A 142902-nucleotide genomic window follows, 5' to 3' on the forward strand; every position below is an offset into this window, starting at 1 on the left:
TCTCTCCCCAAATGGAAATGTACTTCTATCACTATTAAATACTTACTGCTTTAAAGTTTACTCATTTAAAAGCACTAGAGATAAAGCAGTGCATTAACAAGTGGAAGGATGGAAATGGCTTCAGAGGAAGTACAGTATTTGCTATTATTGTCATTTTCTATTCAACAGTGAACACCATGCACTGAGGACATTCACCATCACTGCGACCATAAGGGCCAGGCTCAGTCTTGGGCTTCTGTAGTCAAAAGCTGAGTGCCTTCTGTGACATTTCTATTGATTTGAAAGATGAGTGGGATGAGTCACCTACAGCATTTACTGGAGCATCTTTGCCCAGTGGTACCCACACTTGCTTATGGTGGTTATGCTATGGCCAGTGTAGGGTTCCCTTGCCCTACATCACTGTGTGACAACACGTGAATCCTGCCTTAAACGCACCCGCTTCTTCTGGCTGCCATATCAGGAATCCCTGAATGCCTGACTCAGATATCCCCACTGGAGACTGGGTCAGGTGAACCTCAGGGGAAACCAGCATCACGTTTCAGATAAACAAGGCCAGTCAGGCAGATACACAGACCTCGCCATCAGCGAGGCTGAACAGTAGTAAAAGACTAGAAAGAGGGCAAGAAAACAAAAATCTCATTTAATTAGCACGACAGCCCCTGATGGATATTAACACGGATCTGCAGAACTGGAGACCAAAGAATGTGATGTTTCAGATGACTCACACAGGAATGACATTGTGAGTCACCTATTTGTGGCATTTCTTTAGCAACAGCAGCAAACAGAAGTGATTAATCTGATTTCTCACGACATAGCCTGTTTGCAAACCACACAGATGAGGCATAGAACACAGATAATTTAAATCAAATAAGGTAGAGGCTATAAACTTTTTTGATAACATAGTTGTTTTATGTGATATGATAGTTGTTTTCTCAATGAATTGTCTTCATGTGTACGTTCATCTGATCATTTACACTGTGTTGGGGAGGGTAAGGGTAAGCATTATATTGCTTCTGGTGAAAGTTATGGAGAATAAGATGGATAACTATCTTGAAAAATGAGGTCTTTGGCTTTCTGCTAAATTAATATTACTACTATGTAATTAGCAGTGAGAAGTCCGAGGTTGGTGCACTTGCCCCAGCCTTCTTTACTTTTTGCTAATGAAAAATCAGTCTTTTAATAGAGCAGCTTCTAAAAAGTCTGCTAAAGGTGTAATTACTGCATTGGCACCCTTAGCCTTTTCTTCCTATACTTGGACACGACACAGTGTTCCTTCTGTGTAGAGGCAGAGGTGGAACGACGCGGTTTTGGCACAGAAGTTTAATGTCAGCTCAGAAACAATGGAAAGAGAAACCAACTGACCAAATTTCTGCAATGATTGCTGTAAATAATCTTCCACCCATCTGCCTTCTCTGAGCAATGAAGCTGAAGGGGATCCACAAAAGCAAACAGTAACACAGTGCCAGGTCTCACGGCAGCCTGGGTCTGGTCCTGTGTAGAAGTGACATCTGCCCAGTTTCCTGGTGTTCAATGCCTGCTCTGGCTGCTCGACAGGTTTGTGGTTTTCATCCTCGTTCTGGACCAGTCTAAGGCCATGGGCACTGCTCTGCACCTGGTAGTCCTCAGCTTCACAGCCCCTGCATGCAGAGGATGCAGGCTGGATAACAAGGGCTGCTTGTCATTGTTCTAGCACCTTAAGAATTACAACTTCATCTTCATTTCAGCCACAAATGAGTACAATTTACTTGGCAGTATATCTACCATATATATTTACTAGACAAAGGATATCTTAAAAGAAAAGGCAAAAATCCATTTTAAGCTTGTTTTGCATCAGTAATGCACTAAAAACACGGTTTTCACTCCATATCCCATTGGTGATGTTTCTTCAACCAACTGGTAGCAAATTGTGATAGGACTAGTGTTATGCACCTGCACCTTTTTACTTCAAATAACACTGCTACCACAAGGCTCAGCCAGGAGGCCAATGTGGGATCCAATACAGATGATCACTATTTTAGATTTACTTTCTATATCAATGTCAAAGGCAAAGCATTCTCCTCCCAGTGTTGTAGTTGACAATCCCCTGCTCATCCCCCCCTCTGGTTACAAAAGCTGAGAGCTGATTGCTGATCTGTAGGAAGGTTAAAGTGAGCTGCTGCATCCCTGCAGCCCAGTGACTCTGCAGGAAATCTAGTTTGTTTTCCTCCCACCTCCTCGACAGTTGAAAATAATAGTAAAAATAGTTCAAGAATTGGCCTTATCTTTATCAAGAGTTCACTTTGTTCAGACTTGGCAAGTAGGAGGCATATGGAGATCTCTGATGTTTAATTTTAAATCATAGAGATATCTGTGTTGGAAAATAACTTAAAGTCCAACCACCAAACTCACTTCCAGAGTCCCATCAACAGATTGTGTCCCTCAGTGCCACATTCACACAGATCCCAAATGCCTCCAGGGATGGGGAAAAAGATAGATATGGGGCAACCAAATAAAATCAAATGCACCAGCGGAAGAATCCCCTTTGGGCAGATGATAGACCTTGGAAAAGGACACATAGAGCACTAATCCTACAGGAAGGGAAATCTTACTCTTGCATAAACTTCTACTGAGTCTGGCCACCTTTCAAGTCTCTGGCAATGCTTGAAGAATGTATGAGATTTCAGCATATGATGAAGACAAGAAATCTCACCTTCCTGACTCTATTTTAGTTCCTCTTCACAGTTTGGCAGCTCTCCTCTTGTTCTGTAGCGATGTTCATGTCTCCTACATTAATCATACTGCTTCCAGGCCTGCACAGCACGGCTGGTGCTGGCATGCCCAGACCACCTCACAAGCCCGGCCCCCAGCAGGTTTCCGGCCATGTGTTTAGGCTGCTTCATTTCACAGAATCGTAGAATTACCAAGATTGGAAAAGACCTCCAAGATCACCCAGTCCAACCTTCCACTACCACCAGTATTTCCCCCCATGTTTGTCCTGTAGAACTGCTGCAGGACACAGCTCTGATAGAAAGTGTTAGCTTTATTCTTCCTTGCTTTGGCTGTAGACCTGGAACATTGAGTAATTTTTCTTCCTGCTGCACTGTTCCTTAAATCCCCCTTCCCCAGGCTGCATTTTGGCAACTAGAGTATTTTGCTGCCATCTCTGCATCCCCAGGTCACGTTGACAGACAGTCAACAACACTACTCTAGAACTTGTTTTCTCTGTACCACGACCTTGTTTAACTTAACACATAGTGCCCTGATGCTGTTTCTGATAGCAAAGTAGAGCAACAATTATCCTCATCATCCCAGTCTGTCAAAGAAGCTGCTGATGCTTAACCTTTCCCAACACTCTATCTCCCAAACCACCTTCTTCCAGCCTGGTGTCTATCACATTCACAGAATTGTGCAATCATAGAATATCCTAAATTAACAGAGACCCACAGGAATGAGCATTATCATCTCAGCCAGTTTCTTGCTTCAGCTTGTTGAATCGTAATACTTTTTACCTGCTGCCCCACTAACTCATTGCCATGCACATGGTATGCAGGCTTGTGCTAGCTGCATTTTTCCTTCCAGATGCTTTCCTATAGAGACTGGCAGCAGATATGTGCCTGTCTGGCCTGCAGGCTGCTTATGCCCAATGCCATCTCATATCTGCTCCTCACTAATTGCTTCTGCTTTGCCACAGCAGACTCTTGGGGTTGCATTTGTGCACCTTCTAGTAAATCTGTGCTGGTTGTGCTCAGGGCTTCATCACTTCTCCTTCTCCCTTGGATTTGTGTTTCTCTTCCTGTTTTCTTTGAGAGCAAGACCACACTTTGCTGGAGGAAGGACATAAGGGGCCTAGGGGCAGTGCCAATAGAGACAAGCTGGAAGATAACTCAGTTTGTAAAAGGAAGCAGGAGGAATCGAGTGATGGAGCTCCCATTTGCAGAGGGGTAGAGTTCCACTGCATTTGATCTCATAGCCATCCCTCAGAAAATGCCCTTGGAACCTTCTTAACCAAGTATTAATGGTTTGGAAAGCACCTCTCTCGTCTGCCCATTCCCTGTTGCACACAGATCATTTTATTTTTCTGTATTCTTTAACAGCAATTATTAGTCATGAATGGTAACATGGCTTATAGTGCTTGAAAGGCTTACATGCCTTCACAGACAGAAAAAGGAAAATGAAAAGCAAACAAAACCCTAATTAAATTGCTCTTCATAAGAGGCAGAAGAGGCAGTGTGAGCTGAAGCCAGACTAATTCTAACAGGAAACAACTGACATTTGCAGCTATGGCCACGTGTTCTTCTGAGGCCTTCAGATTAAGACATGCTCTCTGAAAGGAGCGTTGTAGTAAACTATCTGCTGACCTCTTCCCTTGGGGCACAGTGGCTTCTTCAGCACGACCTGACGTCAGATATCTGTCACATGCATCCACAGACTCATTCTCATCAGATCATTCAACTGGTGGCCCTATACGGTGTCCATGTGGGATGGGAGCGCATCAAATCACAGACAGGGGCAGAAGACGTGCAAGATCCTATGGAAGAGGAGATCAGCGTGATTAGTTTACTTGAACAAAAGTAGTGGGTGAAGTACAGGTGGAACAAAATGAGATGTAGTGGCTTGTGATGTCCTGGAAGTCATTGGCACTTCTGGCCTAAACAGAATTATGAATTGATATTAAGCATATATTGTTGGGTGACATTTGTTGTGGGTTGGCTACATGAAGATATGCACTAGATGGAATTTCTTTTGCCTGAAGTGATACACACCTGCCCTACAAATATGTGTAACTTGCCTTAACTTTCTTAAATTGGGTTAGCTCCTCTGCAGATTACTAAATTCTCATGTAATTGATTTAAGGAAGGGTTAAATTGGGTTAAGAACATCTCCATTATGTGCTCTTAATGCTTTAATTAGGTCAATTTAAAATCAATTTAGAAAACTTGCCCCGGCTGGTTTAGCTATTATAGATGAGAATCTAGATACAGTGAAAGAGCAAAATAATTCATTGAGTCAACAATTCCTCATTTTTTTATGACAAGACATCAGATCTCTCTGGCCAAATTTATCGTTTTGGTAAGCCCAGCTTTGCTGGAACATGCCTGAGAGCAGGGAGAAACTTAGTACTGGCACTGCTGCCCAGAGAATTGGTGGGTGCCCCATCCCTGGAGGCATTCAAGTCCAGACTGGATGGGGCCCTGGGCAGCCTGATCTGCTGGGTGGCAACCCACCAGGTATCCCTACCTGGAAGGGACCTACAAGGATTATAGAGTCTGACTCCTGGCATAGAAGATAAAGCTTAAGGACTGAGGGGGATCAGCTGTCCCATCTCAGTATTGATTACAGTGATGGCATTTCTGACACAAGCTATAGGTAGAGCTCAGCCTGTTGGGAAGGAGGTGAAGGTAACAAGGAGAAGCTAGGAGGATGACCAGGCAGAAACTCTGGGGCTCTTGCATTATATCATCCAGCAATATCAGCCAAAGTACTGAAAAAAAGAAAGAAAATTCTGAAACAACCTCAGTTTGCAACAGAATGAATTTTCACTCCACTGCTGGATTTTAAAACCCTTGAGTTTTTCTTCCCAGGAGCTCAGCATTTGGCTGAGTGAGAGGAGATGCATCTCTCATGCCTATAATATGAGGATTAGTTTCTTATTGAAGGAATTTGCTCATGAGAGCTGCAAGTGTGTATGGTGCATTCTACATCCCTCTGGACTTCAAGAGCCCTCTTTTTGTGGTGGGGTGAGAGGCAGGCATGGCTTTTGCTTTGTACATCACAACATGGAGAGTGCAGGTCCTTGTCATCACAGCAATGCAAAAGAGCAGTATTATAAACTATAAATCCTTGTAGTCATGTATTGAGGAAGTCAGTATTGCCCTGAATCAGATAAGTATGCCCACATCAAGCAATTATAACAAAACAAGTCCTAGCTGCTTAGAATATATCTGAATGATGAGGAAAAGGAATGGGAATCCATTCATCCCACACCTGGAGCAGGGGAACGAAGAGGCCATCCCCTGAGCATCAGACTCTCCACAGCTGCTGCCTGACCCAGACACTGCAACCTTTCCTGAAATCCTTCCTTTGGAAGCCAGCCTTGTTCCACGGTTCAGGGCTGAAGCCATGCTGATAGAGGAAGCCAGCATTTCCCAGGTCAAACTTTGCATCATTTTCCAGGCATATGCTTCTCTGGTGAAAGCAGGTACTCTGGAGAAGGCTTTTTTTCCTAATAGATAGTCAATAATTAATTTGCTTAACTCAGAATTGCGGTATTTTTGAATTCTCAGCCAAGTTAGCATTTGGAAACAAGCATTTCTTTGGGGTTTTTATCTCTCTCGGTGGCTGCAGCAGCCCTCAGCCAAACTCCCTGTCTGCAACATTTAAATCTCTCCATAAATCACGCTTTGCATCACTGGGATGTGTCTTCTCCCTCTCCAGGCTCTTGGTTTTTAACCATTTGCAGTAATGCCAGAAGATCCGCAGCTCTGGTGTCTCAGAAGAAAGCCTCGCTCTGTCCATTTGTCTTTCTGGGTACAAACACAACTGCACGTGCAGGGCTGTGGGGCCATGGGTCTGAATGCCTCCCCAAGTGCTTATTCACAGCCTCACAAAAGCTCATGGCAAACACAGCCACTGCTCTCACTGCACACATTGTCAGCCTGACAGAGCATGCAGCCGTGCAGGCGCGTCTCAAGCTGGTTGTTTGCAGGGATTGTTACCCTCATTCTGCAAAGAGATTGCTGCAGTTAACTTCTTCGCTCCTAGCTGGGCTAAGGTGTATTTGTTTGTATTCAAATGCATGACTGCATGCACGCTTACAGCTGCAGTTTGTTTAAAACTGGGTCAGTGGGTGCAACACTTCTCATTTAGTTACCAGGAATACGATTTGCATGGAAGTATTTCCTGAAAGGATGAAGCGATACATCACCTCCTCCCCTGTGGAAGAAGAAAACATATATCCTGCCAGATCTTACAGAGAGAACGTGTTGGAAGATAACTGTTAGGAAACTGTTTACTGTGAGGGCAACAAGGCCCTGGCACAGAGAACTGTGGGTGCCCCATCCCTGGAGGTGCTCGAGGCTGGGTTGGATGGGCCCTGGGCAGCCTGCTGTAATGGAAGGTGTCCCTGCCTGTGGCAGAAGGCTGGAACTTGGCAGTCTTTAAAATCCCTTTCAACCTCAGACATTCTGTGGTTCTATGATTCCTTCCATTCCTTCATCTGTATCTTTTCCATCTTCCCAGCTCTTTACTACTACTACTAAAAAAAAAAAAAAGATGTTTACTTATTTTTAGTATTAATTATCTCAGATAACTTCAGCCTGATGCTACCCCAATACAATGACATTTTCTTAAAGTAACACACAGGGAGTTTGCTTTCGTTTCTGTGTCCACTGGTCTGAGTTCGGATATTCAAGTCCTTATGTGCAATCATAACAGCAAGACACTTCCTCTTTTAGAAACAAAACCAAGTATTTTCAATCACTCAAACCTCAGAGAGAAAACACCCATCACCACATGATATAAATCCGAGATAGTTATCACTACTGTGGCTTCTTGAGAGCAGGGAAGTGATCACAGACAGAAAACTGAACAAAGACCTTGCAGTGCCTGATGCAGATCTAGAAAACTGCCATTCCTTTGTCACCCAAACGTTTTGGGCTAGATGTGATTTCACACTGACAAACTGACGTGTCTCTGTGGTTTGATGAAGCCACACAGTTCAAACCTGCACCCAAATTCTCCGCTGTGTCATCAAAGAAGCAGGGCAAATATGTACGCGTTCACAGTTCAGTGAATCCCAATTAGACCTAAAAAATCACAGGTCTGGGGAAGAGCACATCTCCCCATGGATGCATGGGGAGAGGGATTAACATCTTGGCAATGGCCTGGTGGAGCATGTGGGATTTATCTCAGGAAATCCCCAGGCTGGTGCTGGGAAAGATTGTTTCTGGGTATTCCCCTGTTCCTGTCAGCACCCATGTGCACTGCGCACCCATGTCTGCAGTTTACATCCCACAGGGACTTTTTGCTATGGGAGAGAGGTGGGTTGGGATCCTGCACTGGAATCACCAGCTGAAACCGAGTAAAAAGAACAGAAACTTCATCAAGGCAACGCATCTTGCTACATGGCAGCAGCCCAGCTGTAAGCCATGGTACGTGTATGGATGGCTCTGGTCAGTCTGCCAGCAATCCACACCAGCGCCTGATGAAACCTAAAAATATTCCTCTGTTCCTTTCCCAAGGGGACTTGGTAGCTTCCTGGGTATTTTGTCTTTTGAAAGGTTTAGCGTAAGGAGTAATTGCCTGTAAAGCACTAATGAGACCAAGTGTAATTGATGTCTGGGAATTGGATTAAACCTCTTCAGTGCATCATCACACCTCTCGCTCCTGGAAGGAGGATTATCTGGCAGATGGAAACCGCATTCAGATGCACTGCTGGCTTCCCAAACACACCATTCTTCTTGTCAGTCAGAACAGAGCAGGAGGAGAATGAAGTATGAGGGATGTTAAAGCATGGACTGCCACAAACATGCCCCCGTTCTCCTCCACACCATCAAGGTTTGCAGAAATAGCATCACACAACCTCAGGGGTAGTGTGCCTCAAATTAAATGGGAATTACAAGCTCCAAAGAGGCAGGGGCAATGGTTTGGTGTGCTCCAGATTCTCCTTAGATCCACCATGTCTGAACTGTGATAATTCCCAGTGGCCAGAAGGCAGGAAGAGAACCGGGAACCCTCACACTAAAAGCACAGATGGTGTTTACAGCTGGAGAAAGAGAGCTTCTGTGCTAGGAAACGTTCCCTCTTCCTTGGACCAGCACAGCAGAGGACTTGTGCAAGACGAAGACAGAAATGCTTATGGCCTCGTCTGTCTTAATAGGACAATATAATAAGCACCGTTTGGACACACTCATCCCAGCCGTAATTCTTTTCTTGCCAAGCTGAGCAAAACAAAGGATGACTGTGGTTTGCAGGGTGCTAAAATGAGTGCTGACTCAAAAGTGCCAGCCAGCTCTTCGCAGAGCTCTCAGTTCAATCAGAACAGTGTCTTTGGAGTGACCAGAACTGAGGCAGAAATGGACATCACGTGCAGTCAGGAAGCAGGCTCATGAGCCCTTACATAGGAGCACCATCTTCTGCTGGCAAGTCTTAGAGCATGCTGCAAAGCATTAAAGGATCATCTGCATCTACCCCCGTGCATGAGAAGGGATGTGATGTGTCTGAGATCACGAGACATCTGTGTTTGAGCTGGGAACAGAGCCCAGATGTTGTGAGCATTACAGACATTTGCTCTGAGCACACAGCTTCTCCTCGCACTGTGTCTGGGCTGCTTGGAGCTGCTCCTGCTTCATTGCCTCGCAGCAGCCCATAGCAAAGCCAGAGTGGAACCGGAGGCGCTCTGCTCTCCAGCTAACCAGGAGCAGCTGCTGAATGCTGTAGTGAGAAAACAGCATTTCATTTGTAGTGACATTGCTGCTACTGAGCCAAAAAAAACCCAAACACAAATGTGATGCAAATCACCACTCAGAAACAGCGGCTAAGAGTCGCCATGGTGTTACCCAGCACAGCCCTTTGTCATGTTTTCGGATAGCACACAGAGGCAACCACCCCTTGGCTGGCACACATCTGTCACTGCACACAGGCATACTTAAGAAGACATTTTCTTCCCCGGTGCATGGAAGGGTCAATTGCAGTGCATTTTTCTGACACGGTGGAAAAAAGCCTGGCAGTGAGAGAGTGACCTTCATCCTCCTTTAGAGATACTAAAACCAGCTCTAATGGGAGTGCCAGGATATCGCTTCTCCTTTCCCCTCCTTTTTATTCCCTGTGTTTAACTCAGCATATCCATCCATGTTTCTCGGCCTGTTGTCTCCAGCAGCCACTGTAATACAGCATCTGAAATCCTCCCACCTAAATTAATACCAGTTTCAATTACATGAGGTCTGATAACCCCGTTTCTAAGACTCCGGGTGAGATCTTGCTAGGAAACCAGAGCAGCGCTACAGAGCTGCGTTGGGGATGGCACACCTTGAATGTTTCAGTGTCTGAATGGGAGCTAGGAGAAAGACGGGCTCTTTAGCAGGGTCTGTTGTGATAAGACAAGGGGAGGTGGGTGGTTTCTAACTAAAAAGAGGGGAGATTTAGACTGGATATAAGGCAGAAGTTCTTTACAGTAAGGGTATTGAGGCACTGGCACAGGTTGCCCAGAGAGGTGGTAGATGTTCCATCCTTGGAGACACTCAAGGTCAGGGTGGATGGGGCTCTGGGCACCTGATGGAGCTGTAGGTGTCCTTGCTCATTGTAGGGGATTGCCAGATGGCCTTTACAGATCCCTTCCAACATAACCAGTTCTAAGATCGCTGTGTGTTCCTTCCAGCTGGGATATTCTGTGACTCCTACATGTGATACTCAAGTGTGAAAAATATCACAGTCCCTGTTGATAAGGGTGAGCTCAGAGCCCATCCCTGCAGGTGCAAGATGAGGACTGCGACTTCCTGAAACAATCCTTTCTGCAAATATCCTGCAATAACTGAAGTGGCTTTTGACTCTAGCAGGGGATTTCTGACCCATTACTTCAGAAATGCTTTGTAATCAGTTTTCCAGGAGGGACAGAAGGGCAAGCTCTGTTTTTCAAAGTGACTCAAGCCCTGGGAGTGTACAACCGTCACAAGTTTTCCTTATTTAATTGCATGCGGATGTTTTCCAGATCATTTATTAGGCAGTAAATAAACCCTCTCAAATCTCCGGCACTCCTCCACAGACTGAAGCTGGATTTAGAAAATAATTCTAGGGAAAACAATTATATAAATATATATATATCAAAGAGAACTGAGAATGTTGAAAAAGCGGCTGCTCTTCTTATTTCATTCCAGCACGAACCTTTTCATATGTAAGAGCACTTCCAAAATGGTGAGGGTTTTTTTTAAGCACCTCCTCTGCACCGAGGATCAAACGAAATCTTTTGGTTGACAGTAAACAAGATGCCTGGTTTTGTTGCATTGGGAACACTGATATCTGGCTCTGGGGATTGCTTGGGTTTGGGTTTGTTGTTTTTTTTTTTTGTTGTGACCCAAAGAGGTGAAAAGCCCAAGTGAAGCTGACCCTTCAAAACAGCTGCATTCCACTCATTTCAGCTTTCCCATCTATAAAGCCTGATTTTACTTAAGATGCAGGAGTCCAAATCCAACTGCACCCTCATTTCCCCATGTGGAAGAAAGCTTTGCTTAGAAACATCTTTCCCTGGAACAACTGCATTTCCAGTGCTCTTTTTCCTAGCAGCACAGTTCAGCAAGGATTTCAGGGCTAGACCATGGGGAGATGATTTGGGTCAATGAGACCTCGAGGGTCAAAGGAGAAGCAGAGGGGAAGGCTCTGCCCCACGCTTTTAGCATGGCCTATTAAATTCACAGGCAAGAGCTGGAGCTCTCAGCCAGTGGCCTGGTTGCTGGTTTGGCATCAGAATGGATTTGGAGCATTCCTGTGGGCATGAGGGCTCCTGGATGAATGAAGATGAGCAGCTCAGACAGCGAGCTCACATGCTTGCTGTACCCAAAGTAACCGAGCCAAAACAGAGCCTGGTGGGTGGAGGAGCAGAGGCATCAGCATCTTAAAACAGCTGCTTCAGCAGCACTCTTCCAACCAGAGCCCTGGCCTGACCCCAAACCATGAGGCAAAACATGAGAGCTGCTGCATGAGCTTCAATCCTGCATTCATCCCATGCCAAGCGGCAGAGAAGAGCTCACCCAAAGGCCTACAGGGCGATGACTTCAGCTATCAGCTTTGCATTTGCTCACTGCCCCTATCCCCCGGGCAGGGCAGCAGGAAAAGCCACAGCATTTCCTTTGGAGCAGTGCAACAGCAGGGGAAGCACACGGACCTGCACTGAGTGAGAAACATTTCTGAGCTCACACCCTGCTGGGTCCCATCAGCTCTTGGAAGATCTGACAGCAGCCTGGGTGGGTCATTTCTCAAGGCAGAAGCTGTGAAATTACGTAGCAAAAGTCAGTTTACCCCCATCTGCTCTGACTTCACTGGTTTGGGCTTTCTCCCTAACGCAATTGAGCAAGGAGGAGAGGAATGGGCACTCCTGGCTATCTACACTCCCTTGGCACCAGATGCAGCATGAAGCTAAAAGGCAAGAGGAGAGCTCATGTCCAGTCCCAAGCCTCCCACAGTCAGCTTGGCACCAGCAGGAACTCAGATCCAGCAACCTTTCTCTTCCCATCAAAATTCAGGTCTGCAGCTCTGTCCAAAATATCCACAAAGTCACAACTGATTGCCATGTACACCCCGTACAACTAACTTACATTCACAAGGCTGGTGGGCCAGAGCAGTTCTCTAAAATTCTGCATCTTCAAGGCTGGCTGTGGCTCTGGGCAGCCTGGTCTGGTGGCTGGTGACCCTGCACAAAGCAGGGGGCTGAAACTAGATGATCACCGTGGTCCTTTTCAGGCCATTCTACGATCTTCCAGAAACAAGGCAGGCACCCATGCAGAGGAAACACAGCGTAACGGAAAGCAGAACCAGCCTGTGTTGGAGTGTTTTACAGAGCCTTGATTCTTTCCAACACACTGCCCTGGGAGTTTTCTGCAGAGCTGCTGCACTATGCTGTCAGCACATGATTTGCTCTACTTGCCCTTTCAGTTTTAATGTCCCATTAATAATGCATCTCCGTATTTATTGCAGTTTGCATTAATGTTCCGCTGTTACTTCTTGATCACTCGTTACTCTCACTGTAGCACCAGGCAGGTCTCCAGGACACAACCAAAAGCCCAATGCAATGCAGCAGGGCCGGGGGGCAGTTCTGTTCCCCCAGGTGACATAGCACGATGCTCCCAAAAAGACAGGAGCAGCCCTGCGTGCTCGCTGGCTCTGCCATCAACATGAAGCTTTCCAGGTCAATTGGGCAGTCTACTCTAGAGGGATCCAAGCCAGAAGACTGGAAAGCATCATTAACAAGCAGCTTGCTTAATCCTGGCTCTGGGACACTTGTAGTAATGAGTGCAGGAGTAGGATTTTGAGCTTGCTCTGCTGGCATGGCTCCTTTGTTCAGATACACATCCTTGTGCTTTCCGGATGTCCGAATGGAGATCCTACAATGGGTGCTGCTCCATCACTGCCCAGCTCCCATCAGGACCAGCCACAGGCCTCCAGGTGCCACCAAACCAGTGTAACTCCACACAGCAAACTGGGAACAACACAGAAAGGCAAAGGTGGAGCAGCTGGGATCTGCCTCACCTAGGGGTTACAGCATCCATCCATAACACAGGGCATCAGCAACCTTCTATTAACCCAAGAGACTTCAGACACTCATCCTTCACATCACAGCAGTGCTTTTAAACCCTGAAGAAAACCAACACAGCTGTAATCTTGTTTTGAAGGCAGATTTCTCTCCACTGTTCTGGATGAGGCTGCGCAAATGTTAAGAAAAAGTTCTGTCTTCCAAGAAAGCCATGGGAGTATATGGCCTCATTTTCCTTATCTTCCCCTAGGAACAGGGAGCCAGCTCATCCCCTCTTATCCCTACAAACAGCAGCAGAGAGCTTCAGAGCAGGAAGACTTCAGTTTCCCTGTCCCCCACCAGGCTTTGAGCTGGTTGGGGTGCTCAGGAGATAGAGTGAAGCTACATGGGGCACCACCCAGAGCCAAAAGCCAACCTCTGCATCCTCAGCAACTGCTCTCAGTGTCAACCTCTCAGATACAACCACACAGGATTCACCTCCACTTCCTCAGCTGCATGTAATTACCTAAAAAACAAAAAGCCTCAAGTCTTAGGATCACAGAATGTTTGGGTTGGACAGGACCTTAGGGTTTATCATCCGGTTCCAAGCCCCTTGCCAAGGGCAGAGACACCTCCCACAATGTCAGCAGAGGTCCTTAGGGTGAGAAACCATCCATGCTACGTATAAACAGGAAGGGGTACAACTGTTTATGAGGGTGGATAGTGACAGGACAAGGGGGAATGGTTTTAAACTGAGGCAGGGGAGGTTTAGGTCAGATATTAGGAGGAAGTTTTTCACACAAAGGCTGGTGATGCACTGGAACAGGTTGCCCAAGGAGGCTGTGGATGCCCCATCCCTGCAGGCATTCAAGGCCAGGCTGGATGTGGCTCTGGGCAGCCTGGTCTGCTGGTTGGTGACCCTGCACACAGCAGGGGGTTGGAACTGGATGATCGTTGTGGTCCTTTTCAACGCAGGCCATTCTATGATTCTACTCAGCATGCTATGTAAACTGTAAGGGAAAGGCCAACCTTGCCATGTTTAACACTGAAACCTTCAAAACACTTCTCACATCTCAGCTTTATGAGTGATGTTAACAAGTTCTCCAGCTTGACCTCATCGCAAAGAGAGGTTTTGCTTTGGACTGCTCTGCCTGCAGCCAGCTGGAGCAGCTAGAGCCAGGAGCACGGCCCCATCACCACAATCTGACCTTGTGTGAAGTGTCCCTGAGGTGTCACAAGTCTGTGTGCTTGCCAAAATCCTCAGCAGATGAGCTAAGGATTAGCTTCCAAATTCCAGTATTTACTGGCAAGCTTCAAGTAGTCTGTCCAGAAAGCTTCTGAATGATTAAAGACCTTTTACTGACATACTGTGCATGTCAGTAACCAAGCAGTAGCAACAACACAAGCACAACAACATGTGAACCAAGATCTGGTCAAACAGTTTTTTGCTTCTTGTCTTCTAACATTCAACCTCACTTTCGAAATGAAAAAAGCATGGATTGCTATTTGTATCCATTCTTGTTGCCTGATGTGGGATTAAAAAAAACGGTTTATTGCCACGACTAAGCCTTTGATGATTACTTAATAAGCATAAATGTAGTTCACTTTTCAATTATTGTACAAATAAAAGTAACTGATTTGCCATTTCCAGCACAATGGCAATTTGTTATCCATATCTTCAGGTAACAAATCTGAAGCAGTGGCTTGGTACGCAATAGAGATACACCACCAAAACAAGCATGACCAGACATCCAAGAGTTCTGAGCCCCGCTGCCTGTACTGGAAGTTCCTTATGCTGCAGCTTTAAGTATTTTACATTTACTGCAGCCTCTTCCCCCAGCTGCCCTACCTGCATATACTAACCATCCCAATCCTGGAGGGAACTTTCTGTGAAGCCTCAAACCTTCAGCATTTCAGAGACATTATGCAGCATTATTCATGGAGAAAACACATGAAAAAGCAATTTTGAAAGCTACTTTTTCTTCTCTCCTTGCTTTTTCACAGCATCTTGGCACCGTACTGTGCAGCACATAATTAAAAGAGCGGATGGTTCTGAGGGAAAAAGAAGAGATCAGAAAATGGCAGAGCTACATGATTTCTACAGATTGAAATGCAGCATATATGGAAAAACTATAGGAATTATCACAAGGTTTGACTGTTCAGTACAAGTTTTGCATTATTTTTGATGATTGTCAAAATCATGTCATCAAAGACACTGGAAGAAGGACGTGTAAACAGTGTGCATTCAGCTGATCCTGTGGAAAACAGTCACCAATGGCACTGAGAACTCTTCACGTATCTGATGTGTTTCTTCACTACTTATTGAGATCAATCTGCCATCAGAGAGAACCAAGAGAGAAGTAACTTAAGAAATAATAATTACACCAAATTCTGATTCAGAACAGTGAGACATTTGGGGAGGGAGAAGGTTGTTATGAATTCTTTTTATTTAAGTATTTACAAAGCTCAATTCTCATTGCAAAAGCTCCAGCACAGCTTTCTAACCATTCTCCTGGCTTTCAGTCATGTTTTCCTCTTCTCTATGATAATCACACTTACTGCTAACACTTTGGGGCCCATAAAACTGTTCCCATTCATTACCATGGCTGAGTTGGAGGGCAGGAAGATCACATCCTCAAAAAGAGCTGTATATAACTGTTGCACAGAGCAAGACAAAGTCAGTCATTCAAGGTCCAGCTGCACAAGAGCTGCCCGTCACACAGACAGAAACGGAACTCCTGCAGAACTTTTCTTCTACCTCTCTTCTTCTCCATGCATGTGAATTTTAAGCAAATTGGAACTTGCCTGAAGAAAGTGCAGCCCAGTCCCTAGGCAGAGTGCTGACACTAAGGATTAACAGGAGTTGCTACCTCAGCTGCCTTCATGCTATAGAGCATGAAGAATGGCAAAGTAAACTAACCCCATTCATATGCCAACACACGGACATTGCCCGCTTCCACAGACAGCTGTGGCCCTGCCATACTCACTCCCTATCCCTTTTGCCCATGAACAGGAACAGCCACCTCCTTTGTTTTTCTAAGCAGACACAACTTAGGAAATGGCTTTAAGTTGAGGGAGGGAAGATTTAGGTTTGACATCAGGGGGAAATTCTTTACAGAGAGAGTGGTGAGGTGCTGGAACAGCTGCCCAGAGAGGCTGTGGATGCCCCGTCCCTGGAGGTGTTCAAGGCCAGGTTGGATGGGGCCCTGGGCAGCCTGGTCCAGTATTAAACAGGGAGGTTGGTGGCCCTGCGTGTGGGGGGTTGGAGATTCATGGTCCTTGAGGTCCCTTCCAACCCTGGCCATTCTGTCATCTGTGATGACTTAGAATCTGAACTGTAATTCTGGTAGCTCACCTACAGCCTGACTTACTACAGCCTGACTTAGAACTGTTTTTCTGATGCTGGCCTGCTGTCTAAATTTGAAAGACAACTCAACATGGAAAGGGAAGTTTGGTTCATCTGGCCACAGCCAGAGCACGATTTTCCAAAGGCTCTGTTTAAAGACTCACCAGCATCAGACAGCTTGCTAGCTTGCCTCCCTGCCTGCTGAACTCACCCCTGCTTCCTGCAAAGCTGATTGTGCAGGGACCAAGAGACACACAACAGCGAACGTGCTGTTCGCTGCAGGACAACAAGCAATACTTACAGATCCTTCTCTGCAAGCAGTCTGTAACAGTACAGACTGTAATCTGAAATTAAGACTCATTACCCCATTGCTCTTTCCTATTTAACCATTTACAAAGTTCTGCCCAACTAATTCTATCCTGGCTGTTCACATGTTTATGAGAAATGCACAGCAGGTGTTAAGATTGGAAAGGAAATCCTTTATTTAAAAAAAAATCTGCAGAGTGAAACTGGAGAGCTGCTGGTATAATGCATTTGTTAAGCTTCAACAAAATGTGCAGTGCATTTGACACACAGTCTTAAGGGTCTGATGCATGGAGACAATCCACAAAGACTCTTTCCCAAGTGTAAACCAGTGCTTCCCCGTGTCTGAGCTAATCCCTTTAGGGCAGCTCTGCTGCAAGCAGGAGCTCCTCAGCTGGATTAAGGGCACCAGAGAGCAGGGCAGAGGGTTGAAATCAGGCAGAAAGTGTGCCTATACAGTAGTAAGCAAGCATCAGAGAATGGTAACAATTTACATGCATCTCATTCTGATTAAAATTGTATTAAAAATGTCTGATTCACAAAGAGATTCTGTCTGTTTAACAGCCAACAGTATGATGGCTGCTGCTTGCATGACAGAATTCCCTTGGTAACAGTCACATAACAGGGTGTTCCTAACACTGCTCTGCCCCATCCTTTATTAAGCACTTTTTTTTTTTTTAAATACAAAATATAAAGCAGAAATAGTTTAAAAACCTCTGTGTTAATAATTCTTCTGGGACTGTTTTGTACAGCACCTCATGCTGCCACTTATGAACAAAAAACCTTTAACAAATATCAGGTTTCCCACTGTGTCAGAACTGTTCCACATGTAGACAGTGGAAGATGCCTAAGGAATTTTCTGTATTCATGTCTTTGGCTGATGAAGGATTGCACTAACAGTGCAACAACCACATGGCAACTGCCACTACCCACCCAGCATCCTGCCCTGCAAGATTCAGGCCCCATAAACAGATTCTACTTTGATTTCTGCCTTTGTGAGACCCAGGTGATCTCCTCCATTTTATTTCTGTCTATGTAAGAAATAATAATAATAATTAAAAAAATAGAACAGTGAGAAAACGGTTCTTTAGAAGCATTTCTTTTGCTCTATAGGTGCAAACAATCTCATTAAAGAAATTAGGCTCATCAGGTGTCCAGATTAATACATCTGCTGGCACAGGAAAGATGACCAGAGACACAGCACATGTGTGCTCATTACAGATACTGTAGGCACAGCTGTGGAGCATCCACATAGAAATACTTATGATGAACAAATCAGAATCCTTACATTACAGGCAAAGCACTACGTAAGGGGTTGCTTGAGGTCAAACAAACCAGTCCCTCCTTTAACAACTTTTCCAAGCACCAGGCAAGCAGAAGGGGATCTCAGTTCATCATAGGCACCTACAACAGAGTTAGAAGTCAGGTTAGTGTGTTCCCAAAGGCTTCTCCAAGGTCAGTGCTGAAAGAAAGCATTCTATTATACATACAACAACTTCATCTGGCTCAGACCCCCAACTTCAGAAAGGTATTGCCACCTACTGTTGAGACTGACTTTATATTCCTAGAGTGGAACTTGAAAACTCTTCCCACTTTTCCTATAACGACTATTTGCTCTTTTGAGTCTTGGCGTGCAAGTAGAGAACAGGGCCACACAATTCTCAATTCTCCCCCACTCAGGATGAAAAGAACACATTCTGAATTCCAAGAGCACACAGATCTGACCTTCCACTCAACACATTTTGCTGATTAAATTAATTGCTAGAAAAAAAATGCACCAGTGAGGCAAAACCCAAAAAGATTTTGCTTTCATTCCTGCCTTTCTCCCGTGGAGTCTTTTTCCTTTGTTAGCGTGAATCCTTTTGATGTGGATTTTAAATCCTTCTGGCAAGATCCGAAGAGAACTTTTGACTGTAGAGCAACATTCCTTACATTCCTTTGATTTTGTGGCTGCTCACTGTAGCGAGATACTGTCATAGAAATTTGGAATCTCTCCACATGACAAGTTTGGCTGGTAGTGTTTTGCTTTCACTGTTTTTATAAGCAACCAGAGTGGTTTTCATTCATCCTAACTATCTGTAAGCTGGAGATATATATATATACATATACACATATATACACACATATATATATATATATATATATATATATATATATATATATATAAAATTAAAGCATGCTGTAAGATTGGAAGTAAAACTGTTAAAGCTTCAATAAGTTGGTGTTTACTTATTCCATTGAGCAAAATGAACTGAACTTTCTATTAAACAGAGGATGGTGGGGAAGGTGCTGCATCATAACAATTTATGGCACGCGCTGCTCTGATCTCAGCTACAGCTGTACAGGTAAATAGCTGCTCCTAAATGTGTGTCAACTGAAGAAAGAGAGAGAGGGGAAAAAAAGAAAAAGGTTCTTTGTTAGGTCAAAGTCAGAACCGTCCTGTTTGCTCATGTGATGTTAACAAAGAGTTATTATTTGAGCAAACAGCCAAAAGGATCCCACTTCTGACGCAGATGTGCTCTTCCCACACCAAATCTTCCTGACCAACAGCCCACTGGGTCACACCTGCACTCCGACAGCATTTCCCTGCTATTGTAGCTGTTCCCTCTGCTTCTTCCTATCCTTTCTCATTGATTCAGGCCATACATGGGCACAGTGCCTGTTTCAACATACAGTCAAGTTGTCACTTGCATTAAAACAAATTAGATCCAGACTGCTGTAATCCACGTTAGGATTTTGGTTTCCATCTTAGTGAAATAAATATATCTCTGCACCTTTAGTCAGCTTGGCTTTCCTACAGATTCACCATGCCCTTCTGTTAGCATGCACTTCAAGGCTTTATTTGCAAAGGTGTTCAAGGCCAGGTTGGATGAGGCCCTGGGCAGCCTGGTCCAGTATTAAATGGAGAGGTTGGTGGCCCTGCATGTGGCAGGGGGTTGGAGATTCATGATCCTTGAGGTCCCTTCCAACCCTGGCCATTCTGTGATTCTGGGGCAAAAACTTTACCTTATTTATAAGCCAACATGTGATATAATGCACCCAGAGGAAGCAACTGTACAAGAAGCATCCTCTTCTATTCATTTTTACCCTGAATTTACATTTCTTCTGATGTTCAGATGAATTACAAGTCAACTGTAACTATACTATTCAGCAAAATCCTCATTATTTTCCCAGACAGGGTGCAAAACAGCAATAAGAGACAGAAGTTCAGTGGCAGAAGTCTCTCTCTCTGACACTGGTGCCATGCTTTTAAAGACACTGGATAAAAAGGCCATAATGACAGCTTTTCCCTTTTGCATTAGGTAATGCAGGTGGCACAGGAGCATTCAAGGAGGAGCATCCAATTAGCAAGTGATAACAACCAGGAGTATTTTCAAAAGGAGATGTAATTAGTATCCAAAACATGATACCAAACTGTCCAGTGACAGAAGAGCCATGTTTTTTGGATGGGACTCCTACATATAGAGGGCATCTGCCACTTCAAATGCCCTCAATGATCCATGCAGAAATATGGTTAGGTAGATGAAACCAAAAGCTCTGCACAACTTCCAGAGCAGCGCAGAGGCCACTGAAGGGTACACAGTCATCTCAAATGGCAGCAGAAACCCATCATTAAGCAAATTAATGCGACCCTTTGTCTGTGTTAGAGGAAAAAGAACATCAAAGAACCAAAGACAGTAGCTCTAAAAGCAGAAAAGAAGAAAAACAGAATCAAAGTAACAACCATGAAGACTGTTCTTACAATAAAGTTCTGAATGGCAAGGAGAAAACACAGGAGTTACAATAGGAGACATGAAAACCAAGCAGAGATGGCAATGTTAATGGTGTAAGTAAAGACAGATAAAGGCAGATTTAAAGGCCTTGTTAGAACAAATCTTAATGATCTTAAGGTTTGTTATTAAACAGCCTATCTAATTCTTAAAGATGGAATCACAGACCCCACAAACTACATGTGGGAGCTGACTTCATTTAAGCTGGCAGAATTTTATTAAAAATGTCTGGAACATTTGGACTTAATTAAAATTTTAGCCTCTAGCATTCTTTTCTAATGCAATTATGCATTACTCAAAATAGAGGAAAGCTCCACTGCAAACAAAGCACACGTGAAATCCTGCAGCAAGACAGTTCAAACTAAACCATTTACCCATCATCGTTGCTTCCTTCAGGAATTTGTAACTGGTTTCAAATGTCATTTGTTGCAGAGGGGAGGAGCTGGACTGGATTCCAAAACGATTCATGGGTTTATAAACTCCTTCAAAACACATGTAGTCTGCCACAAGCGAGAGGTGCCGAGGGTCTACCACAATGCCTAAGAACACAGGAAAGAGCAATCAGAGCTTTCTTACTAAAGAAAGAGGTCTGATCTAAATTAAACCCCTGAATTAAACTCAACATGGAGAACACATCTTTATTCACGTTCTTCTGGCTGTTGCACTTCTTTGTATGCAGCTGGCATAGCTGCTCCCCTGACGCATCCAAGACAGGCATTCCTCACTATAATATAAACCAGGAAACTAGAACATCAAGAGTGCTGTAAAACAACAGTGAGATCTCTATCATCTTTGTCTACATGCACCCATCTACTAGTGACGGGATGGAGCTCTGTGCCCTCACTCTGTGGCCTATATTAGCCAGGCAATGGAGGCAGAAAGGTTCTGATATTTTCTGTGTATGATGTTAAGCACCCACAGAAAACCTTACTTAGGCTCAAATAAAACAGCAATTACGGGATGGAGCTCTGTGCCCTCACTCTGTGACCTATATTAGCCAGGCAATGGAGGCAGAAAGGTTCTGATATTTTCTGTGTATGATGTTAAGCACCCACAGAAAACCTTACTTAGGCTCAAATAAAACAGCAATTACTTGATGGGAAATCATTAACTGCTCTGCTAACATCTAACTGGGAGAACGTAACAACTGGAAGGCTTTCTGGATTGCCAGCTGGTAAATCTGTTTTTACAAAACCAGTTGCTAAAATTCCCACTGTACACAGTCATAGAATGGAATCATAGGATGGCTAGGTTTGGAAGGGGCCTCAAAGATCAGTTAGTTCCAGCCCTCCTACCACAGGTAAGGTTGCCAACCCCTAAACCATTCACTAGAACGGGTTGCCCAGAGCCCATCAAGAATCTTCCCTAAGCTAGCTATCTGGATTCTCGCAGCAGTGCAAAGGGAATAACCTTCAGTCAAGGCAGCACAGCTATTTTAGGGAAGATACAAACTGAACTATAAAGGGAACCTGAACTTTTATCATTAAAAAGCTGAAGTGAGGCAAGATTAAATCCAATTGTCAGGGCCACTCTGCACGTCTAACATAGTTAATGTTCCTCAGATGTTAATAATTAATTCCTGTGGACTTCCCAACTTGCAGAGTTCATATAGTATAAAAGAAAAATCTGACACATGGATAAATATAACCTTGTCTAGTCAATTTTCTACTATGATTAAACAGAAGTTAACCAAGAAATTCTTCCCAGAATACACTACAGTGACCAAAATTATGACAACATGATTTAAAATATGATTTTTAATTATGCTAAGACATAACTGTGAGCAAAGTGGCTGTTTTTACCAGCTTAATGATAATAAAGACCTTCTTCAATGATAGAGAGAGAAATCCTACCATAGACAGCAAATACATCTTTTATTTCCTTTATAAGGACCCTCAGGGCAGACTCAATACCATAATTCTTAGCCATGGCATGAATATCATTGGAGTAAAGTCTGTTCAGGTCCAAAATCTGAAAGCAAAAAAGCACAGATATAAATTAGGACAACGGTAGCTTTATTTTTCCAAATAAGTTCAGCTAAGCTCAGTAAGCTAAAAAAACTTTTTTCCCCCCTTTCACCTTCCATTAAGTGAACGCCAACAGCTGCACAACAGCAAGGCAGTACCTCAGAGCCAAGCACAGACAAAGGTGACTCTGGAGATCTGTTTCAATCTTTATACACTTATGTCAGAATCAAAATTCAGCAGAGATGAAAAAAATGACCCAAATTCAGAAAACAAACGAACTGACCATTCCCAGAGCAGGACACAGTAAAGTCTTGCAAGCAATGTCTCAGGCAGCCAGAACTACTTTTAACAAAAGCAGTAGAAAAGATGTAGCATAAAACAATCCTCTGTTTGTAGAGTTATGGGCTAGATGGCATAACAGAACTATTCATCTCCAAGTACTGCAATTCATTTAGATGGAAGAACTCCCTCAAGTAACATTTATAAAGACAGTTACAAGCACAGTGTGGAATTATCTGTCATTAGATGCTGGGCTGCTGCACAAAAAAAACGATTTATAATCAACCCTTGAGGAAAGACTCTGATGAGCTCTGAACACATCTGGGGAAAGAAAACAGAGAAAGAAGAGCGCTTAAGAGCTGAGGAGACTATACAGCAACCCTGCTAAGCTTAACTGGCACCCATCATCCACCACCTCTCCCTAGAACACAAAGGGCCATTCCAGTTCAGGATTACACACAGATTACATACATCAGCGTATCTGAACAGCTCTGCAAGATTTATCCCTTCAGTGTGCAGAATGAGTTCTTTCTCTCCTTTCTCATTGGTACTTTCATTCAACAGGCATCGTGTGATCCCCTTCACTTCATGTATGACTGTGTTTCGTGTGAGAGAAAGAAGCAAAGAGGAGATATCAAAGTACACCTTCATCAATGGAAGAGTCAACGAAACCTAAACAGAAAAAAAAAAAGCAACACAGTGTTTATGCTCAACAACCAGCCTGCTTCCTTTTCAGGCAAAAAGCAGCCAAGTGGGATTATCCTAATTGCATGTTTGGGAACAAAAATGTCCAAGTTGAATTACAGCTGAGCAACGCCAACACGAACACCACATCCCAGCCATTTATTCACATTGCTTTCAAGCCCTCACAGCTTATACTAATTATTATTATTATTTTTTTTTTTTGAAGATGGCTAGACTTCTTCCCTTCCATCTTCCACTATGCAGGAGGACTATGCAAGTTTCTGAGTGCCTGCAACTTGTTTGATTTGGTTACATCTTTTATAGTTTCACAGCAGTGGATGGCTGATGAGTCACAGCTGAGGTCAAAGACAGACTGTTGCCGGATGGCTTTTTGGGAGGAAGGATATAGGAGTAGAACTGAGGGAGGCAGACAGTATAAAAATAACTGGTTAGATATGAAACAGGAAGTTTTATTTCTAGAAGTGTTGAAAGGTTTTTTAAAAACAAGGAGAGGGAAACGTTGCTGGATAAATGAAATTCATGTTCCTGCTAGATTTCTCCAGCTGCCACTGTTACATTTGATCACGAATTCCTGTCCCCTCTAACTACTGTATCACAAAGTTACAGAACTCCAGCTTTATTTATTCTAGAGTCCTCTATGAGCAAATGTGCTTTCCATATGAAACTCCCTTCCTGCCTTGTAGACACATTCTCATTCTTACAGCAGTCCAGCCAATTTTTTTCCCCACCAGGATTAAAACAACATAAACCCATCAGTTGTCATTAAAAGAAAAAATAAAAGTTTCAACAGGGGCTCTGTAAGTCAGAGGGTTGCTAAAAGTGGCATTAAGTACACTTGTGCTGAAGCACAGACTTCAACTTTCCTAGGAGATGCACGTTACAAGAGCTACAAGCAATCCTAGATGTTTCTAGATGCAACCACACAGATGTTTCCAAGTACTACCATCTTACCTCACACCAAAGTTCATTTTCAGTGTCAAACGTGTAGTTCTGTATAGATGGGTGACTGTTCAGAACTGCATTCACTCGCACCTCTGCTGACTTAAGTAATTGAGCTCTCTCTTTTTTAGTCTGAGACATAAAGGAAAGATGTGGAGAATCATCTCCATCTGCTCCATTTTGATCTTCTTCATCAGCATCTTGGGCCCTCTCTTCCTTTTCCGATTCACTCTCTTCATCTTCGGGATTCTCAGCAGCATTTTCTTCCCCATTCTCTTCTTCACTCTCATAATCAACCTACAAAGAAATAATGAGGCACTCATCTGAGCCAGAACACATAGGGAAACAAAACACATGAAGCAGTTTTATGCATAAATCTTCATGGCAGATGTGCTGCAAGTATCTTGCCAGTACCATATGGCACAAATGAAAGCATAGCTGTTGTAAAGAGAATAATGCAGCAGATGCAGCTCAGACCCTACTTATAGAATCACAGCTTTGGAGTTTGCATTAATGAAAATTTTCCTGTCTATGCAGACCAAGGCAGAGGAAACAGAAATTAAGCACAGTGCTGAGCACCTATGAAGTCATTACCTCTTCTTCCTGGTTCCTCCTCATTTTTGCTTCTGTAGCATCACCATCACCTTCATCAGGTTCTGCATCAACAATCTTTTCTTCTTCCTCACCTTCTGGAGCTTCTTGATTATTTTGTGCCTAGAAATCCATAATAAATGAGATAATCTGATTCTGCTGGAATGCATGAAATCCATCAAAAGCCTTTAGCTATGCATTTGTAATTTAGCAATCCCTGTCCATCTTTAAGATGGATATTCTTTCTTTAACATTAAAGAAGACATTCTACAATATGTAAGTTACTGCTCTAAGACAGCCCTTATTGAGAAAGAAGTGACAGAAGAAGCATGCAAAAGCTCTTCAGCAAACAAATTATTTCCCTAAAGGTATTGGGGAGCAGTTCTGTGACAGGATCTCATTCTGGGAGAGCAGTAAGCTTTTTAGGTCTTGCTGAACCTAAAACAAATATGCACTCTCAGAGTACAGTCTTAAGTAAACGAGGATTTTATCTACAATAAAATTAACAAGGAAGTAGTTGTTAAGAGAATACAAAGGTAGTTTATGCGTAAAGAAAATAATTAACAAGTACTTTTGTATTCACACATTTAGGGTCTTATCAAAACAGGCTATGCTTTTCCAAATCCTGGTTCTCAAGAACAGATAAAGAAGTGAAGTACTGAGCTCAGGTTATGGTTCCTGTACCTTGTCTCCAACATCTTCCACATCTCTACGAGTCGCTTTGCGGGTACTGACTTCAGTAAAAGATGACATCTTTGCACGCTTCCTCTTAATGGCTTCTAAGAAAATTTTAAAGAACCTGAAAGAAGAAGCAACCCAAAATGTCCAACCTCAGCTAATCTATGATTTTAAGTTGTCAGAAAATGAATATGCCTTAAGAAGCCAGTCAACTTGTGATAGGACATAATCCTTTGGTGGATGCAAGAATATTTTTAGGGTAAGGCAAATTATTTTTCTGCTTGGCCCTTCCCCATTTCCTTGGGAATAAAAATTTGGTATCAAATCTCTCAGAGTGGTTGGCAACCCTGCACATAGCACAGGGGTTGAAACTAGACGACCATCATGGTCCTTTTCAACCCAGGCCATTCTATGATTCTATGAATGCAGCCATGCATCCAAAAGCTTATGATTTAAGCTCATCTGGATATAAAATTCAGGGCATCACACCAATGGGAATTTTATTATTATTTTTTTTTAAACCAACAAGCAAAATTGTTAGATGAAATAACTCAGCATCAACACATGGCTCGGACAACAACAAACAACAAATGAAGCCCTCACTCTTTCCAATTTTTAAAGAACAAACAACAAAATCCACAAGGTTTATTTAAGCTTAATAACAGCACCAAGGGATACCTAAAGCACACTGAAAATCAACACTTCAGCAGCCAAAGGTAAGGAATGTGATGCTGCTTGCATAGGCTCTTCTCACATAAGATTTACCTCACTTGTCCAAACAACACATTTTATGCTTTTATTGCTCTCTCCCTTTTCGTTTTGTTACTTACATACATTAACTATGTATTTTACATGCAGCCCGAGACAATTCCTTTTCACTTAATGCGGTCCAGGCAAGCAAAAGATTGGTCATCCCTGGTCTCCCTCAGTAGCATCCTGCACTATGGCCAAGCCACTGATACCCAGGATTGCTCACGACAAAAAGCAGCCGTGTAGATCTTCTGCTAGCACACCTTCAGGGCCCTGCTGCACTGAAAACCACAGCAGTGGTAATAACAAACATGCAGTGATCCTTAGAGCCCACAGAAGGTCAAGAGAAGAGAAACAGGAAAGCACGTGAAAGCAAACTAACCTTGTTTCCATGAAGTGCAAGATGTCCCTGGGCTTCACACACTTCTCCTCTCCATAATATTCATGGGGCAAGAAGCAGAATTTGATTTTGTAGAGGCGATGGCTGTTCTCTTTGTTCTTTAAGTGCAGGGATTCCTCTAACTCAACTTTCTGCAATACCTACAAGTAGCAACAGGTCTGTCTTACTGAAAGCACCTTCTTTACTTCCTGCAACTCCCATGCTTTCCATATGGGACCAGAATTACACAAAACTAATTGAAAAACTTTTCTGCGGGCTTTGTGGCAGCTCCTGGGGAAGATGACAATACTTCACTGCATTCTTTTTGGCCTCAACTCCTGTCAAAGATTGATTCAGACAATAATGGGAGAACAGCTTGACCCCTTGTCCCACTTTTTCACAAGAGCCCACGCTCAGTGAGCCAACAGCTTCATTTTATTGACCTCTGTTCCTCGGCCATTGAAAATGACCAGTATTTTAGCAGAATTGAGTCTTAACTCTATCACTGCTGCTTTCTGACTTGAAGAAGCAAGACAGAAGACACAGAACGCAGGAGAGCATAGAAAAGACTGCACCCCTAAGAAAAGATGGGCCTCAGAACTGAACAGACTTCAGCATATCTGTCTCTGCTGTGCAGATTCTCAACGAATACACTGCATAGGTGGCTCACCTCAGCTAAGCACACTCTTGTGAGCTGTTTCTTGAGCTGTTTCACCTTCTTGTGAGCTTTCTTGGTACTGAGCACAGGAACACTCATCATTGGCGTTTTAATATTTGCACTGGCTGCCATCAAGATCTCCCGCAACCTTTAAACAAAGAATAGTCTTTCAAATTAAGCAATAGAAGCACTATGCAATCAAATCAACATCTCTTTCATTTAATAAGACAGCAGGCAGCAGCACATTTATTTAATAAGCCAGCATGCAGCGACTGCCAGTCTCACCAAAACCATACGTATCAAGAGCTGTGGTTACCACTGCAGCACTCCTCTGCACTTCCCTGGTTCCTCATCATGCACAGCACACCAGCAGCTCTACTGATTCCATTAGATTATCATTCCAATTACGGGAAGAAACCAGAGATAAGTTGTTCCCAGAAAAGAACTAATGAAGCCTGCTTCCTACAAATGCATAATGGATGCTTCTCTTGCCTTCTCCCTCTCCTCTGCTTCACTGAAGTAACACCATCTGCCACCTAAGACATCGGTGCCACGTACAAGGCCAGGGTTATCATCTGTACGACTAAAAAATGATGACTGGCTGGTAAGTGAGTATGCTGGCAAAGTCACTGCCAGCAAACAGAAGTGCCAGGAGAAACCTTGATGCAATAAGCCAGGTCCCTTTCTGCCTAGGTGATGATAATCCTAAACTGCAAGACTTTGTCATCATTTACAGTGATTTTTGTTTATTTTAATAAATGACAAACAGGTTTAAAAGTTAATAGGGGAAACTAAGGTGAGACAAAGAGCAAATCCACAAAGCATGATTGCCTTAGGGCTATACTGCAGTGAATAAGATACAGAAACAGGCCATTTGTTATAAACCAAGGAAGGGTAAGGAACCAGTTATTTAGTTTCTAGAAAGTGAAACAAAAGCCACAAAACTGTAAAGAGTTGAAATATTTCTGAAATAAATAATAATTTATTTATTATTAATCACAATAAACTGATTTATCATTTGCTCTGAAGAATACACATCCCTGCCATTAAGACAAAAGACTGCTATTTAAGTGCCAAAAATAGCTAAGGACCCAAGGAGCACACAGGTTTCTCACCTTGGAATACCCAACGTGACATTCATTTCACCTCTGCCAGCAAAATGGAAGGTGTTCAGAGTCATCTGTGTGGAAGGCTCCCCAATACTCTGAGCTGCAAGAAGACCCACAGCTTCTCCTGGGTCACAAAGAGACCGTTGCCACTTCAAATATAACAAATCCTTTAATCTGGAAGACATGATGTAAGCAGAAATATAAGTTCAATGAGTACAAAGTAAAGAACTCTGTATAGCCCAAAACAGGGCTGAGGCCAATGAAGCTCTTCCAGCCAATTTCTCTTGGTAGCCTTTGGATAGATCCCTTTCAGAAGCCATAAAACTAGATATCCTCATCTAATTTGAGAACTACACCCCATTAACACAAAACCAGGGCACAGGCAAATAATATTTTACTTCTACTGCTAATTTTCATGTTATCAAATGAAAATCTATTTACTCACTTTCTTATCTCTCCTCTCTCACTAACTCTAGGATGTGGCAAGAGCACATTTTCATTTTTAACTCTTATGAAGAATTATTTTATACGTAGAACACAAGGATGCTGCTGCTATTCCATGAAGCCTTTACTAAAGTCCTCACCAGCATGAAAATCCAGGCTTGGAAGGAACTGATAACCCAAACACCTCTCCATGATGCACTACACAAACGTGGCTTTCAGGAACCATTCTGACACCCACAGCATTTGCTTCACAAAGGTCACAGCAAAACCAAGAGTTGATAAAGACTTCTCACTGTTAGCCAACTCAGTCCAAAAAGAGAAATATTTTTATGTCTCAGCAAAGGAGTGAGCACAGAAGTTACTACCTATCAGAAGAAATTGCTGGTTGCATGCAACCTCCTCCCTTCTCACATTCTCGTTTGTTGATATAATCTTCGACTCCATTTTCAAATGTTTCTGAAACAGATGCAAAGTAGGAATCTGGACGCCAAACAGCGAGACTTGGGTCAGGACACTTATTTGCCTTCTTTAGATACTTTCTTCGTTTCTTCTCATCTAGTTCATACCACATCTTCAATAACTGAAGAGAGAATTTTTAAGCAGGTTGGTTACGCCACAACAAGACCAAAAGAAAATAATGCCACTTCCACCAGTGACCTAGCAAAGCAAGAAAAGCTTATCCACAGAACACTTAAGGCTGTATGTAACACACACTGAAGAACAACTCAACGGCAAATACACTATTCTCCACTTTGATACTCACACTTTTGATCCTACATGTCTTCAAGGTTGTTTACACACTTGAAATAGATTGCCTATCCATAGCAACTACTTCAGAAACCAGTGAAACAGAGTTAAGAATGCTTTTAACTTTCAAGTGAAACGTCTTGACATACTTAAATCTTTGCTGCTGGCTGACTCACCTGTCCCAAGTTGACAGAACAAAGGAGTTTTCCTTTTTTAAATTAGTTTGCACTTAAGATTTTAGCACTGATCTTAAATGCAGCTTGTATCTTAATTATATGTGTTGATCTGCCTTATTTCTATTCTTCAGTTGGCCAGATTTTCAAGTCACATTTTGAGTGTTACATTTAATAGATGAAAAAGTTAACAGACATAAAAAAAAAAAAAAAAAAAAAAGGGAAAAAAGTCAATGCAGGGAATGAGCTCAATATATGTTTTACAAGGTTTTTTGTTTTATGAAGGAGAAATTAGCTTGCCACGTGGTAGTCTGCTCACTGAGCTTTGAGCTTATATACTGAGACAGATATATATTTGTCTATAACTATTTACCTGTTGAAAGGAGGAAAAAAACAAATGCATGAGTCCTCAGGTCAAATTGATCTAGATGTCATTAGACACACCAATAGCAACAAAAAAAAAAAACCAAACCAACAGCACAGCTGAGTAAACATCCTAGTGACATGTGCAGCCAAGCTAATGGAAGTTATATATCTCAACACCTTCAGTTTGGAGCTCTGTGTCAACTGCCCACATTGTACTAGGACAAATCCCTTGTGAAAAATATAGCTGTGAAATAGCACCTGCTTGCATTTCATGGTCCTACATTCATTCAGTAGAAGCAATAATATACAAATCAGTACCCTGATGTACAAGAGTATATAAGCACACTTAAAACAGTAGACAGGGTTGGCTTGAGAGCTATATTCTATGTGCAACAGCCACTGGCTGTTTCATAAAACCAGTTTTACCTGAGAGGTTTTGGCCTCTGCCCTAGCTCTTGGGCCTAAAGACTTTAAGTAGCAATAAATTAATCTCATCTCCATTACCCACACAGCTGACATGTGATCCCTTCAAAACCTGGAAAAGCTACCTGTGAAACAAAACATGGAGGGACAAAAAAAAAAAAAAAAGTCACTGGATTCCGCATAGTTTTTTTTTTCTTTCCCTTAGTTTTGCTTTTTTAAGGGCTAGGTCAATTCAACTGCTTCTGTGTTACCTGTAAAGTAGCAGGATCTCTTCCATTTTTGCTTTCTCCTCCTGAGATTTGTGTCTTTACACTCGCCATTTTCTTTTGAGAAAACAACAGAAAACCTCCTTCTCTCTGCACAGGGTTTTGGTGCCTGGCCCACCACTTTCTGATGGCTTTAAACTGCTGCTTCGCTTGGTGCAACTCCATCCTTGCTAAGGCTTCGTTCAGATGATTTGTCTTCTGGATCACCTAGAAGAAAGTTACCTGTGGGATTACTCCAATCTCTACACTTGCAGTAGCTGAAAAGATGAATAGGTCATCTACTGCAACTCGAAACATTCTGCTGCTGTAAAACAATTTTCAGTCCATACATCTTTATGTGACTAATGCCACTCTTTATTAAGTAGTGACTGAAATGACAAAAAAAAAGGAAGTCATCAAATGTGAAAACCTGAGCAAAGTCATCATCTCTGTTGATATGAATTCAAGTGCAGTGATAGAAGAGTCAGTAAAACTGAACAGTCACTTCTGTATTTCAAATACAGTGGCAAAAAAAACATGGCATAGCCTGGCAGTGCCACACAGCTGTGCCACTACCTCACTAGAGATAAGCCAGATATTAACCATGCATTTCAGTCTATTTACACCACATAATTAACATTTAAGTGTTCTACCTCATAGTTATCAGCAATGAAAGGAAACTGCTCGGGTTGTAAGAACTGAGTTTTAGGGATATCAAGCCCATCTTCTCCATACAGAAATTGCACCACGCTGCCATCGCTGTCCCGTACGGTCAGGTCATACTGAACCACCAGCCCTTCCAAATGCTTTATGATACACCTGTCCCAAAGGAGAAAACAAATATTGAGGCTACAAAGTAATAAGGATGATACAATCCTAACGTGAAAAATACTGCTTCCATTAAAACCTTAAGTGCACTTAAGGACTTGACAGGAACCTTGGAAGAAAAATTCTTACAGACATGACGTGCAGACAAAACGTGCAATGATACTGAAAAGCTTCCTGCACGATTCTCTGGCAATTTCCTTGGGTCTTACAATCAAAAAGCAATTTTTTTTTTCTATTTCCATAGTCACACTGAATCAGCTGAGTGCAAGGAGGCAGTAGTCATCCCCCAGAACCCCTCACTATCTCTAAATAATTTAGAAGTTCTACCTTCTACATACTGCAGACGTGGCCTGGATTGGGATCCAGAATAACATCCTCTTACCTCTGCAGGTACCCAGAACGGCTGGTTTTGACAGCTGTATCCACAAGACCTTCCCTGCCAGCCATGCAGTGAAAGAAGAATTCCTAAACACAAAAGCAACAGCATCAGCATTCTGCTGACAGGTATACCAAGGCTGGTAATTCACACTCTTTCTGAAAAGCTATATTTGAAAGTACAGTGCACATAGTTGATTTATCTGTAATTGCAAAAACCTCGACAATAGCAAGATCTATATAAGTTCCAGCATAAGCACATAATGCTATAATGGTATGATAATAGCAGGGTGGCAAAGTCTTTGGCTATAGCAAACGAGAACAAGTCCAATTGCAGCAGCACAGACACAGAAATGGAGAAGAGCTGCTTACCTTTGGAAGACTTCAGGTAGGCAGGGATCTCCAACAAGAGATGCCCTCACCTCCACTGCCAACCCTTAAATGAGGTCTGGGAAGGGATGGATCCTGGCTCCATCCCTTACAGTCACTCAGGTGTTTTGCTTGCACCTGAGCTCCCCTGGGTTGGCCTTCCCATCAGGTACTCAGTCATTGTTTCAGGCCATGGCTTATAGCACTTCCACTACAAAGCAGAAGGCATATTAAACTTACAGAAGGCTTGATCCCAGTGAGAAATCTGCCAGTCACAAATCCTCCTGAGCTAGGGGAAAAATCGTAAGGTTGGAAACACGGCAGAGATTTGCCAGATGCCATCAGCGGGGGCCTTCGACCTTCCAACTCAATCTGGCCCAGCAAACAAGAAATCTGCATTTGAACAGGAAGGAAAAAAGGAAACGTCATTTTTTCCCCCATCAAATTTTACTCTTGTAAGTGAAAGATTTTTTTCCTTGAAAACATCGAAAAGAAAAATGACTCGTCCACTAACTGTTCTTTAATTAAATGCTGAAATGCTCAGTGAAGGTTCTTGCTAATGATGGGCAGCAAAGGCATGTAGATCACAGCTGGTCTTTTTAAATAAAATTATTTCAGCATCTTGACTTGAGTCAACACTTCCACTTCCATTCTGTATAAATATTTCAATACAAATATATGTGAAACTAAAATATTGTAGATATATTGGTCCCTATATTACTGCCATTCCCAAGCCCACAATAAACATTTGCATTGCTATTAGATAGCCACAGAATAAGTTTCAGTAATGTGCATTCTAATACAAATTGTATCAATGCACATAGCTGCTAAGAATTATGATTATCATTACCTGTACTGTATTTACAGTGGATCCTTTGGCTCCTGACTGTACCATCAATTGCAGATTGTTCTCTGGAAAGCTCCTATGCAGACCAAATGGCATGCAAACCTATAGTTGGGGTGTGGTGAGGGGAAAAAAAAACAAACTGTTATTAATAAAATAATAAACACAATTAATTTCTGTTGAAAGCAAAGCAACTGCAGACATGCCTGCTTATAATTTTAAAAGCATTTTGAATATGTCATTCAGGAAGGAGAAGGCTGAGGTGTTCTGGGAAGGTGGTATGTGAAGCTTCATGCTGGAGACAGATGGAAAGCTTCAGCCTCCAGAACAGTCTATCACCCTGCATCAACATGAAATTAACTTAAACAGAAAGGCTCTAAACAAAATTAGTATATACAGATGCCTCAATGCCAACCTTGTTAACTTCATTGTTGTAATTGTTTACTTCCTCCTTGAATTTCAGGTCAACCATGTTAAAATCTCTCTGGTCTTTGCAGAGATGGGCATCCTGCCATTTCCCTTGTACATCTTCACATGATGCTGTTTCTGGCAAATTAAGAGCTGCTCTAACAACCTGAAAGTAAAAGACTTTTGTTGTTGTACTTTGGTTTTTTTTTTTTGGTGCCAAGCAAGTAATTACACAGGGCAGAATTTCCAAATTTTTAAATCACTGGGAAAAAAGTTATGTGAAACAGACTTACTTCAATACCACACTGGTTTGATTTTCTGATGATTTTGTGTCTTCTGCGGTCTGCTTCAGGTTTAACCAAGATATCTTCAATCCCTGTTAAAGACAGGCAGACCACAGTGACCAAAAAAGAACTGAGAAAGTATTCACTTCCTGCAGAAGTCACCAGAAATAGTCATGTAAGTGTGTAGAACACATAATGGACGAGGAGAGACAAAGAGATGCATTTATGTAGCTTTTAAAGATGTGTAAGATTAAATGCAGTCTCTCTTAGAGACTGCAGAGTCGCTGCCCCTGGAGATGTTCCTAACAGGAACAGCCCTGCACAAGCCCACCTGGCAGGACTTGCTTTGAGCAGAGAGTCCCAGAAATCTCTCTCAGAATAAATTACATCTATAGCAGCTGAGGGGACAAGTGGGATGCTTTACTATGTAGAGTCATACAAGTGTGAACAAAGTAAAGGTGCCTATGGCCCCATTATGTATCCCAGCATCTTCAAAGTCCAGACCCTCCTCTCCTCCCCCAGTTACAACTTTGTCTCTTCTACACCTTTTGAACCTTACTCATCTCAGCATCTCACTTTGTTCAGTCCTGAATCATCTCACCTTCTCTAGACATTACTCTCCTGCTCCAGACTCACTAATCTTTTTCTGACATTTTTATTACCTAATGATCTTTGCTCACTACCTCTGTCAAAGTAGTAGTTTTGGAGCACCCTTGCTCCAGTGAATCTCACCCTTAAATTTAACACTGCATTTGTATAAAAACACCATGCAGAGCTCTACATGGCTCTTTGAAGCATTTAAACTATTGCAAGAAAACAGAGTGAGGGACAAGTTTTTTATTCACCACCAATTGCATTTTTGTATGAGTTGGCAAAGCTGTAATGAAAGTCAAATATTTATCAAAAGACTTACAGTTAAGTGAGATATGCAAGACTTTAAGAACCCCTCAAGGTCCTCCTATTTCACTCATCAGTTTTTATGGTTTGTATGCAACCATAGAAGTAAAAAATAGCATACAGGCTCATCGGAGACTGTATCTAATCAAAGCTTATATGCAAGACTCTACCCATTTTGATTAGGCAGGACAGACAAGAGAATTTAAAGGACATGCTCAAGGTTATACTTTATTCTTAAAAGGCCAGCTACATTAAAACAAGGAGAGGGGAGGAAAAAAGAAAAAAAAGAAAAAGAAAAAAAGGTTGCCAGACAGTGATCCTACTCAAAGACAGTGTCTCATGAGACTATTTACAGAACTCCTGGCATGCATTCTGCCCAACAATGTTTGCTTTACACCTCACGAGGTTCTGCAGTGTAGCAGTGGATAAGTCCTTGTGATACTCACCCATTGTAAACCCCCTGTAGAGCTGCAGAAAAGCAGTAAAGAGGCGTCCCAGACACGTCAGCACTTTTCCACTGGTTTCACCCCCATAAATTTCATAGCAGCAGTGGACTAGGCCATAGGCAGAGCTGCCAAAATGGGCTTTGTCCAGCACACCACAAAGTAATTCCCCACCTCTAATAATAACCTGAAAAACAAAACAGCTACTCAGGAAGAACACCACCACCACCAGCTGGTGAAAGGTTAAATACATTGACCAATGTTACCTATGTATCATAGAATGGCATGGGTTGGAAGGGACCTCAAAGATTACCTATTTCCAATGCCCCTGTTGTGGCAGAGTTGCTGCCTGCTACATCAAACATCAGATCAGGCTGCCCAGGGCCCCATCCAGCCCGGCCCTGAACGCTTCTGGGGATGAAGCATCCACTGCATCTCTGGGCAGCTTGTTCCAGTGCCTCACAATCCTCTCAGTGAAAAATTTTCCTTGGCATCTAATCTAAATCTCTCTTCTTTTAGTTTAAAAACACTCTCCCTTTTTCAGTATCACTACCTATCTGTGTAAAGAGTTGATTTCCCTTCCATTTATAATCTTCCTTTAAATACTGGAAGGCTGCAGTCCTTGCAGCAAAAAGAGAACTTCTAATACCATCTATATTTCTCAACTTGTAAAATAAAACAATGAAGGCGTGGTCTAACAAAACGAGATGGATTCCACATTAGTCAGGATCAGAAGAGTTTCTCTTGACACCCAGACCTACCCTCCAACTTCTACCTCCGGGCAGTAAATATCTTGAAATGTCTGTTGTTAACTTTATCATCCTTCTGCTTTCTCTTCTCATTCCTCCACTCCATACACATTTACATTAAAATGCTTCCCAGCCCAGCCACCAGCATACCTGAGATTCACACATTGAGTCAAGATTTAGACATCTGCTTGCAGGTCCCTTCATCCAGGCCTTCCCACCTATCTTTGCTTTCCCAGTCAAATTCAGTGGGACGTAGTTTTCTGGGATGATATTTATTAACAATGTAGAAACAACCTATAAAGCAGCAGAAACAGCAAGAGTTATTTGTTCCCTCTATTTCCTTCTTGGTGTAAAGAATTTGGCAAGCAGGAGAAAAACAATGTTCTGTGCATAGAAGCAAATCTTTAAAAGCTTAAAAATCTAATGATTACAAGACAGAGTATGCTTTTTAAATGAAAAGATACTCTTGGAGATCCAGTTGGAACATTCACCAAGATCTATACAGTGTTGCCTAGACAGTAGGATCCAGCTTTTGAGCAGCTCCCAGCAGCACTGGTCTTAATATTAGTGTTCTGCTTACTTTGGAATGACCAACATTCTCTACTCCAATAAATTATGACTACCTGCTTCCCTGTCCATAATCGCTGTGGTTTCATAATGGCAGGAGGAAAGGTTTTAATTCTTCCTTTCTTGTCTGTTAGTCCTCGATAAACAAGCTCCATATATTGCTCTCTTGTGAAAAAGCAGCCCCGGGTTGTCATGCTGACTCCAGAAATCATGTGGTCCTGGATCAACCCAGGAAGTGGTTTGCCATCCTACAGAAATTTGGAAGAAAAAAGATTTGGGGATGAGTTAGCAGCTCCCAGAGTTAGTGCAGCTGAATAAAAGCACCAAAGTCACTTCTGAAGAGCACTTCACAGTGAAACTCTTCTGGATGTTGAGAGTGATAAAGAACAAAATTGTTTAGATGTGGTGGGTGCTCCTAAACAAGGAGAACAGCAGGGATTGGGGAGACAAGAAGCAAGTAACAGCACCTGGACAAGAATCTGTTGAGGGATGTGGCACCTTTGGCAACAGAGACAGAAAAGTATCTAAGAAGTAAAACAAACCCCACAAAGAACAAGTTTAACCTCGTTTATCCTTAGATAAAACAACAACATTTTAAACAATGTGATTTCACGTGGGAAGAAGTTTTATTTACCTTTGGAACTAGATACTGTTCATCAGTAAAGGCTAAGGTGTAGGCCTCTGCTCTACCCAGCTCATTCTGTGGGAAATGGGCATTCATTTCATCACCATCAAAATCAGCATTGTATGCCTTGCAGTTGGCATAGTGGAGCCTCAGCACCTTCTCTCCAGGCAGGATTCTGGCCCGGTGAGCTTGGATGGAGGGTCTATGAAGAGTGGGCTGGCGGTTCAGTAACAGGACATCTCCACTTTTAATATGACGGCAAACCTGCAAGAGGATTTTTGTTACTGTCTCTTAAAATACACGTGCATTCACCTTCCTTCTAGTATTAGCAGTCTGTGCTGAAGTTTTAAGAGAATGAAACAAGACTACTTGCTCCCAAATCTCTCTGCTCTCCACCTAACCACATTCTAAGACTGTGTGTATTCCATTAACACCCACAAACCACAGTGATCAATCCAAGGTAACAGCATTCAAGCCATACCCCATCAACCTCTCCTCTCCCTTGGCAATACAGGGATCAAAGATGATGGAAAAAAAAAAAAACCAACCAACTTATATTTTCCCATTTCTTTTGTAAGTCATCCTCCTGATAAAAACAGCCAATGTGAAACTGCGTTTGGGGGACTGACAATTCCAAAAGTCACAAAAGTGTGAATTCGTAACTGATGCAATTTTGCAGTCCCTGCTGCAGCAATCTCCCCCAAAATTATTACTCCAGCTCTCAATAATCACACCAACACCTGTGAGACCCCTGCCAATCTCACTGCAACACTCAAGTCTGGGGCCTTATAATAGGGTGCAATTTAAGGAAGATTCAATAACTGTTTGCATGCAAAGAAAATGGAAGGAAGGGAAGCCATCCAGAGGGACCTGGACAGGCTGGAGAAGTGGGCCCATGAAAACCTAATGAGGTTCAATATGGCCAAGTGCAGGGTGCTGCAGTTGGGTCAGGGCAATCAAAGATATTTATGCAAACTGGGGGAAGATCTCCTTGAGAGCAGCCCTGTGGAGAAGAATTTGGGTGTCCTGGCAGATCAGAAGATGAACATGAGCCAGCAGTGTGCACCTGCAGCTCAGAAGGCCAACTGTGTTCTGGGCTGTATTAAAAAAGGGGTGGTCAGCAGGGAGAGGGAGGTGATTGTCCCGCTCTACTCGGCTCTTGTGAGGCCCCATCTGCAGTACTGCATCCAGGCCTGGGGCCCACAGTACAGGAAGGACATGGAGCTCTTGGAGCGGGTCCAGAGGAGGGCACTAAGATGGTCAGAGGGCTGGAGCAGCTCTCCTGTGAGGAAAGGTTGAGGGAACTGGGCATGTTTAGCTTGGAAAAGAGAAGGCTCCAAAGAGACCTCATTGTGGCCTTCCAGTACTTGAAGGGAGCTTATAAACAGGAAGGGGAATGGCTGTTTACAAGGGTGGATAGTAATAGGACAAGGGGGAATGGTTTTAAACAGAGACAGGAGAGGTTTAGGTCAGATATTAGGAGGAAGTTTTTCACACACAGGGTGGTGATGCACTGGAACAGGTTGCCCAAGGAGGCTGTGGATGCCCCATCCCTGGAGGCATCCAAGGCCAGGCTGGATGTGGCTCTGGGCAGCCTGGTCTGCTGGTTGGTGACCCTGCACATAGCAGGGGGTTGGAACTGGATGATCATTGTGGTCCTTTTCAACCCAGGCCATTCTATGAAAATGTTAGATTGACTTGAGCTCGTTCATTGTTTGGAAACATCCACAGAGTTCAGAACTGGAGCCCAAACTTAAATGCCTGAGCCTGTGCTTGGAAGCCCTGCAAAAAACTCCTTTCCTTCATTACATATTTACCACATGCAGGATTCTGTGTAGTCCTGAAGGATTACTCTCGGCCCCAAAAACATACACCAAAATAAAATCCCTTCACAAAACCTACTAAAAAAAAAAAGCTTAGCTTTAGCACAGCAATTCACAGGTGCTTTTCTGCCACAGCACACAAATGTGAGAACCAGTTTCAAATGTCACCCAAATTAAAAACAAATAAAGCAGAGTTTTCTTTGGCAAATGTTTGGGAGCTGAAGCCCTCTTCACAAACCACTGTACTGGTCAACAGGATATCTACTCTTCATACACTCCCACTTCACGTGATACCAAAAGCAGCTCCTTTCACCATGCTTGATCTTGGACGTGCAGCTCTGTCAGTGGGCAACCCATCAGGAAAGACAGGTCGTACAAACTGCTTGTGTCACATCTACTCTATTAGTATATTGAATTTCAGCCACCTGAGCTACTATCACAAAACTGCTCCAAGCAAAGTATTTTAACATTTCAAAAAGAGATTAAAAAACCCACTAACTTTAGCTGAAGACAGGGAGGCAGAGGAATGCAAAAATAATGAAATAAAGCCCTTCATGCTACTAAGACTGCCCAAAAACTGTAGGAGTGACTGTTCAGCATCTTGGCAAGACGAATGCCACACACTGCACATTAAGAGGCACTGAGGATGAAAATATAGCTACTAAAACTTCAAACAGCTTTTCCTCCCACATAGCACCTTAACCTTTCCGAAGCCACATGCTATAAGACAAGAGAACCTTGCCCAGGCAGCCTTTGTGAGCAGGCCTGAGAATCACTAGCAAGAACAAAAAAATCCAACCATAAGGTGAAGGGTTCTGATAAGCCAAGTCTTTGTTGTACTCACAATCTTCAGTCCTGACTGGGGTGCACCTGAAGAAGGCGTGAGGAGCTGCTTGGCTATGGCTTCTCTCTGGGTCAAGCTGCTTGCACTCAGCACTGTACGAGACCCATCCTCATTAATGACCATGGAAGCCCCAGGGTGAACCTTTGGGCCATTTATGACAGCCTGCCTCAGTTCTTTGACATTCCAGGGAGTGACTGGCTGAGGGTAGGTCAGTTTGGTAGCAAATACCTGGACAGGAAAGAAGAAAGGAGAGAAACAACTAGTTGTTCAGCTTTTGCTTTAAAAATAATAACAAGCTACTGAGAAAATAGGGCTGCCTGTTAATTCATGAAATGTAAACAGAAATTCTCTCTCAACCTGTTGTCATGCCATATGGATGCATTTCTGCTTTAAAATCTGCACGCTAAGAGCAGTAAACTATGGCCTTACGATTTTCAGCTGGAGCAGAAGAGAAACACTGAATTAGTAATTAAAAATAAAAAAGCACTGCTTTAGATTCTGCAAACAAACTTACAATAAAGGTAAAAACTGCATAACCATCAAGTTCACTGTTCTCATGTAGGCAAGCAGAAAAGACTGTTTATAAGTTCAGGACTGGTTTTATCCCTGAGACTCATTAAGGATGAAGGCTGTAACACACCTATGGGCTTTTCTTTAAGGCTGTCAGGCCTGTTACAGGATACACTGTACAAAGATCAACATTGAAACAGGACCTACTTATGAAATTTGTACTAATTCATTAACCAAGGAAGCAAGGGCATCTCTTCTTTTTCCATCCTCTTTTCTAGGTTGAGTTTATACTGTAAGAATTTCTTGCTCTTCAATATTCCTTCATTAACACACTGGTAAGGTAGAATAAAGTCAAAGCAAAAATCAGTAAACCTCTCCATTTTAAACTGCTTACTATGCAGCTGAAAGCACTGCTGTACAGTTCAGTATCATAAGGAGGCACTCTTTTATTTCTTCTTACCATGGGAATGCCAATCTCATTGGTACCAATGTACATATCAGGGCAAATGACCGACCGAGCTGCAAAATCCACACGTTTCCCCATCATGTGCTTGCGGAACAGTCCTTCCTTTTTCTCTAATAGCTTTGAAAACAAAAGTTAACAATTAAATGGTGAAAAATAAAAGCGCACAACATCAGGCAGATTCTCAAGACATTACAGCAATGAGGATCATGAAAACACCAACGTACTGAGTGCAAATATTTCATTTATTTCTTATTCCATCCATTTCTCTCCCTTTAGCTGCCAGTGATACGCAAAGATCAGAGTTTAAGACCCCCCTGCTACCCACCTGACGAATACCAGGGTATTTCTCAGTCATTAGTTTGTCCATGTCACTGTCAAACACAATGTTGACGTGGGTCTGAAGACGAATCCAAGCGTTATAAAGTTTGTCTGCAATGGTCTGTCCTGGAATCGTTGCCAGCACAGAACGGTCCAGAGGCTCATCACTCTCCCCTGTCTCCTACAGAAACAGAGAAGACTTGGATTTAACAAACAAATACTTGCTGATTATCACATGACATAGCAAATGCAACTCATCTATGAAATTAATTTAGCATTGTTACTACAGCTAAGTGTTCAGAGAGCTCTGTTGTCACGATTTAGAAACATAGAGACCTCTGAAGATTGCAGCTATATTCCAGCAGCATTTTAATAACTGATTGCTTGGTAAACAGCCCTCTATCTAAATTAGCTTTTTTACTGGCTAGTCAGTGTGGGCTAAGAACCACCATGCTACTGGAAAGCCCAATGTTAAAATAAAAGCACAAATCTGAGAGCTTGCACCACTTTGTTCTCACAGTCCAGAAGCGTGTACAGACTTAAGGGCACATCCCCACCTAGTGGTTACATTTTCAGTAACTGAAACATACTGAAAACCCTTACACTTCAGGATGTAAACCATGTCCAGCTGAAATTACAGCAATATCAAAGAATTCTTAACAACACAATTTATAAACAAATCCAAAACAAGAGCATTCATCACGTTTATGATTTGTTCCTGCTCTGTAGGTTATGTTTGTTGGTTAACCTGCACTATTTTTTACTCCAAATGAGATACAAATTTCTTCCTTTGTAGACCAGTACATTGCAGTGAGCATATCTGCCAGAAATACAGGATTTCCTCCAGTTGTGCACAGCACCACAGAGACTTCCAGAAAAATATTCTGCTTCGTATCAATGGAAGCAAATAGCTGGAACACTGCTGACACTCAAAAAAAAAAAAAGGGTATAACCATAAGACAGAACAAAACCAAGCAAAAGCTTTGTATGTAACCCAGATTAAATCTAGCTTATTTCTCTTCACAGTTATGTTCTCAAAGTGGGGATTTCAAGGGCAAAGGATACATGCCTTAAAACTCCACACTGACAGCTGCATACTGTACGTCAGTTATTCTTTCAGAAGGGCTCTCATGACTTAAATGGATTGCACAGATATTTAATGCTCTGCAAACTCACAGTCCAACCTACAGTCAGCCCCCTCTGTGGAGGAGCCCTGTGATTCACAGCCTGAACACAGAAGCTTTCTCCTTGCACGGCTTCTCAATACTGATACAGAAAAACAGTATGAAGCCATATAGCTTGGATCAATAATAGTGACACACTTCATTCCTACTATATTATCACATAAGCTGGTTGGAAGCAAGCAAGAGTTGTTACTAATTACTTTTATGGTTAAAAACAACGAAGATTACACTTCATAGAATCATAGAATGCTCTAGGTTGAAAAGGACCACAATGATCATCTAGTTTCAACATCCTCCTTCCCCCCCTCAGCCAACCAGCAGACCAGGCTGCCCAGAGCCACATCCAGCCTGGCCTTGAATGCCTGCAGGGATGGGGCACCCACAGCCTCCTTGGGCAACCTGTTCCAGTGCATCACCAGCCTCTGGGTGAAAAACTTCCTCCTAACATCTGACCTAAACCTCCTCTGTCTCATTTTAAAACCATTCCCTTGTCCTATCACTACCCACCCTTGTAAACAGCCGCTCCCCCTTCTGTTCATATGCTCCCTTCAAGTACTGGAAGGCTGCAATAAAGTCTCCATGTAGCCTTCTCTTCTCCAAATTAAACAAGCCCAGTTCCTTCAACCTTTCCTCCAGCCCTCTGATCATCTCAGTGGCCCTGCTAGGCCTAGGAGATACAGTAGCTTTCCTCTCCACCATTTTTCATTCGATAAGATGTTGAAGATTTATTCTAAATTGTTTCTGCTGTACATATTTCATTTTCCAGTAACAGGAGAGCTGTGTCTCACAGAGTGGTCTAACACAAAGCCACCATTAAGGAAGCATACATAAAATGTTTAACCTTTTGCACCAGATAGCTGAGTAGAAAGAGACAGGGAAAAATATCTATGGAGAACAGATCTAGCAGCATACATTCCAGCAGTCCAGGCAAAACCTGCTACTGGAACAGCATGAACAGGAGCCTACCATGAACTGCAAGCATATATCAAAAAAGCAGATAATAAGATAACCAGCAACTCTTACCGTTTGAATTTTGTCTTCTACAATTTTAATTGGCTGGCATTGTTCTTTTGCCATGAAAACCAAGAGCTTCCTGATCAGGGTGGCATCTTTCATGACAGCCTGCAGGTTTACAGTTTGACCATTTGTAAACATCCGGTCTCCAACACGATTTACAGGACGATACCTACAGCAGATCAAAATCATTTTAGAAAATTAACATTGCCAAAAGAGAATATAACAAGCCTCAAGCATTCTGAGCTAAATCTTCAATGCGTAAAACATAATGCCTATGAGCTAACAGTGAGCATTTAAAACTTCATTTATTACACTGAGGCAGTCATACAGAAGAAATCCCACTGCACCACACAGCTATAATATCCACATATTCTGGAAGTTGAAATACTAATACCAAAATATGCTTTTGTAAAAACTAGCATGCATCTTCTGACTCCTCAGGACCCTCTGACTTCTTTTGTGCTTGTCTGGGGAATTTTTACCTTGAAGGAGGAACCACAAGCAGATCTAAGAAAAACATATCCGGGCTGAAAGCTGAGTCCTTATGGGGATCCATCCCAGGGAAGAGGTAACGCAGAAAGAAACCTGAAGAGATAAACACACCATTATGCTTTTGTTTGGGAATTCGAACCCCCAGATACGCTTGGTCAATCAAGTCAAAAGACTCTGCCAAGTTAAATACCAGAGAGCTTGTTTAAGAGAACACTTAGGCAAAAATACTTTAGAAAGAATGCTATTGTTCTTTTTCGGTCACGTCTTTTTTTAGAAATGATTATGAATGGAAATACAGAGCACAACAAAAGAAAAATGTCACAAGAGCTGGAGGAAACAGTCCACAGCTACTGAGTGTGACTACAGCATGAAATCCCTCAATTTTTCCTTCCAACTGTATGCACATCCAGTGCACAGGAAATTCAAAACATTCAGTCTTCAACCAACAAAACCATGGGGAATGGTAAGCACAGAGCCACAGACATCATATTCTCCATAAACAACAACGAAGCTTTGAGAAAGGGCAACTTGATAACAGCTGATCAAACTAGGTCACCAAATGCTCTGCCTTCACTAGGAACCAGCCCTTCTTGTCCCTAAAAATCCATCTTTCAACCAAGAACTCTTAAGGTAAAAGGTACAGATTTGAAAAGGAATAAACATTACCTTCATTCTTCCACAGAGCCAAGACGAATTCCTTGGCAGTCATTGGTGTCAGGTATCCTCTCTTCCCTAACTGAGTTTCATCAATAGCTAAAAGGAAAGAAGAAGGGGAGAGGGGTGAGAATAATAAGTTAATTTGAAAGGTGTGTTGTTTTTTTTTTTTGTTTGTTTTGCTTACAGTGATGTTTCCAGCAAAGGGAAAGATTGAAAATAGTAACCAATGTATTTATTTGGTGTGCTACCTTCTTTAAAGTAGTGTCATTAATTTCATATCCTAAAAGCAATCATGCTAATCTAAGAGTCTTCTCAGTACTGAAAAAGTAAACCTTTTGTGTGACCACTGGATGACAATATAAGTAAATGAAACAAAACTCATCTCTAACAGCTGAAGCATGTTTTATTTGATTAACAGCAAACTGTACCACTTCTTTAAATGATCACTTCCACAGACGAGAACAAAAATGAAGAGCCTACCTATAACTCAAAAAGACACAAGTAGGACTCAAGTATTACTAATGAGGTCAAGATATACAAGAAATACCTTGGTCTTTGCTAACTGACAGGAGGGAAATGTTTCTTAATAATACTTCACATGTGAACAATAGAAGTGTCCACAAGAATAAGGCAAGCTATTCTAATTGTGGCAACTCCCCTGACTCTCCAGAACAACTATTTAAATCACTAAGATAACAAAACATGCCACCAGACTGGCAGCTGCTCTAAGGAGTGTAGAGATAGAAAGCCCAAAGTAGTATCTGACAAACTCATGGAGTCACAGCTGTCACTCAAAAGTACTACCACTGGGATATCCACACTTTCCTGCCTTTGTTGAATGCGTCACAGATAGGATGCTAGAGCAGACACCTGGAATTTAATGGAATCTGGGTAATCTCCTACTGCTGAACTTACTGTGTTTTTTCCTTTTGTTTTTCTGATCTTTTATTTTATTTTTTAATACAAAAGTCAAGAGCTCATATTCATTGTTAGAAATAAATACAGGCAAGTAAGTGCCAACATATTTGAGCAGAAGGCAAACATCTTACCTACTGGTTCATCCACAACACCTTCCTCTCCTGCCTTATGAAACACTGTAGAAGGATAAGTTACTGTCAGCTTGCTGTTATGCTCTTTCCGCACCAGTGATCTCCTTGATCTTAAAGGAAAAAAGAAAAGAAGAGACTTACACTATTTGACTTCACACCACCTGTTTAATTCCTCATGTAGCTAAACTTACTTGCAGTTTGGGCATTTCTTTGAAGTCATATGTGCTTTCCAGAACTGGGATATCAATTTATTTCTACACTCACAAACATTTTTCACCTGGTGAGAAAAAAACAGAAAGCAGAAAAGAAAGCATATTTCATACAAAGCTAATAGTTACTCAAACTTTGGGCCAGGGAAGAAAATATTTTTACACATTTTAGACATCTTGCTCTAAATGTAACACAGGTCAAAACTCAAGAAGAAATTCTAGAGTATGCATAATCAAACACAGACTTTCCTCTGTACATTATTATATTACACAGACAAAATCTGAGGTCCCAAGAGGAGCACTGATTCTACTTACATTTGAACACTGATCACTCAGTTCTTGACTTTGCAATATTTCGTCAACATGGCGATTTAATTCTTCTTCAATTTCTAGAGCTGTCGCATCTGCACTTTGCTCTAAAAACTGAAAGAAATAGAATACAGATAGGTTTGTAATTGTAGTTGCAGCACCATCAACTAAAAAAAAAAAAAGGACGGAGAAAGATGGACTACTTGCCCTGTTTAAGATGACTTCAAGATCATGCACAGCATGAAGCAACCCATGCTCCAGAACCTTCAGCTGACTTAGCAGCAAATGAACCACAGCTCGAGTACATGTCAGCATGTGACAATTTAAACAAGAACCTCGAATTAGAAGGTATAGTTTCTGGAACAAAAAGAAGGAAAAAAAAGTTATTCTGGTAGATGTATTAGCTTGCATGTGTGCTGTCACTCAAGAGTAATGCTATATAAGTAGTCAAGTATCATCCACAATGACTTAGTTTTCTGGTGTACAAGGACCTGCAGGTACAAATACACTGTATACAAATATCTCTGCTGTGAGCTTGAACAGGACCTGAATGCCCATTTGGAAACTCTAAGATAAAAGTAGGTAGTTGTTGGACACCATCCCTCGCTTCAGTTGTGAGACAACAATTAAGCATACATACATCAAAAAACAGAGGGTTGTAGACAGTCAGAGGCAGTTCTATATGGCCAAAGTGCCCTGGGCAGTTGCTGAAGTTCTGCATGCACGTTGCACATGCTTCTTTGGAATCAGGAGGCCCCAGAGCCAGGTCGTACAATCCATTAACAGAAGGATTCCCCACATTATCCAAATACTGAGGATTTGTTATGGCTTTTACGCTCAGTTTCCTGAAGTAGAAAGGATAAAAATCAGTGGCAGAAAAAAAAAAAAAAAAAAAAAAAAAAACAAGAAAAATAGGAAACACACTTTAACATTACAGCCAGCACTGACACTGAGTGATGAAAACTCCTTTCTGCAACCATGCTGGGCATGCACGGGCATATTGATAGGGCTACCTGCACCACGCACAGTAAATACATCTCTTATATATTTAACAACTGCAGGAGGAAGACGTAACGTCACCGGCTGCCCCATGCCATAAAACTATTCCGTCTTCCCCACAGGGAACACAGCACCCCGCACTCAGTGACCACAGGGGGGGAACCATTTGCCACTGCGGCCGGGGCGCAGGCGGACTACACATCCCGGCATGCTGCGCGCCCACAGCCCATTGCCGCGTTTTGCCGCCGCCGCGCAAGGCACGCTGGGAGTCGCGGTCCTTCAGGCGGCGCACGCAATCCCTCTCGGCCGGAAGGCGGGAGCGCGTCTCGGATCCTCACCTGATCTCCTCGGCGGTGTACAACCCGAAGGAGACCTTGGCGAACCGCCACCAAGGCACCACTTTCGGCGGCCTCATGGCAAACGGGCAGGTCTCCCCGAAACAGACCTCGGAGCCGCCAGGCAGCCAAGGGCGGAAGCACGCGGTCCCAACAGCGGAGGGAGAGGCGGGGCCGGGTGCTACCACGCATCGCCGGGGGGAGGCGGGACGGAGAGCTCGTCCCCCGCCACCGCAGGAGTGGGAGCGCCTTCCTTCCCACAGAGCGCTGCGCGAAGGCCGGCATGGCGGCACGGCGGGTAGGGGTGAGCTCCTGGCATCGAGTGCTGTCGCTGAGCAGGTGGTGCGGCCGGTAAGGCTCCGCCGTTACTTCAGGGCGAGTAGAGGGGAGCGATGGCAGTAAGGGGATGCGGAGGGGAGTTGAGGCGCGAAAGGGCGCGAAAATGTGCGCAGGCGCTTTGTTGTGCGCGTGTGTGGGCGCGCCGTGCGCATGCGCGATGCGGCCTCGGGGAGACGTGAAGCGGCTCGGCTGAGCGGCCCAGCTGTCTGTGGAGTTCTCTCTCGGGTCTCTCCACACCACAGGCTTGGACTTGTGGTGTTAAAGTGGCCTAACACCTGCCTAAACGGCAGACTGGGGTTGATTTAAAGGTCTTCCTCGAGTGAAAGGCTCCCGTGCCTGCTGTGCTGCGTGTGGGCAAAGCTTGGCTCGTGTCTGAGGTGATGAGGGCATGGCCTGTATATAAATACCTAGCAGATGGGAGCAGTTGTTACGTCGCTTTAAAGCATGTGGTTGTGTTAACAGCATCTTCTTCAGCATCCAGAAGAGTCTTGAATATCTTCAGTGGAGACTCCACTACCTCTCTGGTAGCCTTGTTCCAGTTTTTGCACTGAATTAGCTTCTTTAATTTATGTTCACAATTTGCTTCCTTACATGCCACTATTCATGAAAGCTACCTTAAAGCCAAACTACCCTCAAGTTCAATTGCAAATTTTTGACTTGTCCAGACCTTCATTAATGTAGTTTTGCTCTATTAGTTTGACCTCTATTCATTCAAAACTCTGATTGGTTTATAGGTACTCTTCTACTAATACAGCTCTTGGGAAGACTATTGAAAACTCAGAAGGTATGATGCTGTAATTATGAGTTCTTTCCTTTTCCAGCTTCCACACAGCATAGTCTGTCATACAGAGGCGATAGCGAGTGCCATCTTTCCCCTTTTTATTTTCTTATCATCTTCATTTTGCAGATATTTCCTGGCTTAATATGTTTGGTCCCCCTCACTCCAGGCAGCTATCCATATCCAATCCACAAGCTGCCCAATTACTGTTTGGAATGGAATAAGGTTTTGATATCCCCAGCATCCAATGACAAGGAGTTGTCATTTAGTCTAGAGAATCCAGAGAGGACTGAGAAAATATGGGGCTCAAGCTGTAAGATATGGGATAAGGATGATTATGGAAACGTTTATGAGTAAGTGGATAGGTCTCTCTGAAGTAGAAGACTTAGACTTGTGATCCTGTCTACACACAGCTGCTGCCAGCTTCTTCTGTTACCTGATGTAGAAGTGGTCTATGTCACACTGTGGTGTTGAAGACTTTGATTAAGTACTTTTGACTACATTAGCTTAAATCATTGGTTTTCTTTAGGTTGGGGTTTTCTATTAGTTTCCAATAATGATTTTGTTTCTTGTAGATGCTCAAGAAGAAATAGTGCTCCCACGAAGGAAAACTTGGTGAGTGTGTACTATGGGAAGGACTTAATGTGAAATTGCAGAACAGTACAGCAGAAATTAAACAAATAGCCAAATGATGTCTGCATGCAAGCTCCAAATAAGACCACCTGTACCTGAATGCTTTCAGTAGTCTGTTCCTTGTTTGCCTGAAACATAACCAAAGTCTTAAGGATCCATTGGTAGAAGAGAGGTACTCATATATCCATCTTCACAGCTGGAATACTCTTAAGGGCTTCTGAGAAGAGCATTCAAGGATTTTTTTCTTTGTTCTTTCTGTATGTTCTCTGGTAATGTATAATAAAGACAATGTTCATAGCAGGAGGCTTAAATTCTTTTCTGATTTGTTTTTTTTTCCTCAGTCTTGTCTTTTGTGTGGTTTGAGGACAGACTGTTCTTGCAGTTGAATTTTCCATCCCATTGTGAAAAGATGTTTTTTAAGTGAAGCAAAAACGACTGTTTTTTTTAGAACTGAAAATCTTTACAATCCTGTACTTATGCTGCCTAACATTAAAAATTTGCAACCTGGTATTAATGAAAGCTTCTTTTTCACCTAGGGATAAACTAGCAGTTCTCCAAACATTGGCTTCTACTGTAAAAAGGGTGAGTAGTTCTCCTGACTTCTACTTTGGCCAGAAATAGAAGGCAGAACTCACACATCAAGTTTGGTTTTTTTAACAGTTTCACTTTTGCTCAACTCACTTTTGCTCAACTACCAGTGAAGGCTGTGCATTTTGATCAGACTTTTGCTAAAATCAGGAGGGCTGGAGCACCTCTTCTATGAGGAAAGGTTGAGGGAACTGGGATTGTTTAACTTGGAGAAGAGAAGGCTCCAGGGAGACCTCATTGTGGCCTTCCAATATTTGAAGGGAGGGTATGAACAGGAGGGGGTACAACTATTTACTAGGGTGGATAGTGATAGGAACAAGGGGGAATGGTTTTAAACTGAGACAGGAGAGGTTTAGGTCAGATATTAGGAGGAAGTTTTTCACACAGAGGGTGGTGATGCACTGGAACAGGTTGCCCAAGGAGGCTGTGGATGCCCCATCCCTGGAGGCATCCAAGGCCAGGCTGGATGTGGCTCTGGGCAGCCTGGTGTGGTGGTTGGTGACCCTGCACATAGCAGGGGGTTGGAACTGGATGATCATTGTGGTCCTTTTCAGCCCACTAGAATCCCATTCTAGGATTCTAAGTTTTGCAAATCATCTCAGGTCTCCTGAGATTGTTAGAGGTGGTGATCCTACTTTCTTTGCAGCCAGTGCTTGCCCTGTTGTAGTAAAGACCATTTTGTGGTTGCTCTGTTAGCCCACATGTACGTGCATAATGCAGATGCTTTTTAAACAGTTTCCAAATAGCTGAACCCATTCTGAGAGTGGAATTCTTGTAGCATGCAGCTGAGGTGGTGGAGCTGTCCGTAATGCCTCCATTCCATGAGGCACTGTGCCTTAGTACATAACAAAAAGTTTCAGTCCTGGGTTCTCCTTCCTACAGGATCCTACTGCTGCTCATTATATGTTCCAGGATGACCCTTACCTTATGCCAAGAAATTCAGCCACTGCTGTGAGTATTTCCTGTAAAATCCTTGATAGCTGTCTGATTGGAATCCTACCGTGAGTCTTTAGGCTGGGCATTTAACTCATTGTAGCTGTATTTGCATACATTGGGTATAGAGTGTGAATCAGTGCTACGTAGAGATCTTGTGATTGCAGTTTATTTAAGTTGAATTACGTGTAATTTAAAACCAGGTAGTTACTGGTATGCTTGTTACTACACAAACAGCATGTGATTAATTAATCATCCTAGTCAACCCCTGAGAATTTTAGTTTTATCAATGAACAGCTGGGTGGATTAAAGTTGGGTGATGCCAGCAAATGTAGATATAAAACAGGGAGAAACTTTATGCCATGTGTCTAAGAAGAGAATCTTGAGGTACTAATGTGAGATTTAAGGCGTCTGATCCATAGCTAAGTAATAGAGAAGTATATTATGGTGTAATTTAAGGAACAGACATCCTTACCTTGTTGTAATACCAGAAAATGTATTTGGAATGTCATCTCTTCCCTGTGCTTTTATTAAGAGTTGAAGAAAAAGCGTGAGTTTCATTTGGTCCCATTGAATCCCTCTGTGTTATGGAAACTCTTTTTCCTCCCTGTCAGCCTTATGGTTACATGCTTCATCAGACTCTTGTTCTCTCTTTCCTATGCAGCGTCTGTTTTCGTTGTCGAAGGAGTCTGGGAGAAATGCTGCCAAGTATATTATTAAGGAATTTCCTCACTTTTTTGACAAGATCCTTGCTGAACCTAACATACCAGTAAGCTTTTTGCTGTTTGTTTTCATTGTATTTGTGTGTTGTCAGGTAGTGAAATCAACGGTAAGACTGAGCCAAAACTAACGTAAACAGTTGGTTTTGTTAACTACTGTTGTAATAGTGAGGTTGGAGCATATGCTTGACTTGTCCTCTGTGCTTGTAGAGTTTGATGCCTGAGATATGTACACCTCAGATTGAAGGTGTGAGTGAGGAAGCTCTGAAAGAGCGCATCAACCTCCGAATGGTGAAAGCTTCAGTGGACCTGTTTGATCAGCTCCTGCAAGCAGGTATGGGCATCACCTTGTTCCAGGGTGGAGCTCTGCTTAAATCGTGCAAAGACTTCTTTTAGTAGCTGGCACAGTTCTTTAAGTTCTTTACAGAGAGAGTGGTGAGGTGCTGGAACAGCTGCCCAGAGAGGCTGTGGATGCCCCGTCCCTGGAGGTGTTGAAGGCCAGGTTGGATGGGGCCCTGGGCAGCCTGGTCCAGTATTAAATGGGGAGGTTGGTGGCCCTGCATGCGGCAGGGGGGTTGGAGATTCATGATCCTTGAGGTCCCTTCCAACCCTGGCCATTCTGTGATTCTGTGGCATAATGTGAGATGATCACCTTGAGTGAGAAATGTAGCTGGTTCATGTTTGCCACGTCTGCCTGAATTTGTCTGCGAGGGAGCGTCATTTGACCAATGCGTAAAGATAGAATTCTCTCTTTGCACAGGGTGACTACCACTGGAGGAGGTCTAGGCTTTGTATGGAGGCAATTTCATGACTGTGTTGCTCATTTGTCAGTTTTAAATTTGTATCACAGGAAGTGAATTACCCAGTAGTCTCAAAGCAAGCTGTAGTCAGGAAAAGTAGCTGACATTTCAGTTGCTGTTCGCAGTTTGGGCTGCCAGCTGCTACTTCCTTCTCTTACTTGACCAGAAAAACTCATTCAGTAACACTAACAGAAAAAGAAATACTCATGTCCACTGCTGAAGTTGTCTTCTACTATAAGTAGAAGATTACATTAAAGTGTTAATTTCATACCTCTGTTTCACAGACTTGCTAGAGAACTTTGTCAGAAGAGAAAATAGTAATCTGTTACGACTGTACTTTGGTGATGTTTTCTCATTTCTTTGTGACTGCTGTACATCATTATTTCCTGTAGGTACGTCTGTGTCTCTGGAAACCACGAACAGCCTTTTAGATTTGTTATGCTTTTATGGAGATGGAGAATCTACTCAGGAAAAGGAATCTGAAGAAAAAGAGGATTTGGAAGACGCAGAGGTATGAAAAAGCTGTTGAGCTCTATTTCTCTCTTTCTTAAGTTCAAGAATGTATAAAGGTGATTTCAAGGTTTTTGCCCTGTGCCCATTTACCTGGCAGATGGTGTGAGGCAGGTCAGATGCAGTCAGCATCTCCTACAAATACAGCAGTTATAAAAATCCTGGTCTGACCTACCAGCAAAAGCTGAGCTTAATATCTGGAACCTTGTATTGACTCGTTCTGCTGAACTGTGTTTAAATACCTGTTTCCACTGCCAGATTTGGTTTTATCGTTCACCTCCAAGACTTCTCTAATGCAGATTTAATGAAGCTGAGGGCTTCTGACTCACATCTCGGAGAATCAGTCCTTGGATGCTGCAATAGATGTGTTTGGCACTACCTGTCCCTGGGATGGTTGTTGAGAGAGAGGGTTTTATACTTTGTATGATGTAATTATTCACTTCCACTCCACAAGTGCATTTAATTCATCTTGTATTTTTAGTAACAAACAGTATTTTTAATCTCATTATCGCTTCTTAAACATCATAGTCTAAATAATTTTATCGTAACTCATTCAAAATACTCATCTTTGGTAGCATAAAAATTGCTGTTGAACTTCTGTAAGTACAATTAAACGTCAAATGATGTGTTTTAACTTTGGATTCTGAGAAACTCACTTCTGCAAAAATCTTTTCAGGTGAATGCTTCAGAGCTGGAGACTCCAAAGAGGCCTCCCCAGAGAGGATCGCACCCATTTGCCTCTAGATGGAGGTACAGGAAGTGTTGCCACTATTCCTGTTTCCAGAATGCTGCGTGCTCACACTGTTGGTAGAAAAATGATGTGAACACTTATTAGCAGTCCATACTTGCAGATACTAATCTTTAAGTACATCTGCATTGGTTACATGTTGGAAGCATTGGTGGACATCTAGAAAGTGATTGTGGAATAGTTTGAAGGGTGAGGATGAATGTGTTTGAGTGTCAGCCCTGAAGATACCTTTTATTGAGTTCATTAACTCTGAGCTCGTGTGTCAATTCCAGGGAAAACAACAATGCTGAAAGGATATTTAAGGTAATGCCGGAGAGGAACGCACACTCCTACTGCACAGTGATCCGTGGCATGGTGAAGGTAAAATTCTCCTCAGTGCTAGGAGGGCTTTTTTCAGCTCGTGAAATTTCACGTGCAGAGATTGTTTGTTTACTTCATTCGTTTGTTTTTTCCAGCATGGGGCTTCTGCTAAAGCTTATGACATGTACACAGAACTGCTGAATGACAGGCACAAGGGTAAGCATCTCCTGTTTTCAGTGATGGTCTTCTAAGTAGTAGAAAGCTGTGGGTAGGTGAATGTTTCTTTCATGGCAGTGATGATTGGCGCAGGGGTACGGACCTCAGCTGGATCATGGGAGCTGAGTGCAAACTCCTGAGTTCAGTGCAGCTGGCATGTGGCTGGCTCACTGGAAACAGGTTTGCATGAGAACTTCGCCAAAGACTGAGCCATGTTACAACAAGTAGCTCTCCACAGGACGTCCTTGTCAGTTGGAATGAGTTAGGCTTGTTTTTTGTTACATTTTCCAGCTGATGTGCACACCTTCAATGCACTGATTACAGCAGTCCCGTTTCTGAAGGACAGGTTCCTGGAAAGATGGGAATTAGTCAAGGTAAGCAGGTAAAAGGATGGGTTAATAGTGCAGGGACTGAGTCTGCATTGTAAGTTTGCAGTTGTTCACAGATTGATGCTAAAAATGAGCTTTGTAAAACATAACAGTATCTGCTGCAAAGGAATTAATGCTGGTTTAGATACCAACTAGCTGTTAAGGAGTGAACAGTGTACAAAATCCAGCTTTGTCCTAGCAGAGCAGTTTGTTTTCTGAGAACATGCTGATCCAAGAACTGCCAAGCCAGAAAGTGGAAATTATGATCATAAAATCGTAGGATATAATGGGAAGTTTAAAAAATAGGTTTAAAGCTCCTCTCTGAATTGTGATTAATGGTGTTGGAAATAGAATTTAGAGGAGTAGTAACGTTAGAGGTTCCAGTAGTGATGAGATGATAACATCAGTAAGGAAGAGTAGTGAGTAAACTTAACAGTGTCTTTGTTCTGCTCAGAAGTCTCAAAGATCTGATGTGCTGTCATTTGGCAGTCATGTTCCTCAGTCAAATTAATTAAAGATGAGGTAGTTCTCCCTGAAGTGATCACTTGAGGCAGTGTTGTTCACTTGCAGGCCATGACTGCAAGACTGGGCAAATATCTCTGCCTCCTTGCATGATGATAAACCATGATCCATCGTGTATGAAGCACTAAGGATTTTGTTGTTGCTCTTCAAGATGTTCCTGAATCACATGGCTCAGCAGGAAGTGCAGCCAAACGTGCGAACCTTTAACGCTGTTCTGAAGACTCTGAGGAGATGTGGTGGTGTAGGCAGAAGTATGGCTGTGCCAGTAATGAAGGAGATGGAAGCACTTGAAATCGGTAAGGGAACCAGAATGCCACAGCCAGAATAAAGTATTTGGTTGCTAAAGTTAGGACCGTGTTTATTGTTATTGCTGACCTGGTTACATCTAGCTCTGCAAGGACGGTGTGGGCATGCAGTGGGCACAACAGATTTGGTGTGTTGTGGAGGGTGCTTTGCCCAAATAGCAGCTTGCTGATACGCTGAAGACGTGCAGAGAGGAAAACTAGGTACAAAACTTTACTGCTTTTAAATTAGAGCAGGGAAGCTTGGCCACGTGTCCCTTAGCAATACGATGCTCCAGCTGATTGTTCATGCTTAGATACTGTCCCTTCCAGTACAGTGTTTGTAAACAAGGTCTGTCTGTCATTAGGGTGAAAAGGGAGAGGGGTGATTGAGTAAATTACGAGTAGTGCCTGACCAGAAGGCCTGGAAACAGTGAATCAGAGCTTGAGCAGAGTGCTCAGTCAAGAATGTTGTGGTAACTTCCATCTTTTTGCTTTTCAGAGCCTAGCCTTGCAACGTATGATCATCTTCTCTCCATATTTTATAGAACTGGTACGTGCAGTATTACCTTGGCTGTGAGTGTATCTCAAGTAACATCTGGTTTCAATGCTTTCCAAATGCAGTGGATAAGAGCAATTGATTTGTGACCTCACATAGAGCTGCTTAGGTGTGCAGTCCTGGCCCTGTTAACTGTTCTGTCTGATTCCAGTTGAGTGAACAAAGTGATACAGAGTATCATTACTTCGTAAAGAGATGAAAGAGTTCTTCTGCTTTGTATGTTAATTGCAGAAGCTGAAAAGAAAACCTATTTTCTTGAGTTGATACAGGCTACTCAGTCTTTGTGGAGGAGATTTTGTACCAAAAAGTTCATAGTACAACTGAGATGTGATATTGCTTATTTGTTTGTCCCACAGTTGATCTTGCTCCATCAGGCATTATCTCCGAGGTGCTAGATGATGTGGAAAAGAGGAGCTTCACTCCCCAGGACCCTGATGATGGTATGAATTTCAATCTGTCTGACAGTCAGGTGTTGGAGGGGGCAGTTGTAACAGCTTGGGCAGCTGTGGGTGTGCTGAAGAGGTGGATGATGAACTCCAGCACCTGTCTTTGTTGCACATATTCTCTGCCTTGGGTCAAAGAAGAGAACGTAGCTTTTGTGAAACTGCCCAGGCTCAGACAGCTCACCTATATTTCTATATTGTCAAATTTAGCTGCACATTCAGTTTCTAATTGAAAATGTCCTGTCTGCCTTGGGAGTCTGGGTTCGTGGGTTGCTGTATGTCTCATTGAAAGCTGCAAACTAACAGACTTCATTTTTTCCCTTTCAGCCAAATTTTTTATCAGTGCCATGCAGGTGGTAAGTAACTCATCCCTGCAGTCAGAAATCGTTTGAGCCCTTTAGGTTTTTCTGGATTGTCTGTGAGTTTTCCAGCCTGTCATGTAAGATTTAGCTCTGTGTCATTGTCTTTTTCACCTGTGTCCATCACCTTCTGCAACCTCCCTACACAATCCTGCGTTTTTTTGTGTGATGTTTCTCAGTTGGTAACTTGCCTGTGTACACAGAGCTACACAGCTGCCTGTGCTCTGTGCCTGCATCCTGCTTCTAGCAGCAGTCAGCTCCCTCCACACCAGAGAGTGTCAGTGTAGCTCATTCAGCAGCTTTGCTTTTCATAGAATCATAGAAACACCAAGGTTGGAAAAGACCTAAAAGATCATCCAGTCCAACCGTTCACCTATTCCCAATAGTTCCCACTAAACCATGTCCCTCAACACAAGGGACATTTTTTTTTTGCCCCTAAGGAGAGTCACTCATTTGTCCCAAGTAAGAAAAATGCCCAGGCAGTCACTGTGCTGAATTGCACTCTGTTAAGAACATTTGCTGTCAGACCATTACTTGTCTGTGTGAAAGTGAGTCTTGGAAGAAAGTATTAAGTGTTACATTTGGCAGCTTTAAAATATGTCTCATTTGTTGCAGTGCTGTGATCTTAAGGATATCAAGCTTGCCTATCGTTTAAATAAGGCAATGGAGAAGGGAGACAATTGGAAGTTCTTGGACATGGACCGGTTAAATTCGTACTGGTGAGTGAAGTGAGGTTAACATTCAGTGTCTCGAGTGTTGTCATCAATTTGAGTACAAACTGAGATTTGAACACTGTGCAGGAAGATGCTTTCTTAAACATCAGATACTGTGTGTGCAGTTTGGAAATTAGTTAACAAAGAAGCTCTTAAGAACAGCAGTAGCTAGGATCTATTTTTGGTTTATGGCCTTTCCCAAACTGAAATAAAGCATCTTGGAGTGTAGGGAGTTCATGAGTTCAGAAATGTCAGAAGGGCAAATGTGTAAAACGTGTTGGAGATGATCATCATTGAAGGTCATACCTCCTTAGTGGTCCCTCTTACATTGTTACCTGTCCAGGAAGGCAGAGAAGGATCAGTAGTAGAAGGTTGTAAACCCAGCCCTTCCATCTCCTCAGTTTAGCTTAATCTCCATCCAACCAGCTGAACCTTACAGTCCTGTGAGCCACTTAGGATGGCAGTTTAGGAGATCACAACAAAGTGGCACAAATGTGGTGGCTGTATCTCTGTTACATGTAATGATCACAGATACATTCAGGCACCAAACTTCAGGCATTTTGATTGTAATCATGGCATCTGAATCTTTGCTAATGTAATTAAGTGCTGTGGTTGCAGAATGTAATTAACTAGTTAGAGTATTCTGATTTGAAGAACAGCATACTAAGACATTGTAGCTAGAGATGCTCCTGTAAGTTCATTCAGACAATAATCTGGTCCTTCTCTGTGCTTCATGTGATCTGATTGTTACTGAATTAGAGCCGTTTTCCCTCCTGTAGGTCAAGATTCTTCTCGTTGTTGTGTATGATGGAACAAATCGATGTCGTGTTGAAATGGTACAAAGAGATGAGCCCTTCGGTGAGTTTCTTACTGTAAGCTTTAAAGCTTTGCAGTGGAGAACAGTTACAGTTCACTGAAGTGATTCTTCCTTCGCCAGCTCTTCTATCCAAGTCCTAAAAATATCTTGGACCTCCTCCAAGCCCTGGATGCAGCCAACCAATTGGAAGTGATCCCTTCAGTCTGGGAAGGTTGGTGGGAGCCACGTGGCTACGTGGGCCGTTGCTGGGATATAAGCTGGCAGCAGTGCACAGTGGGAGGTGCTGGGGGTACTTGGTGGTGCTCAGAGAGCTGCAGTCGGATGCTTTGGCAGGAAGGTTGTTATTCCTGAGTGCAGCAGGGAGGGGACTGTGATAGAGAAAATCTCTGCTGTCAGTTCTGCCCAGTCAGAGAGGTGGTGGCTGTGCGTGTTTAAATGCCAGCAAGAATTAGAAGTCATTGTCCTGGGAAACGCAGTGCTTACCAGGGAGCAGCAGCTTAAGCAGCTGCCCAGGTTTGACTCGTGTAAATTCTTTGCCTGTTCTTTGCTTTTTATGCTGGGGAGACAAGAATGCAAATATGGGCTTTAGCATATGGAAAATATCCTTCTGACTGTTATCTTTATCTAAACAGATATGAAACAGCTAGGGTTTAGTAAGAGACGAGATCTTTTGGAAGAACTTTTGTCCTTGATGAGCAGGGATCAGCACCCTGAAGAGGTAAGGAAGGCCAGTAAAAAGCCCATTTCTGTGTATGGCAGATGTGTTGCTGTCCCTAGGCTGTGCTGTGCTTGAGCTGTCTTACTGCCCCCGGATCTGTGAGGTCCAGTTGCTGTGTGTGTGCCATTACAAGTTTCCAGATCTGTCTGAGTTTGTCCAGATCTGCTGAGCTCTTCCGATTGTCTTCAGTGTGTAAAGAAACCTCAGATACAGAAGGGGATGACTTTGGTACCAGGGTTTGGAAGAGGAATCCTTCAGTGAGGGCTGTTGAGCAAGAACATAACACATCTCTGGGGGTGCTCATGGCAGCATTCACGGATTTTTGCCATAGATGTCACTGCTGTAACTCTTCATCTTGAGAAACCAGTTAAAGGCTTGTATCTCTAAGCACAGCTCTCCTCTCCAGTGTTGTTTTGGAGCCTGACTGGTGGGAGCAGTTGTCCTGACAGAAGAGAGATGTTTTTCTGCCAAGATCACCTGCTGTTAATTCGCAGAATGAAATCATGCTGGGGCAGACCTATAGCATCTGTAGAGGATGTAGGAGTAGTGGCATTGAAGTGGATGACGTTGGTTGCGGAGGTTTTAGCATTAACAGTGTGATCATTTCACAGATTCAACAGGCATTTGCCAAGTGTGCAGAAGATATCAAAACAGTCCACGAGCAATCTGGGAAGGATCAGGCCCCAGTGGAATGGACAGGCAGTGCACTGGGCAGTGTCACTGTGGTGTTTTCCAGGGCTGGGAGAACCCAGGATGCTTGGTACGTCTGTGGCTGTCAGGAGCTCTTTGGTGATGCTGCAACTCGGGTGTAATCAGAAAATCCAAATCTTAATGGCTGGTTCTCTAGGAATGCTAGTGCAGATAAAGGGATGTGCGTCAGTCCTGCTGGGGATGTTACTGGGCTTTTTTCTTAATTTTCTTATTCATTTTTGACACCAAGCTGTAGCTGTATGTCTTTAAGATGGTTGGAAGTAAGCACAGTAAGCATGGCATAGTGTTGGCCATTTGCTTGTGGCAAGGTATGACTTCCTGTCACTTTAATAAGAACAGCTGATTTCCTACAGCTTCCCATTTCCTAATATTTAGAACTCTTCAACAAACTCCTGAAGAGTTTAAATGGTATAATTAAATTCTTAATTAGACCTACGTCTAAGTGAACATTTTTAGAACCCTTCAGAAGCTAGAAGCTGTCCTGCATGCTCTCAAATTGAAATACAGGTTAAAATACCCAGCCTCCAAACGTGAGGTTCTGAGCCATTTTCTGTTAAACTGAGGTGTTTCTTTGCACTCATTTCTTGGACACAAAAATTAGTAAGAACCTTTCTAAAAGCATCTAAGATTTCAAAGTGAACTTGTGACCAGTCAAACTTGTCATTTGTTCTGTAGTATTTGAATGTGTTCTGTGTTAAGCTGTTCAGTGATGTTAGGTTGGGATGCATCTGTAAGCATCTGGAGTGGGATCTGCTGGAACTGGGGGTGTCTCCAGGAAACAGAACTCACCTGTGTTTCATCTAGGCTTTGTCCCTTTGTTTACTACCTGTCTGTGCCTGTGTTTTGTTTTTGAACAGGAGCATGATGGAGCGTTTCCAGCAAATCAATAGGATTCCCACGTGAGTACATCCAGGCTCTGGCTTTGTGTACCCAGACCCCCTTTGGCTGAGACTTTGCACTTCCATTGTGACTGATAACAGCGGACCACATCTGATGGTAGCTGTTAACAGCACTTTGTGCTTGCCCTTTCCTGCAAGCTTCTGCTAGTCTCGAAGGAAGGCTTCATACTGCCAGGTTCCTCCAGAGCCCCTGTATCAGTTTGGGGAATAGGGAAAGGAATTCTCTGAGATTGTGCTGTAGTTGGTAATTTGTGGGTTGTGAATGTGAAAGGAAGGTGGTTTCCATGTTGTTACAAATGGATCTGAAGGCTCTCTGGTTGCAGTGTCCCCTGCTCCCCTGCAGCACCAGCTGTGAACACTTGCTTGCTTCCCTGCTGAAAGGCAACAAAAGTGCAGCAGCTGCCATAGATAGCAAAGGAGCAGAGCCAGCCCTACAGCATGAAGGAGCTGGAGGAGCAGAGCTGGAGTCAATGGCTCCCTGTGCCCATGGACATCACAGAGATGTCCTCTGGCAGAGACACACTGCCTGGGATTTTAATCACTGTTCTCCTGCCATTTCTGTACCTCTACTAGCCACAGCGTAGGCTTTGGGGGGCTGTAAAGGAGGGAGGCTTATTTAGGCTGTTGTAAAGGTGGGGTCTTCATCCTGGGCAGTGAGCTGCTGCCATTATTTTTGTGCAGTACTGCTTTCTGTAAGTTTAGGAGTTCCAAAGCGCATCACACTGGTATGGGATGAAAGCTGAGATGCACTTGTAACAGCTCTGGCAGGAGCAGAATTGGGCTGGTTATGTCATCTGAAAAGCATCCTGCCTTTCCTCCTAAGGCAGCTGCGTGCAGTGAGCTCATGGCCACCTCACCTGGGGCCCTGTGAACCACCACCCTTTGCCTTTGCTCTTACAGTGACCTGGTGATGGAGGAGTTCTTGAACTGTGCTAAACAAACCGATTCTCCCGTTGAGGCAATTAAGCTGGTAAAGCTGGCAGTGTCCCTTGGTCTTCCTTCATCGCAGAAGCTAAAAAGCAGAGTAGAGAAGGAATTTGAACTCTCTGAAAACCAGAAGTAAGTTGGACTGCTTTATGGTATTGCTGTAGGGGTATAGTAGGCAGGGTGCTGGGGGGTAATTCCTGTGCAGAGGCTTCTCTGCTAGCACAGCTGAGAGAATTTGCTTTCAGAATGATGTACTTTTGTGTTGACTGCTGCATTTACACCTCGAAAAATAACCTCCCCTTGATCACAGCTGGAAGGGAATGAGTGTGACCTTTCACTGTGGAGTTACCCACAACACCGCTCAGATCTGTTATCACCTTTCCCCCCCAGCATCTTTTCTGAGCAGGCTCTGGCCTCTGAAAAGACATAGATTTCAGGTGCATTAAAGCAGGGAAATGGTACAGGGCCACCAGTGTATTTCACAGCTTCTGAGGTTTGTGGTCGACCCTCAGTGCATTCTGTTGACCACTGCGGCTTATTGCTGAGCCTTTGTGGTCACACTCAGAGGACAGGCCTAGCCTGCTCCTAGCCAGCAGATGAGTAGAAGTGCCTGCAGCCTTGATAGCTGGCCCACCAGTCTGGGTTAACTGCAGTAGTCTGCTGTGCCAGAAAGAGATGGGTGTGCTTGGACCAAACAGGTGGACCTGTCCCTTGTGGCAACAGGCATCAGCAGCCCATAGTGTGCTCCTTGGAGTGGGATTACCCTGTGTTTTGGATATTTTGTTTCAAGCTAAAGGTTCCAAAGGTTTTTTTCAACATATTTTTACTCAACTGTTTAATATCTGCAGGAAGGCACTGGAGAGCATCCAGTCAGACAGCGACAGCAGTGACAGCGACAGCGACCACGAGTAGCTGGCCTCCCTGCCTTCCCTTTGGGAAAAGCTGGAGTGCTCTGGTGAGAAACATGCTGCTTTCTGGAGGCTGCTCAGCAGCACAGCTTGTTGGCAGCTCGAGCAGCACTTTGCTGGACCTCCTGGGAACTTCAACCAGCGCTAATTTAATTCCTTCCATGCTGACTTCACTTAAGTATGAAGTTTACTCTGTATGTAAATGCTGTAAGTAACGTGGTATTCGTTGGCTGTGGTGTTCATTCTCATCCATTTGGTGTTGGGGACAGGCTTTGGACTGTAGAGGAGAAACTGCCACTTGTTTCAGCCTCTGTACAGCTGGATGCTGCGTCTAATAAATGGCTGAATTCTGGCAATCTCTGTCCAAAAAGTGTTGGTTACGAAGTGCTGCTGATCTGGGAGAGGCCACGAGGTAACCTGTTCTCAGGTTGCAGAGGAATCTTGGTAGGCTTTTTGAGGTAATTTATTGTGAACTTGCAAAGGTCCTTTTCCTGATGGTGCTGAAAAGTATCCCAGTGGTGGAGGAGTTAACAGCCACTTCCCTTCATAAAAAATAAAACCTTGGTGGGTGTAATGCTGCAGGAAAAGTCCTGACTGCTGTGAAGGCAGCTTAGGGATCAGTCAGTAATGAGACTGGGAGACAGCAGCTGCTAAAGGTTGAACTACAGCTTGAAGTCTGAAAGTGTTGTTTGCAGAACAGTAAAAGATTTGTAAGGCTGAGTAAAGCTGTTTGAAGGCAGTGTTTGCTCTAGGAAGTAAATGTTCACTGGTTAGGGGCATCAAAGACAGAGAGCTGCTGTTTGGTGCCTTTTCTACCACCAATTTAACAGAACAGCAAGTAGCCAAAGCCACAGCCATTCACTTCAGCTACTGGGTGCTGAGTTTCATCACTGCCTTCAGTGCTGGTGAGAATTAAGGCAGTGCTGAGAGCCAGGGAAGGAAGGAGCTTGTTCTTTGTGGGTTAGCGAGGCTGAACTGAAGTCTGGCATGTAGCCTGGTGCACCTGCTCTGAAACTACATAACAGGTCTAATAAAAACCACACAGGGTAGGTGTCCACCATAATGCCTGCTCTACATACATTTGTCAAAGTTGTACTCCCAAAGCAGTGAATTCTGAGAACAGGATTAGTACAGAGATGTAACCTTGTCTTCCTCAGCTCACTGAGAAAAGCAGTTCCTGCATGGCAGCTGTCTTTGCTATGAAGGAGGAAACTGAAAAGCAGGGAGAGTGGTTGAAGCCTTGTTTTATTCAGCTGACAACGTGGCAAATCAATAATGATAGGTTACAAACATTTTGGTTGGATCACAAGCCTGCTTGATAAGATGGAGAAACAAAATAGTTTCACAAATTGTGAAGAAGCTTCCTGAAGTCGGTGGTCATGATAACGCAAAACCAGTACAAATACAACAGGTGGTAAATTAAATACAGTGCAAGGAAACAGGACGGGACCCACACTTTGATTTAACGCTTCCAGCCCGCCCCCACCAGCTGGTTGGTTTGCAACCCTTAGGAGCTCACCCTTGGAGGTCATTGGGTTTCTCTGCAGCGTGAGCAACTGCTGAACTGCCTCTGAACCAACAGTCCGAGCTCACTGCACTTGAGTTGTTCCCAGCCCCACAGCACTGGCGTATGCTGTCAGGATATCCACTATCTGTTTGGTTTCGAGGGTCATTCGAGCTTCAGTCAGCCAGTCGTGTGCAACTCTCCTGGACTCTCCTCTTAACTGGTTGACAAATTTAGCTGCCAGCTCCAGATCTCCATGTTCAATGCAGTAGGAAGCGTAAGACAGTAATTTAAAGGTATCGAGGTCATCGGGGCTGAGCTCGGTTGGCGGCTTCAGCTGTTGAGGATGGAACACAAGAAGGGACTGCAGGTACGAGAGGAAGTACTGATACAAGCTGTTTCTTGTTTCGTCAATCATAGCCACTCTTTTTGCCAGTTTTTGGACTGTGTAGAAACGTGCTCTGAGGGCCTCTTCGCTGTACACCCCTCGTGTCAGAGACTCCTGGGGGAGGGCTGCTGTTAAGGCTTCTGTAAAGGTGTTGTCAGAGCAGCTGGCCTTGATGGCCTTCACTGCGCTCTCCAGTGGCTCTGTGGGGCTGTCACCAGAGGCTGTCTTCATGCAGTATTTGAGTGCCTCCACAGAAAGCCACAGCTGATGGGCCTTTCTGGCCTCCTCTTCTGCTACTGCATGACCTGCAAAGTAAGTCAAAGGGGCTCTCAGCTGGGGCACACAGACAGAAAAAACATGGAATACGAAAGCTTTCAAGCAGCTAAAGCCATCCCTCTGAACGCTTCCTAAAGCAGCCACCCCCTTGCCACCTGCTCACAGCAAGTCTGTTCCACACCTCAGGGTCAGAGTCCCTGCCAACAGAGCAAAGCTGTGGCTTTGGCAGAACCAGCTTTGGACTCTGCAGCTGGGATTTATTGAGTACTCTGCCAAGGGCAAACCATCAGCCACATGGCTGATCCAGTGTTCAGGCACCGGATTTGGATAAGAACCGTGACTGCTCCTTAAAGAGATGAGATCTGTGCTCACTCTCAACTGCTTGCTCAATTCCTTTCAGCCTGGCGTAGGCAGTGTTTATATCCAGCGTGAAGTTGTCAAGCTGCTCCTGAGTAAGGCGTCGGAATTGCATTTCTTGCTCGCTGAGTTTCTCCGACAAGTTCTGAAATAGATATGTAATCATCAGGCCAGAAAGAGCTCTTTCTTTAACTAACTGTATTCAACCTCTTTGTAAGATATGTTTCTGTATGCTTTTGTTCTTGCTACAGACAACACACATAGTAAATATACCAGTAATAAGTCTTTTTAAGGTGGTGAAATTAACAGTTAATGAATTTCTAATTACCAAATTTTCACATATAGCTGAGGAGCTTAAGACAACTCAGCATAAAACCTACATGCTGAAGGACTTCTTCATCTCCTGCAGATGAGGGGATTCCCTCCCCAGCTCCTACTGAGTGTTCCAGAAGATGGTTCACATCTCCAGCAAAATGTTGCAAGGCTTCCCCACCAGCATTTTAGCCAAATTCCCACTCAGCCCCTGGGGGAACTCCTCTGCCTCACCTGCTCAAATTCCACCTTCAGCTCCTGTTCCTGGATCTTAAGAACATCCCGCAGGTGATCGGTGTGGGCAGCTGCCTGCCGCCGGAGCTGCGTCCTCATTTCACTCTCCATCACCTCTCGGACCTCTTCAACCTGCACACAATTAAACAGCTGCTATTGCACTGCGCTTGTTACCCATCAGGGTACATTTCCATAGAAGTGTTACAGATTTAAGCTCACATTTCATCTTACAGAGCTGTCAAGGGCCACTCTTACAGCTAAGCCTTTTCCTAAAGATGGCAAAGAGCAGCTGTTCTACATCTGAAGGAGCTTCCCCACTCAAAAGCTCCCTTCCACGCTTAGCAAGGCAGGGGGGCCTCAACCCGAAGCCCCCTGCTGCTCCCTGTGCCCCTCTTCAAGGTGAGTTCCACCACTTTACCTTCTTCTCCTGTTCTATTTCAATCTCGCTTTTGTGATGCTCCAGTGCTTTCGCCACAGCTGCCTCAAGTGCCTTTTTGTCTTCAAGTTTTTGCTTCTCCAGGGCCAACTCGATGTGCTGCTGCTCCCTGACACGCTGCTCAGCCAGCTCCTTGTTCAGCTGGTCGATGCGACGATGCGCGTGTGCAATCAGAGAATTCAAGTCGTCTGTTGACAGCTGCCCAGCTGAAAAACAACTGGGCGTTAGAAAGGGCTGCAGAGAAGCTGCCCCACCTCCCCCTGGAGAGCTCCAAGGGTCACACGGTTGACCTGTGAGCCCCTTTTAGGAGACGCTGACTGGTGGTAATGCCCACCCGATGCTCCTTTCTGAACCAAATCTGCAAGTACTTCCTATCACTTGGAGAAAAATTACCATAGTTCAGTCGAATCATTCACATCTGTGATTTATGCTCTTCAGCAGTTCTCCAGGCCAACTGTTCACAGCCAGATTTGCTATTTGTTATCTGGTGCAGCAGTGCTTGTGTCTGACCCGGAAGCTGAGCAGCACCACTAGGGAGCTCAGCAGTTGAAATTACTGCTATTATAAAATAAAGCTGGGGTTTATTCCAGTTCTAAAATTTAGTTTTCTTTGATCAAAAAGAGAAAAAAAGAAAAAAAAAGAAAATCAACCTCAGAATCGAGAGTAAATCAATCATGAAGATGAAATTCAAATTCAGTTGATTGATTTGGTGACCTAGCTCAGAGCACCCAGGCATGCTGGCAGTATCGCAGGAGCTGGCTTCAATCAGGCCAGAAGTTAGGCCTTCCAATTAGAATTAACCACTGTTAATTAGAATTGATTAGTTTCTGTTTCTTATTGGAATCTCAGGAGCTCAACTGGTGACTGGCTGAAATTAACAAAGCAAGTGGAAGAGTGGCTTTCAGATGCAAACCACACTCACCTGGCAAGTGAGAGCTGCTAGGCAAAGTCTGGTTTAAGCTGCACATGCAGAACTAGTGGGAAGGATCCCAAAGCACAGCCCAGTCTGAAATGTTTCAGGGATACTTTTCACCACTTTGTTGACACTGTGTATAATTTAAAGTGGTGCACCACACAAACATAGAAAAGGACAAAGAGGAAAGAAAGAACATTCACAAGACCAGGAAAAGTTGCAGGAACTCACCTAGATCACTTATGTCTGCAACAGAAAGAGGAGAGGATGGAAAAGTTAATGCACATTCACTATAGCAGTCAGTCATGCTAAAGTAAATAGACAACTAACAGCTTCTGCTCTAGAATGATCCAAGGCTTCAGGAGTTTAAGAACAGTGTGTTAACTCCAGAGATCTCTCTACGTTACAAGCAAGATGTAACCTGAAACATCCTCACCACAGCTGCCTTTGGAAACCCACAGATGAACCTTCAGGTTCAGCCAAAGCAAGGAATACAGGTTTGGAGTAAAGAAGTGCAACAGGACACTGAGAATTTCCAGGTTCTTAGCAATGAGGAGCAGTTGGTTAAGAGACAAATTTCCAAGCAGCAGTGAGAGCCACTATCAGGTCAGTCCTGTACACTTTGTAGGGTCACACTGGCATGAAACTGAACGCCTGGAAGCTGCCAGGAGGTTCCCCTCTCAGAAAAGCAGTGCTCACAACACTCAGGACATCCTTCCCTTATCCTGCATTAGGAATGGCAGCTCCATCTCCAGATCCCAAAATCCTGTTTTCTTCAGAATTAATACCCCAGAAGATTGTACATAAGAGACAGCACAGCAAATTGCAAAGTTTGTTAACCTAGCAAGTTTTTCTAACTTCTTAAAAGTAAAGACCCTGAGCATTCCAGAGACCTAGTGTTTTCATTTAGCTTTGAAGGCTCGTTTGTGGACTAACCTTCATGTTTCTAGAGCATTAAGTACTATTAAGAAAGAGGATCACAGATGATGAGCTGACTTACTTAAGCCACAAGTACTTAATTGTGAACCTGACTTCTTCCCTGCTTGCCTGATGTGGTATCTGAACCTTCCAGCAACTCCAAGTGATACATTTATCCCTCTAGTGAGGCAGAAAGATTCTAACTGTACTTCTGGATCACATTTCTTGCTTCGCTTTTTTCTTTTATAAGGAAAGAAGGAAAGAATTCCAGCTGAAAAACCCAAGCACCTCAAAAACATGGGTGTACCAGATGTCAGACATCAGACAAAGAACTGTAGCAGCTGGAAAACACCATGCAGCCATTCACTGCTTCTGTTACTCCAGATCAGCTCTTGTGTCACTCTCATTTAGAATTAACACAGCAGGATGAGTAAAGTATGTAAAGAGCAGTGAATTCGCTCTTTCAGTCATTCAAAAAGAATCAGGAAGCTCAGAATCAGGGAATCCTGAAAGCAGACACTGTTACAGCTGCTCTATGACCTGCTCTATGGTTACTTCACTGCCATCACCCCAGACTTACTGAGCCCCTTCCAGCCCGGCTGCACATCGGGGGTGATGCTGTCGAGCTCTCTCTGAAACTCCTCTCTTGCTGTAGCCACAAGTTCGTGATACTGAGCCACAATCTTGGCCTCAGACTGCGCTGCCTGAACCTGTAACAAACAAAAGGACACTGGCTTATCTTTCAAGGCATGGAGACTTCATCTAAGAGCAAACCTGAGTTAGTGGCAGAGATCTTTATCCTCACTTGGGGAAAAGCTGGCCTGTGATATCAAGCCTCTTACGTAAAGTAATTCTTCACACCAACTGCACAGATCTACTTCTCCACATGCACAGTCTAACTTTGTAGTCAATCTGTAGCCCAGAAAAAAAACAAGATAGTATCTTAAACTCAGTCGCTGCCTTTAAAGATATCCAGCTCTACTCCTTCATTACAGAATGTTTTCTGCCATCAGAGCAGTGCTGCTATCACACAGCCCCAGCAGGGAGCTGCCCAACCCTCATTAAGTTCCCTACTCCCACTCTTAAGAGAAATTCTCCACTGAAAATGCATCAGAGGAATCAATTATCCTGCAAAGGGACATGGTTTCAACTTTGCTTTTCATTCTCTATTTCCTGAGCTGTAAAGTGATCTACCCACAAAGTCATCAGCAGACTCCTCCCCAACCTGATCATTATATAGGTGTGCCCCAGATCCAAAGAAACAAGTTCCTTCTCAAGGTTAAAAAGTAACCTTCTCAGCAGTGAGCCCTAAGTCTCCCATGCCCTGCCGAAGAGCCACCACCAGAACAACTGAATACACTTTGTGAGAGGACCCCAACCAATCTGCACACTGAATGCTTTGTCTCATCTTCCAAATTCCAGTCCAGCATCAGACAGAAGGAACTGCAAGCTGCCCAAGGAAAGAGGGGACACCGAACAAGCTGGCTGCACAATCTTCTAGGAGAGAGTTCAGGTTTTTCTTGCAAAGTCCTTGTCAAGTCTACCCACTGGTACCATAATCAGCTCAAAGAATGACTACAGCTAAAGATAATATTTAGAAAAAGGATTTAAACTAGAAAATATTTGATCCACTAGAGAGGACTTGGAAAAAGGGGGACTCACAAGCTGCCACATAGTCCTCGTTCTAATGCTGATGAAGAACAGCTGAAGCATTACCTTTTTCACTACGTTGTCCAAGTCAACTATCATATGATGAAGATTTTCCTCTGCAGCAATAATGTGAGCTTTGGCTCCTGGGATCTGAGACTTCTTGGCATTCTCAATTACTCCTTTTGTTTTCTCTAACTCCTCTCTGAAAAGAAAAGAAGCTGCTGATTATAACGCATAATGGTCTTACTGCATAACCCCAGAGTAAAGATCACTTTATGCTGTCTATTTCTACAGGAAGAACTCCTTGATAACCAGTGGGTGCACTGGTGATGCTTTAAAAGTTGGACTTGGTGATCTGAGATGTTTCTTCCTAAAGATTCTACCAGCCTGTACACAGCCTACAACTGTGCTGCTTCAAAGATGTTCCCCTCTATTTCCTATTGCCCCCTCAGCCTCAGAAGCATTCAGGAGTTCCCAAATTTATTTCTATCCTCACTACAAGAACAGCTTTTGTCCATCAACTTACTTGTGCTGCTACAATCACTGCATAATGACCTGATGTACATCAGTGTAATTTATAGAGAACCTGAGGTTGCGAGCAGTGCCTCGCTTCAGAATTCAGGTTTTCACTAAGCACACATCTCAGAAATATCCAGCCTTATGGGCAGCTCTGCTGAAGGATGGAACCAACAAACAGCGCTGTAAGAATTCTACATCACAGCTAGGAGAAGCTAATGATTTAATTTTACACTGCAGCTACGAGAAGCTAATGATGTTACTGACTCAACAGACACAGAGTGCAGCAATGGAATTCTTACAGTAGGCATAATAATGATTAAATTATCCAAAATGATATTAAAAGGATTACGGCTGATTGTCTTATTTAATCTTAATTGAACTAACCAACACTGTATGTAAGTACAGACAGCAGATAAGTTCTTACAGAGAAATGAGAGTGTTGTACCACGTGGTAGGCACCTAAGATGTGCAGGCAGCAGACCTGCAGATATTCATCAATAGATATTCACCCTATTTTAATGATGTGAACAAACACATCAACTCATCGCACACAAGTGATGCTACTTTCTGTCTAGAAACTCATCTACTGGCTGCCAGCCCACGCGCGCTGTGTTTTACATCCTAAAGCCAGGGACTCACTTGGCTTTCAGAAGGACATCAGCAGCTTCATCCACTGCCCTCCTTCGATCTTTCAGAGCCTCCTCCAGAGTGCGCCACTGAGCTGATTTCTTCTCCCCAGCGGTCTGAGAAGCAACACGTTTTTCATCAGTGTTATGACAATCCCCACATTACAAAATCACCCCACAGATAACATCCAAGATTCAGAATCTGCTACGCTCACTTCACTCAGCCTGAGCAAATGCTTTTGTTTCACCAACAACACAGCTTGAAGCTCTAAGAATTTCTTCCTTCCAACGTTTTGTTTTGGCTTTGATCCTTGACGTTGTGATTAAACACCCCATTACGCCCTCTGCAACAGAACTTATCAGGAAGCAGCAGTCCTACACAAAGTGGGACATCAGCACACCGGAACCACAAGCTGCTATTGCTCACAACCCCTACCCATCTCTAGACAATGCAAAGCCATTCCAGACCAGGAATAGAACAATATTCTAGGAAGACTTAGGCAAAAGGAATGCTTTGACAGAATTATCTTGGGGTGTCACACTGTTCAGCCTGACAACAAGGAGCTTGGGAATCAAAATACCACAACACATTGAAGATTATCAGCATGTTGACTTAACTTTTCTACTCACAGAAACGGAATGAGTTGGAGGGAAAAAACATGTCAAAAGCAGAAGCACTTTACTATTAAATCATACATTTTGCAAGTGGGAAGATCAGGTAAAACTGTGACAAAGATGAAACCTCAGATTTTAACTACGAGATGAATTGCTGCTGAGCACAAGTCCCCAGCTGCCCAATTTACCTCTGAGTCATCCATTGCCTCCTTCAGTATCTGCAAGTGAGCATTCACTGCTTGCACAGCAGATTCCTGTGCAGTGATTGCCTGAAGTGTTATACGAGCCGTAGAGCTCAGGGCTCCTTCCAACGTTGCTGCAAGGGCTGGAAAAAATACTGGAATTAACTGAAGACTCATCACTGCAGTGCCACATTACATCTCAAATGTAGCCTTACAATTTTCTGTGGCTCACAAGAGTTGGTCAGTTGGGAAACAATTCCTTAGTCCCTTACAGTGTGTGTGGGAAAACTCCAGGTATGGATTTACCTGAGACCTTCTCTTGCTCCTCTTTGTCTTGCTGGGCAAGACGAGCTGCAACTTCGTCTGGTGATCGTTCTTTTATAGCATGGGAGCCCTCGTGTTCTTTATCTATAAAAGCAGAGAAGTTGTTTAAGCATCAGATTCAACTGTTCCATCCCAACTGCTGTACAGACCACTTGTAGGAAGTAACTTTCTTTTTAAAATTGACTTTGGTAGTTAGCATCATTTTATACATCTGACTTCCGAACAAAGCCGTACCAAATCTACCTCAAGCATTTTTGTATCCATAACTGTAAAGTGAAGGTGCTTCACTTGGCCCTGCAGAGCTCTTCTAAAGCACGGTCAGAAAGCCACCAACAGCAGAGACAAACCGGGCCGTGCAGCTTCCATTCAGCAGACAGGCAGACTCTCCCCTCACATCCATCCCTGTAACTCTCCCCACCATCAATCTCACTTGCTCAGCATGCTGAAAATCTATTAACAAATGATGGAAGATCTACAAAAGGCACAAAGAGTGCTTCTCAAAAATGACAAATATCGACCCAGAACCAAGAATCTGTGCGTTTGAAGCGACAAGACTTTGATTTTCTGTGTGGTATTCATGCAGTCTTTTTCACCTTCTTCAGTCTGTATCCCCAGAGCTGGCACCGACACGGCTACCCCTGTTGCAGAGATGATCTGTGCTGCAGCTGTGCCTGCTGTTAAGGACAGTTACAGAACTGAAACAGTTAGTATGCACTAAAGTGAGAGCAGGGAAATAATAAACACTGGGTTTTTCCTCTGGAGGAACATTATTTGGGCTTTCATGTTATTATTTACAGAAAAGGAGACAGCATTAATTACACACACACAAATCTTCACCTGACATGACAGATAAAGGAACAAAGATGACAACTGTGACTCTATGTTCCTTTTAATCTGGCTTTACAAGCAGCTCAAGAATTATCTCAATTAAGCCATACTACAGTTGCTTAAGAAAAAGAGAAAACATCTCAAGAGTCCAGCACCCAAAGTGAGCCTTGTATGTAGAACTATGGAGCACAGTCATTTATATTAGATTCCAAATATTCTAAGGTACATAAACTTAACTAAGCAAAAACAGCTCAAGCCTTTCTGGGCAAATTTCCCTATGATTAAAAAGAATATTAATTCTAAAAACCTACAGCATACACATCTGCAACCATTCCCAAAGCCTATCTTCACCTGCTGTGGGATGCATGGTACAAGAGAACATCTGCACTTCTGCTTCTCTCTGTGTAACATTCTGTAAGTTACCTTCTTTTTCCTCTGAAGGAGCAACAGCTTCTGTTTTGCTGGTCTGGGATTTGGGAGCAGGCTGTTTGGATTCTTTCATTACTTCTGCTACAGATGAGATCTTCAGTGGACCTTGTTGTACCTTGAGAACCAAGAGTAAGAAATACTGTCAGTTTTCCAAACAGTTTTTGTGTGTCACCAACTCCACTGAATGGCAAAGAATACTTCCACATCCAGACAGCTGTATCGTAAATCCAGCCTTCAAAGTACAAATGAGAATGACAGCAAGGCCATCTAATTTTTCACCTTGATTTTTAATTTAGAGAGAATACTTATAATTTTCATTCCTGCAAGCTGAACATTCAGTAGTGGCAGTTTGTCCTACAAATAAAAATGAGTTAAGGTATGTATACAAAGCTACACTGTCATATTCAAAATGTGCCAAACATTTCTCCTATAAAGAAAGGTTGAGGGAACTGGGCTTGTTTAGCTTAGAGAAGAAAAGGCTCCAGGAAGACCTCACTGTGTCCTTCCAGTACTTGAAGGGAGCATATAAACAGGAAGGGGAAACGGCTATTTATGAGGGTGGATAGTGATAGGACAAGGGGGAATGGTTTTAAACTGAGACAGGGGAGGTTTAGGTCAGATATTATGAGGAAGTTTTTCACACACAGGGTGGTGATGCACTGGAACAGGTTGCCCAAGGAGGCTGTGGATGCCCCATCCCTGCAGGCATTCAAGGCCAGGCTGGATGTGGCTCTGGGCAGCCTGGTCTGCTGGTTGGTGACCCTGCACACAGCAGGGGGTTGGAACTGGATGAGCATTGTGGTCCTTTTCAACCCAGGCCGTTCTACGATCATTCCATTATAAAGGGAAACGTACAAGCAGCACTGTTACACAGTAGTCAGCAGTGGTTCTATTGAATCAGTAATTCATGAGATGAGTTTGAAACAGGAAGGGACCCACAGTGTGGTTCGGTATCATCTCAAAGAGTAACAATCTAAACCAAAAGTGCTCAGTTCATAATTCTTAAACCTAGTGCATAACAAAACTGATTAGAATTTGAAAACTAAGAGCAGATCTCTCTCTGAACAAGGAAAAGTGAAGTGTGCAGGAGGGCGGTGAATGGGAGCCGCTTACCGGTTTCTTTGGCATGGGCACACTGTAAGGCGCAGGACCGAGCGCCATCTCAAACAGTTTGTCAGAGTAGGGAATGGCTTTCTCTACATTCTCCCGGAAACGCGGGTCGTAGCTGGCGTACAGGACGGTTCCCCCTACTCCTCCACCCACAAACAAGATGCTGGCACCAATGATTTTGCCTACAGAACCGCTGGAGAGAAAGGGAGAAAGAGCAAAAATGACGTAAATCCCACTGTACGACGAGAAAGCCTCCAACAGATTTTAAAACTTCAGCCTACGCCTGGGAACACCCACTGTGATCCAGAAGGTGGCCACCAACCCAAGGGTGTGGGACAGACCAAGGGATGGAAGCATCACCTCCACCCCTCCAAACCCTCCGACGCACCCGGACTCCCCCGACGTGGTCGCATATCCGCAGCTCAGTCGTGGCGGACGGAGCGCTGCCCTCCTGCACCGGCAGTTCTGTGAGGGGTGGAGGAGAGCAAAGTCAGGCAGTGAGCACATCTCAGCCTCTCCTCATCCCAACGCACAGCAGCTCAGCTCGGTCTGAGAGCTACGGCTGCTTGTACGCTTGCAGCTCCTTCATGAGACACAAACACGTTTCAAACACGCAGCCACTTTCAAGACAGAGATCTGATTATATTATAAATGAAATTACCATGTGAGGAGTGATATTTTACCATATTCTACTTAGCAGAGATAACATTACCTAAGATTTTTATCTCCTATTTTACCTCAAAATGAAGATTTACCAGAAAGACCGGTTAAGCAGTGGGTTGACATAAATCTGACCTAAGAAGCCAGGCAGACAGCACAGACCCCTGCACAGGGCACTGGGAACAGCTGCTGCCATTTCTTCCTCCTACTCAGCACTCCTGTGCTATTTAATTTACCTAACTCTTGGAAAGCTCCTTGTTTTACATTAATTACCTGCTATTGCATTGCTACAAAAACCACTCCACAAGGTACATCACACCTTCCCTGCAGCCAACAGCAGAACGGCAGGGACTCCAGAATTTGAGATGATCCACATAATTAACAAGCCCTGCCTCGAACACAAGTGCTTCATGCATAGCCTCAAGCAGCAACACAGAGAGCACAACCTCATTCTCTGCATTCATTCAGTCCAAGCTAAACCTCCCACTCCCCTCTGGCTGCCCCATAACAGCTCAGGCTGCCCAGGGCTCAAACCAACCTGGCCTTAAGCACCTCCAGAGACAGGGCACCCCCAGCATTCTGGGCAATCTGTAAGGTCCTTCCCAACCCAAACCATCCTGTGATTCCATGACTCGTAAAGGTGACACGAGATGCACTGACAGAAGGAGCAGCTGATGTGCTTACAGCTGCAAGTGGATGGATTTCAGTGATGGCTGAGGGAGCGGTCAGGTGAGAAAGGGCTGAACTTCACCAACATTGGAAGGAAACCCGGGGGAAGGCTGAGCCTTGCAAAGTTAACAGTGCCTGGGTGACCCATCAGCAACACACAACGCACACAGAACGCTGCGCTGAGACTGTCAGACCTTAACAGGGCAAAGGCACTGGAACAGGTTGCCCAAGGAGGCTGTGGATGCCCCATCCCTGCAGGCATTCAAGGCCAGGCTGGATGTGGCTCTGGGCAGCCTGGTCTGCTGGTTGGTGACCCTGCACATAGCAGGGGGTTGGAACTGGATGATCACTGTGGGCCTTTTCAACCCAGGCCGTTCTGTGATTCTATAATTCAAAGCACAGCACCTGATTTCCAGCACTGTGCAGCCGTTCTGGACATGCTCTCGCGCATGCACAGAGCTCTATGTGACAAACACCAGCGGAAGTCTGGTTTCCATCTCTCAGCTCAGACTTTCCACAGGCCCTGATCTCAGCGCGCACCGGCTGCCCTTGGCCGGAGCCCCACAGACTCATTCAGTGGCGGTTTCCCTCAGCCAACGGCCGGCCCAGTCCTCGATGCGGGACCGCCGCGAGGCGCCCACCCCCCGCAAGGTCACGTCCTTCCCGCCGCCGGCAGGCCCGCCGTCCCGCCGCCCGGCAGCCGGCCGAGCGCCGCCACCTCCGGGCCCACCCGGCTCCATCCGGGTCACCCAAGCGGACTCCGAGGACCGTCACGCCTCGCGGCCGCCGCTTCCCGCCGCCCTACGCAAATCAGGCCGCGCCGCACGCCGGTACTCGTAGTGCAGCCCAGGAGCGAGCTGACGGCTCCCGCCCGCCGCGGCGTCCCATTGGCTCTCGCGGCCGTCCCTCAGAAACCGAGCGGCCAATCGCGGCGGCCGCGTAGGGAGTCATTCAGAGCAGATGGGGCCGCGGCTGGAGGACGCGCTGCTCCTCAGCGCCTCAACCGCGTGCCCCACAGCGCGCTGCCACCGTCAGCCAGAGGGCAGACGCCACTCATACCGACTGGTGGCGCTTCTCCCAGGAGGCCGCACGTCTTCTCCCTCCCGCTCCGCTCCGTTCAGCCCCGCTCACCTGCGCGGCCACCGCGACCCCCGCTCGCTGACAGGCCCGCAGCATCGCCTCGGAACCGGCGGCGGCCGAGGGCAGGCTGCAGGAAGGCGCCGCGCACGAGAACTCCCAGCGCCTCCCGCCTCCGCCCCTCACCGCGAGCAGGGCACGGTGCGCATGCGCGGACCGCCCCTCCCGTGGGGGGCGTGGCCGCCGCTTCGAGAGAGTGACGGGCGACGCTCCCAATCAGAGAGGAACGAACGGGTCACGTGCTCGGTCCGCCATTTTAGAAAGCGCCCGGAGGGGGCCGCGCTCCTCCCAGCGGGGACGCGGCGCTCTGCAGCCGTGTGTTGGCGCGGCCCGGCCTGATCTCCGCCGGCTGCCGTAGGCTGGGCGCGGGGACATGGCGGCAGCGGTGGTGCGAGGGGCTCTGGCGGGTCTGTGTGTGAGGGACGGGAGGGGAGCGGGAGGGAGGCAGGCGGCCATGTCGGAGGAGGGGGTGCCTGTGAAATGGCGGCGGCCCGGGGCCGCTCGGCGCTGCTGAAGGCCGTCTCTCTCCGCAGGGATGCTGCGGCCGCTCGCGCGCTGGGCTCCCGTCGCTGCGGGACGAACCGCGTCCGTCCACTGCTGCCACAGCCGAGCGCGGGCGGCGGCTCCGCTGGGGAAACCGCTGACCCTCGGCATCGTGCCCGGCGGGGGTTCCGCGCTGCTCAGCAGGTACGGGGCTGGCCGTGCCGCCCATCCGACCCGGCCTTGAGTACCGCAGTGCCAGGGCATCGCCGCCCTCTGGGCAGGGCACGTCCTCCTGGCATCTAACCTAAATCTCCCCTCTGTGAGAGGTTTTATTATTCATCCTTATTTTGTTACTCCCTCCCGAAGCAGAAGTCAGTCCCTCTCCTGAGCTATGTGGAAGTCAGTCCCTCTCCTGCTCGTGAGCTCCCTTCAAGTACTGGGAGGCTGCTGTGAGGTTTCCCAGACCCTTCTTAAAGCTAAACAAATCCAGATATATCCTCCAAATAACTTCTGAATACCAGTACAGCTGAGTGTTTACAGTTTAGCATTTAACCACATTTACATTCCTGTTGTATTACCTCCTCCTTCTGCTGTCTTCAGACTCACACCTCTACTTCCAAACCTACTTCAGCAGCCTGTGAGGCCTCTCACTTACTGTAGTCTACGGAAGGGAAAGAGGAAGTCTGTGAAAGCTGTTGTTAAGAGGTTTCTCCGACTGCACAATGGTCTTTGGGTTAGGAGAAAGGTACAATTTTGTTTTGTTCTGGTATTATAAACCTATTTAAAACAGTGGGCTCATTGAGGGTGGTGACACACTGGAACAGGTTGCCCAAGGAGGCTGTGGATACCCCATCCCTGCAGGCATTCAAGGCCAGGCTGGATGTGGCTCTGGGCAGCCTGGTCTGCTGGTTGGCAACCTGCACATAGCAAGGGATTGGAACTGGATGATCATTGTGGTCCTTTTCAATCCAGGCCATTCTATGATTCATTGCTTTTGTTCTGATGGACAGAGCTGGTATGGAAGTGTGCATCTCCTCCGCTTCCTGAAAGTGGGGGATTTATGCTAGTTTGCTTATGGGTATTGCAATATGTGTGTATTGGCAGCAACTCACTGTGTATTTCCTATGCAGTCTGGTTACAAGAAGAAATTGTGGAAGAAGTCTACTGCCCAGAAGAAGCGCTTGAGAGAGTTTGTGTTGTGCAACAGAACGCAGTGTAAACTCCTGGATAAGATGACCACTTCTTTCTGGAAAAGAAGAAATTGGTATGTTGATGATCCCTACCAGAAGTATCACAACCGCACAAATCTTCCTCTGTAGGAATCTGTAATTATTTTATAAATAAACATATGCATATCATCTGCTCAGAAGTATGGCCCAAAATAAAGGAATAGTAAAGACTACTTTGAGGAGCAACTTGTGTTTTACTTGGCAGTGATGACAGCCAGACTTGTCACCTGCGTGTTCAGATGTCTGGTGGTTTCCTACGATTGTGTTTAACATAATGTTTGTGGATGAATGCAGTCTAAACATTACTAAAAGACAGTGAATAATTAACATATTTAATCTTGAGTTTTGTTAAAAGAAATGCGTTTAACTTAAGGATACTCTTTGTCTCTGCTTCTTGGTAGCTCACTACAAGAAACCTTCCTTAGGCATGGGAAGAAAGGAGAGAGGGATTCCAGAGTTGCTGCCTGTTATTGTGCCATGCAAACTCTTGTCCTGTTTCCATGTTAGCACCCACAGTTACGTGCAGTTTTGCTAACTTACTTAAAGAGGCATTAGCCAAATTTCTTAACAGAACCTTCCTTGTAGGACTCAATTTTGTCTCTTCTGTTGGTTCTTGAGTAGTGGAGTAGATTCGCTGGGTCCTCACACCATCATAGAATCCCAGAATGGCCTGGGTTGAAAAGGACCACAATGATCACCCAGTTCCAACCCCCTGCTGTGTGCAGGGTCACCAACCAGCAGACCAGGCTGCCCAGAGCCACATCCAGCCTGGCCTTGGATGCCTGCAGGGATGGGGCATCCACAGCCTCCTTGGGCAACCTGTCCCAGTGCATCACCACCCTCTGTGTGAAAAACTTCCTCCTAATATCTGACCTAAACCTCCCCTGTCTCAGTTTAAAACCATTCCCCCTTGCCCTATCGCCATCCACCCTCATAAACAGTTGTACCCCTCCTATTTATACTCTTCCCTTCAAATATCGAAAGGCCACAATGCGGTCTCAAGCAGTCAGTTTTAACATTCTCTTGTTCTTTACATGCTGTACATCTCAGTTTGTGTGCACAGGTGAAACAAGGCCAAGGATTTATCATAGGGTCCTTTTGCAGTGTAAACTGCAGTGTAACTGGTCTGCTTTCACTTTCAAAGGGCCAGGGTAGAGGGTTTCTCACAAAATCAGTGGCTTAAGTATGTGAAAAGCAGTTGCTTTCAGCAGCAGTTTGAACACATCCACTAGAAATGAGCCCATTATTAATTAGGCAGTCCCTGTTTATCAGCTCCCGAGCCATCTGCAATAGTAAGAGATGGTTTGCTGCACACGGCTGTCGTGCATCAATGAATTCACTGGTTACTCAGAGTGTTCAGCAGCTGTATTTTTTCCAGTTCATCATACAGAAAAGTTGTGAAGGACATGCAGCACTGAGTACATCTATATACAGTCAGCCAAAAGTGAGAGTAAAAATCATACAGCGGTCAAAGGAATGATTCTGGCCTGCCAGATACATTGAACAGACTGAAGTTGTTTTGATTTTTCTTAAAGAAAAGATTAAGACTTTATTCAAGATACACATCAAGCAGTATAACAAAACCAGCAAAACATCCACCTCTGGAATGCTGTTGTCATTCTAGTGAGACATCACATCTACCGTTTATTTCATCGCGTCTCTTCTGCTGATCACAGGGAAGGAATCACGAGGTGCCCAGTGATGATCCTTACGTGGTCTGTGTAACACAACTCCCAACACGGTGTTCTCTGCTATTTCAAATGCAGCGCGAGGTGCATACAGGTACCCAAAGCGAACCAGAAGGCGGCTGTATTAACGAGCACTGTCACAAGTATGGGGGTTTCGTTGCTACACGAGAGCACTGCAGAGCAGTCAGAGGCAGCAGGTTGTTTACATGAGGCTAGGGGTGGTGGATCTCTCCAAGCAGCTTTCTCCTTCTCATTAAGAGTAAATAGCCTGATTTTCCTTTTCTGTCTGTGCTGGGTTTGCACTTACACAATTTAGATCAGTGTGGGGTTATTGCAATGATTGGTGGTGGTACATGAAGTCCTTCTAGCTGATGTGATCCTGATTCAGCAATCGCTGAGCACTATCTGCACTGACACTGGCCACAACAGCAAGAATGAAGGCACGGGGACTGCACTGAGCTGCTCTGAACTTACTGTGTTCACAACTGAGGTGTGTTTATGGTGCACTTGGTGAACTTACAGACTCATTTACCACAGATCATCTTCAGATGCAGTTTCCTTCCTTTCAGCATCAACTTAAAGTAACGCATGCTCCTTGTGCTGGTTAAAAGCCCTATTTTCTAGGGCTGACCTATTTGAAGCAGGCTCAGCACAAGCCAGCAGTGTGCAGCCAAGAGCTGAATGTATTTTGGGATGCATTAAACAGAACACAGCCAGCAGGTCAAGAGGTGATTCTCCCCTGTATTTAGCTTTGGTGCAGCCTCATCTTGAATATTGCTTGCAGTTCTGGGCTGCACAGCACAGAAAGGATGTTAAGGTTCTTGGAAGCATTCAGACGAGGCACCAAAGCTGGTAGCAGGGCTGGAGGTGCATCCTGTGAGGAGGCTGAGGGCACTGGGGGGTTCCAGCCTGGAGACAAGAGTCTGAGAAGTGACCTCAGTGCTCCCTGCAGCACCCTGGGGAGGGGAAACAGCGAGGTGCTGGGCTCTGCTCCTTCCTGGGAACTGGTGGCAGAAGGGGAATGGCACAGAGCTACGCCAGGGCCGGGCACTGGGAAACATTTCTGTACCATGAGAAGTCAGATAAAGGAACAAGCTTCTTCAAGGGCTGGCTGATACCCCAAGCCTGCCAGCATTCAAGAGCCGTTTGGATGATGCTCTCAATGCCACGCGTTAACTTTTGGTCAGCCCTGCAGAGGTCAGGCAGTTGGACTCGATGGTACCTGTGGGTCCCTTCCAACTGAGCTATTCCATTCTATTCTCTTCAGGGTTACATTCTCCAGCCCATCTCTGCTAAGTCAGGTGTCTGCCAGCCCTGCAGGACTGCTGGTGGAGCCAGCTGCCTGACAGGCCCCTGTATCCATACTTCTCTTAAGCTGGGGAATCCCAGATCTTGAAGCTATTTGAAACCATTGGCTTGCTTTTAGGAGAAGCAATCTGCAAGCTGTTAGCAGGGCTGCAGCCCTGAGCCTGAGCCGGGAGGAAGAGAAGAAGCGCTTCCCACCCCTACGCGCATCAAAGCCGCCATCTGTGAGCCCCGTGCTCACGTTCTGCAAATCCTTTGCCACGAGGGGTCAGCATCAGTGCAGGAAGGCGGCTTGCTGAATCACCTCGTTCCCGTGGCAGAGAAAAACTGCAACAAAAGACTTCACGTCTGATGTTTATTTTAAATAAATGCAAATAGCCGCAGGGTGAAATGACAGAATGGGGGCAACACCTGTAAACAACCTGTGTGTGGAAAACGAGGAATCAAAAGCAAATGACCGTTCTCTTCCGTACGCAGAACACAACAGCACAAAGTGGACGTGGGTCAGCATTCACATTTCTTGTCTATCTATACACAGATATACAGCTCCGTTGATAAATTAATACATTTCTGCCAGAGATATGAAAAGGTTTATTTTCCTCATTTATACAATGAATGTTTGGAGAGATATAAGGCAACTCCCTTGTCAACAATTTCACCTCAGCACTTAAGAAAATCCAAACAGTCAAGTTGAAGTAAAACAGCAGATTAGACACATTTAATAATTTTAGTGAGAATCAATGTTCATACAGCATGTCTGAGAATAAAATTTATCAGCTGTTATGTGGCTCTATGTTTCGTGGGGTTTTTTGGCATAATTGAGTGCAAACTTGTCAGCTTTTTCTCTTATGGCAACCTATTGCATAGCAGGGAAACACGGCTTGCTTGCAACAGGATCTCATTTCTGCTAACTCTGCAGGCAGTTTTGCTATTTCTTTTTAATGTTTGCCAAAATGAATCAAACAAACTTTAAAGCTGCTTCAAAATAAAACACACAAGCTTAGCTCCTCCAAGCATTTGCTGAGTATCTTACAAGGACTGACTCTCTGCTATTTATGTTTGCTTCTTTTCAGTGTATTTTCTGAAGGCTTCTTCCTTCTTACCCATTGGAAAACACAACTGAATTAGCACGTGTAAAGGAAACACAGCTCTCAGATAATGGGGCCAAACATGGTGGCAGACTCAGGAAATACCTGCTTGCTTTTTCCACTTCCTAGCCAGGTCGGACAAACAGCAGTGTGTGCGCAGGGTTATTTCTCTCTTCCCCACATGCACTGGAAGCTCTGGGGAGACCTCGAGGATGCATCAGGCAGGGACAGCGAGGCTGCTGATGCATATCTGGCAGAGAAAAGGTTTTAAAGGCCACTTCAGATTTATCTCTGAGCCTGATACACTCCAACCGGCCACTGGCATCCCAAGCTGCTGCACCTCAGGTTAATCGTGCTTCTCGGGTTGCGGCCCGGCATCATCAGTGAGGGCACGTTCCATGCATGTAAAGCTAAATGCTTTCCTACTCTATGACACAGGTCCAAGAGCAAACACAAAGGGCCACGTAATTAACTTCTGTGTGAATTTCACATGCTTAACACTTACAAGAGACACCAACTTGAAGCACAAATACACAAACCCTACAACATCTTCCTCTTCTTTTATATTTCTCGTTATATATGGATACAAATACAACACTCCACCTGGTTCTCGTGGTTCTAACCAAACTCCATGCTACAGGCAAAACTCCAGGCTTCAAAAAGCAGCTGAGCTCCAGCGTCCTGCTCTGCTCGTGGAAGGAAAACTCCAGCACCACACCAGGAAAGCAGAACGCTGGGACTGGCACTGTTAGGGGAGAACAGTTCATTTTCCCCTGGAAGCGAGTTACTAAAGCAATTCTAATGTGCTGCTGCAGCTACTACACGACTGCCTTGCTCGTGCTCCAGAACTGCCAGTAGAACACTTGCCGCAAGCGATACGATCCAGTTTTGTAGCCGCCATCATTTTCCACACAATATTCTCCTGGCTCAGGATGATCAAAATTAAGACTCCCCCTTCATTACATTGTTGAAACCAATCATTTTCTCTTGCACATCTCTTCCTCATCCTAAGTTCTGTCTCTGTGTCTTTTTAGCACAATGATTTAATCAGAATACATTTGATCCACTCGCAGAAACAGCTTGACAGCTCAGCTTTTCCTAATGACTCTTGGACATTTTCAAACAGCTAAAGCACTCAGGCATTTGTTACATCATTCACAGGCTTGAGGAGGAAGAGAGGGAAGAGAAATCCATGGCTTCTGCAAATCCACTTCCTTAATGATAAATAAATACACTGTCGAGTATCATCACGAGCAACTGATGACTTTTGTTGTTGCTGTGCATTCACAGAGCTGAGCTATGCAGACACAATGAGAACTGTCAATGTACAGCCTTAAGGACGAGCGTGAGTGGGGGAACACTGCAAACAAAACAAGAACTCTTCATCTGCAGGTGTCTGTCACACTGCCCTAACTGCTGCTGAGAGACGCGAGAAGCGTGGAACGGGGAACAGAGACAGGAGCGAGGGAGGCCATGTCTGCAACGCTGCACATCAAAGCACATCCATCCCACTGCTGCTTCCTACATTATGAACGAGTAGCTCCTTAAGGCAGAAGAGAGACATTCTGTGGATCTTGGTGCTATTGGCTCATTGCACTCACATTGTTTCAGTGGCAGAGGACGAGGTACTTTTCTTCCTGATGCGAGGTCTAAGGGTCCTAGGCGGTGCCTGCAGAAAAGCAAGAGAAAACTCCATTAGTTCATAGGAAATTCTTTCCTTCTTTCCTTAAAACTCACCTCTGTGGCACTTTTGTAGCAGTGATCCCGTCTCTGGCATGAAGAAAAAGAGAAGCCCATTTTGGCCCTCAAGATTGTTAATGAAGGATCAGTTGAGGATAAACTCCTTGAAGAGAACCATTATAGGCCCTTACCTAGGTTACACCACCTACCACTCTGTCCTTAGCTGAGGGCATGGCCAAATACTGCCAGTAACACGAAGGTCAAAGCAGACAGGAGAAATTGGTGCAATTCGCATTGGCCATCAGCTCAAGACAGCAAACTGGTGGCAGGAAGCCCACTGCTGTTTCCCAGCCACCTTGCAGGATCCAGCCCAGTTGTGAACACCTTGGGGCATCCCAGAGCAGAAGGGGTCACCAGTGTGAAACACGCTGGGCTCTTGCTTGAGAGACTGGGTAGAATTTGTTGAAATGATTTCAGATGAGGACTACTGGAATTCCGCCTTGCAGCCAGCTGATGAGGACAGCTTTGAAAAGGAGCCCTTAAGCATGGAAATGTATGGAACTCCCATACATTTCTCTTTCCATAGACCCCCAGGCAAATCTGCCCAGGAGAACCATGGAACGCCCAAGAGGAGCCAGGTCAATTCCACGATTGGTTTACTCTGATTAGCTCCACTCTCCAGACTGAACTGACTGAGACAGAAATGACCTAGCAAGGCCAACAAAACAAATAAACAAAAAAAACCCCACCAACCTCATCTGCACTGCATAATTCACTCTGCAGAGCTTTGGTATGGCACTGGGGCTCATCAGATTCACAACAAGAAGTGGTTACCACATGTTGCAAGGGAGCACAAAATCTCTATGTGGAAACCTAGCAAAGCATAGTAGATAACATTGCAAGGGCTGTTAAGCTCTTCTACTTCATTTTCAGGAAAATTCAAGCTTTGTTTTCATTAACAGCATAAACCTATTTACCTGGAAGACCAAGACAGGGTCTTACCATTTGTAAAAGAAGTCCTAGTCATTTATATTTTATAGGACTGTCCAATCCAAGACCATGCTGTATTTCCACATTCTTGTGATACAAAAGGTATAAATATTCATACAGATAGGGAACAAGATCACACCAAGGCTGTGTTCAGATTCCACCCTGCTTCCAAGTCTGATCTTTTACCCCACTCTGAGTCCCCAGAAGCACAAACAATCAGGGTAAGATGGCTGCATCCAGAAAGGCACGGCTAACAGACAATCTCAGAACCATTAAAGTTGGAAAAGACTTCTTAGATCATCCAGTCCAACCACCAACCCACCCCACCATGCCACTAACCGTGTCCCTCAATGCCACATCTGCACAGTTCTCTGAACAGCTCCATGGACAGTGACTCCACCACCTCCCTGGGCAGCCTGTGCCAATGCATCACCACTCTTTGGGAGAAGAAATTTTTCTTAACATCCAACCTGAACCTCCCTTGATGCAACTTGAGACCATTCTCTCTTGCCTTATCACTGTTAACGTGGGAGAAAAGGCCAACCCTCACTACACCACAATGTCCTTTCAGGGAGTTGCAGAGAGCAGTAAGGTCTCCCCTGTGTCTGCTCTTCTCCAGACTGAACCATCCAGCTCCCTCAGCTGCTCCCCATAAGACTTGTTTATATAATACTTGTTTATTGCACTTCTCTGGACACGCTCCAGGGCCTCCCTGTCTTTCTTTAGTGAGGGGCCCAACACTGATCACAGCACCTGATACAGCCTTATCAGTTCTCAGCACAGAGGGATGATCGCTTTCCTCCTTGTGCTGGCAACACTATTCCTGATACAAGCCTTCTGATACATTGGCCTTCTTTGCCACTTGGGCACACTGCTGGCTCATGTTCAGATGCTATCAACTAACATCCCAAGGTGCTTTTCCTCTATGCAGCCTTCCAGCCACTCTGCCCTAAGCCTGTAGCACTGCATGGGGTTATTGTGACCAAAGCAGAGAACCCAGCACTTGGTCTTGTTGAACCTCTTACAACTGGCCTCAGCCCAGCTATCCAGCCTATCAAAGTCCCTCTGTAAGATTTTCCAACCCTCAGGCAGATCAACACTTCCTCCCATCTTGGTGTCGTCTGCAAACTTACTGTGGGTGCAGTCAATCTTCTTGTCCAGTATAAATAAATAAAGATATTCAACAGGGCTGTGGTGATCGGTCACCAGCTGGATTTAACTCCACTCATCACCACTCTGTGGGCCCATTCCACCAGCCTTTTTTTTACCCAGTGAAGAGCACATCTGCCTAAGCCATGAGCTGACAGGAGGAAAAAAGCTGCTGTGTATAGCAGTGAGGAATCCTGCCCAGATCCATAGATCCACTCAGACTCCCAAGTTGCTGGCTTAGAGCTGCTATCTGTAAGCCAGGAGCTCTGCAACACAGCCTGACAACCTGAGCAGTAAGTATTGCTTGAGAGAGGCTGCTCCCTGAGAAGCTAGACCACTCTTAAAGCACCCATCAACTGCTCAGTAAACACTTGAAATCAGGAATGAATAGCTCCTTGGAAGGCCACTTAGCAGCTCTTGTATAGAGTAGCTACAGAGACTGCACCTAACCACAGCAAGCTTTTGCTGAGAGCCACCAGAGCTACAACAGCCCACTGGAAGGACGTGGATAACTATTAGCCACACCACAACCACACCACTCCTGCTCTCCCATACTGGCTTAGGGAAAGAGAAACAAACCCAGCTACCCCAGGGTGGAGTCCTGCTGGCTGCAATCTGAGAGCTACATTTGAGCTGCTAGACGTGGCTCTGTCCCCCACTGCCCAGATCTGCAAGGATTCCTTGCCTACAGCATCTCATGCAGAGGTTGGTTGTATTTCCTCCGTAACAGAATGTTGCTAAAATTGCTTTTGTCAAAGGGCAGTGTGAGATCTGCATCTCCATTAGTTTTGTTTTGTTTTGTTTTTGTGTAGCAAATTAAATCACAGTTCTTAATACGGTGATTCAAAACCTACTGAAATCATGGAGTCAGCAGTAGAACCACTGCTGGTGTTGGTGTGGTTTGGCCAGGTGCACGAGGGTTTGAGCTCAGAACTCTCTGGCTATGGGTGCTGGCTGTTCTCCCCACAGACACTCTGCCTCAGGAAAGAAAATACATTTTCTGCTACAGACAGGAAAAATTAGCCCGTGGTTGATATCCAAATCCTCTCATTGAAATACCTCCACATTAGCATGTGGTTTAGAGCTAGATCCAAGTTTTGCAACTCAAAATCCAACTCTGAAGCTCTGTGCAATTATTATTTCCACAGGCACAGATTCGAATTTCTATCAGGGAAACCACATGTGTAGGAAACTGAGTGTTCTCATAACAAGACCCACCCCTGAAAGACCAGAAAAGTGCTGCTTTTGGATTCAGTCCTGTTAGGCCAAAGAGGTGTTCACTCAAATACTCAAAGAATGTAACAGAAGGAGGAACCTCGACAGTATGAAAGTACCTCAAGGGGTTGATCCTTCTTTTTAGGCCTTTTGTTCATGGATGCACTATCCAATAAATCGTTCTCTTCATCATCTGAGAACACAGAGTCTTTCGTTTCACAGTTTGCCTCAAGTGGCTTTTCATATTTATCGTTCACATCTATTTAACGTGGCCATTTGTGGTCTAAATATAAAGACAAAGGATGAGGAAGATCAGTGATTTGATTCACATTCCACCAAGCTCCACTTCACTGCAAACCCATGCATTTTCCAGGGATTAACAGACAGAAGGTTCACACTTCACATTCCACTCTCCACTAATAGCAACTGTTGGGTTAGAAATGAAAAGGACCTTGGTTGCAAAGCCATTGTAAGCTCTTGGATTATTCTATGCAGAATTTACACTAAATTCACATCCTGGTGTTCTGGAAGTTCTCTCTAGAAATATTTTTGTTTGCTGTTAGGCTCAGGGATAAATTAAACAGCTGATTTCTTGGATTGCTAATTATACCCACAGTTTCTACATCTACCACACGTAAGAGTGTCCTCTGGAAAGCACCCAGTGAGTGCTCAAGCCCTGTGGACAGTATGGAGACAGTTTCCTGGGAAATGAAGCATGACTTGAAGTACTGACTTGAAGCTGAGAGAGCCCAAGCCAAGAGCCCAGCCCAAGATCCAGTGAAGTGAAACAAAAACCTCAGCAGGCATTGAAGGGACTCCCAGTAGGGGTGTGCTGTGAGACCAGAGTGGGGAAAATTCTTCCTCTGTCATGCTAGAGTAAGTCTTACAGACTGTTAACGCCACCGAAGGCAGAACAGGAGTCCGTGACTGTACATCACTAATGGCTGCTTGGTGGCTTCTGCTCTTGTGATTTATGACACAATCTTCATGGGACCGGTCATGTTGCACACCACCATTCATTTGCTGCTTCAAACTCAGATGGTGAAACAAGATGGTATTTTCAATAGCCAGTCCAAAGCAAGAGCTATAGAAGGGACACCCAGGTGACTAAGGTCCCTGTGTTTCTGCAGAGTTTCTTATCAGCAGGGCTGGATCTTTCTTAGTTTAACTGACAGTTATGCTTTTTTTCATTCTAAAACACGTGTGGAAAACAGGAGTTGAAGTGTTGAGTGCTTAGATTACAATTACTGACTCTACTTGGGCTGTTCTATAAACACACATAGAAATAACTTTAAATAAATTCTACACTTTCTCTGAGCCTGACTGTAACGCTCTGCTGGGCCAAACACTACAGAAAGAGGATTCTTCAATATCTGACCATTATTAATCCATTTAGATCCTTAAAGCACACACAAAATAAATCTCCAAAACTAGATTCCCAAACAGTTCTCAGTTGGCAAATGGAAACACAAAGGGCAAGTGATTTGGCTACAGCAAAACCAGCCACAGGCAGGTCACCAGGGCTCTCTCCAGTGCCCAATTCATGTTGGCAGCTGAACACTGTGAGACAAGCTCAGGTACGCTGCACACTGTCCTCTGGCTGCTAACCCTGTGTCTCTTCCCTTTGCCACCACTCACAGGGGCAGGCTGAAACACACTGTCACAGGTTTTCAGGAAGAGCTGGAAATTGACTTCTTCCCAGCTGTGCTGAAAAAGCTGACAGTCACATTCCAGAGAGGCCTGGAGTAATGCTGAACTATTGTTTTTTTCCTATACGTGACTGTGGTGCTAAGACTACACTGTAAAGAGAATATTAAATGTTCTTTACAGCACTTGGCAAAATCAGTCTAGGGAGATTTCATTTTAATCACAACTTTATCTTTCCACTTGAGAAGTGAGATATCCAGGAGACGCCTAGCTGAGGTCATCTTGGGTGCAGGAGCTCTGTGGTGGCCCTCTAAACCAAGGAGAAATGGAGTCAAGCTTGCATTAAAAGCTGCTTGTTTAGTGTTAGAGCACAGCCTGACCCAAGCACAGCCTGTAGACCGAATGCTCCCCTGACAACAATTCACATGACTGCTCCCAGCTGTCATTGGGAGGCATTGTCAACATGCCTATTCCCCAGAGGTCCCTCAGATTTGGGTTGCAGGCTGGACATCAGGTAGTTTGTTTCCAGTTAGTTAAACTGGGTCAGGACTTCTTGAAACTGCATCCCTGAGGTTTGTGTGGAGGCCTACCGACACCCCTCAGCTCTGTGCTGCTGTGGGGAGCCAAGAGCTTTCCCTGGAGCAAAGAAGACATGAAGGGGACATGCCAGAGGGGTGATGGAAAACTAGAAGGTGAGCATTCACTGTGGAGATGCAGTGAGACGTTAAGAACATACAGGATCAGGCAAACGTGCTCTGTGGCCTTTGTCCTGCTGTCCACTGCAAAAGAAGACAGAAGGAAGTGTGAGCTGATAACACTCCTGGGACTCCCAAACTTTTCCAGCTGACGTTGCTTTCTCCATTGTTATTCTCTCTTGAATTGGGTGCTGGATGAAAGAGATGTTCAGGCAGCACTGCCACCCATGTTTTATATCTCCACAGGCAGCAGAGCAGAAGCCCAACACTTCTGGAAGCCTCCCACTCTCCCCAGCAGCCTGAGTATGGTGTCCCTGCCCCAGAGCTGCTGCTTTGAAGACTGGGCCAAAGGTTTTGAAGACCAAAACCCAGCCAAACGGGAACCAGTTTCACTTCAGCCTCACTGTCCTGGAAAAGGGAATACACGTGTCCAGCCTAGGCTGTCACAGTATATTTCTGAGCATTAATGAGAACAAACCTTGAGTACAGACATCCTATAAGGTCTGGAGTGAGAAGGGAGGATTGCCTGCCCATCCTGATTCAGACATCTACACTGTGGGCAATGCCAACCTCATATCCACCTGGAGTGCCAGGCTTTGTCCCATGGTTGTTGTGGAACACTGCACTGCTGTGAGCCCAGAATCACAGAAGCAACTCACCTCAAAAGGGCTGAATGAGCACCAACTATGAGGTCATTTTTTTGGTGAACCACGCAATGACAAGATAAAACCTAACTTTTCCTACACCAACAGAGTGGGTTCTCTGCAGGTGCAGAAAATAGGACTAAAGCAGGGAATTAACCAGAATAACTGGCAGATGTGAGGAACTACTGGGAAGGGAGATGGAAGCTTAAAGGGAACAGATGGGTTCAGGGACACCAAGGTTTGCTCCTGGAGAAGGGGCACACCAAAGAGCAAAACACAGTTGGGGCTGGCTTCTCAAGGACAGTGCTTGGCCTCAAGTCACCTCCTGTATGTTTCTAAGAGGCATCAGGGCCTTAGGGCACTATCATATGTCCCCAGAGTGGCAGAGCCAGCAGTGTGTGCTGCTCCAGGGAAGCAGCTGATGGGCCCTGGGACTGGTTCATAGCCAGGAGGGGTTGTGTGAATCCAGGGGCCATGTAAATCCAGGTCTGCCCCCTGGCTCTCTCACCTTCAGGAGGCTCTCACTCTCCATCTCAGAGCAGGGCACTTTTTGGGTGTTTTCACCTGTTACGTTTTTGCCTACACATCTTTGTACAGAGGGGTAGAATTACTGCAGAAATGGGAAAAATGCTCATGTCCTAGGCTCAAGCTGCTGCTACTTCTTGTAGAAACGTCTTTTCACTGTCCAGACCTATGAGTTTACATAAGTGTAACAGAGGTCAGGACTTTGCCCACTAACTACAGATGAGCAAAGAACTTGGATGCAGACTCTCAGAAATACTTGGATACTTAAATACAGTTACAGGGGAATTGAGCACCCCAATACCTTAGAGAAGCTGGACCTCCCCCACCCTTATTTTTCCAGGCAACACTTCTTTCTTCTGTCACTGTAATTCCTCAGGAACTATATAACAAACCACAGTCACAGACTACACAGCCAGGAACAAGGTGTTATATTATTGTAATGGAACATGAAGTCACTCCAGAGCTAAGCTTTTCTGGGGGATCCTTCATATAAGGAGTTTTGCACAGCACTTCATATGAGCAAGAGAGCAGATATTTATTATATGATGGTGATCAGCTTCTTTTCCCTGCAACAGAGACAAATTTGCCATCATTTCCAGAACACATTGATCCAACTCATGTACTTGTCCAACAGTTTTCATTGCCAAACCAAGAAGTTAGAAGCAGCCAATCTACCAGCAAACGCTGCCCAGGGGCCACAAAACAGAGGCAGACAGAGGCTTGTCTTTCCAAAGCTGAAGTCAAGTGCAACCAAAGCAAACAAGTCTATTCACATCATCAACAAAGTCACTGGTTAATGAAAACACATCCCACAAGTGATTAAGTTGTTAAGTGCTAGTCTATTCCAAACACCTCAGAAGAAAACTCATGCAATCTTTAACACTTACATCAGAGTCCCATAATATTTACATAGAGAAAAGGAAAGAATAAACTGTTAGGGGAAAACATTTGGATGTAGAAGGGGAAGGAACATTGTTTCAGAGCACAGAAATTCTCATCTTTGCTTTCAGAACATCTGTGGTTGAACTGGAGTTTATTAAACAACAATGAATGTTTGAACTTTGTTGCTGAAGTGGAAATGTACTTAAATGTACTTAAATGTACTTAACCTACTGATTTGCTATGAAAATTTTTCCTTCCCTGACATTACTAAAATAAATATTAAAAACTCCCAAGTTGCCATTCAGAGGCACTGCTGGAAAGTGATGCAAATAATGCCCATAAAAATACGATTCAGCATTTAGAAGGAAAGTTTTAAGGAATAAAATGCTTACAGCAACAGAAACTGGTTGTCTGGTCTTTGAGCTCAATGAGAAAAAGGTAAAGAAGTGTGTAAATCCCTAGCACAAGAGATAGCAGCAAAACTGGCTACAAGCAAAATGGTCACCTAGACCATTTAATTGTTTTGTTCAGGGATGTATGAACAGCTTCCTTGGTGAAAAGTCAATTCATTGTTAAGAACTTTCTGCTAAAAGAATCTCACGTGTGATTTGCAGCATACCACAAAGGAGTTGGATACATCTAATATACCAGGAGGGTGATTTAAAACACAGCTACATGAGCACCCCATGAAGGTCTTCGCTGAGCTCTCTGCTGCTCGTGTGATCTGTCAGCTTGTCTTCAGGGTGACAGCCACGTGTGGGAAAGGGCCCAACATTATTTTATTAGAAAAGCTCTAATAAAGTAATGCTCCTAGAGGCTTTGTGCTGCAACATCTTGTGCATGGCTGACCGAACGCCTCGGCTAAGCTGCCCATCAGTCACTGCTGAGCTGTAGTTTTAAAGGCGCACATCACTGTATCAGTCACATAAGTGCACATTCACAAACCAGTCTCATTTGTCTCTAATGTCCTTATACATTTCTTACACTGCCTGAAATTATTATTAAACTTCCCCTCAGATATGTGTAGCCATAATATTTTTTGTGATACACAACAAATTTTAAACATCTTTGAGATATATTTATTCTCTGCAAAGTCTAAAACTGCTCCTCTCTTTCAGCCATGCCACACAGTCTTTGCAACAGCACCTAAGAGATGTTAACTGAGATAACAGCACTGAGCACAGAAGTTATTTCTTAAATGCAAGTCCCAGACAAGCTTGTTTAGCACTGAGCAGCAGTTAAGCATTTACTGGGCACTGCCAAGAGACAAACAAATCCCTGAAGGTTTTCCCTTTGTCCTTCCCAAAAGGGAAAAAGAACACTTATGTAATTGTATCACTGTTCCATTGTCATCCTCAGGGTGAACAGCCTTGAACAGAGAAGAGATGTCAGAAACTTGAGTAAAGACCTGGGAGAGTTCTGTGAGCACAGATCACAGTTTTTTGACAATAAGGGTGATGAGGCACTGGCACAGGTTGCCTGGAATGGTGGTGCATGCCCTGTCCCTAGAGACACTCAAGGTCAGGCTGGATGGTGGTTCTGAGCTCCTGATGGACCTGTAGGTGCCCCTGTTAATTGCAGGGGAGTTGGACTAGATAAGCTTTAAAAGCCCCTTCCAACTGAAATGGTTCTATGATTTGCTTCTGTGCATCATACTGAACTCACTGTAGCCTTCAGCCTCTGTACAGATGCCCATTCCATGGCACAAGGAGACTGCATCTTCATGAACCCCCTGCAGTTTGGCCCAAATTAATTTGTCTGCGTCCACTGCCTCCTTCAGGATATTGCCCAGGGAGCTGGGAGGGCAGCTTTTTGCTCCCACCAGCCTGTGCTCTCCTAAGAGCTGTGGGGTTTTAAGGGAGACATTTGAGTTTCACCTGCAAAAACATTAAGGCAACTGCTCCTGCCACAAAGGCCTCATCAAGGCTCTGAGGCAGCCTTTAATATCCTGCTTGAGGTTAGGCTTGAATATCTGCCCTTTTAGATTATAACCTCTTCAGGACTGAGTACTTCTAATATTTGTATCCTGCAACTGGCTTCACAGAAGTTGGTATGAAAGAAAGATCAGTGCCAATAGATTGGAACAATTTAGTCTAGTTAAGCAAACTTTGTTTCCTTCTTTGCAGCTTCGAGGAAAAAAACATTCATGTTACATAGTCAGGGCCCTGCCCTCCAAGATCCCAAAGCTGCACTTAGTAAGGAGCATGTAAAGGGCACACCATTGTCTGCAAGTGCATTAATGCATGCACTGCCTTGGAGACAGAGAAAGGGCAGCCCGTGGGGGCAGAAGGAACTTCCTCTGAGATGCAGCATATTGCAGCTGACACAGTCAGAGCAACTGGGTTAAGGAAAAAAAACAGCAAAATAAAGCAATAGCAAAGTGTACACAAATTTGGGCCCAATTTGTAACACATTGGTTTGACTACTGTGGTAGCATCATTAAAGGACCTCCCCAGGTTTAATTCATGCCTACTTAGCACTTCAGGATTCAATGAATATTTTATAAATAACAGTGAAAAGTCAAATCCATAAAATTAGTTTAGGCTAAAATTAGAAGGGTGCTAATAAAATGCACTGTGAATACAAGGAGTTAATGACTACTTAAATAGATACCACTAGAAGGAAGCTTCATTTTCCTGCACAGCAGCATGCTCACCCCAAATGTGAAAGTGCAAAGAGCTAGAAAAGAATCATAGAACCATAGGATCATTGTATGGCTTGGGTTGGAAGGGACCGTAAATCATCTAGTTCCAACCCCAACAGCACAACAGGGAGGGTGACAAAGCAAGTGTGTGAAGTTTGGTTTGCCACCAACATAATGTGCAAGGAGACAGAGGGTCAGGCTGGGAGCTCCAGCCTCCAGGCTTTAATGCTGCACGCCTGGCTGCTCTGGAGGTGACATGAGCCAGCTGTGTTTTCACAGCAGTGGCTGCAGTACGGTGGCAGCACTGCGATCCTGAGTGCCTCTGCTGCAAAGCCCTTAGGGCTGTTTGCAGTATACAAAATAAACAGAAAGCACATGAGATGAGGTGTATAGGAATTACGAAAGTCAGCTCCCACTAACACGAGACACTGCCCGTCTGGATTTCTTCTTCCTCCCTAAACAAAGGGTTTGGCAGCTGCATCCTCTGGCATACCCAAACCTGAGGCCTCCCGCTCCTTTCATCAGCCACTGGGACAAAATGCATCCTCTATAAGAGAAAGGACTGAGGTTTTTCTCCAGAGATAAACTCTCCAGCCTTGGGTCAGTAAGGTGAGCAGCACTGCAAAACTTGCCATCAGCACACAGCGCGGCTCACAAACCCACTCGTAGCCTGGCTGTCCCCTTGCTTGTTCCCCTGGTGTTAGGAAACCTGGTGAGTAAGAGCAGCAGGAGCAAGCCAGGCTGGGGAACACAGCCATGCCCAAAAAGTATGCGTGGATATCAGGGTGCAGGAAATCCAGCACTCACCTCTGAGGAGTCGGCATACTGAGCAACACGTGCACACTGAAAGAGGAGCTGAGCGTTAGGGACTCATCAGGGTAAGCTACCATTTCTCAGAAAGCACTGAGCAACTCTAAATCTGCTGAACAGCCCCAAGGAGGGCTTTGTGGCTCCTGTTTGCATAGAGATGATGGTCTCTGCTCACCATCACAAAGCACAGACCCAGGAACAAGGCTCACGTGGCTGTGTGCTAAGACTGGGAGTACATACAGCTCCTGGGCTCCATTCTCAGATCACTGAACAGAAATAACTCCTGACAGGAGGGGAGCTTGGATAAGCAATGTGCAACACAGCACAAGTGGTTGTGTGATGTAAAGACAGGTCACAATACTGGGGCTTGCATTGCTACATGCCTGGATTTCCTTTTCTGTAGATTTAGATGAGATGTTTCCAAGCATTGGTGCAGACGCTCAGGCAGCTTCTAAACAAATACATTCACAGAACCCTGATGTTCCTCAACCAGGAACATAGCAAGAAGTTTTGCAATGGATTATTAAGAATGCAGATAACCAAGGGAATTGCACTGCACCCTTCAATGCAAATGCAGATGATTCACAAACTTTCACAAAACTGTTATCTTCACAGCTTCACTTTGTGCTTCAGGAAACAGCCTAGAAACCATTCCTAGTTTGAGCCTCCTGTTTTAATCCTCAGAGTGGCACCAGTGACTCCAGATAAAAGGAGTTTCTGGAGCTAGAAGGGTTTGAGCTGTTTGTGATTTCTTTAATAAACATTATCCCTGCACTGCTGACACTGACAACTCTTCCATAGTTTCAACCTCTGATTTTATACAGAGGGTAACCAATCTCAATTTTCTGAAGGCTTGCTCTCTGAGACCATATGACATACGTACATGGGCTGTTCCTAGAGCTTTTCTGGTCAGCGGGGACAGGGCTGTCCAGGCACACACTGAGTGCTGATACTTCCCAACCTTTGCTCCATCCTGCTAAGCCTTCAGAGCTTAAGTTGGAAAAGCAAACTAAAAAAACAGCCCCGACTCTCTCCTCACAGAGGGGTGTCAGAAAGCACATTGCATATTTCTGCTTTGAGATCATTCCAGCTAAGAATGACCTCTGCCTCAAGAAAGCTCAAGCAGTAAGGGCATTCAGTCTGGGCAGTAGGTGCCTTTGTAGGGACACTTTGGGCACACTGTGTCACCTCCAGACACTGATGTCCTGTCAAGCAAGGCAAAGCTGCTTGCTGAACTATGTCTCACTGGCTTACCCAAAATAAAGGCTGGCTTCCAGCCCCCTGCCCACACTGGGAGTGTCAGCAGACATCAGCAACCATGACACGTTTGCATGAACTGTGGGATTGAGCTTTGAGACACAGTGGCCACCATCCCATTCCACAAGTCACAGTGTCACACTCACCAGCCATTGGAAAGGAACGAGTTTCATCTGCACTGTCAGGATACTTTTAAGGCAATAATACAAGGTTAAGAAGTACAAAAGCCCCACACTGTTAATACAGACACATCTGTTTATTTGGCACATTTGCCAGAAAAACAGGATTGCCTTGAGAAGTACTTGGAAACACTGCTCTGGACCTTCAATTGTTCATCATGATGAACAGCCACACAACATTTACAGTTCCCCAATGAAAGGGACAGTTCTGCCTGGGGGAAAAGCACAGGTTGGAATACGCATCAGAGCTATAATATCATCAGGATGCTAAATTGAGAAATGCTGAACTAAGAGCAAAGTGAGAGATGAGATAAAGAGGACAGGTGGCTGGGCTGTCATGCATAGGGAGGGCACTCACTGTGTTTCCTTGGCGTGCACTGAAGAAAGGTGTGCATGTGCTTCACAGAAGCAGTGGTAATGCTTTGTGTAACACATCATGTGGACACAAGTCACAGCAAAGCTGCCTTTGCCTCTTGTGTTGCCCACACATGGCTTTAGATTGGGCGTGGGGAGGAGGAGGAGCACTGTCTTTCTGTGGGATGGGTGTGAATAGCTCAGGTGCCTGCCCCGTGGCTCAGCTGTCTGCACCAAAGGCTCGCTGAGCATCTCAGCTATTGCTCAAGCACTAGCACAGCTGCCTCAGCCAGAGTGCTGGTTGCAACTATGGGAGAAACAGCAAAAAGTAGGGCTCATTCCCCTTGTCTCAAAGGCAACTCTGGCATATCCTATGTCACAGCCTCATAAGACACTGTTCTGCAGACAAAAATAAACCGTTGCTATGTCTGCATTTGGTACTGCTAACTAAATGCCAAGCTCTTCACACAGTACTTGCTGTCAAAAGGAAATTCAGGGAGTCACAAATCAATCTAAGCAGCACCAGTCACATGTTAAAAAATAACAGCAATGGAAATGAAAGTAGCTGAGTGGTTATTTAATGTAGTTGGAGTACAGCACAATGCTGCAGCCAGCCTTTGGCCAGAGCCAAAGCCCACTGCCGTTAGGAAAGTTGTCTCGGTGGGCTTGGAAGCATTCCCAGAGATGTGAAACCAGAACCCAAAGCGCTCCTGGTGCTCACTGGGGTAGTGGGGATTTTCATACCAACAGAGCTGAGTTTCAGCTGTCTCTGTGCAGGGAAGGCAGCAGACCTCTCTCCATCTCTGTCTGTAGAAATCACTTTCTTTTCAATATCCCATATGCACAGTCATACAACAGGATGGGAAGCGAGTAACACTGAGTTCCACACCAGATCTGGCTGCGTTTTCAATGCTCAAGGAATTCACTCAAATTGTAATCTAGACCTAAGGAGACAAATCTTGTCTTTGCCATATTGTTCTAAGTGAGGCTGTCTTTCCAGGTACCATTTGTTCTGCAGCCAAGCTGACTTGAGGACTTTGCAGTTCCTCACCTCTTGGTTTCCTGCTATATCTCTCCAAAGTGTCTTAAGTTACTTTGGAGGGCAAACAACAGCAGTAATTTCCCAGGACGCTGACCCAGCATCCACAGTCTCACAGCTCTGGGGCTGCCACAACCTGAGAGCAGGAGCAGCAGGGCAGCTCCCCACACGTCAGCAGATTCTGTAGTGAAAACTAGATAGATCACAGACAGCTTGAGGAAATTACTTCTGATCTTCCCTGGGTGGTTTGGCTGCCTTTGGAGCACAGCTACACCACTTTCAGGATTTCTTCCCACCCACAGCTCTTTACTACCAGACAGCTTGAATGGCTTCAGCAAGTCTGTTCCATGTCCTGAGGGCAGCATTTCACATCATGTTATCATAAGGCTCCTCTTCTCTCCTTTACACCACTGTTTGGCATACAGAGAAAATAAAGAGCCTGTGCTAGATGGAAAGCAAATCCTGCAGCTTTTGAGAATCCCTGATGGCCATATGAGAGAAATAAAGGGAGCTTTCAGGAGCACTATAAAAGCCCTCCCATGGGCAATCTGGGTGTGTAGGTATTCCTTCAACAGTGACTGTGGATGTCCCTTAAAAATGACCGACGCTCACACATGCTCCTAGGCATGGGGATGTCAGGATCAAAGTAAAGAGTAACAACAGCTCCAGCAGTGCTTGGCTCCCCCATTCTAGGCTGGCTTTGGCCTAGTAATGCCTCCTTCCTCAAGCAAACCCCACTAGTACATCAGCACATCCCAAAGCACCTAGGCAAAATATAACACTTCAGGTTACTGTCCCTGCTGCAGTTACTGACATTATAAATGTGGACACTGACACTGAAAGCTGTAATTGCATACAGCTGTAATTGGTCAGAATGAATGGAGGATGAGAGAGTGAGCAGGGAAACACCAGGATGAATGAATGGCAGAAGAAGGGCTATGGGAATATTGGAACCCATATCAAATCAACTAAATCACAGCACACCCACATGCAGTGCCTCAGATGCCTGGATAGGGAAAGGAAGAACAGAACAGGAGAACAGGAAAAAATAAGGGACACTTTGGATGTCCAGAAACTTCTCAGAGGTAGTGATAAGATGGAGAACTACCTAACAAATAGCAACTGAGAAACCTTGCAAGATTGGGATGGCTCTGCAGTCAGGACTGCGACACCAATCAGGTATTTCACATGTTCTGATCACTAATGTAAGGTGTACATAAGACATCTTCTAAGATATACACCCTAAAATACATGAGAATCTTCTATCACACGAGACTTTCAGGATTTGGCCATGGAAAGTACAATTTGTCCTGGTTTGCAGACACACTGAGGACGCTCCAGGTCACACCAGCATTTTGTACTAAAGCAGGGTCTGAACTCAGTTGTGATTCCCCCTGATCACCACATTGCCTCTCTTGCATATGCAAGACCTGTTCGCTCCAGCTTTCCCTACAAGCCTCCATAAAGCAGGATTTCTACTGCAGAAAGTGTATGCAGTCCTAGCCAAGCTCTCTGTTAACTTTCCTAAAGCTGTTCCATGCATCCCAGCTCTTGCTGTCAGGCTTTCTCATGGCTGGTGGCTTCTGGGACCTTTTCAAGAAAGCAGTGATCTCCATCTGACTCATCCTCAGTTCAAACAGGCAGGGGTATTTTTGCTGACTCTCTCTGATGTCAGACCAACTTACTGCCATTATCTCTAAAACAGGAATGTAAAGAAAAGTCTAATGTTTCACTGTGAGACAGTGGGGATTGCTGACATGGACATTTGTGTTATGTCGGGGCTTTGGGACAGGAAAAAGAGCCGTATGTCAGCTGTTTGGTAGCAACTGTCTATGCACATGCCCATATATAATATATTATATGCACATGTGGCACACTAATGGGCAGCATATTCTTTCTCTCCCTTGCTTTCACGCAAAATTCCAACTAAGCAAACACAGAAGGTGAAGCAGTGAGACTATGCCTAGGCTTGGTGTGCAGCTCTCAGGGCCTCATACAGGCTGATAGATCCCACACACACACTAGTTATGACTGGTCAATTTGCCCCTCTAGTCATTCTGACTACATACATAACTGTGCCCACACAAAACAGCACAAGGATTGGAGAGATGAGAACCATTCATTTTACTTAATTTGATTTAAAGTGAGTGCAAAAGCCCCTTAGTGATGCCTGTCTGCATTGGCTGTGAGGGGAGAAGGGCTCTGCAACAAGCAGGGTGAGGAACCTCAATGAAATAAGTAAGAGAGATGGGATGGATGGAGGGTTTGGAAGGTTTTCTTTGTGTTTGAATAAGAGTTTTCTATTCTAGACACGAACACTACCTTCGGATCACTTGCCACAAATGAAAGCAAAATTTGTTAATGGTGTATACAGGAATGGATTTCATTCCCACCATGTTTTCCACCATTAGTGCCTCTCATTGAAAACCTACCACTGATTTTAGCCCTAAACCCAACTTTTCAGCTAGTGAAGGCTGATACTGGCTCCCTGCATGCACAAGTCCAGTCCTTGGTACCAGTCAGGAACAGTAACCATCAAACAATACTGTTCTCTCTCTTTAAGTGCCAAGAGACTCAACAGTGTGTCTGTGTCCTGTGAGTTCTGGTATGTGCTGCCTGCAATGTCTGTTTCTATATATTCCTGCCAACTGCATGACTTCATTAAGCTGTGTGATATTCCAGACAACACAACACTGAAAATAACGCTGGCACTTACCTGAGCTGCCAGTACCTTCCGATGCACTTCTGGATGTTTTTGGCTGGCTCTGTTTGCTACTTGTTCGTACAGTGACCGAAGGAGGAACAGTGCTGCTGCTGTCACCACGAATTGTTGAGAGATCCTGCATGCTAAAGCTCCTTAGTCTCTCAGACAGGGCCCCCTGTCCCTAGTTAAACAAGCAAGCAAATGACATACACAGAAGTTAGATTAGACAGTGCATTTCAAACATTCCTTCTCCCCAGCTCATTGAATGAAATGAAAATGAATGAAAGTTTGACCATTAGGACAACAGGGAAAGAAAAAAATTGCCTGCTCCAGTAACCTAGAGAGGATGTAGATGAGTGTTAAAAGCATCATTTTACTGTCTTTGCTCTTCCGTTTAGAGTGGTTCTGTGCACAGAATGTGATCATTTGAAACTGTGATAGAGAGCATCTCTGATTCTTCAACGCAGTCATTTGAACTTGGAGCAGCCTTGGGCACATCTGAAGGAGGAGGAGGAGGATGTAGGAACTTTCTGGGAGGTACTTTCCTTCAATGATACGAAGTTCTTGTTTCAGAACTGCAATTAAATGGTCCACATCAAAATAATTTCCTTTTGAAGTTAATCCTCTACGATGACATTCATCCAGCAGTTCTCAGTCACACTAAGAATTTTCAGAGGACAGCACATTTGAAATTTGGATGTAATGAAAAGTTATTCTTAAAAGCAAATAATTATTCCTGTGCTTTTCTCATGAAGTTTAAGGAAGAAATAAACTCCTTCCATTTGTGTTGCTTTTCAGACTAGCTCTCAGTCAAGAGACAAAGACATTCCGTGCCTGTCCCTTAGTGAAATGGCATTGACATGCTGATGTACTGAGTTACCTAAAAGTACTGATTTACCAGCATCACTTCAGAAATTTCACAAGCAGAGTAATGAGAAATCAGTGCTTCTACCCTATATAATTTCCTTAGCAACTTACTTTTAGGCACTGTAGTTAGACACAGCACAAGGTGCTTATAACCAAAGTTGCCGTGGCAACTTTCAGTCTCTACATTCAAGGAAATTGCTGGATCAGTAATATACCAACTTTTCTTTATAAAAAGCTTCAGGCTGAAAAACCCTCTCAGGATTCAGACTTCCAAAGCATATCAGTTCAGCCACAGACAGGCTGCTCATCCCAGACTACAGCACTTTTCTACATCAGCAAGAACCAAAGAGCACATGGTGATAACTCCTTCAGTGCTGCACTGAAACATCATCAGTAGAAACACACACCATTAAGCACAGTAAAACTGAGCTGTTCTTTGTAGGGCAGTCACCTGGTGGAGGCAGCCAGGAAGCCACAGTAGGGTTTTTCTCCTCAGTTTACTGAACATTTGGTGTCTTAACACCTCTCTGTGCATGCTCGGTTGGCACCATGATCAAGGCAATCTCAAACATCAGCACAGAGCGGGGGGATAAATGGACTGAGAGCAGTACTGCACAGAGGGACTTGGGGGTGTAGGTGGCAGAAAAACTGGACGTGAGCAGGTGATGGGGGTTGGAATTTGATGATCCTTGAGGTCCCTTCCAACCCAAACCATTCTGCGGCTCTTCAAATTCCCGCACTGCCGCCCAGTTGTCGGTGCTGATTAAAGGGGACACAAGACATTCTACCCCAGAGTCTGACTACAACAGACAGCTCCCTAGCAAGAACTTGTTATGAGCAATCAGATCACTAGCTAATATTTTGCTGTTGCAGAATGACTGGACAAGCGAAGCTGAGGGCTTAGCAATTGATAAGCTGCTGTACCACGAGTGCTGTATTTCTCTTGCACCACCAGCTCAAATGTCAGCAGAACTCAAGCTTTTAGCCTCCTCCCAGCTGCTTTGCTCAGCCAGCTAACCCAAATAGCATTTCATTCCACAGAGTGATTTCTGTATGTGGATGTGAGTCAGATTAGAGATGAGATTCATGTCTCAGACCAACCTGGCAGGGAAGATGACACTAATACACTCTTTTGCATTGAAAATTAAGTTATTTTTTGCACTGCAACCTGTGATATAATGGCACAGAATGATCTAAAAGCTTTAGAACAAGGAGCTAATGTATGCTTCTCATCATTTGTTTTGTCAGGGAAGGAGCAGAGAAGGGCCAGACTGGAACAGGGCTCAGTGGCACTGACAGGACAGAAGACAAACACTAAAAAGCGCATGGTAACATCACCTCCTAGTAAAGAACATTAACCCAGTGTTAACAGCCCAAGCCACAAACACTCACCCAACCAACATAGCCTGGAAGGATCAGAAATTTTGGTCCTTTCCAAAATCTGCAGTCAATATCATGACAGATACTCTAAAAGGCAATGCAACAGAATTACTTTGCCTCTCCAGAGTTCATCTCTGCATTCACACTGGAAATACAAGTTTTAAAAAGGAGGTGGACTTAAGAGTTGGAAAAAATTGAGTCTACATACTATGGAATCATTCATAAAAATTCTTCTACATTTGTAGGTGGTTGTATACAGTCTCCAGGAAAATAAAGTTACGAACATAATCTTAAAATCTGCAATATATGTAACAAAGTCTCATTAAGTATAATCGAAATATAAGCAAATAACAGCATCTGGATTTCATCATATCTTCAGTTAGACCATCTGAAAGAATTCTGCAGACATTATTTAGGCTTCAGAACATCTTTAATAACTAGAAACTCCATTTTGCAGCTGAAACTGTAACAGCACAGTGACTGGACACAAATCAGGAATCAAAAACTGCCAAGTCATGTAAGAGAAGCTTTCTGTTAATGCAGGATGGCACCTTCCGGCCTTTCTCGTTTTAAGATCATTAGTTAACGGACAGGCAAGGGAACACTAAGTCACATCACCGCACTTCCAGCACAATACTAAACCTGTTAATTTTCTCCTCCCTCTTTGCTGTAACTCCTGTTACACAGTAGCAGACACGTCTGCATGCATATTACAGCTTCCATCCTGCAGACACTTGCTTCCAGGGGCAGTGCATTCTCCTAGGGCATCAGTTATTGCTACAGTGTCAGCAGGACTTCCCCAGCCACCCCTGCCAGAAAATGCTTGCAGAAATCCATCTTCACCTTTGGGCCAAGTCCTGGTCTCTCTAGCCCCACTGCAAGCCCAACCATTCTAATGAGATCACAGCAATGGGAACGAGGCTCCCTCTGTCCATTAGTGAAAAAAACAAAAACAGACATGGCAGCTTGGCCAACACAGTAGCAACAACCTGGGTTAGATGGTTTTTCTGCATTCAGAGCTCCCTGCCTGACTGCTGGAGTCTCTTACTGCCAGCAGAGGACTTGGAAGGCATTTTGCTGGTGAGATCAAGGAGAGGCTTTTAAAGCTCAGCACATAGGATCTACCTACTGGAAGCAGAGCAAACAGCATCTGTCCTGAGACCAATCTCAGCTGAAAACAGCTCAAACTAGTCTTTTGCAAGGAGGCAGATGTTAGTTAGGTGTAAGCAGAAGCATTCAGCAGATTACCTGCCCTTTTTTCTGGTCCAAATACAAGTGTAAATGAAGTAGTTGAGAGACCTAGCAAGGGAAAAAAAGAGCCAATGTGGCAACAAACATAAAAGCTTTGAGAATAAGGTCGATTTGAAGCATAAGTAATCAAGGTGAGACATAAGCATGACACTGTTGTACAGGGACTCACACACACATAAAAAGCAGGGGCACCCACCTGTGAACTACAACTTTGAATGTAGATTCTCCCTTCCTCAGCTCTCCCAGAGAGATGGAGAGAACACTCCATAACCCCAGCTGACAGGGTGTTACCTAGCAAGTGTGTTTAAAGAGTTAAGCAAATCATCAACACAACAGGCTGTCACTCTTTGCACTTCACAGGTTCATCCCTCGGGAGAGACCCCCAGTGTCTGACCACCTCTGTAATACAGACTGACAGTCATTAAGAACAGACTGCACTACATGACTAACTTATGACTAGTTTAGGCACAGGATTAGGTCAGGGATGCTCAGGAGTCATTTTAGTCCAAGTGATTACCAGCCCTTCTGAGAAGTGGGGTAACACTGGGGAATTACACCAACAAGCACGTTTGCATGAAGAAGCTCACAGGGCCTGCCTGCAGAAGGCCCTGATAAGAGCAAAACCATTGGCTCTGTGGGCTAAGCAGAGGCCGGAATGAAGGGAGCAGTTGCTTCTGCCATTGTCAACCCACATGAATGCAGCTATCCTATAAACAATATCTTTATGGCTTGCGTGCCATGGGAAGAGCTACAGAGTTTGGAGAGGTCAAACAGTACAGAAGACTCAAAGGGAAATCAGCTGACATTAACGTTGATGGTGGAAACTTAATTTCATCCACCCTTTTTGTTTGTGCAGTCCATTTCCTCTCTTGGGAACAGTATGAAATTGTGTCTCCCAGCCCAGCCTCTCAGGGTACTTTTATTGTTTGGTTTTGCTGTCCTGTGCATTCACTAGCTATTGTCTGCTCCTGGAGACATTCATGCAAGAGCCAACGAGATGAAAAAAACGGAACCAGCTGGGTGGATTGTACCTCTGCAGCAGGGACTGTGTTTTGTTGATTTGGGGGAAAATCAGTTTTTTGAATCTGAAAAAATGTATTACACCACAACAGATACCGTTCATGAAATAGTGATTAGTGGTAACATATGTTCCAAGAAAGCCTTTGTTGGGATAATATAGCTCAACCAAGAGATCGCTGGCTTTGAATCCCAAGTGAAGATCTTCTGAAGAAGGCTGCGTTCATAAGGAACGTGCTCAGCCCTTCTGAGATAACAATAACAGGTGCCCTCCTGATTTCTGCAGCTCCTGGCCATATAAAAGAACAGGGCACACGTTATGTATGGCCATTACAGATATGGTACTAAACAGACTGGACAGACTGTCCTATGATGCATTTGATAAGCAAAGAAACACTTACTCTGCAATGTTGTCATTACAAAGATGCTTTATCCTTCCTTTTCTTAGGAAAGGAGGCTCCCCACCTCACTCTTTCCCAGTTCAAGTAAAACTGCAGGTCTCCACTGTCATGCCACAGAAGACACCATTTCTTCCACAGAAGTCTGGACTCTAAACATTAAGAGCTATCAATCATCACGGGAAATCAGAGAGCTAAATACTTCTGATTTCTGGGCAGCTGCGCTGGCTACATCAGCCAAGTACTTGAAATGAAGGAAAAAATGCTGTTTGACCAGTGAGGATAAAATCTAAGTGATCTTTGGTGTTTCTTCTCCTGGCTTAAAATCCAGCAAAAAATGGAAGACTTTCCAACAAATTTCCTGGGTTCAGGAAACCTAACCCAGCAGTGCTGCAGCCCCTATGGGGTGATGAGCCCAGAGGGAATGGAAGTGATGTTGCCAGACCTGTCAGGCGGTCTTGAGCTGAAGCAGTTTGGGAACTGCTGATGCAGCAGCTAAAGAGGTGGATGTGAGTACTGAATGCTTCCCCCTTCATCTGCATGTCTGGCCTTTTTAACAGATATCCAGAACGACTGCTAGCTCTGGCAGCACTGCAAGCCATATTTCACTACGCATGAAAGGCTCCTGGACTGTTTCTTATACTTATTAGGCATAAATGTGTTTTCATCGACACCAGTCATGCATGCCTGCACCTTCCACCTCGTTCATCATCTCCTGCCAAGGCTCTGTGCCCACTGCCAGCAGTGTGCTGTGCCCCCTACTTCCTTTCCTGAAGGCAGGCTGCACCAAGGAGCACACAACAGGAACAGCATCAGCTGCTGTGCAAACAGAAGACCAAGGGAGTTATGTTATTAGAAATCTTGGACTTGTGATGGCCTGATGGCTGCAGGATGTTTTCTGCAGCTCTTCTCTGAAGAACAGAGTTGAGACTGCAATTTCAGGTGGTTAAGTAGTTGGGAGCAGGATTTGTCTTGTGGTAAAATTACACTGACCTGTTTGGCTGAATTGGTTTGTTCAGGATGAGGAATAAGATAATATAATCTGGGAATTGAGGAAGATTCAAAGAGAATGGAAGACGTTAAAAGCTGTAAGAGTGTAAAACTGGTGATGGAAGGGCTATGGAAACAGAGGAAGCAAAGGCAGAGCACAGCAGGCTCCGGAGAAGGGAAGGAAGGAGTGGAGAGTTAGCAACTGGGGACAGAGGAAGGCAGCAGGTGGTGGAAAGCTTGGGGTGACAGGTGGAAGATGAGCAACTGCTCCTATGGGTGTGCCAGAAGAGGCTGGTGCTGCCTCCAAGCCATCAGTACCACTCCTCACTGCAGTCACACACGTGTCTCAGCTGCTCTCATCAGAAACCAGAGCACCGCCAATGAAAGGCCTGTTTGTGCCCAGGCCTCCATCTGATGGCTCTGCTGCCCAGCCAAAGCCTTGCACCTGCCCCACTGTCTGTGTCCCATAACAGCCCTGCTGCTGCTCTGTTTCTGCAGTGACAGCAGAGGGAAGGCGAGCCACTTAGACACAAATCAGGTTCCTTTTGTGCTTCTCTTCTGCTGCTGCAAGCTGAGCCGGAAAAGAGGTGATCAGTGCCCACGGCTCCTTGGGAGTGGGAATGGCTGAACTAACTGGAACAAAAAACATGCAAAGAACAGCAAGATTTAATGCTTGGTCATCTAATCCCACCACTTAGCACTGACCCACTTGAAGTCACAGTGTGTGACAGATGACCAACCAATGAGGACAGGATTACAGAGCCCCAAATAAGATTATGCTCTTTAGAGGGGACACAGGCTGTTCGGGGTAGGGAAAAGATCCGTGCTGAGCACCTAGAAGGGGTAATAAAGCCAGCTATCTAATGCCCTGTCTGCTTAGAGAGCATCAAAAATAGACTCTACTCAGAGAGAGAAAACACCCAAGTGAGCCAGCTGGGCAGGCTCAGGGTACTTGGGACACTGACAGCTCCTCGGCCTGTAAAATGAACTGGCACAGGTTTGTGCCAACATTAGCACAACTGTGGCTTCAAAACAAAACAGAGCCGTGGAGGGGAGCAGGAGGAGGGAGAGAGAGAAGCCTGTACTTAGCTAAGAAAGATAGAAAGGGGAAAGAGGTCAGGGAACAGAGATAAGGAAGGTGTGTGGCTGTGCTCAGCTTGCAGCTTCTTAGCCTATGAGAAACATCTAAGTAGCAGCCTGTCAGACACAAAGCATAATCAGAGAGCCAGCAATACTGTGCTGTGTTGTGGATTAAGAAAAAAAAACAAAAAAAAGAATGATGGGCTTCACACAGAGATCACGAAAGAGAAGAGATCGTGATGGATCCGGACCACGGGGAGCACAAGATGTCCCACACCATGGGACAAAGACAGGAATGGATAGGGCTGTGCACAGTGGGAGACATATCTCCAAGTACAGGAGGCTTTAGATTGAAGCTAATTTACTGAAAAACAAGTCTAGATGGAGCACACTTTTAACCCAGCATCTCGCTGTGTATTTGCCAGCAGAAGGTTCCCACTGCAATGTCTGAGGGTCTATTTCTTAATAGGAAATCATGTTTTCCTCATCCTTTAAACCAAGTGAAGAAGAAAAGAAGAGCAATCCTCCCACTTGCTGGTAAAAGCCCCATTTTCCATGGCACCTGCAGGTGCTCAATAGCTCTGAATAGACGGTCACCTCTGTAGGTTACAGTTTTAACAGACCTGGTAAAGGCTGAAACCCAATGAGCCTCTTCAGAGCTCACTTTCCAATCTACACTCAACTCTTATCTCAGGCAAGCTGGATACCCTTAAACTCTGGCATAGGGAAAGTCAGGATAAGGCTTAGAACTACTATTCTCCTTGCTCTTCCCTGGAAACTTTCCTCTGAGGACAGCACTGCAGTTTGGTTTGGCATCTGTCAGCTCAAAGTGTTTTTTAGATAAATAATCACTTAAACTTCACTCACACAGGATAATCTGCCTCTGTTATACCTCCTTCTCAAGTGTGCCAGTGAGGGTGCTGACATACATTTAACAGCGGCTGAAAACCAGGACAACAGAAGCTGTCACCATCGTTCAGCTCTTGGAAACCATTCCCCCTGCAGCAGGGATAGATAAATAGGAACACGATCACACCTGAGCCACTGCACCTCACATCCTGAATACGGAGGCACCACAGCTCAGTCCTCCTACAGTGGAACACATCAGGCTGAAAATCACAGTCACAACCATTCAACTTTCCCCTGCCCAAAATTTCAGGCTGAGAAGGGCAGGGACAGAAACTGCCTCAACCACTCCTAACTACTGTACCATGAAAGTGTCAAGGTATTAAGGGTGCGGTTCCATGAGCAGCACAGCTGAACTATCTCCTACTCACAACCAGGAAGGGAAGTCTTGTTTTTATCTCCTCCACTCATACTCCTCACGATGCACTTCTGTCCCTCCCCTTGTGTTGGCTCCAGCACTCATGGGACACACTTGTGGACTCTTCCACTTGATAAGAAAAATGGTGCTCCCTTTCTTTCTCCTTATGAATTTGCATTAAAATGGATTAGAGCTAATGCAGAGACCCAAACAGCTGGTGCAGAGAAACCCAACAGGAGTGGGAGCAGCACCCCCATTTTGGAAAAGGAGGGTTGTTAGACCACCTTACTCTGTCTGCTGAAACTGCACCCTGAGGAACACAGAAGCAAGCAACTTGCCAGGGCTACATGCTGAAGTGGTGAAGAAGTCAGGAATCACATTTTTCCTCAAGTATGCTGTAACTTAAATCTCAAGGTTGAATGAAAGGAATGAATGTTCCTTGCATTATTGTATAAATCAATCAATCAGATGACTACCTCTCCATCCTATTAACAGAACACTTCCCTATCCCCAGAGAAACATGCAGGAAAGACTCTCTTGGTCCAGCACAGGAAGCAATATTTTAACTGTTTACTTTCAAGTCTGACTGGCAGATGTTCCATACAGCAGTACCACAGAAGTCACAGCACATGTTGGTTTCTTCCAGCAATGAAAGTGAAGCTTCATTATCTGAAACAAAGCAGTACTTTCCTTGTCTTCTCCATTCTGCCTGGTTTCCTGCTGCCACTAGAGCTGTATTTCAAGGCAGTGAGAATCTTAAGAGCAATAGAGCAGTGTACCAGTAGAACTGAGCTGGGCTGACAGCCATAGTCTGCCCAATGCTTGGCAGTGGAACAGGAGGTAATTTTTGGCCTTTTTTTGGAACAGTTTTTGTGTATCCTTGTCACTCTGTGTGTATATGACACATCTCAGGGGCTCACACTTACATAACATCTTCTTCAATTCCACTTGCTTAATGGCCTATACCATATTTGGCCTCCCAAGGATGAATTATTCATTTTTACAGGAGATAAGGCCAGGATATGCTAAATGATGTGCCCAGGGTCATATGAAAAGCATTTGGCAGAGGAAAATAATTTCCTTCAACTCCCATTCATGCGTTTTTCCTAATGCCAGCATCCATCTTGCTCATATGTTTCCGTTACCCTTCTGTGAGAAACACTGTATTTGGCTGCATGCAAGCTGCATTTTTTAGACAAGTCTTGTTTCACAAGAGTATTGTTGCTATGCACATCTATCCTAAGCCGTGGTAATCCATTGCCAGAGAGCAGAACCACAATACCCAGTTATCAAGTTCTTGCACCTTTCATGCAAAGAAACAGATAACAGCTATTTTCTGGTCCTGGCTCTAAGCCAGGATTGGAGTACAGGACACACCTCCTCAGATAAGACCACTCCTCCAGCATCTACTCATTCCCCAAAAGCAACTAATGTCACTTCCCATTCACTCTCACATAAGCACGTCCCCAGAGAATTACACACCAGGTATGTTATGCGTAAATCTGTCAGACAAATTTTCAGCCTTCCTGAACTTCTAGTCACAGGTACTTTCTGTTAGTATCTGGACTAGAGGTCACTAGACTTCTCAAGAATGCAGCACAACAGATAACAAGCTGGGCCTTTCATTTCACCAGCAAGGTACTGACAAAAAACTACTTCCTAGCTAGGGTGTTGTGTTCGTGTTAGCATCATTCATGCCCTCACTTTGATAGAGAGAACAAAGAGCGCAGGCTGTGATGAACAGCACTGCTAATGTTGTCACCAGGGTACTGAATGGCATGGAAAATAAAAAAAAAAAGAGGCCTGAAGCAGACCCTAGTTTTCATGCTGCATTTACAACCTCATACAGGTTCTCTAAGCACCACATTTACTGTCTTCATCCCAAGAGGCACATCTGTGGCTGGTGAATAGGAAGCAAACTGGGAGGTATGATGAAAACCAGTGAGAGAATCCCTACCCCTGGTATGTCTCCCCCTCCACACCGTGGCTGTAGGTGGCAATGGATGTGGATGAGATGCTAATATCACCATCCTGACCCCCACCTTTACCTTGGAAGCTGCCATGACAGCTGCTGTGGCCGCGACGTTCAGGCCCCGCTTCCCAAAGTGCACGAGGGCATCGTAGCTCCGGTCTTTCGCCTGGACGAGGCAGTCATCGATCTCCTGTCACAGCAGACAATAAAACAAACAAAAAAAACCCAAAAGAGTGATAAGTTCAGCGTTCCCAGCCTCAAACTTGGCAAACTTTGTGGAAGTAGACGTGCTCCTTTTCCCCTGTACTTCAGTGGAGAAGTTCATTTGCAAATGGGGAAGATTTGCAGGGGAGCAGTAGTCAGCTAGTAGTCAATAGTCAGCTAGTCAGTAGGGAGTCAGCTTTTGGGATCTCTTTATTCCATGAATGGAAGACTGAGATCCAAATTTGGAACATACTTGCACAGAGCAACCACCATGATAGGTGCTGGAAGCAAGGCAGACACATCTACCTGGAAAGAATGTGTCAGAAGCCATTGGCAGTCTATGGACTCCAAAGACAAACTGGACTGCTGCGTAGTGAAAAAGAAATGGCAGTATGATGCTGGTCAGCTGCAGTTCTACTGCCCTGGGTCCAGTATTGGTCCTCTCAAAAGTATCTGAGGTATCTGTGCATATCACTGCAGTGTCCATCTCCAAAATGCCCATGGAACTTATAGGCCTAGAGGGTCTGGATTTTAACATTGCAAAATATGCAGGGAAAGTTCCTGTCCTTGTGCTCTCTTCCCCCAGGACACAGGGACTTAGATGATAACGGATGACAACAACTTCCAGCAATTAGCTACTGGATATACTGGGTTAGTAGGAGCTGGAGACTGTAGGAAGCTGTTGGGTTCTTAGTGATTTCTGTTCTCATTCCAGATGAGAGGTGGTAACCCAAAATGCATTAGCACTACTTGTGAGAAGCATAAACAGAATTACCCAGGAAACAAAAAGGGAACTGATCCTCACTGTTTCCCTTGGAGAGGACTGAGACACAATTGTTCATGCACTGCCTCTGGCTTAAATAGAGATCTTTCACTGCCATGGCTGGCAACGTGGGAAACAGTTATTCACTTCTTAGTAGCTTGTATGTTGATATGTGACTGATAGCTATTCTTAGCCCACGTATTCATACAAGCCAGTTGGATCTGCCTGACAATGTCCCATTCACAGCCATGGTAGTCTCCCAGGCAGGCAAGCAATTCAAGCTGTAATGCCTCCTCTGAAATTAACATCATAAACTTCAGCAGGACATTTCTTAGCCGAGTCCTCAACACGCTACATGTCTTCAACATTCTGCACCTCTCCCAGTCAGGCAAGTGCTTGCTACGTCCCTTTCAGACAGGTTGGACTATTTGTCTCATTGCTGCACAGAGCTGGGTACGAAGTTAAGGAGTCCTGGCTGTCAGACCATGTTTCTCTAATCATTACATTCAGCCACAACACAGCACTCCAGCTATACTCAGCTAGTACGTGCAGAACAGCTCTGGAGGTATTATTATCCCCTCCCTCCCAACTTCTCAAGTGCACAAACATGAGCTAATACACATGAGTGAGCTGAACAGATGCCAGTATTTAGAAAAACAACCACCCCTAAAAAACGAAAACACATCAACCAAAAAGAGAGGATCAACTGACAAAGGAAGAAAATAAGGAAATCTCAGTCCTTCAACGAAAATGAGTGGTATGAAGACCAGAGCAAACACAGAGTAAATCTGTTCCACCCAGGCACCTGTGATTACCTTTTCTTTTGAAGATAGAGTTGGGTGAACAAATTTCCTGTACAAGAGGCTGGAGCCTTTAGTGTATGGAGACAGCAGCCAAGCTACAAAAGCTATTTTGAGTTCATAGTAGAATGGAAACCTAGAAGAAAAAGAGCTATTAATGGCTACTCTCACTTTGGTGACTGCTCTTAATCAGAGACGCTCAGCATACTGGCTGGCTCGGTTTAAGGCTTCTGTTTACCAAAGAATCCAAAGACCAAAGACATTAACTTACCTTCACACACATTGCAACTAGGCATGTGTAAATCTTTACTCAAGTATCAGAGCTATTATTTAATGGTCTGGAAAATGATGGTCTGTTGTGTGATAAGAGGAGCTGTGTGCACACAATGAGCACAAATGCTGCCTTAATTGCATTTACTGTCCTTATGAGTGAACAGCAAACCAACAAGTCAGTCTATCATCAATATACTTATGCATCTTTCATCTCTTTGCTTTTCTTTGCCTTTCTGCCCTGGTTTCAGCTGGAATAGAGTTAATTTCCTTCAAAGTAGCTGGCAGGGTGCCATTTTGGATATATGATGAAAATACTGCTATTAACATACCAACATTTTAGCTGCTCCCAAGCAGTTCTTACACTGAATCAAGTACTTTTCTGCATCTTTTCTGTGCTGACCCACCTGACCAAAGAAATGTTTCATATTATATGTCATAACGCTCAGCAATTAAACTGCAGGAGGTTACTTGGAGACTCATTGAGCTGGTGGTGAGCAACCACTGTGAATCACTTGGGCATTTTTATTCTTTTAATCTTTTTTTCCTTCTTCTTTCTTCTTAAATAGCCCTTGTCCCAGCTTACAGGTTCTTGCACTTTTATGCCTTCTGATTCCCCCCTTGGCCATCACCAAGCCAGTTGGGCTGTACAGCATTTAGGGTCCCTGAGACGGTCTGTGCCCTGAGATACTGTGAGCATGGATCTGGCAAACTGATCTTCCACCTCACTGAGGCTCTCTGCAGCATACTTGATTTCATAGGCTCTGTGGAAATGACAAGCCCTGTGCTATTCCTACAGGGAGATCCAAACAGCACATCCTCCAAAAGAAAACAACATGGAAATCTCTCCAGATGAGGACAGTGAAAGCAGATTTGCATGCAAATTAGATAAAGAGACAATAATGTCTTTTATCTCCTCTTCAACAGATCTGACATGCTGACAAATAACCCGACTCCCTTTGTCTGGAGGACCCACTAGAGGCATGCAATCTTAAGAGGTCAGGGCTGTGCTCTACAGTTAAATCTTCAGTCTCAAGTCCATCGAACTCACTGGTATTCACTACTTAAGAAGAAGCCGTAATAAAACGGGCAAAAAATCAAGTATTTTCAAACTTGAGCATCCCAATTTAAATAATTGAATCTGATGATTAGGCATTCATGCACTCAAGCCCTGACAGCCTGCCAGGAATCCTTCCACTGGCACCAGTGAGCCTTCCACAGTTCAGACTGTCACTGTCCTCCATCAAACTGTAACTCCATTCCACCCAGGAAGAAATAGGCAAGATGTCTGAAGAAACATGACCCAGGCAGCAACCTAGAAACTAAGTTCTGTGCTGCAGGGCTGTTTCTGCCTGATCCACAGAGTCAGTGTAGTTAGCACAACTATCTAAGCCTAGAACCGTGCCTGTAGCTAAAGATACTATTTTTATGTGCCAACCTCTGTAAGCATAGAAATCAGCTATCAGATGTGCATCTGACAGATATGCATCTGACAGAGCCCTATTTCTTACAGGCAGGGGACAAAGACTCCTGTGGTGATTTCTTACTGAGATACCACTGAGCAGTTCTTCTCTCTTCCTTTCCTTATGACAGCATTGAGAAAGGAAGCATGGCTCCTCCACACTAAACATCCCTATGCATTTGAAGGTGCTAATCCTGTATTCAAGAGAGCGCACACTTGGGCCCTGTTATTTCCCCTACAGACATTTTGATTTTATTTCCATTTCAGTTCAACAGGCTGTTCTCAACTGATGCTCACCAACAAAGAAAGATATCCGTGAACGTCTCTGCTGTCGTGAAGAGCGCAAATATTATCCAGTACATCATCCATTTGACCTGGTGAAAGAAAGCAGTAGCTTTCAGCAACAGGCATTTTCCCCCCAAGAGCTCAAGTAATCTCATACAGGCACGTGTGCAGAGACTCTCATAGAAAAAAGGCTTTCCCCACTTACGTATTGAACAATCAGTAACAACTTGAAGATGCCAGGACTCCCCCCCACCTCAGTACATAGCACACAGCAGATTTCCACACAAACCCTCAAGGAAGGAAGGATCTAGAGTTGGTGTAGGGACAAGGAGGACAGCTTGATTTGCCATTCCCATGGGGGAAGCTCTACTGGCCAGGAAAAGGCCACAGCCTTATCACAGGGTATTAAAAATTTCATTTGGCTCATCTTGGTAGACAAGGTTAATATTAGGGTGGGGACGGAATTGCAATTAAGACAAAATGTACTTACATAATACATACAGGCAGGGGAAACTATTCAGGAAGAGACAGATAGGTAATGTGCAATGTGCAGTGACCCAAGGCTCAGGAACTGAGCTGAGTTAGCATGCATCAGCAACAGTGCCTGCCCACATACACCCCCTGAGCCCACTGCAGGGGCAAGGGCAAGTGAACTAGCTCACATTCCCTTCTGAGGGCTTAGGTGAGAGCACTTTACTTCACACTGGTTGCAAAAGCACGTGCTGTGCTGTCACTGTGCTTAATGCATTATGGACTGGTGGGTGTTTCATGGATTATCTCCTTTGAGGAGACAGTGACAGACATGGAAGAAGTCCCATGAGGAACTGAGATTTGGTCAGGGAAACTGTAGTGTCTCAAACAATTCACGAATCTGTGGGGGTTTGTCAGTGATCAATAAATGTATTTAAAAGGCACAGCTGAGCCATTCTGATGTATGTGGTATTGGCTCTTCTTGGGCTGAAGTGAAATACCATTACCTGCCACTTGCCACCGGCACCTCCAGTAACATTTATCAAGCAATGAGGAATAATTTCCAAGCACTGGAGGTGAGAAGGCAACTTTTTGCTCTCTCTCAATACTGTTTTTTTTTCCCCAAAGACAAACTGTAAAACTGAAAGCTCAAAAAGCTTTAGGAATCTGCATCTCCAAATTAAAAAGCATGGCATAGGTATAGATAGATGAGTTGGAGGTGTTATTTAGGGCTGCAATAGAATGAGGGAAGGCCGCAAAGAAGGCAGCACAAGAGGGACATCCACACCTGGTGCTGCAGTGGGAAGAACAGTGGAGGTGCCAATAAGGCTGAAACTCACCAGCTCGAAATGCCTTGCTCCATCCTCTCCCCAGTGAAGCAGGGACAGAGCCTGTAGTGCTCCTCCATCTGCCCACAAGTACTGAAATTATCCCCCTGAGCACCAGGTGCCCAGCTGTGCTCCCCCAGCACTTAGATTTGTTTTTATACTTAGTGTAAAGTGCCACTGCTAAAGGCATGGGAGGACTGCCTTCCCAAGGCAGCTTCTGCCAGAGTTTTTACATAACTGCAGCTCGCTCAGAGCCTCGCTGCTAGCACAGTTCTGTCAGTTAGCCATTACTGCCAGCAAAAATTCTAAACATAAACCAAGATCTGGTGGGGATGGACCTCAATCAGCCTAAAACAACATTTATCAAAATGACTATTACTGAAAAGAACAAAAATAAACTACGGTGATATAATTTTAGACCAGTACGTGAAGGGTTGTGTCAATGTAAACAGCTTTTTTTTTTTTTTTTTTTTTTTTTGTAATTAAACCCCTAACTACCATATCTCTACAACTGGTGTGATACACTGAAAAACAACGTTAAGTGCAGAGCAGCTGTTTCCACATTTGGGTCATGACCCCACATCTGATGCGAGTCCCTCTTTCACAACTGAATTTCTAATAGGAATTGAAGAATCATTTAAAAAAAAATCCAGAAAAAAAGGTGGAACTGCAATTTATCAGTGGTAGACACTGATGGGCTGCTACTGTCCATCAGCACCTCCAAGCAAGGGGTACACAAACCTTGAGAATCAGCACAGCAGTGCAAGGGTTGAAAGGCAACACCTGATGTGTTCCGTAACAATTTTCTCAAAATATCCACAACCATTATCTAATGGAGATGATAAAGGGAAAAAATCTAAGCAGCCACTGTGAGCCCAGTTTGAGCTCGCTCAAAGGACTTAATAGGATAGCCATCAAGGCTGCAACCCAGAGGAGAAAACAGCCTTGTCATCCTTGAGATGCTGAGAGGATTGAAGAGGGAAGAGGGGGCTGAGCTGGGTTCAGCAAACTTAACAGAGCTTACATTGTGCGGGGCACTATAAATCCTACAGGACCCCACAGCGTCCAAGTGGTTTCAATTCTCCCACATTTCACTTTCCCTAATGGGCCCATCTCTGTTTAGAAACTGGGTCCATGAAGGTATTTGTCAGTAAAAGACAAAATAGCACAGCCAGTTGCCAGATCTGTCTGTAAATAGGTCACTCCATAAGGAATGATGTTTCTATCCATGTCTCTGTGGATTCAGTTGCAGGCTCTTCAAGTTGCCTCTTCTGATCCTTGTTTAGAATGAGCAGCCAAAGCTTCAAGGCTTTTTGAAAAGGCTTTGATTTAGGCTGCTCTTCAGAAACAAAGGAAAGCATGCAAGGCTCTGGGTGCCAAACACCTTTTAAGTCTGTTGTATATAGCTCACAGAACCAGAGGAATAGCATGCATTTGTCAAAGGGCAGGCTGGCTCCGCAGGGGAGCCAGAAGCAGGAACCTAAGTTGTCTTATCTGAGACTTGTGCCTAGCACTCAGCCAGTCCACCTTCAGGGCAGACATCCCCTTGTCCTGCTCTATGAGAATACAGGTGACACCTTTATAACCTGGTGAGGAGCAATTTTAGAAAACAAATCCTGCAGCACAGCCACAAATCTTGTTACTCACATATTCTTTGATGTCCTTCGATTTCACGGCTTTGTAAGAATAATATGCTGGGTAAAGAGTGCCAAATATAAGCCTGGAAAACAAACAAACAAATCAATTTAATTTCCTGTCACAGAGAAGTATTAATATTTTTGACTTGTTATATCTATTTCTTGCACAAGCAAACATATTAGGATCTGATTTAAGCTTGAGTGCACCAAGTCCACTACAGGACTGATTTTATACCATTGCATTCAGAGAAATCATTGCCATCCGTGTAATTCAGGTATTCAGTTTGTCTTTCCTTTTAGAATGGTTTCCATAGCTGTACATTATGAGTTACACAACAAAAGATGACTATGCCTTAAAAAGGAAATGAAATACCTGATTTCAAAATAATCCAGTGTAACACCAGGGATATATGAGTATGGTTTTCAGAGGCGGGACAAAATGAAAATCATTTATCTCAAATCCCTTCCACCTTCATTCAAAACTCTGACAAGCTGATAGAAGGCAAGCAGCATCCAAGGGTTGAAATCTGAGGGTTTGAATGCTGCAGCCTTACCCTATATTAAATCTGCCAAAGGAAGAGTCCTGTGCTGCTCTGTGAAGTCCACTTGGGCTCATTGTACAAGAAAGAATTTCCCCAACCAGATACACCAATGGGATCTGCCCTAAAAATCCAGACCTCCTCTCTTTCAGATAGTTTCCTTCCAGCTCTAAGTCTGAAAAGAGTGCTGTCAGCGTCGAGGTTTCGTGTAAGAAAGAAATAAGGATTCTTAACTTAAAAATAACACCATGTAGAAAAAAAAAGAACAACACTGAGAAATTTCTGTACTAACTCCTGTCTGCATTGCTGCCTGGCTGCTTATTCACTTAGATTATTCTGGACATAGGCATAGGCTTGTCAAAACCACTTTGCCCTGCCCAGGTTTCAGTTTTATTTAATGCAGCAGGATGATGCTGCAAAGTCTGAATTTAATAGACTGCAGGGGAATGCTTATTGCCTTGCAGATACCTTTCTTTCCATTGGAGCTTTTGTTTTAAATTCATACATCCCGTTCTGCTGCTCTTGGGAGTGGAAATGATCAATGCCTCCATTCCTAATTGTGGAGCCACATGGACCTGCAGTGGTCTTTTCCACTCTGCCAGTAGCATTTGTTGTGCCGTGGGACTCATAATTACAGTCGAGTCCATTAAATGCATACGACATTAAAAATTAACACTCTGGGATATGGTGCAGCATTGTACTTCCCGTAGCTCAAGAAGGTATTTGTGAAGAAATTAAGTGAGCCAGCACACATCTTGATTTCCAGAGCAGTGACCGAAGACAATCTGCCCACTATTCAGCATGCTTACTGTAGCATAGCGTAGCAAAACCCAAAGCACAAAGCAGACTTCAGAAAAGCAGCTAGTAAATGAGAAGAGTCAGTATTTTACAGAGGCTTCAAAAGGCTCGGCTGGAAACAGCCAGCTCAGAGCCTATTTCACACCCACAGGGGCTGTGCTGGATGCAGGGATTAGCTAGGAGTGCTCAGAAAGATTCTGGGAAATCAAACACATTGTTCACCCTTGAAATATCTTAACAAACAGCAACACCAGTTAAGGCAAGGAAAAACACACAGACAATGGCTTGATCCTGTTCTCACTGAAGCTAGTAAGAAATATTCCCTTTGAGTTCAATGGCAGCAGGAGCTAAGCCAAAGAATTAGTGCTCACAAAAGAGCTTCACAATATTTCATAAAAACACATGAATCATATTTTCGGTTCCAGTTATAAAGAGTACCACATTTCTATCCTTCCTTCTCAGCTCAGGCAGGCTGCTCTCTCATGCTTTTATTTCCTGCAAATAATCACTGAATGATTGATATTCCTTTCCTCAGTTTGTGCTGGTAGCAGACAGTGACTGGATGGTGAAGATGCAAATGGTTTACATGACCACTCGGACCAGTAGCAGACAATAAGCACTGGAAACAGATCCTGCAAGGGAAGGAAACTGTGCAATGCTTTTGCATATGCAAAGGACTGTTAATGAGATGATGCGCTCTGCCTAAATTGGAGATTGAGAGTTTTACTGATTTGCTTTGTAGCATGCTGTGTGCATATATGGACATTTATAACTGTTGTGGTTTACCAGACTGAAAGCTATTTTAAGGAATGTTGGATCCCAGCCTGCCATTGCTGTAGCTTACTGTGTGGCTTGGAGGCTCTCTGTGCACACCATACAAACTGAAGATAAAAGGCATTTGGGTATTTCTGTAAACTGCACTCGGGGTTATGGAGACAAACACCTGCCCCGGGCTTCTTCCAGCATCTCTTGAGGTTACTGGCTTCACTGGGCTTTGGATCAGGCTGGAGTACAACTGATCTAACACAGGTCAATTCCACAGCTCCTCTCCCTACTGAAGACAGTACTTCTCTCTTCCCCATCATCCAAGTTTCCCATGCAACGTAGTTATTTTCTTTCATCCTCATACTCAAACCACTGCCAAATTGTTCCTTCTCTACAGTAACCACAAAAACAAGTTTGACTCTCGGTCACTCTGCCCAAACTGCCAAGTCATTCCTTGTCCAAGTCTTCCTTGTGTGCTTTGCTGATCTTCACACCTCACCCAAATGAACCAGTGCTAAAAACTCTTCCTCACCTCAAGCACACCGGTCACCCTTGCTGACCAAACTGAAGTAATATTCTTACCTTCCCCTTCCAGTGCCTGAAAAATGTTGCTCCTACCCACTGATGGTTTTTTAACATACCCCACCTCAGTCCTTCCTCTCCTGTAGTGACTGGAGATGAGTGCAGAGCAAACAGCTTCTTACTCTGCTCTTCTTTCAATGTCTTCTCCCACACCCCAGATACTCTTGTGCATACTCTTGTGCTCCTTCCTTCTCCATTGCATAGAATCATAGAATCCTTAGAGTTGGAAGGATCCTTTAAAGGCCATCTAGTCCAACGTCCCTGCAATGAACAGGGACATCCACAGCTAGATGAGGGTGCTCAGAGCCTGATTCAGCCTGGTCTTGAAAGTCTCTAGGAATGGGGCATCCACCACATCACTGGGCAGCCTGTACCAGTGCCTCTCTGGCACAGACCGAGTGCCTGCTGCTGCACGCCAGGTGGCAAGGCAAAATCTGTGGCCTACCTGCAGAGTTAGCACAGCAGCTTTTACCTCCTGGCAGACAGTGCTGTGAGCTGCTCCCTTGTCCAGCAATTGGTGTGTTCAGCCTAAAGAAGAGAAGGCTGAAGGGAGGCCTCTTGGCAGCTACAGCTCCTCACAGGGAGCTCTGCAACAGGGCCTGAGTGAACAGCATGGAGCTGTCAGGGGAGGAGCAGCTGGGGGTTATGGAAAGGGTCTGCACCAAGGGTGGTGAGCATGGAACAGGCTGCCAGGGCAGTGGGCCGGCAGTTTAAGAAGCATTTGGACAACACTCTCAGCCACAGGGTTTGGATTTTGGGTAGCCTTGTGTGGAGCCAGCAGTTGGACTCCGTGATCTTTGTGGGACCCTTCCAAGTTGGGAAGTATTATGATTCTGTGAGGTGATTTTTATAAATAATGTAAAAAAACTTGGTATGTGAGACCTCTCTGACCTCTAGTTTGGCTGAAATTGCTTTACAGATCCAAGTTAGAAGCAGATGAAAAATAGACTGCTTAAGCCTCATTTCCTTAGGAAACCAGGCTACAAATACAGAGTCAGCCTCTCTTCTCCACCCATTTCCATCTTTCATGCCTCTTTTGAATGAGCTGTGTACGGGAAGCCTTAGCTCTTTATCTTCTATGCAACAAGCAGAAGCAGACATCCTTCAACTTCACGTAGCAGTTGTTACATAGAAGGTACAGAGATCTGTCTCTGAAGCCTGGGATAAAACAGATGCAAATCTTCAGGGTATAAGAAAAGTCAAGGAAATTGTGATATTCATCAGTGAAAAAGGAAAAGTTCCCTTGCTACAATAAACAAATAACCACAACAGCCTAACAACTTGCAGTGCTCTATGCTGGAAGTCTCCATTGATTACAGTGGCCTTGAAGAAGGACAAAGCAGCAGCTGTAAAGAAATCACTGAAGAGTCAGCTAATTGTGCAACAGGAGGCAAAAATCTAAGTAAAAGGTTAGTCTGCCTGAGGAGCAAGATAAAGATTAATGCTGAAAGTCTTATAATCCTATTAGGTACATCAGCAGCAGTCCCAGTCTGGACTGCTACACGCACTTCTGGCCATTCTTTATCAAGAGATACAGTAGATGAAGGAGAAAGGAAAAGGGCAAAGAATATGTATGGAAGTACACTGAGGAAGATCCATAAGAGCAATGTGCCACCATTGTTTCTCTGACAGCAAAGACAGTGGTCAAAATAGCAAAGCACCAAAACAGCCGAAGAGCATGGAAAAGACAAAGCAAGTGCCCTCCTGCTCCTGATGCAGCTTAAGTGGACGCTCAACTAAATCAAGAGAACTAAGTCAAAAAAGAAGGAGGGAGAAACTCAATTACCATGAGTTAATCTGTGGAACTGACTGTTTGTATTTATTTATTCAATTAATTACAGTACTTAGGATGGGTTTGTTTTCATTGTTTAAGTTCACCACTAAATGACACAGGAAGGGATGAAGTTTCCCATGCTGTAGGGTTTCCTGTTGGTTCCTCTTTAGCAACCTCTGTCATATAGCAGGGAAGCAGCTGCACCATCTCCAAACCTGCTTTTGTCTCCCCTTACCAGCAGAGCCACAGTCAGCCCTTGCTGTTATGTTCTTTGTATTCCTTCTCTGGATCTGCTAGTATTGTGGCCTGGCCTTCACAGAGCACAGGTTAACCAGCATAGGACAATTATCTTAAATCTTATCCCTCACTGCTCAGGGATCAGAGCTTGGATTGCTTAATTCAACATCTTGAGCTCTGAAGATGCTGTTTTCCTCATGAGGGACCTGATCCTATGGCCATCTGCATGTAACGTTAACTGTCACACTCAGTTACACACCACAGCAGCTCTCATGAAATAAATGGAAACATTCAGAGAATTCCATGAGAACTGACCAGGACTCAGAGGTAACCTCCAGAAATGCCTGCAAATTCATATTTTCTGAATGGCAACCTGCTCTTACAAGTGCACCAGCAATACACCATCCATATCCTAAGCCATCCAAGTTGTGTTCATCCTGTTACCATGCCATCCGTGGTCGGGCTGCCCAAACATTTAGAACATCGGAGCACTGCCACACAAATAGAACAGCCCTTCTTTTCCCCAAAATAACTAACGTTTCCACATCATCAGCACACAGCAGCCAAGACAACAAATTTCTGTTCAAACACAGGGATGGACACATGTAGGAACTGCTGAAATATCTCCTACTTCCTCAACATGTTTGCTGGCTGGGAATCAACTCTTTGAAAAGGTTGATATGTGTAGGACAAGGGGAAATGGTTTTAAGTTGAGGGAGGGGAGATTTAGACATCAGGGGGAAATTCTTTACCCAGAGAGTTGTGAGGTAATGGAACAGCTGCCCAGAGAGGTTGTGGATGCCCCGTCCTTGGAGGTGTTCAAGGCCAGGTTGGATGGGGCCCTGGGCAGCCTGGTTTAGCATTTAACGTGGAGGTTGGTGGCCCTGCATGTGGCAGGGGTTTGGAGATTCATGATCCTTGAGGTCCCTTCCAACCCTGGCCATTCTGTGATTCTGTGATTCTGTGGCTAGTGCATGTTTCTTACACGCTGTTGCCACATCAATGTTCCTTGCTGAAACTGTTGAGAAGAGTGCCAGTAGGTTAGGGTCCTTTATTATCAGTCCTAATTAATGTTCACAGTGACACAGATTAAAAGTAAACAGCACTGTCTTTGTACCAAAGGTGCTCAGTACAAATCCAACAGTTGTGAATGTGAAAATAAGCTATGCACAAGGGCAGGGATGAGGTTAATGTGGGTGACTTGCCAGGCCAACTCTGACTCCAAAATGGGACATGGGCAGAGGAAGCACCAGCTGCACATGGGAGGTTCCAGGCTGGTATTCCCTGAGAGATGGCACCAGCAAGCTCATTGCAGTCATTTTGCAGCTGTCCTTCAGAGACTCCAGGAGTGCCACAAATGGTCCTCCTCCCTGTCCCAGGTGTCCTGAGGCACCAAGGGAACAGAAAGCAGGAGAATTTAGTGTCCCAGCCTGCAATACTCAGCTTCCCATCCAGATCCATGGCTGACATCTCTGCCAGGCTACTACAGAAGCCATTTACTCTCTCCAGCATGGCTGGTGAAACATAATCACTCTGTTTGGTGAAACTGCAGGGTAAAGGGACGCCAACTGTCCTTACAGCAGAAATAGTAGGAGCAAGGGCTGTCCTCAGTGCTTCTAAATTAAGCAGCCATGATCCTTCCCAGACAGAGCATACTCCTCTCCATATTTTTACCCCCTCAGCCAGGGCACTCCTCAGATGGGAGCTGGGAGAGGGCCAGGCACACACAGGCTATGAACTGGGAGTGAGTGGCAAGCAGAGGAAGAAGCCTTGGCATTACACTTGCTCCCTGTGAGACCCCACATCAAGACATGTCAAAAGAAGGCAAATGTGGTTCCCTTTTCCCTGCTCCTCTACTTCCTGTTACATGCAGAAGACAGAAATGCAAAAATAACAACACTGCAGATGGACAGACCTTGTAAAATGCTAGGATCATTAAGATAATGCACTTAACAACTGCTCTTCCTAAAACCACAAGCAGTGAAGTGTCTCACAGTGCTGATACGGATATATCTACAACCTCAGATGTCATATTTAAAACCCAACCAAGATTAAGAAGGTGCTTTCCTCTTCCCAGTTGTTGTTCCAGGCTGCCTCCAAGCTCAGGTGGAACTGCATTCATTTACATACACATTGACACTTCCAGGCTTTCTTTACAGTCCTTCAGGATAGAGAAGGTCTGCAGGACTGCCATAAAAATATCTCATGGCTCCGCAGCTATTTTAGGAAGCAAAATTTATTGCAGGTAAATGTGTAACCGAGCTGCTCTGTTCTACTTTGTGCCTCCTTCAGTGCAGCTGCCTGGGCTCAGTGCAGATGGGCCACCAAAGCAATGCTGGAAAGAAGGATCTGTCCAGAGAGCATGCCAGGGTTGTACGGGGCCCTGACCCACGGGTGGGAAGCTGTGAGTTGATAAGAACGTTGTGCCTGGTGTAAAGCATCAGTCTGTGAGCAGCTGCCTGCAAGAGATAGTGTTCTGTGGGCCTCGATGGCATTCACCTCATCACTACTTCTCCTTTTCCAGTGCTTCAGCTCAGTAGGACCAGAGGAGAAAGCACTAAGCTCTGTCCCAGCCCTTGCACAGCCCACTAATGAAATAATTCATTAGAATGCAATACTGAGGGAAGTAAAATCTGTACCTTTTAGAGAAGGAAACATTCTCTGCTATGTGACCAGGTCTGGTCTTCACAGCTCCACCAAGGCAGTGCTCAGCATCTGTGTGCTGCTGATGTTTTCCCTACCCAGTACCTGTGTTTCCTGCACTGAGACCCCTGCCTTTTTCCAAGCCAAACAAATGGCAATTTGAAACCTAAATGGGAAGGGCTGTTTTTTCTGACTCTGTAGAAGGGGATGTTTATGTGGAAAAAAGCTTTTTTAGAAGCACTGACATTATATTCCAGAGATGACAGATGGTTTAAAATCTGTATTGTGAATTCGCTTACAGATTTATGGTAGGCTCATTGGACAGAAAGGAAAAGAACAAGAAACATAACAAACTCATTTTTAGGCTAAAAGGACTATATAATGTGGACACACAGCAACAAAGAATCTCTGCATTATTTTCGTTTAAAACCACAACTGTGCTGCAAGTATTACTTTGGAGTTATTTTAACTGATGCTATGTGAATCAACTTTTAGCAAACTCAGTTACATGCAGGAATCCCAATTTAGAACATAACTGTACACTGTATCCTAAAACTCTGTTCAGGCCATGGAAGGTTTTCACCATCCAACCTTAAGTGCTGCCATGGACCGAGGAGATGGAGAGAAATGCAAAAGCTCCTGTTTGTCTGTTCCTCCCTGAAAGGCAACTTTGGACTCCTGATCTTGGACTCATGGGACAGAAAAAAGGAATGACAAATTACATCCAACTATAGTTCATCAAATCAGCTGCAACACTATTTCCTTATAGTAATGTTGCTTAGACTTCCATAGACAGAAGTACATGATCAAGTGAAAGGAATATTTTAGCTGACCAACATGGTTAAAAAAGAAAACAAAAAATCAGAGGAAAAGGCCTCTTTGGCCCCAATACTCAGCTAAAACTCTGAAAAAATACTGATTTCTCTTGGAAACAATCAATTCTGGGATACCAATGGTTCAATCCACTGATACAAATCCTCAATGAATCACAGAATCATTAAGATTAGAAAAGACCACTAGTCCAACCACTGATCCACCTCCACTATGCTCACTACCACGTCCCTCAGTGCCACATCTCCACAGTTCTGGAATACCTCCAGGAATGGTGGCCACCTCCATGAGCAGCCCGTGCCAATACAATCAATGCTTAGAGTGCCAGGACTAACAGACCTCCACAAGTTCTGGAAAGAGCACGGAAAACCTTGGTTGGATCCCTACAGTAGCCCAGAAGAGCAGTTCAGCATGGAACATGTATCAGGTATGGTCATGGTAAGCTTGGTGTAAAACAGCCTGAAGAGAAAATCATTCTGCTGTCTGCACATTTCTATGAGCATGATAGTAAATGAACAACAAACTCCTTCCATCAGTACAACCTTAATTTTTATCTCTCTCATGATTCTACAACATTAACCCAAAAAACTAGACCACCAAACATTTAGAGGCACTGGCCATACTGAAAACATGTGGACCCACATTGGACCTACCCACAATATTCCAGACCTGGCTATCCAACCTCTAGTTAAGTTTAAAGAATAAAATAAAACATCTTATTTCAACATTTCAAACAAGGATTTCAAATGGCTTTATCAGTGACTTGAGAAGTAAAGCAGGTTGCACTTTCATTGATTATTTCATTGATTATTGATGTTTTATCTCTCTTTTAAATGGTAGGGACAGTGACACCCACTTGAAAATATACAGGATATGGACAATGCCCAGTTTTAAACTCTAGTTTTAAAGCAGCAGAGTAGGAAAAGAAGGCAAGATGATTCTACAGGTAACATCACAATCTTCAGACCACCTCGATCCCTTGGTTAGCAGAGGCATCAGAATGTCACATGCTATATTTAACAGCTGCAACATTGCAGGGAGTTCACGGGCCGTGCAAAACACACTTCTCTTTATGGCCCACAGACACAGACTGCTATTTCTACTGGCCACTAGAGCAACATTTCAAGGAAAGGCTGGGCACCTGCCCTTTTACCAGCATAATTTAAAACACAAGTAAAGAAAATGAGACACTGTCACACAGCTTTAAAAAGGCAGACTCCTAGTCTTTACTTATATGCATTCTGCAAGAATTTCTAGCGTGGATTTAATAGACTTCCTTCCTCTAGGGTCATTTCTCATTTCATTCATCCTTTTTAATCTTCCCATTTTATATGGATAATAACAGTATCTTAATGAAATGCATGGTGCACTGAGATAAACAAGGAGGGAGGGCTCCCCAGCTGCAGCTACACTGATACAGAGCAGCCTCCAGTCCAGCCTAGGCACAAAGGGAAGGAAATCTGAAGCAAACGAGCCTCTGTACTGAAGCCATGGGTCACTAGCAAACAATCAGGCAGAGCTGCTGACTACAACTCTGAATTCAGCTTCAACTACCAGCAAAATTATCTGCCTCTAATTAAAATAAATTGGAAGAAAAATGACCTTATAGTGGATAATCCTAAATCACAGCATTAGGATAGATGATAAAAAGCTGGGCTCTGCACACACAAAGGAGCACAGAGGCACTCCAACCCAGCCCCAGGACTGACACCCATCCACAGAGTCAATAGGAGAGGTTCTCCTGAGCATCCTACAGACCAGAACATTTTCTGCCTATAGGAGTATGATACTTATTATGGGATACATGGGCAGACAGCAGACTAAAGTTCACATCTGATAGGAAGGCATGCCAACATGAAGCTGCTCTGGCACTTTGTTCAGCCTTGTTTCACATCTTTCTTCTTCACATATCCGTTCACAATGGTCAAGATGTAACATACATACTGAATTCCTCCTGAATATAGGGAGCAGCCAACACTTGCCACCAAGGACCTTCATCATTAGCACTTACAGGAGAGTGGAAGAACGTCCTCCAGGGCCGACTCCAGAGGAACCAGTCTCCCCCAGCACCTTAGAAGCAGCAGAGATTTCCTGCCAGGTGTATGTATTCAGTCTGTTTTCCTTAGTATCAACAAACAGCAGCTTAGATAGTAAAGACATCAACACCAAATCATTGTAAAAGCTTGTCTTCCCCACACTTTCCCATCTGAGAAGAGCAAAACCCTTAAGTAGATGTCACTTAGTGTGTTATTTGTGTCCTTATATTAGGGAGACCCTAACTGGACACGTATTCAAGCCAGACACTGCCTCTCAGCTGCCAAACAGAGGGGAAAGATCACTGAATCTGCATTCTAAACGTCTCACTAAACCAACCACATATCCAGATCAGAACCACGCAATACCCTTCCCTTCATCAGAGGTGCAGAACAGCTCTCTTGCTCAATGACAAAGAGATTTGCCCTTGCTGTTTGGAGAACTGCCTTGCTCAGCTACACCACGTCCTTCACTTGGCAAGCAGCGCTCTCCCCAAGGAGCTAGCCAGGAGCCCTGCTGTGCCATTACCAGATGTGTCACTACAGCAGGACTCTCAAAATGCTCCTTTCTTAGCTACCTGTAAAACAAAATTTGACTCCCATTGGAAGTATGTAAAGAATAGTACCACCTTGTCTCAATTTGGGATTTAACACAGACCTGTCACCAATAGCCAAAGACAATTAAAAAGGTTGTGAGGGAGTTACAGTGAATATTCATGAACACTTCTTTCTTCCCCTTGCTTAGCCACATTTTGTGAGCCAGAAGAACTGCTGGATGTCCCCTTATCTCTACAGTCCCTTGTGTTATTTACTGTGCAGCATCACAATAAAAGGTAATGGTTTTATGGTAATGCTGTTGCATGATCCACTCTTGCATAAAGCCAGTAGCACAGAGGTCAGCTTATTTACTTCTATGCCTACCTCCATAGCTGACTGCATGTATTTGCAGATAAAATGATACTTTCTCCTTGTGGTTCCCAGCTCCAGCAAAAGAAATTATCCATGCACACACCTAATAGCCATGCAATGCTCATTTTTAAAAGGGTCAGAGGCTGCAATGTCCAACAAAGCCTTGCTTGAGTAGAAACTCGATTTAATGGGTTTCTGTAAATTACAATCTCTGACACAATGTCTAAATTCTACCTTTAAAAGTTGGAGAGCTGTATTTTCTAGGTTAAGCAGTGGAATAGGCTTCCCAGGGAGGTGGCTGAGTCACCATCCCTGGATGTGCATAAAAACCATTTGGATGTGGTGCTCAGGGACATGATTTAGCAGAGGGTTGTTAGGGTCGTGTGGTTGGGTTGTGGTTGGACTCGATGATTTTTAAGGTCTTTTCCAACCTGAGCAATTCTATGATTCTATGATTCTAATGTAGAAGAGTTTAATGAAACCAAGACTAAGACATACTCAGCATTTTCAAAGGGCTCACCTATGTCTGTAAGACGACAAATACAATTCAAGAAGCTTTCACTTCTCTGCCTTATTAATTAAAAGAAACTTTACAGCACCACAGCTGGGTGTATAGCAGGATGCTACACACAGAAATATCAATGCATTTAAGTCTTCCTGTCCTCGAGCAGTTCTCAGAAAGCCTTGGGAAGTTCTTGTTGCTCATTTTCCAGACTGGTTTCCCAGAGGTTCAGCTGAGTATTCCCCCAGTTGGACATTGATCAAGCACTGCTGACATGCAGAGCTTACATCTGTCACTGAGCAGGATACAGTCACTCATTTGAGCTCGGGACATACAGCATACTGCATGGGTGAATGTCTCTTGCCTTATTACATCTCTTAGGAAGAGATATTACTGCATAGCCTTTAAAATAAACGTAGATCCCTCAGCAACGCTTCCACGTTGCCCAGAATCACAGCAAAGGTTGAAAGTTCCCGACTTACAATTCCCTTTGCAGGTGCATGTGACAGATATAACTCACACAGTCTGCACAGGAATCTAAAATATCTTTGTTCTTTGCTCAACAAAGAGAACAAAAGTATAAGAAATGCTAGAATTCAGACGTGCTGATTCAGCACTCAGGGATGTTTCACAAGATGCAAGGCTTCTCTTCTGAACTCTAGAATCTCTAATCACTTCTCATTAATTTTCCTACATCATTCATTCCACTGCTTAATTCCTCTGATACAAAGAAAGACATCAGCTTCTCACAGATCATTTTATTCCACTGAACATCTCCAGGTTTGGTACTTCTTGGTGAACATCTGATTTCTTCCTTTAATTCCTGGTATTCTCCTATCTTATCAACACTTCTCCGTAACGTTTAACAGCTCAGACACTTTCCTGTTACAAAAAGGACTCCAGATTTCACTGTCTGTAGCGTTCAATAAATCAGCTTTGGGTGTCTCACAATAAGACAGAGGAAGGAGTCTCTTTCAGCTTCCACCCATATCCCTGACACTAGGACTATTTAACTGCATTATGATTTATAAGTTTAACAACAATTAATTATACAGAGTTCAGGAAAGACTTCAGAGCGAGGACCATTATCTACTGAAGCATCTCACAGTACAGCGCTTCATACAGAGAACTTCAAGGGGAATTCATAGATTTTGGACAGAGAGAAAAAACCTTTAGAGCAGCTGAGACAACAAGCAGCTTTCAGAGACGATGAATATCTACAGGTTCCATCGATCTTGCTGGAAATTAAATGCTTTTCTCCACTGGAAATCAGCAGCTTGGTAACAGCCCAAGTAGAGTCAAACCTGGAAACAGAAGCTGCAGTTTCCAGGCTAAGTTTCTATGCTAGCTTTTATCACCTCCACCATCATACTTGGATGACCTCACTCTGTGAGCACTGCTCAGTACTTCAGAACCGCCAATACTTAACATTTGTTCATTTAATCTCATCAGGTGAATTCTTGGAATTGATTACAGGAACATCTCTGTTCCAAATAAATTCTCAGACTCAATGGTTTCTCAGAAAAGAGCAGGCAAACAGTCTTGCAGTATTGGAGCACAGATCAGAGTGCACAGATATATATATATATATATATATATACATATTATACAAGTCATGACTTCAAGCTCAATCTCATGATTTGGTGAAGGGTTTTGGCTAAAGCTTTTTTACACGCTGCAGACAGCAGGACTGCTGCCCAGCTATGCAATCTTTGTTCTAGCAGAAGATGTCACGTTGCCATTTGCATTCAATTTTGATCTCTCCCAGACTTCTCGTATCTCTCTGAATTCTGGGTTTTGGCTAAGAGCACTAGACATAAGAGCTATGAGCCACGGCACTGTTCTGTGCTGCATTTCCCAAATGCAAATGCACTCAGATGAGGGCCTGTGACACAAACATATCCTTACATGGGGAGGAAAACCTCTTAGTTGAGAGTTCGAATAAAAACAAAAAACAAAAACAGTGTATTGCACAACTCAGAGTGGTAAAGGTTTTGAATTTTCCCTTTCTTTTGGCTCAGTGACTTCACCTTCTTTCCCTTCTCACCTTCTCTCACACAACTTGCAGCTGGCAGCTACTCAAAATATAACATGAAATATAAACTGAGGCTTAGGAACCAGATAGAGACTTCACAGAAATAACTTTAAAGGGAAGCAAGGGGAAAAGAAGCCAGTGCCTCTACGTCCATTACAGAGATTTCTAAGCAGGCAGCTACGTGAGAAGGCAGCCTGTACTTTTGGTGGGAACACCCACACCGCCTGCTATCCTATGTATGTTTTTCCACCACTTCTTATTCACTGTCATATGCTGGTTTAAACGCCACAGTCCAATGTTTGTTCTCCTGCCCAGACAAGAAGATTCACACAGGATGACAGCACTGCAAGTGCAGCTCTCCAGAAACAAAGCATTGCTGTTTGAAGTGCAGTGGTTAATTGTTTCAGCCACACCACGTAGCTGAATGTGCCCTGAGAACTGCCTCTTTACAGACTGCAGCCATTTATGGACTGACTGCCTGGATCGAGGTTTCCTGGTTTCAAGAACATATCTGAAGCATAATAGCTTTTTGAATAGGGATCTGATTTGTTACAGCCAAGTATCTGCAAACCTCAGCAGAATAATAATTAAGAAAGAATACAGAGCCATTCCTGTGGCGGTAGAGCACCTCCGAGGGCAAAAACCTCAGGGCATGCTATAGCAAAGAGGGGAAAATATCCAATCTATAAGTAAATACTAGAGAGGGGGAAAAAAGAGATGTATGAAGTACATTTACATGGGATTAACCATGAATTGCTACAAACCACAGGAAAAAAGACAAGTGGTTTGGATTGCAGTACCATGCAAAATCTGGCATAGTATTTACACACTTAGAATGCACGCCCTGCCTCATGGACAGCAGCAAAGATCTTTCAGTCTGTCTGCATGGAGTCTCTTAGCCAGCCCTGTTCATTCTGAACTGATCCAGCAATAATCTGCATAAGTATGCATGGGATCTGTACCATCAGTCACATGGCACCTCCTCTTGGCCCTTGGCAAGGACTGGCAGCAGACTCTTGCGATTCCCAGTTCTGCAAAACAGCGCTGAAATGGATTTAAGACAGCCAGGATCTTAAATCACACAAGCAAAGCTCTAACCACGTGAGGCAGCCTCGGAAACGCCTCTGAAGGTCTTCATGTAACACTGTAGGTATGAAGTATGAGAGAGAACAGTTTCTCCCTGTTAGGAACAATCTACTTTGTATATGTTGGGCAGCCTGCAACAAGGCATTGAGACATCCAGGCTGGATGTGGCTCTGGGCAGCCTGGAATGGTGGTTGGAGACACTGCACATAGCAGGGGGGTTAAAACTAGATGATCATTGCACTCCTTTCAAACCCAGACCTTTCTATGATTCTACAAAGATTCCTCCAAGCAATTTGAAGAGAAGGTGGTCACACTCCTCATCCTCAGCTTTCCGTGGGTACTAATGCTTATTACAGAGCTCAGTTGTGAACTTTCACAGAGCACTGAGGTCACAAATACCCTGATGACAGCTTTGGGTCAGCCCATCTGTTGGTCTTCAGTCACTGAAGCACAGGAAAAGCCATATGACAATTTAGTGGTAAAATTGCCAACACTAAGATGAAAGAAAGGACAGGATCAATTCAATTTGAGACTCATGAGGAATAAAAGCCTCTTACTGTCTTGAACTGGCCAATTTCCATCACATAAAGTGCAACTTCTTAGGATCCAGCTGGCACCCTCTCCAAGGCTCTCTCCATTCTAGGCTACAGACACAACCCTGGGCTTCGCATTGGGTAGATTTACTTCACTCACTGACTTCAACAGAGCTGCACCTGTTTTTGCACGCTGAAGCCCTTCTGTTGCCTTAGGAATAAGAAAGCGATTGAGGTTTGCATCGAATCATCATTCTCCAGCTATTTATTCCCTCTGTCTGCAGAACATCCACCCTTGACCCTTCAGGTTTACAAGCAAAGACTGGGAATTTTTGTGGCAGTTCTTGTTAAAATTTGGCAATGCATCACTTACGCATCGACAGTTAGGCTAGATGATCTTGTAGGTCCTTTCCAACCTTGTGATTCTATGATTCCATAGTCTAATTCCACTGACAAAACAGACAAGATGCGATTATTTCAGAGATGAACTGATTTTGTCCCCTCATTTACCGTGTTATTTTTATTAGAAGATTACATCAATAACTTTTCTATTAAATTCTATCCAAATCTCCCGCATGAATCTGCAACTTTTAGGTTTTCCAGTACTAAACTTATTACAAATTACCATCTAATAGTCAGCCATAAGACAATATGTCATATAAAATGCTACCCAAATACTGATGCAAGAAGCCTTACTTAATGCTGTGAGATGGGAGAATGCTAGCATAGACACAATTTTAGCCAGTGAGGCACAGCAATTCTAGTAGACCTGTTCAAGATTACACCATGATAGTCACTGTTACAGATATAGAACAGTTTCAGCTGTATACATCTACAGGTATGGAGAGGGAGAGTGATGACATACTAGGAGAGGATCATTAGATTATAGTTTCGCCCTAAGCCAGAGTCAGCAGGGATTGTTTGACTGATTGCAGTATGACAGCTGTAAAAAGAGGTTAGCATAATATTACAAAAGTGAGAAAACATCAACAACATTTATGCAGGAAATTATTTACTCTTCTTTCACTGTCTGTGTTTTTAAGGTATCTGATTTAAATAACAGCTTCCTCTGTGTTTGATCCTACAAGAAAGACTGTTTCCGTATATAGGACAGTAGAGCGTGTTACCATGGAAATTATTATGATCTACTTAAATTCAACAAATGCAGCCTTGTGGAATATATTCTCCTGAGTACCTCACTTTAATTATTAATGTACTTTTTAAATAGCAACATCTTTCTGTTTTGACTGAAATCTTTATAAGCAGAATGAAAACAATAAACCTGGAAAGTAGAATCCTCTGTCCAGCTGCAAAACAGATGCAATTATGCCAGGGAAGATGCAAACTGCCCCCAGCCTGCCCTGCCAACGTGCTTCAGCTCAGACCTAAATGGATCACTTGAAGTGACACATTTCAGTGTCTGTATCTGCTATGCCCCTGGCCTCTCTTATTTTATTTTTTTTTCTTTTTGCAGCAAAAATACAATTAAAATAGTGGGTTCTGTTTGTTGGTGTGTGCTTTTTGCAAAAGCGTGTTCAGCAGTACCTAACCACTGACCATCAATTCATCTCCACACAGCCACCTCCTGTTTGTAGCTTGTTCCCTAGCCACGCATGCCCTGCAGACCCATTCAATCTTTTCCCACAGAGTGTATCACCCAACTCAACGCCTTTCAGCCTCAGTGCAGCTCCAGCATCCATCTTCCTCCTGCAAGTGTCACCGTGAATTCTGCAGATAGATTTGAGGAGCCAGATGGTGTTATTCATGATGACTTAACACTGAGGATCAGACAAGCCGATTCTTGTGGGTCACATAATAGGGGATGGCTCACAAGTCTAAGTTTAGATACGCACAGACACAATCCAGCTCTTGAGTTTCCCACACTGCCCTCCTGGTTTCTCTCCTCTGCCATTGCTTGAGCTCTGCTACATGATGGGCCAGACTACACAAAACATCCCAGAGCACCTCTGAACTCTTGATTATTTGACTTGGAAAAGTTCTGCTCAAAATCCATATTTACATCGCTCACAAATTCTCCCTTCAGAACATGAGGCAAGAAGTTTTTGGCTGTCTCTAAAGATACTTATTTAGAGCCTGGAAACAAGGAATACAGTTAACGAGCTCAACTGAGCTCAGTGAAAGGAAGCAACAATATGAACTCAACAGAACAGAAGCATTTCTGGGGCAGGAGCTGCAACTGTTCATTGATGCTGATAGCACTGAATTGCTCAGTAGATCTGAAGGCAGGCTACACATGTTGCCTTGGCATCCCTGGGACCAGTCCAAAAAGCACAAAACTCCAGACATGAGGAGCATTCTTCTTAGCTCTTCACAAATAGGTTTCTCAGTGCTGGTTTTGTTGTCCCACAAAATCCACTGCTTCACAGAGTGAAAATTTACCATTGGAGAGAAGGAGGAAAGCCCAAATACAGCCTGATTCATTGGTTGATTCATTCCTTCTTTGGAATTGGCTGTTAAGCAGTAATTAGCACATTAACAGGAAGAGCTGCAGCAAGTAAGTAGGCAGCATTTGGAGAAACATTGGAGAAGCATGACATGAGGCCAGTGCTGTCAGCTGTCCTTCTGTCACTCTTAGTCTTTAACTTGACATCAAACCCTCTGCCTCCATATAAATGTGTCTCTTCTGAAAAGTAATGCTTACTCTTCTCTTTTTACTGTACCATCTTTCCTTCAGTACCATCACTGCCTCTCTCTGACTATAATCACCTATATAAAATTTGAATCCTTGTCTCCCCTTGATAAATTCCATCGAATGTGTTTACAAGAAACAAGCAGCTAAGGAGAAATGCCTGCTCTGTGATGCCTGTCAGTATGAGAGAGTCGCTTTGTGTGCAAAGCTTGAGAAAGCACCACTAATTTCTCTGGTTCTGGCATACTGCTCCAGGTCCAGAGTGCCTCCCTGGGTCCTTCCTGCAGAATAAGCAGAGTACTGTTATCTCAGTCCTTTTCTTAGGTGGCACACAAACCACAGACAGAAAAGACGCACCTTTTGTTTTGTTGTTTCTTCTAATTCACTTTCTTTCACCACCTGTTTTGCCTGTATTTCACTGATTTAAATTAAGAGCTCCTTAGAACAAAAATCTACTCTTATTCTATGTATGTGAAATGCAAACATAGACCATGAACACTATACCAGTAACAGTGTCAGAAAGAGGTGCACAGGACCTTAAATGACTCATCAGGAAGGCAGAGTTGCATTTATTCATATTTATCTTTAAGTTATTTATCTTTATAATGCTACAGAACTTAGGAGAACCAGGCAGGGACAAAATCTCATCGCATAGGGTGCTGTACAGTGAAAAACACTAAATAAAAGTTCTCATCCCAAAGAGTTTACAATCTAAATAGCACATGAGTGACAAGAAAAGGATGCGAATTAAGTGACATTTTGCCAGGTATTTTGCTTGTGAAGGCTTTGTTCACTCAGACCCTTCCCTCCACTGAGCCATTCCATCCCAACAAGAACCATCTGAAACCTGCTGAGTAGCCCTCACTTTTTGTTACAATCAAGTGCAGCCAAGCAAAAAGAAGCCTAGACTCAGACCCGTTATCCAGTGAGGACATGGAAGAACTTGTGACATATAATGGGTCAACAGTAACCCAAACTGACCAATTCTTCTGCATTGCTCTCGATTCTTCACCTACCTTTACGATCAGCCTGAAAGTTCCCAACATACTGCCTCTGCCTGCTGAAAGCATGGAAGCAGAAAGGCAAATGCACTCTTACTACCCAGAAGCAGGAGGTGTGATCACACACACTTCTTTGTCTTCTCTGTACTGAGTGTTTCCTCTTGACCTAACAGCTCTTTATTCGATGCATTATCTTTAATGGAAGCTTCTGTGAGATGGCTGTCTCCCTCCATTAACTGCAGTAACAGCATAGAGGAGCTTTTCTTCAACCTTATCAAATCACTGGACCAGCTGATCCTTTGCAAGAAACATACAGCTCATTTTATACCCCACTATTGCTTAAGGATAGATGATGCATGAGTAGCATGGATTGGTAAAATGTCCAAATACAAATATTTTACAAAACTGTAAGCCAGTGGTTATGATTGCAAAACTTATAATTAAGCAATACAGTAAAAAAATAACAATTAAATCAATTTAAAATTTAATTAAAGCGGCATAACTGATAATTGTCTGCAGGTGGGTTTCTGTGGTAGAGTTGCTGACTTTTCATGGACTGACAGCCACACGTAGACCACAGGCTGAGTAACTGGGATCTGAATCTCCTTTCTAAGACTAAGCAACATCTTGTAAGTACTGCAATGCCCAACCTTACAGGCAGTTTGGCTGTCTGCAACACTGATAGCAGCATTGAGGATCTGGAAGGCAATGCACCATTATTCAGAACATTTAAGCTCTTGGCTGTTTAACTGTTTTGGATAGCACCTAAGTTTGTACTTTTGTTCCATCCTCCTACATCCATCCCAAATTCTTAAAACAAAGCCCAAACCCAACGGCCAACTCTCACTAACACACTGCTCAAAAACCAATCTGATGACACAAGATTAAATTCATGTATGGAAGTACATTAATAGAGTGACATTGAGTGGATCCCCTAAAAGGAAAGTACTCCATTAAGGCAGCTGCAAAGGTCAAGCCCCTTAGTTATTTCCACAACATCCAGTCTGGTAAACACCCTCCCTTACCAAACCAGGGCTGGTAACATCTGCGTTGTACGGTTGTACATTCAGGAAAGCCTTCCTCACTGGGGCTAAGAGCATTTCCACCACATCTGTGCTCGTGCAGGGAATATGTGGGTCACAGTTGACAAAGCAGCAGGCAGCGTTATCCCCTGCAGTGTGATCTTCACGCTCACATTTCACATGAAGGGCAAAGCAAATGTCACACCTGCGCTGGATGCTCCTCTGTCAGTTACTGTCACCAACAGGTTCTGTCTCCTCAGCAAAGCCACAGTGGCACATCAGGCTGGAAGCCACCAGGACCAGGGAATCTTTGTGTGAGAGATCAGCAGTGCAAGATGTGTTTCCAAGAGATTACACCACCTTATGGTACAGGTAACCATTCTTGGTAAATTCCGCTTGCATTGCAGGTGGTTCACCCTTCCCACTTCCCAGTACATGAAAGAGAGGACCACAGAAGCTCATCCCACAGCCTCAGGAGGGTGCCAGGAACACTCTAGGCCTACTGCTGGAGATTGTTTTGTTCAGACCTACCTACTTGCAGCCAGCAGCCAGATGAAAGGATGCTTCTCATAGATTCCCAAATCCCTGTCACTTCCCCATAGAGCTGGGAATTCCCAGGGAACGCATCTGAGGCTGCCACAAACAATTTCGTAAACATTTGCAATGAGCTTTTAATGGCAGGAACTCAAATCCATGAGCCACACTGTCATCTCTGCTATCGATGACCTGTCTGATCTAACCTCATTTCTACTGACATCTCCTTCCTTGGCGATGTGTTCCACACTGAAAGGCTTTCAAGAGGCAATGGGACATGCCAAGCTTCCAGAAACTTGCCCTTTTGTTCTTTATTATCCCCCATCTTTATTGGAAAAGCATTTCCATGTTAATACAGTGGGCTTAATTTATATGTTCCACTTTTAATTTTAAAATATTTTTAGACAACAGCCTAAAGTATAGGAAGTCTCTAATCACCTACAATTGCTGTAGCCAGATTGGACTCTGATAATGAAAACAGATCCCAAGTCCTTCTGCTAGAGTGTTCCCTACCACCTGAAGTGAAAAGAACCTCCTTTGCAATTATCAGCAGTAAGCTGGAGATGGGAGGACATGCCGCTGCTCCCTTCTAGTCAGCCTCAAGGAAGACAAATTCAGCACAGTTCACTTCACAGCTGAGGAAACTGAAATACAGACGTGCCAGGATGTCCTTTGAGATGTACTCAGAGATGATGAATAAATAAGGGTTGGTAATTAACTCATGATGAGGTCCCATTCCAGTTACTGTCAGAAACAAAGCAACAAAGACTCCAAGATGCAACAGTCACAACTACGGTGATTCCAGACATCCCTTGGTGAAAAAGTCAGCTGCCTGACTGCATGTGGAAGGGGCAGATTGCTCACTGGTCTCCTTCAGCATCGTTTTGGAAATAGAAGTCGCCAGGACAGAAGCAGTAATGATCAAATCACAGGCATGACTGTGCTCTGCTGAGGGAATGCATGTCCCAGCCCCAAATGTAAAAATGCACTGAATCACATACCCACTAATTAAAGACGACCGAGCACAGATAAGCAACGGGGGTAATAAAGGTGACAAAGCATTCAAGAGCCAAAGCAAGGGTTTGCTCTTGGTTTTAGAGCCCTTACTATTAGCTGAGTCATATCGGTAAATCCCACATAGACCTAAAAGCAGAAAGCAAGATTCACAAAATGATTAAATCACACCATGACACTTTCCCTCATAATCCTTATCAGCTAACAAGATTCGAAGGGGAGGGGGAGAGGAAGGAGGAAAGCTGAATAGGCATGAAAAAGAAAAAAGCCTAAACCAGGTGGCCATTCTACTTAGAGCACAGCTATCTGTACTGATGGATGAGCTGACAATTCATAATCAAATGAGGAAATCGGATTACACAGTTTAGATCTTTGTAATGATCCTAATCTGTATATTGAGGAGTCAGCAGCCACACACCAGTTAACCTGAGCAGGTTCAGGTTGTGCTGTGCTAAGCCACAGGTACAGTTTGGCCTTCTGGCCCACGATGTGCTGCACTAATCCCTTGGCTGCAGGATAAACTTTGCTGGCTAACTGTAACACAGCAGCCTGGAGGAAGCTCATAGCAGTCAGCAGCAGTTACACCACCTGCCTGTCCTTGTCGTCATACAAAATACAGCAACAAGTTCTCCTGTGTATATCCCTGTCATTTGTCAGTAGAAATGATAAACAGAATGGCCTTTTATTTTTTTAAGCAATCTCTATAACTGCTCTGAAGACCAAAACATCAGGTCACCTCCCCCATGCAGATCTGCGTGGTGCTCTGCACCCAGCCAGAAGGGCTGGTCCACATCACACATCGCCCAGCATCTGCAGGGACATAAGATTACCAACGTTCTCCACTCTTTCTTTACAATTCTAGCCCCAGTAAACTGCATCTTAAGCAATACTCTATGGCATTGTGATGTTGCTGGGATCATAACAAACCCACACCTTTCTGGTGCAGAGCATTCTTAAAGGACAGATTATATATTAAGTGGTGGTGCAAAGATAGTGGTGACCAAGGCTAACTTGTACAAGATTTCCTTATGTTACTGTTTTTTAATTATTACTATGACTAATATTTAAATAGCACGTTCAAATTATCATTTGCCATTGACATTCTAGCATAAGGAATAATTGGTACCACCCACTACACATGATTCCATTCTGTGACACCCTGCTCACACAAAGCGAAGGGAACGGGAAGGTCTGTATGCTCAGCTAATTACCTGAATGTGTGGCCCTTATCCTACCCCAGTCCACGTGCCTAAGATGAAATCACCTGTATATGTGTGTGCCAATGCAAGCAAAATTACCACCTCTCGTTTGACATTCCTTGTTCTTGAAGATTATTTGGATTACACAATGATTATTTTAAAAGCAAAAGTCGGTCCAGAAGAAAGGAAAGAAAAGCAGCCTCAGACAATACATGCTACAGCTTGCACTGCTTTAAGAGATACTTGTAGTTATACCATTCAAATTAAATCTCTTCAATGCTAACATGCTTTCTTTGAATGAAGTGCAAACCCACCAATGCTAGCAACAACTGCAGCTGAATCCAGCTCATAAACCTCTGGGGGCTACATTCAACTCTAGAACCCTCCAAATCCTTCATATCCAACAGCCCCCCAACACCTTTATGATATATAGAGATAGCGAAGATCAAGTCGAGTTTTTCTTTTTATGTCTCATCTCAAAATGCAAGAAATGAGATCCTGAAAATGCCTTAATGGAACCACGCTGATGGTGCAACCTCATGGCACGTTTCTCACAGACAAAGAAAGTGACAGGCCTTTCCAGATCTTCCTCCACACCTTCAGAGCATGGGAGATGTTCTCCTGAGCTCCAAGCTCTACGTACAGAGAAAACCCCGAAAAATCTGTGTGGTTCAGCACCGCAGCCTCCAGCAGCCACACTGCTCAGATGGCACCGTGTGCCACAGCGGCCATCCCGCTGCCCCACCTTCGGCATCACCTCACCTCCTCACGCATTTTCCGAGCGTCATCCAAAACGCCTTTTCCTCACGAATCTCTCTCCAGGAGGGGCAGCCGGGGTGAAATATCTCGGCAGGTGGGGGAAGACATCTCCCTGTCGCCCCGACAGCGTTTGCAGGGAATTTGTGCCCGCACCAGGGCGCGGACGAGCCGGAGGACAGGGACACGGAGCCGCACGCTTCCCCTCCCAGGCTGGGGGTCCTCGGGGCCGCCCGATCTCGCTTACAAAGCTCCGTTCCCCCGGTGAAGCAGCGACCGGCGGGGCCGCGCTCTCCCGCAGCCGCTCACCCCGTCACCTTGCCGTGACAGCTCCGCAGCGTTCCGCAACCCACCCGTAGTATCCCCGCGCTGCGAATCGCCGGCGGCTACTCACACCACTAGCCTGGAGATGATCCATGACACCATGGCTCCGCTGGCTCTCCCGGCACGGAGGGCTCGCCCCCGTCTCCTCGCCCGCCGCCGGCCGCCGCCCGAGTGAGCGGGGCGGGCGGCTCGGCCATCCGGCCCCGCAGCCTCAGCGCAGCCTCACTGGCGGCACCGCCGGCAGCCAACGCGCAGCCGGCCTCGGCCGCGGAGATTGGGCAGAGCCCGGGGCCCCGCCGCCGCCCCCCGCGGGACTCGGGGCTGCGGGAGGAGGAGCCCGAGCCCCCGCCGCGTTGGTCCCGCCGGGCTGCCCCCGCCTCGCTGCCGGAGACGGGGAGCCCCGGTGCGAGGGCGGCGAGAGGCAGCCAGGGCGGGGTGCCCGGGCGGCTTTCGGACGTCCCCGAGGAGAACACCCCCGATCCAGCCTCTCTGGCTCCTGTGCCAGCACAGAGGTGCAGAGAGGAGCCCCTGGGCTCCAGGTTGTGCCCCAGCCTTTGAGCCTGACCCCGTCCTCTGCACCTTTCCGTAGCGATTTATGGCTGTGGGTGAGAAGCCCTAAGTCCCCTCTGCTCCATGCTGAGCAGCCCCAGTTCCGTCAGCCTTTCCTTACAGCCATCTCACTGCTCTCCACCCTCGCAGGGTGTCCAGGTCTCTCTTGTACCGAGGATGCAGAACTGGACAAAGTACACAATACAGAGAAAACCCTACTGACTGCTCCTATCCAGCTAAAGCATGGTGCTGATGGGCTCCTTGGACACACAGCAAGAGACAGCTCTCCCCCCACACCTTGAAGTTAACAGGCACAGCTGGTAAACATTAGCCCAGCCGACAACCCATAACTGCCAGGTAACAGCCAGCACTCTCTCCTGTCAGTTACTTTTTATCAGGACATCTCACACAGCTGTGAAGCCCGATTTCCACAAGGAACGTCTGCCCACACACAGATCAAAAGATATTAGCTTAACCCAAACGGTTGTACTGAACTGTTTCCTTCTGGCTCTGCTTTTCCCTTGCTACGCTGGCACAGTTTGTTTCAATTATAACTAGTTGGTCAGAAAGCACCTTCCACTGCTTTGATTTTTTTCTTCTATCAGAAGGAACATCCCCGTGGGAATTCTTGATGCATTTTACAGTCTTGTAGCAATCCTTGGATCTTGACACCATGAGAACAGCCCCAAGCTTCCTCTGGAGGATGCTTCACAGAGCAGTCGGCCTGGTGTCACACATTTGGGCTGGGGATGCAGCTACCACAGCTGCACTGCAGGATCCCTGCCTCCAAGCCCAACACATTGCTCTTTCCTAGGACAGTGCACCTGCACCAATCTTTCCCCATCATTCTGAGGGAGCACAGCTGGAAGTGACTGAAATTCCTTTGTGCATCAT

The 142902-nt window shown here is 44.5% G+C and overlaps 5 protein-coding genes and 1 non-coding gene across 14 annotated transcripts; 3 read left to right on the forward strand and 3 right to left on the reverse strand.

Moving 5' to 3' along the window:
• Positions 1 to 17002: 17002 nt before the first annotated feature.
• POLR1A (RNA polymerase I subunit A) lies at positions 17003 to 47838 on the reverse strand. Its single transcript, XM_042871341.1, has 34 exons — positions 47675 to 47838; positions 46978 to 47182; positions 46545 to 46694; positions 46344 to 46451; positions 46011 to 46096; positions 45820 to 45929; positions 44780 to 44866; positions 44104 to 44206; positions 43628 to 43790; positions 41428 to 41601; positions 41097 to 41219; positions 40127 to 40354; positions 37469 to 37723; positions 36891 to 37082; positions 36418 to 36561; positions 35522 to 35705; positions 34188 to 34270; positions 33902 to 34060; positions 33493 to 33591; positions 32883 to 33035; positions 32281 to 32363; positions 31724 to 31889; positions 31077 to 31298; positions 29482 to 29696; positions 28679 to 28846; positions 27576 to 27711; positions 26909 to 27066; positions 25783 to 25897; positions 25102 to 25221; positions 24520 to 24804; positions 23335 to 23535; positions 22471 to 22588; positions 20992 to 21156; positions 17003 to 18251 (listed from the first exon to the last, which is right to left on the reverse strand). Exons 1-34 carry the CDS (start codon positions 47749 to 47751, stop codon positions 18151 to 18153), a joined length of 5136 nt encoding a protein of 1711 aa, XP_042727275.1. The 5' UTR covers positions 47752 to 47838; the 3' UTR covers positions 17003 to 18150.
• Positions 47839 to 47917: 79 nt separating this feature from the next.
• On the forward strand, positions 47918 to 62816 carry PTCD3 (pentatricopeptide repeat domain 3). Its single transcript, XM_042871344.1, has 24 exons — positions 47918 to 48022; positions 48745 to 48794; positions 49364 to 49403; positions 49958 to 50003; positions 50892 to 50960; positions 51607 to 51711; positions 51872 to 51995; positions 52854 to 52972; positions 53648 to 53721; positions 53992 to 54079; positions 54175 to 54235; positions 54527 to 54609; positions 55277 to 55421; positions 55909 to 55959; positions 56322 to 56405; positions 56736 to 56764; positions 57383 to 57486; positions 58260 to 58338; positions 58418 to 58508; positions 58930 to 59015; positions 59627 to 59775; positions 60584 to 60625; positions 61526 to 61684; positions 62401 to 62816. The coding sequence occupies exons 1-24, from the start codon at positions 47955 to 47957 to the stop codon at positions 62462 to 62464; spliced, it is 2010 nt and encodes a 669-aa protein (XP_042727278.1). The 5' UTR covers positions 47918 to 47954; the 3' UTR covers positions 62465 to 62816.
• On the forward strand, positions 54307 to 54449 carry LOC122180563. Its single transcript, XR_006179159.1, has one exon. It is a non-coding gene; the product is annotated as a small nucleolar RNA SNORD94 (small nucleolar RNA).
• An 870-nt stretch (positions 62817 to 63686) lies between the features above and the next one.
• IMMT (inner membrane mitochondrial protein) lies at positions 63687 to 76643 on the reverse strand. Of its 2 annotated transcripts, XM_042871342.1 has the most exons (15): positions 76542 to 76643; positions 74470 to 74546; positions 74085 to 74274; positions 72966 to 73086; positions 72308 to 72388; positions 71697 to 71798; positions 71397 to 71533; positions 70607 to 70710; positions 69515 to 69650; positions 68379 to 68508; positions 67112 to 67126; positions 65950 to 66173; positions 65532 to 65663; positions 65001 to 65130; positions 63687 to 64657 (listed from the first exon to the last, which is right to left on the reverse strand). In XM_042871342.1, the coding sequence occupies exons 1-15, from the start codon at positions 76584 to 76586 to the stop codon at positions 64050 to 64052; spliced, it is 2232 nt and encodes a 743-aa protein (XP_042727276.1). In that variant the 5' UTR covers positions 76587 to 76643; the 3' UTR covers positions 63687 to 64049. The 2 variants fall into 2 exon arrangements, with proteins under 2 accessions (XP_042727276.1, XP_042727277.1); XM_042871343.1 differs by lacking the exon at positions 67112 to 67126.
• Positions 76644 to 76853: 210 nt separating this feature from the next.
• MRPL35 (mitochondrial ribosomal protein L35) lies at positions 76854 to 78432 on the forward strand. Its single transcript, XM_042871574.1, has 4 exons — positions 76854 to 76954; positions 77081 to 77234; positions 77631 to 77775; positions 78161 to 78432. The coding sequence occupies exons 1-4, from the start codon at positions 76921 to 76923 to the stop codon at positions 78347 to 78349; spliced, it is 522 nt and encodes a 173-aa protein (XP_042727508.1). The 5' UTR covers positions 76854 to 76920; the 3' UTR covers positions 78350 to 78432.
• A 3161-nt stretch (positions 78433 to 81593) lies between these two features.
• On the reverse strand, positions 81594 to 141634 carry REEP1 (receptor accessory protein 1). 8 transcript variants are annotated; one of them, XM_042870513.1, is made up of 12 exons: positions 141530 to 141634; positions 117703 to 117775; positions 114770 to 114846; positions 112756 to 112876; positions 111050 to 111163; positions 104250 to 104300; positions 103014 to 103088; positions 100767 to 100935; positions 95219 to 95254; positions 87494 to 87633; positions 83942 to 84009; positions 81594 to 82590 (listed from the first exon to the last, which is right to left on the reverse strand). In XM_042870513.1, exons 1-12 carry the CDS (start codon positions 141559 to 141561, stop codon positions 82503 to 82505), a joined length of 1044 nt encoding a protein of 347 aa, XP_042726447.1. In that variant the 5' UTR covers positions 141562 to 141634; the 3' UTR covers positions 81594 to 82502. The 8 variants fall into 8 exon arrangements, with proteins under 8 accessions (XP_042726447.1, XP_042726449.1, XP_042726448.1 ...); XM_042870515.1 differs by lacking the exon at positions 103014 to 103088; XM_042870514.1 differs by lacking the exon at positions 95219 to 95254.
• Positions 141635 to 142902: the final 1268 nt, after the last annotated feature.

This window comes from Lagopus leucura, unplaced genomic scaffold (genome assembly GCF_019238085.1).
Source record: "Lagopus leucura isolate 7727_CA_CO unplaced genomic scaffold, USGS_WTPT01 Super-Scaffold_100004, whole genome shotgun sequence".
Classification (NCBI taxonomy): Eukaryota; Metazoa; Chordata; class Aves; order Galliformes; family Phasianidae; genus Lagopus; species Lagopus leucura.

Coding starts and splice junctions, on each gene's coding strand:
- POLR1A (XM_042871341.1), bottom strand. CDS start 47,751: ATGAGGCCGCCGAAAGTGGTGCCTTGGTGGCGGTTCGCCAAGGTCTCC. Junction 43,791..44,103: donor CTTGTGGTTCCTCCTTCAAG/GTAAAAATTCCC, acceptor GATCTGCTGTAG/GTATCGTCCTGTAAATCGTG. Junction 34,271..35,521: donor CTACAGGGGGTTTACAATGG/GTGAGTATCACA, acceptor TGTCTTTAACAG/GGATTGAAGATATCTTGGTT.
- PTCD3 (XM_042871344.1), top strand. CDS start 47,955: ATGGCGGCACGGCGGGTAGGGGTGAGCTCCTGGCATCGAGTGCTGTCG. Junction 54,080..54,174: donor TGATCCGTGGCATGGTGAAG/GTAAAATTCTCC, acceptor TGTTTTTTCCAG/CATGGGGCTTCTGCTAAAGC. Junction 57,487..58,259: donor GACCGGTTAAATTCGTACTG/GTGAGTGAAGTG, acceptor TCCCTCCTGTAG/GTCAAGATTCTTCTCGTTGT.
- IMMT (XM_042871342.1), bottom strand. CDS start 76,586: ATGCTGCGGGCCTGTCAGCGAGCGGGGGTCGCGGTGGCCGCGCAG. Junction 68,509..69,514: donor TGGACAACGTAGTGAAAAAG/GTAATGCTTCAG, acceptor TGTTTGTTACAG/GTTCAGGCAGCGCAGTCTGA. Junction 65,131..65,531: donor TGAAGGTGGAATTTGAGCAG/GTGAGGCAGAGG, acceptor TATCTATTTCAG/AACTTGTCGGAGAAACTCAG.
- REEP1 (XM_042870513.1), bottom strand. CDS start 141,561: ATGGTGTCATGGATCATCTCCAGGCTAGTGGT. Junction 112,877..114,769: donor ACGGATATCTTTCTTTGTTG/GTGAGCATCAGT, acceptor TTTTTCTTCTAG/GTTTCCATTCTACTATGAAC. Junction 100,936..103,013: donor TTCCAGGCTATGTTGGTTGG/GTGAGTGTTTGT, acceptor TTGTTTAACTAG/GGACAGGGGGCCCTGTCTGA.
- MRPL35 (XM_042871574.1), top strand. CDS start 76,921: ATGGCGGCAGCGGTGGTGCGAGGGGCTCTGGCGG. Junction 77,235..77,630: donor GGTTCCGCGCTGCTCAGCAG/GTACGGGGCTGG, acceptor TGCTGTCTTCAG/ACTCACACCTCTACTTCCAA. Junction 77,776..78,160: donor GTCTTTGGGTTAGGAGAAAG/GTACAATTTTGT, acceptor TTTCCTATGCAG/TCTGGTTACAAGAAGAAATT.